Source organism: Pleurodeles waltl, chromosome 1_2, assembly GCF_031143425.1.
Source record: "Pleurodeles waltl isolate 20211129_DDA chromosome 1_2, aPleWal1.hap1.20221129, whole genome shotgun sequence".
Taxonomy (NCBI): Eukaryota; Metazoa; Chordata; class Amphibia; order Caudata; family Salamandridae; genus Pleurodeles; species Pleurodeles waltl.
Window position 1 is genome coordinate 131,555,291 of NC_090437.1, and position 144,179 is coordinate 131,699,469.

Consider the following 144,179-nt stretch of genomic DNA (forward strand, 5'->3'; position numbering starts at 1 on the left):
TGGGCTAGGTGATTCTCTCTAGTGTGCATGCTGTGGTGATAGGTGTCCATGCAGGTCTATGAGGGGTGTCCATGCATTGGTGTTGCATGCAGAGCTTGGCATTGGGATGAGTGGGTTGTGATGGTGGGGTGTGTAGGAGGTGGTGGAGTGATGGGAGTGAGGGTGAGGGTGGGGTATGGGATGGCATGCAGGTAGGGGGTGATAGTAGTAAAGAGTTGACTTACCAGAGTCCAGTCCTCCTGCTACTCCTGCCAGGCCCTTAGGATGCATGATTTCCAAGACTTGCTCCTCCGAAATTGTTAGTTGTGGGGGAGGAGGTGGTGGTCCACCTCCAGTCCTCTGTACAGAGAGTTGGTGTCTTGCTGCTATGGAATGTACCATCCCCCGTAGGTCATTCCACCTCTTCCTGTTGTCATCCCTTGTTCTGGGGTACTGTCCCACAGCGTTGATCCTGTCCACAATCCTCCTCCATAGCTCCATCTTCCTAGCAATGGATATCTGCTGCACCTGTGATCCAAATAGTTGTGGCTCTACCTGCCGGCGGTATGTTGGCGGCAGTCGGCATGGCAGTAAGTGGAATTTACTGCCAATGTCATAATGAGGGCCTAAGTGATTTGCCCAGAATCACAGGATGCCGATACTTGAACCTGGTTCCCCAACTTCAAAGTCGGCGCACTAGACATTACACCACATCCTCCCCATAAATTGGATAAGCCTCTCCTCAATTGATTTGCTGGAGGATTATCACTACAGCCAGTTTTGCACATAGCCAAGGAGAGTGTACCCACACACATATTGTTACCATCCACAGAGGAAAATAATTACAGCGAATATTAGTGGCTAGTGGGGAAGTGGTGGTGGGTTTAATCCATGATGAGGTGGTGTCAAAAGTTAGGGAATACTGGTGTTTTGTTTGCAAATGATTTAGGGCCTGATTTAGATTTCGGCAGATGGGTTACCCCACCACAATTGTGACAAATATCTCGTCCACCAAAATATAAATCCCATTATTTCCTATGGGATTTATATTTTGGCAGACGGGATATCCGTCACCATTTTGATCTTTCTAAGGTGTTCACAGATTTCCTCAAATGACAGGAGGCCCATGTTGTTGGCCTAGATCATGATGGTTCAGTTGGTATAGAGTTTGATTCTGTGTATTGTCACAGTGCCTTGGTAAATGGTGACATCTACTCTTTTGCCTCGTGGGATATCTGAGGTTTTATCTCCTGGGTGATTTTGTCTGGAATACATGAAGCCTGATTCAAGGAGGTTTGAGAAAAAAAGGATCTCCGTTTAAGTAATCTCGTATTAGGATTAGTGTAAGCATTGTCAATTAGGGCTTGAGTGTTTGAAAGATGACATTTTTCATCTCTTTTTAGTATTTGTAGATACTGAATTGACTGGGTAGATAATGGGGAAACTCTCAGTCTAATTATGCTGGAGCTGACTATTTATTTCTAGGGTGTTTATGTATGGAGGTAGCATGGTCACCACAACGCAGCTGTTTTCTGGCTGATTTGTGAGTGATTGTCTTATTCAGCTTGATTTGTATCTTTCCAGATTGGGGGGAGAGGGAGCCTAAATGGTGTCTTAGGTTGGATAGAAAATGGGCAAGGTGTATGCCCATTGAAGGGGTAGAGACTCCCACAACTGAATTTATGACTGTAAAGTAAATATTAGTAACTTTCCCACTGTTTACAGAGATCTCTCCCCACCAGGATGGAGTTCTTTCAATAAGAAATGTTGGGAAATTTAATAAAGTTTAGTTTTTATGTAGAATAAAAATATAAAATAATTTGTAAACAAATAGTACTAACCAAGGGCTATGAGTCATTTTACATTGATACGGATGCTACAGCTCCAGGAATCTTTCCTTCTGGCTAACCTACTGCGGGCACTGCACAGGATGCTACTTCCTCCACAGAGGCTGAGGATCTCAACCATGTTTGTTCCCTCAACTTGTTCACTGAAGGTCTTGTGGTTCTGTTATCTGTGGAAGCAGGATTCATTCTGGATTCCTTTGCCACTTATAGTATGGATGATATTGTTGTAAGGACTCTTGTACCGCTACAAGACTGCTGGATTAGGGGCAGAAACACCTCTGATTGTAGGTGGCTGAGTCACTCCTTCCAGCTTTCCAGCAGCACCACACCAAAACCCAATAGTAAAGGTGATTTCTGGCAGCATAGCACATGGACTCTGAAAGCCTCTCAGGGAAACTGCGGTGCAACAAGTCTTACCCTTTTCTCTCATTAAAAATGAGCCTCTTACACACACACACAGGCAAGAAAGACAGTTTTCAATATATTTATTGAAAAGACTGCAATCTACAATAAAATGCATGAGCTGCAATGATTAGGATGACAAGAGACAAAGTCAGGATTGTAAAAATAAACAATACAAAAATGAACAATCCCAACATTTTGCGAAAAAACATGAATACGCAAATTTCTCCCAAAGGCGTATTGTCTACCCTAAAGAAAGCAAGGCACAATAAACCTAATCTGCCCAAGCCATGTCCATGAGAAGCACCCCAACCCCCATTACCTTAGAATAAGGTTGGTCTCCAGTCCCCAAATCAGGATTCGTATAGACACAGAGGCTGAGGTCTGCTGGAAAGAGACATGCAGTATAGATGGAATATCCTGGGTGGAACCCCCTCTAATGACCTTGGTCTCACAGAGTGTTTTTATAAGGCCCGTGTTATTGTCCGTGCAAACGTCCTAATATGGTACGTACCTAAGAGTTAGATTGTGTGTGCAAACTTGTAGAACACAATTTTGCTGCTGAATGTGTCACTCAGAAGTCAGGTTATTTTATTTTTTCACTCCCTCTGTTCATTTTTCATTTTGTTCATTTTTTTATTTTTTTTATTAACTTGTGGGCTGCTATTTCATTTATTTTCAGTTACTAATAATGGCAGGGAGAAGAAATCCACATTTCACAGAGGGAGAATTGTCAGTCATGGTAGATGAAATCATTAGAGAAGAGTCACGATTGTTTGGAGCCCAAAAATAAAATACAACCATATCTCAGAAAAGACAAGTTGACAGAGTGAATGCGATAGCAAACAACCTACGCACACAAGAGGAAATTAGGAAGAGGTGGAACAACTTGCGGGGGAGAGTGTGTTTCTGGGCCTTTAAGAACCACCTGGAGGCCCAGAGAACTGGTGGTGGTTCTCCCAGCCCCCCTTACAACTTTTTCCCTGGGAGGAGAAGGTCTTGCAGATCCGACATCCTGAAGGCTTGACAGGAATCCCTGGTGGAGTAAAGACTGGTAAGTTAGACTTATGTAAGTCACACCGAACATACATGTTGTTTTTGTTCTTAAGTTATCTGCACTTAATGTATTTTGTTGTACTTCAGCTAACATGTTCAAAACTCCATCCATTATACTATGAGGGAATAGTGCTTGTAAGTCTTTTTTCACCTTTTAACATATTTCACAATTTGTTTTACATGTGTGCACTGCATATATTTGACTAGGAATGTTCAACAATTTTCCAAGTATTGGCAATGTCAAATTGAAAAGGACTACAACTACCACAATACCTTGGTTTTTGTACATGGGAAATATGTTTGCAATGTGATGTTGGTAATTCTGTCTTTTCTTACAAATATGCAAAGATGTCAAAATGTAAGGCATTTCTCAAACCACATTTTACGCAATGAATGAAAAGTGGATTTGTACCTGTAATTTTGTATGTTGTCACTTTCTTGTCATTTCATTGAAATGGTATAATTGGTTTCACAACTTAAAGTATGTTGTCTTAAAGAATTTATATCATATCATGTTGTATACAGAACATAAGTAGTAATGATAAGAACTTTACTTAGCAAAGTTCATATATTACGAATGCCATTAATTCTACTAAGTTGTATAATAGTCTGATGTTTAGCCTGCTAGGCCTTGGAATGGTTTACTCCTCATTCATCCTCTATACTGAGTTGGGTGAATATGTGGTATCATTTACATACACTTCCTAAGAAATATTGTTTTTAATTAATTTGCATGTGTGTAATTTATAATGTATGAGTAATAGCCACAAAACCACTGAAAAGTCTACACATAATATAAATAACAATTTATTAATTATAGTTTGCTTCATTTGTAGCTGAAAACACATTTGATGCATAATACAAACGTTTCCAATTAGTTTTCTTGTGATCCCTATTAGGTCCTACACCCAGAGTATGTTAACAACCATCTGCCACTAAGGATACCTCCACTTAAGACCAGGATCAAGCCTTAAGTGAGGACTCCACTCCTGCAAGTCCGGATGATGTGGAACAGCCTGGTCCATATGGTCTGTCTAGGCAGACCTCTCCAGTAAGTCTCATTCAGCCCACACCTACACCTCCCACCCCAGCTGTTACAACATATCAGCCAATGGACACCTTTACTTCCTCTGTCCAAAGGAATATCCTGCCAACATTGTGCCTCTCATTCCTGGCTGCTGTTGAGCCAACACCACTATTATCTCCAGTTCAACCAGGACCCAGTGGGGGTAGAGTACATATGAGGGAATCTGTGTCTCAGCAAAGTGAGACCACTGGGTTCACCATCACCCAAATCACCATTGAGCAAGTCTTAGGATCCCTACATCAGTCCCAAGATGGGCAAGGTCTTTATAGAGCTCCAGGACATTAAGCAGTTGCAGAGGGAGCACAATGTAGAGATGCAGACTCTAAACTCTAATTTGAGCTCACTGATTGGGGTGCAATTTGACATTTACCACCATTTGGGCAAGACACTTTTCCCGGAAATATCTACCCCATTCTGTGGCCCTACAACATCTGGGCCCTCTAAATCTGCCTCAACCACAGAAAGGGAGTCCCTGCCACAAGCAGAAACTCCTGCAATCACCTAAGCCCCTTCAACTGTGGAATCCACACCCCTCGCCCCCAGGAGGGGGCGGTCATCTGGACCACCAGGAGAGAATGGCAAGACCTCCACCAGCAAAAGACAAAGAACGTAGGCCCTCATTACAACCCTGACGGTCAGTGTTAAAGCAGTGGTAATACCGCCAACAGGCCGGCGGTTAAAAAAATGGAATTACGACCATGGCAGCCAACATAGACAGCCACTTTAACACTCCGACTGCCACAGCGGTAGAAAAAAACACCGCTGCGGTAACCACCAACAGACAGGCGGAACCCAATGTACCGCCCACTGTATTACACCAAGCCAATCCGCCACCTTTTCCGGGGCGGTACCAATGCCATCAAAAACACGGCAGAAACAGGACTTGGATTGGAAACCATTCACCTCTCAACACCCAACGAGGAACCAGGTCGCCATGGAGCCCGAGTCACAGGTCCTGCCCATGTTGGTCTACCTCCTCTTCTACCAGGAGCAGCAAAGACACCGTTGATGACCACGGTGAGTACTGCACCTAGCACACAGGGGAGGGGGGGGAGGAAAGAGAGAGTGACACACACACGCAACACGCAACACCCCAACCCGCACCCTCACACACAACAACATACACACATATACATGCAGCAACATTACATTTACACCCCGTCACCCCCTGGAAGAACGCAAGGACAAAATGAAATGATTGTAACAAGTGTAATCATTGACAAATCAGATAGGCCAAGATAACTTTAAATCATCAGTATATACACATATGTACAGCAACTACACAAGTCCAGATAGTGTACCAATCATTGTCCGTGGACCACTGGTCCCAAAATGCATGGGCGAAGCCCACACATGATACCTGATTGTAAACGAAGAGAACACTGCTGGGCATCAGATACAAAATAAACACGCACCTCAGGGGGAGGTAGAGGGGGGGCACCTGAGCCGGATGAACGGACGACGCCACTGCTCCAGGAGGGGGCCCCACGCCCACTGCTTTATCCTGGGAAGTGCAAAGCCACAGTCTCTCAAGTCTCTCAAGTGCGTGGGTTGCCCACCGCTTTATCCTGGGGAGTGCAAAGCCACAGTCTCTCAAGTCTCTCAAGTGGGTGGGTTGCCCACTGCTTTATCCTGGGGAGTGCAAAGCCACAGTCTCTCAAGTCACTCAAGTGGGTGGGTTGCCCACTGCTTTATCCTGGCGAGTGCAAAGCCACGGTCTCTCAAGTTGTTGACATGTTCCACTGGTTCTGGAGGAGGCTTTGTGCCCAGAGTACTTCATCCTGCCAAGGACTGGGGTAGTGGATGCTGTTCTCCACTGGTTCTGGAGGGGGGTTGGTGCCCAGAGTTCTTCATCCTGCCAAGGACTGGGGTAGTGGATGCTTTTCTCCACTGGTTCTGGAGGGGGCTTTGTGCCCAGAGTGCTTCATCCTACCAAGGACTGGGGTAATGGATGCTTTTCTCCACTGGTTCTGGAGGGGGCATGGTGCCCAGAGCGCTTCATCCTGCCAAGGACTGGGGTAGTGGATGCTTTTTTTCCACTGGTTCTGGAGGGGGGTTGGTGCCCAGAGTGCCTCATCCTCCCAAGGACTGGGATAGTGGATGCTTTTCTCCAATGGTTCTGGAGGGGGCATGGTGCCCAGAGTGCTTCATCCTGCCCAGGACTGGGGTAGTGGATGCTTTTCTCCACTGGTTGTGGAGGGGGCATGGTGCCCAGAGCGCTTCATCCTGCCAAGGACTGGGGTAGTGGATGCTGTTCTCCACTAGTTCTGGAGGGGGGTTGGTGCCCAGAGTGCCTCATCCTCCCAAGGACTGGGATAGTGGATGCTTTTCTCCACTGGTTCTGGAGGGGGCATGGTGCCCAGAGTGCTTCATCCTGCCCAGGACTGGGGTAGTGGATGCTTTTCTCCACTGGTTGTGGAGGGGGCATGGTGCCCAGAGCGCTTCATCCTGCCAAGGACTGGGGTAGTGAATGCTGTTCTCCACTAGTTCTGGAGGGGGCTTTGTGCCCAGAGTGCTTCATCCTGCCAAGGACTGGGGTAGTGTGTGCTTTTCTCCACTGGTTCTGGAGGGGGCTTTGTACCCAGAGTGCTTCATCCTGCCAAGGACTGGGGTAGTGGATGCTGTTCTCCACTGGTTCTGGAGGGGGCTTGGTGTCCAGAGTGCTTCACAAGCAGTGTGGCAGGTCCCATCCCCTCACCTGGGTGTGTGTGCCACAAGATTACCTGGGAACAGGTAGCATGATACTCCATGGAGGCAGAGACACACTCCATCCGGCTGCAACTTTGCCTTCCACCTGCTGGTACAAACAATGCTGGGTGTCTTGCCTCAATTAGTCTGTGCATGGTCCAGGACGTCTCCTCCAGCCTCGGGCGGCTGTCCACTGGGAATGTTAGCCATGTCGGCTGTGGTGGCACTGTCTGAGCACATTGCGGGGCTGGTGGCGGTGGTTGCGGTGGTGTCTGTGGCGGAGATGCTGCAGGTGGTGAATGTGTCAGCACCTGTGGAGGGAGACAGCAGCCTGCCACCTCGGACGTCTGCCCACTGGGGATGATGCTGGGGACTGTTGCTGTGGCAGCAGACGTGCAGGTGGCGGTGCAGGTGGCGGTGTCCACCCCTGTGCAGGTTGCTGTTCCGGTTGCCAGAAGGGGTGACTCTAATCCCTCAGCCGGAGGCTCTGTGCCCTGTCCTGACTTCCCTTTGCCCTTGTGTCCCTTCCCCACCTTGGATGTCGCTGCTGGTCCCTTGGCACTGTCCCCTTTTGGCTTGGAGGAGGCCTTGCTGGGTGGTTGGTGCGGCTTCTCCCTAATGCATGTGGGCACCTTCTTCACCTTGGCAGGTGGCGGAATGGGCTGATCCTTGGCCTCACTAGGTGGAACACTGGCAGCCCTGATGGGTGCCACCCGCGATGTGACCGGACTTGCTGAGACCACAGTGCTGGAGGATTTTGTGGCTAAGGTGCTGGGCTGGTTCCTGGAAATCCCTGGCCCTAGGGGAAGGACGGGAGTGGGGAGGTGAAGGGAAGAGGTCAAGGTTTGCCAGGAAAAGTTTTTTAGACACACAGGGATGGGAAGGTGGTGGGGATTTGGGAGTGGAGGTAGAGGTAGTGGTTGTAGGAGGTGTAGGTCAGCAGAATTTGGGTGAAGGTGCATGGGCCGGAGGCTGTTGTGAGGTGGATGGGTTTTGGGTGGGTGTGTGCCTGTGTTTGTGTAGTTTGGGAGGAGGGCTCACAGACACACTGGGAGAGGACACAGGGGATGTGTGCATGGTAGTGGGGGTGGTGAGTGCACGTGAGTTGTGTGTGGTGATGGCCGTGCTGGTGATGGAGGTAGTGGCTGAGGATGTAGCGCATGCAGGTGTGAGTGGAGACGAGACAGGGAGGGAGGAGGAGGACGTGGAGGAGGGGGATACAGTGGAGGCAGTGGATGTTGGTGTGTCTGCATGGGTATGGGGTTTGCATGAGTGCCTGTGGGATGTGTGGTGCTTATGTTTGCCTGAGCTACTTTTGTGTGTTGATTTGGGTAAATGCTGGTCTGATGGTGTGCTTGGGATAGGCCGAGGTAAAGGGGATTGGGGCTGGGTAGTGGGAGTTGGAGGGGGGAGGCTGGACACAGGGACAATGGGTGCCATCAGTGCTGAGGACAGAGCCTGAAATGTTCTCTGTTGGGCCACCACGCCAGAATGAATGCCCTCCAGGTATACATTTGTTTGCTGCAAATGCCTCTCAACACCCTGGATGGCATTCAAAATGGTTGATTGTCTAACATATGAGGGATCTCAGGAGGTCAATAGCCTCCTCACTGAGGGCAGCAGGGCTGACGGGGGCAGGGCCTGAGGTGCCTGGGGCGAAGGAGATGCCCACCCTCCTGGGTGAGCTGGCACAGGAAACACCATGAGGGGCTGCTGGGAGGGCGGTGCTGGTAGGGGGGTGGCAGCTGTACCTGTTGTTGCGGTGGGCACAGAGGTGCTCGCCACTGCAAGGGAGCTCCCATCAGAGGAGGAGTCGCTGTCGCTGGTGTCTGCTTCTGTCCCCATTGTGGAGCTCCCCTCACCCTCCGTCCCACTGGTGCCTTCAGACTCCGTAAATTCACCCTCCAGGGCCATGTGAGTTGCAGTTCCCTCCTGCTCTGGTGACAATGCTCCTCCGCCAGATGAGGCTAATGCACACAGGGACAGGGTAACAAAACAAAAAGGGGGGGAAAGACAGAAGAGAGACATGGTAAATGCCTGCAACACCACTACCGTTGGCGGACACAACACACAGGGAGCATACCTATGCACTAGCGCATGCACTAACAGTGCAAGGGAAAAGCATATGCCCATGGGGGACTCTGCCTAGACCCATTTAATGCACAGCTGGAACCCATAGGAGCCTGACTAAGTGTAGAGGGCAACTACGACCTTTGGGGTTAGAGTGGCACTGAGCCTGCAAAACAATGGATATACCTTGGCGCGTCTGCCCTGCCCTAGGGGAACCCACAGCCCACCGCCCCCACCCAGACACCTCATCAAGTGTGCTGAGTCAGCTGAATAAGACTGTACTCACCACCTTGTGGCTGCTGTGATGCCCTCAAGTGCCCATCCAACTCAGGATATGCCACCACCAGGATCCGGTACATCATGGGGGTCATGGTGCGACGGGCACCCCTTCCACGTTGAGAGGCCATCCCCAGCTGGGCCTCCACCGTCTTCTTGCTCCAGCGGTGCAGGTCCTCCCATCTTTTCCGGCAGTGGGTGCTTCATCTATGGTAGACCCCGAGGGTCTGCACTTCCTCGGCGATGCACACCAAATACCCTTCTTCTGGTGGGCGCTGACCTAGAGGAATAGTGAAGTAAAGATGGATGTTACTCCCCCGTCCAGTTCTACCTACTCATTGGCCACAAATATCCACCCTGGCTCAGAAAAACATACACTCAGCATCCTCACATGCTGGCCTGTGCCCCCGTCTCTTCCATCCACGACACTCCATACAATCATGTGCCATCCACCATGCACACAGTGTACTCACCTGTTTGTCTGGTGGACCGTAGAGTTGTGTGTACTGGGGGAGGACCCCATCCACCAGTTCCTCCAACTCCTCCGCAGTGAAGGCAGGGGCCCTTTCCCCAGACGCTGTAGCCATTGTCACTTCCAGACTCAGGTCACAGCAGCACTTGCAGTGTAGGTCCTCTCCTGTTGAAGGTCAGGTATCAAGTGAGTGGATAGATAGAAAATGGCGGTCATGTCCGCGGCGGTGCGTACCATCACCTCCGGCGTACATCGTCATTGGCTCCTGGAACCCATAGGGCCCAATGCTAACCAATGTTGAATAGCGCAGCGGTCTTCGACCGCCTACCGCGACGCAGCACAACGCCAGCGCAGTTACCTCATTTCCCCTTGTCCCTCCTTACAGGTCAGGCAGCCGCCATTTCAGGTGGCCACATGGCAGCCCAACTAACTGCGTCACGGCACTTTTGCCCATGAATACGGACAGACAAAGGCACAGAAAGATTAGTTCACGATTGTGCAAAACAGCCTTGTGAAACCTATGTGGTGCATGACCCTCTGCTCACCCTTCTCCTCCATAGGGCACGTCCTCTGCGGCAGGTGATGAGAAGGCGTCATCCACCGGTGTACAGACCCCTGGTGGACCTGTCGACAATGGAAGACTGACACATCATTATCACTTACAGACTTGATCGGGCCACAATCCAGGAACTGTGTGCCCAGTTGGAGCCAGACCTGATGTCAGCTATCAGCCACCCCACAGGAATACCCCCTCTAGTGCAGGTCCTGTCAGTACTCTATTTCCTGGCCAGTGGGTCCTTTCAAACAACAGTGGCCATGGCATCAGGGATGTCACAGCCAGCATTCTCTAACGTGTTGTCCAGAGTATTGTCTGCCCTGCTGAAACACATGCGCAGCTACATTGTGTTCCCTCAGGTGGAGAATTTGCCCACAGTGAAAGGTGACTTCTTTGCCCTGGGACATATCCCCAACAGAATTGGTGCCATTGATGGTACTCCTGTGGCATTTGCCCCCCCCCCCGCAGGAATGAACAGGTGTACAGAAACCGCGAAAGCTACCATTCTATGAATATGCAAATGGTGTGTTTGGCAGACCAGTACATCTCCCATGTGAATGCCAAGTATCCTGGCTCTGTTCATGACACTTACATTTTGAGGAATAGCAGCATCCCTTATGTGATGGGGCAACTCCAGAGGCACTGAGTGTGGCTAATAGGTGAGCCCAAGGTCCCCACACAGTTTAAATAGGTGTCTGGGTATGGGAGAGTCCCTACTGTTTGGAGGATGTCGAACAGTTGTCCCTCAATATTTGCTGGTGACTCAGGTTACCCCAACCTGTCATGGCTACTGACCCCAGTGAGGAATCCTAGGACAAGGGCAAAGGAACGCTACAATGAGGCACCTGTGTGAACTAGGAGGATAATAGAGCGCACCTTTGGCCTCCTGAAGGTCAGGTTCTGGTGCCTCCATCTAACAGGTGGCTCCCTATACTACTCACCCAAGAAGGTGTGTCAGATCATCGTGGCATGCTGTATGTTGCACAACCTGGCTTTGCGACGCCAGGTGCCTTTTCTGCTGGAGGATGGGCCTGATGCTGGTCTTGTGGCAGCTGTGGAGCCTGTGGACAGTGAAGAAGAGAAGGCAGAAGAAGAAGATATAGACAACTGAAACAACATCATCATCCAATACTTCCAGTGAGACACAGGTAAGAGGATGGCCCTGCTTCTCGCATCTCATACTACTGTAGGACATAGCATCATTCTGCATTTTTACCTCTGTGTATGGACCCTGACATGTCACTTTGGCTTTCCATTTCACAGATCTGAGTCCCACTTTGTGCCCTCTGCTATGTTTACTGCTGCCCAACAACTGTGTTACATTGGTATGTGAACATGAACATTGACATTGCTATATTTCCAAAAGGTTGCAATTACACATTTGTAAAAGTGCGGACTGACTCCAGATTGATTTGTGATTCAAGGGTGTTTATTTCTGTGCTAATAAGTGGAGGGGGGTGTACAATGGGCTGGGGTGATAGTGGAGGAATGCCCATGGTAGAGTTCAGTCTCTTGGTCTCACAGGTGCATTGTCCAAGGGGCATAGGAAGGGGAGCAATGGGAGTTTAAGGTGGACAGGGTGACAAAGTGGGAAAAAAGGGTGACAATCAGGAGACTCTTATTTCCTGGCAGGGGTCTTGGCAATGTTCTCTGTCTTGTTCCTGGATCTCAGGACCGTTTGCGGGCTTGTTTCTCCTTCTGCAGTGGCAGGAATGCTGGTGGCCTGTTGGTCCTGTGGCGGGGCTTGCTGTCCACTAGCGCCAGCGGAGGTGGAGAGCTGTTCATCGTTCAGGCTAGTGTCAGGGGCCCGTTTGTGTGCCACTGTGTCCCTCATGGTGTTGGCCAGGTCTGCCATCACCCCTGCAATGGTGACAAGGGTGGTGTTGATGAACTTCAAGTCCTCCCTGATCCCCAGGTAGTGTTCCTCCTGCAGCCGCTGGGTCTCCTGAAACTTGGCCAGTACCGTGCCCATGGTCTCCTGGGAATGATGGTATGCTCCCATGATGTTGGAGAGTGCCTCGTGGAGAGTGGGTTCCCTGGGCCTGTCCTCCCCCTGTCGCACAGAAGTCCTCCCAATTTCCCTGTTATCATGTGCCTCTGTCCCCTGAACTTTGTGCCCACTGCCACTGACCCTGGTCCCTGATTGTCTTGGGTTGGTGGCTTTGCCTGGGGTCCCTGTAGTGGTGGACACACTGCTAATTGACGTGTCCTGGGGACAGAGGGATGGGCCCGCTGGGTGGGTGCTGTGGTGGTGTCTCCTGAGGGAGGAGCCTCTGTGGTGGCATGTGATTGTGGCAGGGGAACCAAATGTCCAGAGGTCCCTGATGGGCCGGACTGGTCATCTTGATCCAGGCGTGCAGAGCTGCTGTCGTCACTGTGGGCCTCTTCTGTGGGGAGACTGGATATATCTGGCACCTCCTGTCCGGTGACTTTGGGTATGGGTCGTGTTGGGGTGTAAATGCATAGTTTTAGTATCTGTGTGTGCCGTCTTGTGCATTGGGTGAGTTACCCTCTACTCCTGTGCTTGCCTTGTTGTGTTTGCCATTGTGTGATTAGTGTTTTGGGGTCTGTGTGGGTGTCCGTACTGGACATGCTTTGGCAATGAGTGTCCATGATTTGGTCTTGCATGCAGGGCTTGGTATTGGGATGGCTGGGTTGTGATAGTGGGGCATATGTGAGGTGATGGAGTGATGGGGTGAGGGTGGGGGTATTTGATAGCATGCAGGTGGGTGGGAGGATATGGTAATAAAGATTTGACTTACCAGAGTCCAGTCCTCCTACTTCTCCTGCGAGGCCCTCAGGATGCAGTATTGCCAAGACTTTCTTCTCCCATGTTGTTAGTTGTGTGGGAGGAGGTGGGGGTCCACCGCCAGTCCTCTGTACAGCAATCTGGTGTCCGGATACCAAGGAACGTACCTCCCCCCGTAGGTCGTTCCACCTTTTCCTGATGTCATCCCGTGTTCTTGGATGCTGCCCCACTGCATTGACCCTGTTGACGATTCTCTGCCATAGCTCCATCTTCCTAGCAATGGAGGTGTGCTGCACTTGTGATCCGAAAAGCTGTGGCTCTACCTGGATGATTTCCTCCACCATGACCCTGAGCTCCTCCTCTGAACACCTAGGGTGTCTTTGAGGTGCCATAATGTGGTGTGGGTGATGTGTGAGGTGATGCTTGTTGTGCTGTGTGAAATGTTGTGTTGGTGTGTGTTGTTTGAGGTGCGTGGATGTGTATGAGTATGGTGTGGTGTGCTAGTGGATGCTGGTGTAGTGTTAGCTTGGTGTGGCGGACTTGGTTGGGTATCGGTAAGGTGGCAGATTACGCGATGTGGGTTGTAATACCTGTAGTGGATTTCCGCCACGGTATATTGGCGGCCTTCAGCACGGCGGTAAGCAGGATTAACCACCAAGGTTGTAATGAGGGCCATAATCTCTTCCTGTGTGTAACTACCATGCACTCTGTGGACTAGATTCTGGACACATTTACCTTGTAGGTGCCAGTTTTATTTTGTACATTGGACTTCTAACAATGTTGCCTCTAAAATAATGGTTTCATCCACCATGATTGACTCTTTTCTTTTGGTTTTGGTTTTGGTTTTTGTTATTTGTTTTCATCCTGTATCAGTTTATTTTTGTTTGTAAATTAAATTTAAAAAACACAAAGTCAAGGACTAGTGTTTTATTTCTTGTGGTTTCCCATTCTTAATTTCTTCCTGCAACTATTGCTTTTTAAAATACAAACAATCAAAACATTCTTCAGCCAATTTTTTTTTATATTGAGGTTATGTTTCTTCCATGTTCAAAAAAGTAACATATACCAAACTCTAAAAATCTTAATGAATTAATTTTATACATTAGTAAGTAAGAATAGTTTGACTGCATAGTAGGTGTAATATTCCATGATGGATGGAAGAGCATGGCTAACAACGAATGGAGTGAGAAGCGATCCCTGGAGCTTCGGTGCGACTAACCACATCTGACCCCATCCTAGATGTATACTACACTGTTAACAACAAGGCTTGGGGCCCTCGATCCCCCAGGGCCCACTGTGAACACTGGCTAGACCAGAGGCGCATGAGGAGAGGCGCATCGCACCTCAAAAAATTGCAGGCCGGCAGTGGTGCAGAAACTAAGATGGTGGCAGCGCCTTGTGCTCTTTAGTGAGCCTCATGCAAGCACCCTCCAGGCTCTTGACCCTCTGGGGAGAGGCGAGCAGCACGACACTGCTGCTGCCCCCCCCCCCCCACTTCCCCTCTGCCCTGGACACTGAAGCAGCTTTTCCCTGGCCGCTGAGCCATGGTTCACCTGCAGGCCGAGCTGAGGACGAGGGTCACATGGGTGTAAGACAACCGGGCCTGCTGAGCGCAAGGAGACTGGGACCCTGCAGCAGACTTGTGGGGGAGCTCCATCCTGGTGAATAGAAGACAAGCAGGAGGCACAAATCACCAACCTGACTGGAGAGCCTGTTGGGTAGAGAACATGCAAGCGTTGGCCAGATGAGTAGTCGCTCTGACCTATCCCCCTACCTGCAAAAGCATTGAGAAGGCTCTGGGCAGCGGCAGGTCCACGAGCCGCAATTGGCAATTGGGAGCCTGCTGCCAGGATGCCTGTAACTATTGGTTCCTGGGGATTCTGAGGCTGAGGTGTTAGTCGTGGTGCATCGGTGAGGGGCATATTTCCTTCAACTGAAGGCAGCGGGATTGGTGCTGCCTGCAGCAGTGGTGGACCTATGGGCTGCGTTCAGTGGTAGGATGGCTGCCATTGCCACCCCTGCAGCCCCCATCATGATTACTACTGATCAGGGGCTGCTTGATGACACTACCCCTGAAGCCAGTAAGGCAACACTTTTAAACAGAAGAGGAGGTTAGCCCCAAGAGGAGGGTCTCCTCGCAGTGCCCCCCCTGGAAGTATCCCACGCCAAAGCCTTGATTGCTTTACTTACCTATTGGGAAAACCTCTGAGTTGGAATTTGTCATTGATACAAATATCCCTCTGAACACACATAGATCCTGGAAAGGTCTGGTCCCTACCAGGGAGGGGTTACCACATAGGGCTTCCTACTTCGCAAATATGGCGCTCACTAGTGCCTATGAGAGAATATCCAGGAATCTACAGGGAATTCACACTATGTCTAACCGTTACAAGGTATTCTCCTATTTAAATTGACAGGGGTCCACATAGCCCTACTCCAGGAAATGCACAAACCAGCCAAAGAGGGTGCAACGCTCCAGCGCGGGTGGAAAGGAGGGGCCTATTATATTACGTATTCTGCATTTACTGGAGGAGTCTTAGTTTGGGTCAGAACAGGGCCCCTGTTCCAGCATATTAACTTTATAGTAGACCTAGAGGGCAGCTACATAAGAGTGGCTGGTAGGCTCAATGGGAGGGACATCCACATTGTAAATGTGTATGGGCCAAACGTAGATCAAAGTGCAATCCTAGCTAGGCTGTCAGCCAGCCAGCCCCCTTTTCACTCAGGGTACCATAGTTGGCCGAGATTTCAACTGTGTCATGGAGCCCGAGCTTGATCACCCCCGCCCCCACTGCGTGATTCCCCTATCCTAGACCTTTAGACTCTGGCAAGAGAACTGGACCCTCCTGGACTCCTGGCAGTGCAGAAACCCCCTTGTATGAATTACAAATACACGTAGACACTTTTCTATGCTAGACTACCACACATTCCCTGATACAGGAGGTGAAATACCTCACTCGCACCATATCATATCATAACCCGGTTTTAATATACCTGAACTGGCATAGACTGCCTCCTAAGATTCCCACCTGTAGGTTAAAGCCAGAGTCCCTACGAGACCCGTTGTTCAGAGAAGTAATTAGGGGGAAAATAGGGAACTACTTTGACAACACTGGTTTGGCCTCCATCCCCCAGGTGGAATGGGAAGCATTCTGAACCGTGCTCTGTGGTTACTGTCAGGCTGAATCAATGGGCATCCGGGCCACAATGCTCCAGGAGCTTTCAGACACCGAGAAAATACCTGGGGAAGCAAAAATGCATCACCCAGTACCACCAGACTTACAAAATGGACTTCTAGATGCCAAAGAATAAGTGGTGGCCCATATTGAGCGCCTCTGCTCTTTAAACTACATAACTGATGTAGAGAGATCCCATGACAAAGGTGACAGCACTGGCCGTCTACTGGCTTGGATAATCAACCCCACTAAACATGGGACGTCCATAGCGGAACTAACTTCTCCTGTGGGAGATACCCTACACACCCAAATTAATAATAATAACTGCTTTACACAGGCCTGCGAGAAATGTTTGCGACCTTTGCCCTTCTGCGCCAAAGAGGCAGGTAGCCTAGATGCTGAATTTTCTCTACTGGAAATCCTGGGGGCAATCAAAGGCCTAGCGAGAGGTTAAACTCTGAGATGTGACAGACTACTGGCAGAGTTCTACCCTACGTATGCTGCAGAGCTCGCCCCTAAATTGGTTGATCTTTACAAAGCTGCTCGAGCTACTGGAAGCCTGCCACAGACCACCAGGGAGGTGCTTGTTGTGCCCCTACTGAAACCAGAGAGACCAGCGAATGCTTTTAAGGTCTACCAGCCTCTTTCAATGCTGAATGTTGATTATAAAATTCAGAGCAAAATATTGGCCAATCGTCTGCTCCCATTTAGTCAAAACTGATCCATTCTGACCAAGCAGGCTTTGTTCTAGGATGAAACACCACAATCAACATGTGGCGGCTGTTGATGCTCCTGAAAGACTCCATGTATGACAGGGAGAGGGCCACAGAACTGGCTGTGGATATTGAAAAGGCCTTCAGTAGCCTGAAGTGTGACCACTTACATGGTGAAATGCCACACATGGAACCAGGTCGAGGCTTTGCAAACTGGACACACCTCCTCTACACTAACCCCACTGCCCAAATCCATACCACACCATCTCAGATAGCTATAGTGTTAGGCGTGGTTCACGTCAAGGCTGCCCTCTCGAGTCCCTACAATCTGCATTAGCAATGGAACCACTTAAGAGCTGAGTTTGCTCAGGGACCAACTATAGTGGCATCCAAGTGGACACGGCCATCCAGAGGATAGCTCAATATGCTGACAACCTCATGCTTTTTCTCCACAACACTAGGGAAGACCTTACGGGAGCCAGAGCCCTTTTGGAGACCTTTGGTACTCAATCGGGGCTGAAAGTAAATTGGCAAAAAAATACGTTATTCTGTACTAAGGAAGATGTCAGACCCCACGTCTATTTAGGTGACCTACTTTGGGAGTCTCAGAACCTTTCCTACCTCTGAGTGAAAGTCTACCATAATCAACCAGACACATTTGATGGGAACTTTAGGCTTGTGATTTATAACTGAAGTCACACATAGATTTCTGGAGGACCCTCCTGTTGTCAGTGGCAGGCCGGATATCCATCCTGAAGATGGTAGTATTGCCCCACTTGCTGTACCTCTTTGAAACGCTTCCTCTCTGGGTACCCTCGATCATTCTTTATGGACCTCAATACTATTTTAACAGCCTTTATTGGAGGCCAGGGCTGCCAACGGGTGGCACTGGCTGTAGGATGCTGGCTCTGTATATACTATATCAAAAAGAGGTATAGTGTGCACAGAGTCCAGGGGTTCCTCAGAGGCTTAACAGAGGCTAAAGTATATAATACTAATGCTCTCTTTAGTGGTAGTGTAGTTGAAGCATTTGCTGTACACATACAGCCAAAGAATGAGGTACACACTCAATGATTAACTCCAGGACTAATGTTTTTATATAGCAAAAATATATTTGTTACTTTATTTCTAGATCCAAAAGATTCTAGTTGTAGGTAAGTACAGTTGTAAGTACGTATCAAGCATATGTATCAAATGTACTTTGTTTAGGTTTGGAAAATAAAACAGTTTACAAGCAAGTAATACTTTTCACTTTCAAAAGTTGACTGCAATTTTCAGTACAGTCCTAGGGGAGGAAAAGTGTTAGTGCAGTTTTGAGGTAAGTACTCGACTTACACTTTCAGTCTCTGGGGGTTAGGATGTCCAGTGGTCAAGGTTCAAGATACACCACCAGCAACACGGGGACGGTCGGGTGCCGAGGTCAGAGTTGGTGCTGCATTTAGAATGGGATCCTATGGAGACTGGGGGCACTCGGACACAGATCTGCTGGCAGGTGAGTACCCGCGACTTCGGAGGGCAGACCTTGGGGTTTAGGTGAACACAGGGAGGCCACAGGTTAGCATCAAACACACACCCTCAATGGCACATGGGCGGCAGGGTGCAGGGTGCAAGCACAGTGTTGGGCTCCCAATACTTTTCAATGGGGGGACCCCGGGGGTCACAAAGATGCTGCAAGCTGGGTCCAGGGGATTGATTCCGGAAAAACAAAGGCTGGACAAGGAGGAGGGCCGCCTGTTGACTGTTGTTGGACCATCAGTTTCATTCCTCAAGGCTAGGGGGCTGTGGTTGCAGGGTATCTTCTTCCGGTTCTTTCGCAGTTGGGGGGCTCTGGATTTAGGCTGCAGGTGTTGCTGTGTTGGCCAGGAGGGGTCAACCCAGGGTGAACACAAGTTCAGAATTGCATGGGGACCTGCTCTGGACCGGTGGGACCCCTGGACACGGGCCGTGGGTGTTGGGTACAGAGTGGGCAGGACTTGCAGATCCGGGATGGTTCTGGAGTCCTTCTTGGAGTTTCTTGTGTATAGGGCCGCTGTTTTCGGGAGTTCTTGGTCCTCTGGGGATTTGTAGAGGTCACTGGTCCTGCTGGATGCGTCACCTTTTTGTAGCAGAGTCCTTGAAGCTGCAGAAAGGGTGGTAGAGCTGGGGCCAAGTCAGTTGTCATCTAGAGGCTTCACTGCTGGAGGGTCAGCTTATCAGTCCCTCTTATTTTTTCTTATCTTGAGGTCACCAGGAATCTGGTGAGCTAGGTTCAGGGGTGCCTTTAAATCCTAGATTTAGGGACATTACAGGGTTTAGAGGGCAGTAGCCTACGGCTACTGCCCCTGAGGGTGGGCATACCCTTTCTGTGCCCACTCCCTTTGGGGAGGGGGGCACCTTCCTAACCCTATTGGTCCCTGTCCTCCAAACCAAGATGGAGGATTCTGCAGGGAGGGGGTAACTTCAGCTCTGGACACCTTAGGGGTGGTCCCAGCTGGAGTGGTCACTCCTCCCTGTTTTACCTAATTTTCCCAGCAGACATGCTGCCAAAAGTGGGGCTTCATTCGGGGGGCAGGCATTTCCACCAGCTAGAGTGCCCTGGGGGACTGTAACAGGAGGCCTGAGCCTTTGAGGCTCACCACCAAGTGTTGCAGTTCCTGCAGGGGGGTGTGAAGCACCTCTATCCAAAGAAGGCTTGGTTTCTGACTCCAGTGAGCACAAAGGCTCTTACCACATGTGGTCAGAAAAATGTCTTTTAGTGGCAGGCTGGCACAGACTGGTCACTCTTACACTAAAGGGTTGGTTAAAATAAAGGGGACATCTGTAAGACGCCCTCTGGGTGCATTGTACAATAAATCCAGCACTGGCATTAGTGTAGGTTTAATGTGCTGAGAAGTTTGATATCAAACTTCCCAGCCTTCAACAAAGCCACCATGGAGCTCTGGAGTTCTTACTGACAAAAGCCCAGCCCATGTACTTAATATGGCCACACTGCACTTACAATGTCTAAGAATGGACGTAGACACTCTAGGGGCATATTGCTCATGCAGCTATGCCATAACCTGTGGTATAGTGCACCCTGCCTTAGGACTGTAAGGCCTGCTAGAGGGGTGACTTACCTATGCCACAGGCAGTGGTTGGTGGGCATGTGCTTGGTGAGGGGCCCCTTTAGGGTGGCACAATACATGCTGCAGCCCTTAGGGACCCTGCCTGGTCACAGAGCCCTTGCTACCACTAGTACATTTTATAAGGGACTTAGCTGTGTGCCAGGGGGGTGCCCATTGTGGGACTAATGGTACAGTTTAGGGAAAGAACATTGGTGCTGGGGCATGGTTAGCAGTATCCCAGCACACTCTCAGTCAAGTCAGCATCAATACCATGCAAAATGTGTGTGTGGGGGGGTAACCGTGGCAAAAGGGTCACTTTTCTACACTGGCCACTCTACAACGACCAACCTCCTAGGGAGGGCTGCACGTCCCTGATTTTTAATTATATTATCTAGTGGCCCAACTCCAATGGTTTACTCATTGGATGGCAGGCCGACTGTCACCAAATAGAGACATGAGCCCCTTAATCCCACCCTACAAGGACTTGGTAAAAACACTACTAAGAATAGGATGGGTGACAGCAAATGATCTAATGGAATATGTGGTAATTCAGAAATGCTGGGCCTGATGCCTGCGGAGAATGCACACCAGGTTTCCCTACTCTCTAGATTTGCCACTTAAAATGGAACACAGCTCTAGCATTAGGGGAATTAGGACGTATTACAGGAGTGGGTAGCAGCAGGGGCTGATAAGACCGGAGATTTACCCCAGGGCCATTTTCTATTTCATAGGTTGGTCACAGCAACCTTTGGCAGACATTAGAGGTCAGACTAATCTGAACAAGAGACTCACCTCTGTTGCAGATACATGGGTGCTGTCCACAGGCACTTACAAAGCTGTCACATGTTTGTATCGCTCACTACAAATAGACACACTATGCCCACTAGAAACACTTAAATCACACTGGGAAGAAGACTTGGGGATCCCATCTTGAAAAAGGCCTGGGAGGCTACATTGACATGAACCTCTAAAGTGTCCAGGAATGCACCTTTCAAATTGATTAGTTTCTCCATATTGCACAGGGCCTGCCTAACTCCAGATAGAATTAACAGGTATTTCGGAGTGGCTAGCGCTTCATACCCTAGGTGTGGAGAAGTGGGGCTAATTTTTGCACATGATACAGGTCTGTTCTCACTTAACCCCATATTAAGGGGGGGTCACACAAACACTAATAGAGCTGATAGATAGAGAGGTCCCCACAACACCGGGCGATTGCATATTACACTGTTTCCCCCTTTTCCTCCAACCAAAATAACCAATATGTTTCAGGACTTGGGGCTGATCTTGGCCAAACATGAGCTCACCCGTCACTGGAAGGACCCATGAGGCCCGTACCTCTTAGCATGGCATTAGGAACCAGAGAATTTGGTGGACTGGGATGGGGTACAGTGGTTGACAGTTTGAAGCACCCAAATCCACCCTCACAAGAGTCATCACCCGTGGCCTCCCCCTACCGAGCACACTCTCCTCCTTCCAGCGTTTAACACACATCTAATGGCCACATTCTATCCCCACCTGATTTTAATGCCTGACTAATCTTGTACCTTCATTTATGATAGCTGCTGTGACCTCTTACTACAGTAGGGACTTTATTAATTTCCTGATGCTTTATCTGTATAGTTCTGATATTCCAACTTAGGTAGAGGGGAGGGGAGGCAAAGGGGAGTAAAGTAGGGGATTTCCTAATGATTGAAAGGATTACCTAGTTATCCTGTGATATGTTTTCCTATCCTTCAATGTTCATCTGTATTGGTTTCTAAATAACCAATAAAATCTGCTTTAAAAAAACACTCCACGATGAACACAGCTATAGGCTAACCTGTGTGATGGCAACAAACGAAAGCCAATGGTTGTGTCGGTCTCCATTGATCATCGCATTTGTCGTGTACATGTAAGCAGCATTATGAAAAAATCTCAGTTGCATCCTAACATTGCAGTCAACAATACCTCCTTCACTTTTGCTGCTATTATCGATCTCTGGGAGCCACAATGCCAGACAAATTAGGCTGCAGGCCCCCTAACTTCTCAGCTGAGGAATTAGAACTGCTGACCATGGAGGTCCTGTCCCTGTACAGCCAGCTGTATGGAAAGCTAGAGGAACAGGTACATGAATGAATGGAAAATGTATTTCTAAGTAACTTGTTTCTTTTTCACCCACTGGCTAAGTTGGCTCTTTTAGTTTCTGAGTGAAGTGTTGTGATTAGAGTATAGTAAACTCATTAATTTGGCTGAAAACGAAATTATGTTTAACCATTTTTTTTAAATGTCTGTAAATTGAAAGGTAAAGTCATCTGATTGAATAAGGTGACTTTTCATTTCAGTTTACTCACAATTATATAGGTGAAAAATACAGCCATATATGTCGAAATGAGAGAAATGCAGAGTCCAAGGAAAAAAATGTCAAGTTATAGACTTGTCTGAATATTTTTTATCACATTAAAATTATCCCATTTTCTGATAAATGAGTATCTATATGTATTATCCATGTAATGGAGCCATATATGGGTAAAGGTATATCCTGTACTGCAAGTGCATATGACACATACTATCTATCACCCATCAAATATATCTCATTCCTACACACACTTGTTCATAAATCCCCCAAAACTGTGCTTTCAATGGCACACATGTCAGCCCTTCCATACTGCCCATAGCCATTGTATGTGGTTAAAACCATAGTATCTGGCTCTGCAATCATTAGACATTAGGCCAATAAAGCAGCGTTTGGGGGGGTGTTGTAACAATGTATACATTGTTTAGCCTTCAGTAGCTCACAGTTATTTGTACTGATCAGAAGTAGCTCTCACTAAAGGAAATGTTTCAGACCCCTGGCCAAGATGATATTTGTGGCCTGGATTTGTAAAGTGAGGATATTAAAACTGATAAGGATACTCAACAGGTCACTACAAATTAGTATTTTTTTGGGATAAAATTTGTGAAATAATCTGTACTAACTTTTTAGAAATGTTTGTGAAAGATTTTACAAAATTGTGTCACAGCAATACAAACAAAACCTCATAACACATATTTGTCCTTCTTTTTTTATCCATACAAGTCAACGCTCATCAGAAGAAGGTCATATGGAAGGCCATCGCCAAGAAGATGCAGACCATGAGGGTCTACAAGCAGCGCAGCATAGGTGGAATGACCTACCACGGTGGACCTGAAAGTCATCTGAAGTCCAGCTCGGCCAGTCCTCCCTATGTGGGAAGCTCATGCACCGCACACTGACCTCCCTAATGGCCTGCATACTTGCGGTGGCCTATTCAGACCTTGATTGGCAGTTAAGAGCCCAACAGCAGCATCAAGGGGGTAAGTTAGTTTTTTGAGTTCTTGTTATTAGTTAACTGTTTTTTTTACAACAATGATTTATGGCATCAACATATAGGTTGACACACATCGAATGCACAAGAGGATTTCCGGAAGGTGTAAGTTTCGCACAAGGTGTATGATGATGTGTTTTGTGTTTTGATTTGTGTTGAAGGTTGCCACTATATTCTTTATCACAACCCAAGGGCTGTTTGGAACAGACACATGCCTGACTAAGGGCCTGCTAACGAGTACGGCGGTCCATAGGATGCCGCAACCGCGATGGCAGTCCGACCGCCACATCCTTGTTGGTCCAACTGTCAGATTAGGATGCTGGCAGTCAGGCCACCACAAGAAAGCTGTCACTGGCGGGATTGTGGATCCCAACGCGTTGGCAGCAGTGCATAATGTGGTCAAGCATGGCAGTGCTGATGTTTGCATCGCCGTGCCGATCACAACTTGCCTTTCCGCCGGCCGGCGGAAAGGCAGAAACGGGGCCAAAGAGGGACCCCTGCACTGGCCATGCCCATGCCCATGTAATTGGTAGAGCATAGGCTCCGTTGTCAGCACACTCAGAATGCGTACTTTCTGTCATGGCCACAGTGCGCATTCCGAGTGTGCTGGTGGCACTGACAGTGTGGTGGCATTGGCCTCGGCTCTCCCTGAGAGCCAATGCTGCTGCACTGCTTCAGCTGTCCGTCCTGGCACACATTTTTGTAATATGGCAGTGGTGAGGCCACCGGCTTGGATGTGTCCTCCTCACCACTATAGTAGCGGTCCGGCAGTCGGACTGCAAAAATCAAAATCTGGACCTTAGTAAAAAGAGGTACCTGGATTTTGTCTGTGTTATGAGGGCAGTTGTACCAAACAGGCCCCAATTGAGGATTCTGTCAGGTGTGATGCTCCATCACAAATGTGTGGCAGAACTGTTGGCTCTATTATAGGTGACATGCCAAGTGCAGCATTTGCTTTGGGGACAAAGTTTTTGTTCCATTTTATGGCAATTTTGAAAGGACATTGTGCAGCATTTGTATTGGGGACCGCATATTGGATTGTGGCATTAAGAAAGAGAAGGCAACTGTGTTGCAGGAACGTTGATTGGCTGAGTTAATCAGGAAACATTTTCTGACCACAGAGGAAACAAAGTTATTTGTTCGTGAGATGAATGCAACATTGATACAGTATGCCATGAAGTTCGGATAATGTTTTCAGAATTGGTTAAGTCCTACAGACTAGAAGCAATGCTGCTGCAGCTGCTTTTATCTTTTGCATGTCCAGGAACAAGGTGGATACGGTGCAAATACTCCAGGTTGCCCCTTTAATATTCTGTGTTTTGCCCTGAGGAAGACCCACCTCTAAGATTTTATTTGGCTTCTATTTCAGGGTTGAAATATCAACAGCATCTTTTTTCAGCCCCTACTGAATCCAATATCCTTAGAAGGGAAATTAGTGATTTGGGCAACTATTCCCAATTAATGGATGCACTGGCATCTTATTGTGACAATGGATAGGCTGTATGCAGTGGTCCCTGAGCATGGCTATTGAAATTAGAATTATTTATTCTGTGATGTTCTTCTAGCTTTTCCTTCCTTTCACAAGCACTTCTCTTGAGCGCCCTGTTTAAATTCAACCACTGGAATTCAAATGTCACATATAGATCATAGATCTTTAAATACAATTTAAAAATGTTTTTACATAAAGCTGCCTCCTCATATTCTTTTCTTTATGTTTTCTCTCCTGTGATTTTATGATTGATTTATTGATTACTTTCAAGGATTGTGGTATGCTACTTGATCTGTATACTTCATATATTGGGTTCATAGGACCATTTTGTTGCATGTATTACAGTATAACCAGGTCCTTCAACTTGTTGGGTACCATCATTGATTGATAGTTTCCCATAACAGTTCAGTATGTGTTTTGGATCAAGAGGATGGAGCAGTCATTAATGATTTATATATTAGCAATGGTCTTGGTTATGTGGGAAGTAAGTGAGATAACAAAGAGTCCACCAATGTAGAAGAGAATTGTTTGGTAAGGTAACAGGAATTTCTAATCGGATATTGATAAGAAGAGAAAATTTGATTTGGGAGGAGGAGGGGCAAATACATTTTTTTGACATTGAAGGAAAGAAAAAGGGTTGTAATTCAGGAATAGTTCTCCCAACCAAACAATGCCCTTGTCTCTCGATGACCTCCAAAAGTGGGGTTGATTGCAATTTATTTTATTCAGAATCTTTTTATTAAAGTTTTGAAAGACAGATACCAATCCAAGCATGTGCATATAGGTGCTATGACAATGAATATGGCCAATAATGCAGTAATCACATAGCAAATCTGCAATTCTGGAAGGCTATTCAAAACACAAGATAACAGAGTTATAGTTGCCACAAACTTGTAATTTGGATCACTTGGTCAAAATGAACAACAAAGCATATAATATAAGTCAGACAAAGCATGCCATTAATGGGTTGCCTTTAGTAATCAGTCCCATAAGTGTGTAAAGCAGGGAAGGAGAGCGATGTAGGGCATGGTAGAATAGGAAGCTATGGTATGGTGCAAAAGAAGAGATGGGCTTCAGGATGGGTATGTGAAGAGGGGTCAATCAAAGAGTTGCAAAGCCCTCAGTCCTGGCGGGATGAAACAAGTGAACTTGAGGCTGGTGAAGTACTGAAGACGTTGATGCCATAAGGCTTGAAATTTGGCCTTGATTTGCTGGAGACATTGGGAGATTTGCTCCATTGCCATGATGTGCCAAGCAGGAGAACCACTGGGCCATAGATGGGGGTGTTTATTTCTTCCATGTGATAGCCACCAATTGTCGTGTTAAGTGGAGCATGTAACTAGCAATTTTCCGGTCAGGGTACATCATTGCAGGCAGTAAGGTGGACGGATGCCCAGGATCACTGTAAGGTAGGTTGGGGGTGGGTAGTCTAGGACAGCTTATCCATGACCTAATATTTCTTTCCAAAAAGTGGTGATTGCGCTGCATGACCACCATATGTGGCAGAAATCGCCCAAGGCGAGTCTGCGTCCCTAACACTGTGGTGATGTAGAGGGTTAGATTTTGGCTAGACGTGCTAGAGTATGACACCATTGGAACAGAAGCTTGTATGATGGTACCCTAGAAGAGAGTCTATGATGTGTCTTAGGTATGTCCTGCCATAGTGTCTTTACTGTTTGGGTGAAATGTCTGTGGCAGTAGCGGAATGCTTAGAGCTCTGGTACATAGGAAGACGTGAGGTGGAGTGTTGCAGTGTTTGGTAGGTATTAGAGATAAGGCCTCTGAAGCCCACAAGCTTTTTGTAAGGAGTGTATGGCTCTGGATATACCATTGGATGTAGGGCCCAGTGCCTGAGCTGGCAGTATTGTATTCTTTTTCTAACCGGTAATCTATAGTCTTGTTTGCATTGTTCAAAGGATTTCATTGTTGGGCAAGCAAAGAGGTCATACAGCATCTACAATCACCCTCTTTCCGGTCAACAAAGGCCTGGAGTAAGAGCGCCGGGAGAAGTCAGGATTACGTGGTATGGGAGTATTAGGGGATGGGGATGTGGTAAGATCCTTTTTGAGAGCTAATTTTTCCCAGATGTTGAGTACCTTTTTGGTTGGGGTAGATAAATAGGTGCTGTGTGGTGGCGCTGATTTGGGGAGCCAGGCCTGATCCCACAAGGGTCTACAGGCAACCACATGGTCCATATGGAACCAGTGTTTCTCTCTGGCACATACTACCCACTCTGATATGTAGTGCAAATGGGCAGCCCAATAGTATTCAAGGAGATTTGGGCAGTTCAAGTCCTCTTTAGTGCGTGGCAGCATCAGTAAAGTGTTAGCTATCAATGGTCGCCCACTGTTCCAAATAAAGGAGTGGATATTGTGCTTAAATTGTTGAATGTCATCCTATGGGATGGGGGTGGGCAGTTTCTGAAGCAGATAAAGGACTCGGGGAGCATGTTTATCTTTATAAGCTTAATGCGGCCTAGCCCAGAGGTGCGCTGTGGTTTCCACCACCTGAGATCTGCCACAATATCATAGCAGACCTAAGGTCAGTTTGGTTGTGTCCATGTATTGAGAGTTGGGGTGAGATTGAGACCTAGGTATCTCATTTTATCCGGTGCCCACTGGAACAGTGCTAGTCCTTGTATATCGGGTAAGTCCTGAGCGGGGATGGTGAGGTTAAGAGTGAGCGATTTGGGCATGTTGATTTTAAAGCCTCCTAATAAGCTTGCAGGCAGGCAACCAGGGCAGGCAGAGAAACTTCGAGGTGAGTCAGGATGAGTAACTTATCGTAAGCAAACAGACAAATGTTGTGTTCCTTCCTCCCAAACAGTACACCCACTACGCTAGCAATGTGGTGGAAGCTAATGGCTAGTGGTTCTACCACCAGGGCAAACAGAAGGGGTGACAAAGGGCACCCCTGCTGTGTTCCCCAGGAGATGGTGATCATAGGCAACTGCTGACTATTATGGCAAATTGTAGCGCTAGGGGCCGAATATGATGCCATGACTTTAGCGATCATGTTGGGACCCAGACCTACTTTGCTCAGAACTGCCTGGAGAAAAGGCCAGCTCACTCTGTTGAATGCCTTCTCAGCATCGAGAGAGACCATTCATGCCAGGATGTGATGTCAATGAGCTTTTTCTACTAGATGTGCAATCCGTCAAACATTGTCAGCACCCTGTCTGCCATGGATGAAACCCACCTTGTCCCGTTCGATGAGTCCCAGTAGGTATTAGTTGCCAATATTTTTTTTGAATAATTTAGCATCAGTATTGAGGAGGTCTATGGGACAATATGAACATCATTGAGATGGGTCCTTGCTGGGTTTGAATATGAGGGTTATCTCTGCAGCCATCATGGATGGTGTGAGTCCCATAGTGTGAGTGAAAGAGTTGAAAAGGGTTGTGAGGTAGGTTTGGAAGTCCGGTAAAAACAAGTGGTAAAAGCTAACAGGCAGCTCATCTGGGCCAGGGGTTTTCCTCAAAGGCAAAGCCATAACTGCTGCCTGGAGTTCCTTCTGAGTAATAAGAAGCTTCAAGAAGCTCCAGATATGGCGAGGGTAGTAGATCCCATTCGCAACATTTCAGATAGGTGTTGATCCACTCAGGAGAAATACTGTCACTCTGATAGAGTGTCCGATAGTAGTCCCAGAATATGCATTGCTTGTCCCATTCAGTGGTTGCCCAACCATGTACCCCATCATAGAGGTTCGAATTGTGTGCACAAGTTTGCATGTGGCAAAGTCTACACAATAGAAGTGTGCCCAGCTTTTTACCCCCTCAAAATACTTATAATACTTTTGCTTTAGGGCCAAGAGAGCTTTCTCTGCTTTATTGGTTCTGAGGGCTCGCAACTGACCTCACAATAGGGTGAGTTGGCATTTGTTCTGTTGCAATGGAGTGGCCTTATCCAGCTGCTCTAGTTCCTTGAGCTCTTTCAAAAGGTTAGATTCTACTAGTTGAGCTTCTCTCCCTCCAGCTACAGCTATGGAGGTGATCACGCCTCGTATGGGTGCCTCAAACCTATCCTATAGCATGTGCAAGGAAATCTCAGAGGCAGTGGTATTGGTGAAATAATCTCTTATGCCCTGCTGGATTTTTTTGACATCCACCGGGTCTCATAGCAGCTGACAGGGCAGACGCCAACATGGGTGCTCTCAGTGGGTGGGGTATAGGTCAGACCAAATGAGTTTGACCTGAGCATGGTTGGAAAGCAAATTATGAGAAATCTCTGGCATGGAGATAGTGGGCAGCATCAAATGTGTTACAAAGATAATATCTATGCGTGAATATGAGGAGTGCACATGGGAGTAGATGGCATAGTCCCTTACGTTGGGTGTTTGTAATGCCACGTATCTATAGGACCTAGATCAGTGATTTCCTGTTTGAGCTGTGCAGACATAGCCCCCATACCCTAATAAGTCCCAGTCGCCCTATCGTGCTCCGGGTTCCAGACTAGATTGAAATCGCCTCAAGCTCCTTCAAGTTGCTTCCTTAACACCTTTTGAAGATATGAGTCTTGTGCCGAATTAGGGACATAGATGGTAGGAAAGGTGAGTGACCCTCTCCTCAGGACATGAAGTCAAAAGAAGCACCCCTCCTTGTCCCTCACTACTAAGGACAAAGGAGCAAAAGCTTGACTTACAAAGGACACCCCCTCCCCCAGCTTCTGGCTGTGTGCGGCGGTGGTTGGCCACAGGGCCAGCCATGAGGCCATTCCTGTATAAGCACCCAACCTGCATCATGCACGGCTTTCGTCCATGCACAGTATGGTTTGACCGCAAGGGCTGACCTGCAGCCAGTCCCTGCAGCCAACCCCCCTGACCACCTAACCCCATGATGTGCACGGCCCTTTAGCCGTGCACCTTGGCAGTTGGCTGTGGCCTCTGTGTGTGTGAGAATAGGTTTGAAAGGGTTATCTGGGGGTGGCTGTCAGAGTGTCTGTCTGGGTGTGAGAGTACGTACATCAGTGTTTTAGTGGGTGCATCAGTATGTGCGCAGGTCTGTGAGTTGGTGCATGAGGGTGTCATTCGGTGTGTTGGTGGGTGTGTTACTGTCGGAGTGAGTCTGTAAGTGGGCGCGTGAGGGTCTGACTGGGGTTGTGAGTGAGTGTATGAAGGTCTGAGTGGGTCTGTGAGTGGGTGCGTAAGTGTCTGAGTGGGAATGTGAGTGGGTAAAAGATTGAAAGAGATAGAGAGTGAGAGAAAGAAAGGGAGAGGGAGAGGGAGAGAGATGGAGAGTTTTTTAGGGTTTGATATATTATACTTAGAATGAGAGATTTTTTAACAAATTAAAAAGACGAATGTATTTGTCATTTAAAAAGAGTAAGATTACCTTTCAGTATGAGCATTAAAGATTTCTAGTTTAAAAAAAAGAGGGAAACAAGTCCAGCTGGACTCGAACTCTCAAGTCTGAGACCTTCACACTGAGCTATTTTTTTCTTCTTTTTTTGTATGTTTTTTTAGCCCTTTAGGGGCTATCTGGGACCACGGGGGAGCCCTCAAGGCCCCCCTGAGGTCCCTATATATTTTATTTTGATTTTGTTATGTTTAACAAGTCCTTCATGGGCTATCTGGCACTGTGGGGGAAGCCTCAAGGCCTCCCCAGTGGTGCCATTGCTTCAGCAAGCACGGAGATACTTTAACAGCAGCTCCCTGCTTTCTGAATCATTTAATCTACGTCCCCTGCATGCTTGCAGGGGACAGAGATGAAAGCTTCGTTTTTTTATAGTGGGACCTGTTTGACATCTCCAACTGTCAAAAAACAAAGTGTTTGCTGTGGCTTTCCAGCCGCAGCCAAGCCACATTAAACAGCTATGTCCCGGGGTTGGGCACCCTGGAACATAGCAGGAGCTGGCTCTGGGGTGGTGGGGGTCCCAGGGCCATCAGAGGCTCCTCAAGGGGTACCATGTGGCCCCCTCCAACATGTATAGCCCCAGGGTGGTGGTGGTTCCCCGGGCTAATGGGGGTGTGCAACGGACCCCTTTTACATTATTTTGTATTTGCCCTGGGAAGGTGTTGATCCTTGGGGCTGCAGGGGGACCACGGGCCTCTCGCATCCTATTGCTTAACTGCTTCATCAAGGTGGTGTTCCCTGGGGCTGTGGGAGGTCCAGAGTGGCCCCCCACCTCTAATTTCTTAAATCCCCCGCTCATATCTCAATATGCGCCATGGGAAGGTGGTGGTCCCTGGGGCTGTGGGGGAGGTCGTAGGTCCTCCCCATTTAAAAAAAGCATTTTGCCCCAGGGGGTGGTGGATCCCAGGGTGCAAGGGGCCACACAGTCCCCTGCTCATATTTCTATATTTGCCCCAGGGAGGTGGTGGTCCCCTGAGCTGGGGGGATGCGGTAGGACCTCCCCCACTTTAAAAAAGCATTTTGCCCTGGGGGTTGGTGGGCCCTGGGTGCAGGTGGCCACGCCCCCCTTACATTACTTCAATCACACCTGGGGTTTATTAAAGCCCAACGAGGGAGGCCCCATGCGCCCCCCCTCCTCTATTAAGCCCCAAATGTCCTCAGGACCTGGCCCCCTTGGGAACAAACAAAAATAAAAAGCTCAGGAGACTGAATTTTTTAAAAAAAAGATCTCAGAAAAATCTGCGGACCATCCGCAGAGCTTTCTGATTTAAAAAAAAACACTTCTCAGTTCTTCAAGGACCCCAGCATCAGGGCTAAGGGGTCAGGGCGACTCTACCATGGCTCCTTTTCTTTTCTTGGCTTATATTACTGGGGCTCGGCTGAAGCCGAGTCCCAAGATGGCTACAAACACTTCCTTGTTGAAGTGTTGACAGCCAATCAGATATAAGCTCGGGGACAGTTGGATCCACGGAGGATCCACGTCCCTTGACATCTTTATTTTTTGGCCTTAAATTACTCCAAAACTACTAAACGGATTCACACCAAACCACAAAAAGCGTAATCTGTGGAACAGAATTTTGCTTTGTGACAAATTTGGTGTAATTCTGTTCAGTGGTTCAGGCTGTAGGCGTGTCTCGGCCCCCGCTTGATGTATCACCCTAAAACTTTTGGAACAGATGCTGTGCTGACTAACGTAGAAGTTTTGAAAATTTTGAAAAGATTCGTAAAGAGGCGCCAAAGTTATGGGAAAAACAAACATATATATATGTGTGTGTATATATATATATATATATATACACACATATATAATTCACTGGTAAAAACAAAGGTTACAGGGATGTTATAGTTAGGTTCCCATTTTAAACAAACAAAGTTCTAGACATTCACCTGTTATTGTTGGAGTTATCTCAAATAACTATAACTCATGCCCTAATGTAACCATAACTCATGCCTCCATGGTGGACTCCTTGTCCTCCGTTGCCTGGTCCAGCCCCACTAGATGCTTGGCTTCCTCTAGTGAGGGCAGGAATTGTTGTTTACCCTACCAGGTGATAAACAAAACAAAGTGGTGGCCCCATTGACACCAATGTTCAGCTTCCTAAGCTTGTCCGTCACTATTCTGTCTCTTGCGCAGAGTAACTGGGGAGAGGTACTGTTAAAGTTGGATTGTGTGGCCCCTGAACATGAGATCAGCTTTGCATCTGGAAGTTCGCAATATGTCCTTTTCTGTGAAGAAGTGGACTCTGGTCAGGATGTCCAGTGCTGTGTTGGGGCATCCAGGTGCTGAGGTCACTCTGTGTGCGCCGTCTAACTTCAGTGTGGGGAGATCCATATTTCCTCTAATCGTGTGCAATAGGTCTGCAGTGAATGTCATAATATCTTCTTCCTCTGCCCCTGGGGATCCCTCTGATGCGTACATTATTGTGGCATCTTCTGTTTTCCAAATCTTCTTGTTTCGCTTGGAGTTAAATCTGCTAGTCTTCAATAGTCACCATTCATTGCCAGAGCATTTCTTTGGAGCGTGTGCCCATGGTGCGCTCAAGGTTATCCATACTTCCCCCTAGTTCAGATACATCCCTGTGTATGTCTCAGATGCAAGTTTTAAAATCTGTTTTAAGGGAACCAATCTCTGAGCGTATCTCCTGCAAAAAGAGTGACTAATGCTTCTGCGAAATCGGGACAGAGGCCAAGTTGTCTGCCTCAGGGGTCAAGCCACCTGGGTGATTTGGTGTCCCCGGGGGATGCCTCACTCCAAAGAGAGGTCACCGGGTTGCTTTGGATGATTTGAAGCGCTGCATTGTAGCAGGCCAGGTGCCAATGGTGAGGTATACAGCAGAAGAGGTCCAGGCCAAAGGAAGCTGCCAGAAGTCTGTGCGGTAGTAGGCGGCATCCAAACCCACAGTCAAAGGGTAATCAGAGGTACTGTGGGTTTGCAAAAGGGTCCAACGGTCAGAAGTCACTAAGTAGATGGGGCAGCTCTCTCAGGCGCCTTTGATGAAGAGAGTGGTGGGTGACAGTGTTGCAAACCAATCACAGTAGCGGGGCAAGGGTTGGAGTGCTGGTGTAGTGCCTGACCCACCATGGGGAGCAGCCAAGAGACAAGGAGCAGTGGTAGCACAGTTGAAGTCTGATGTCACCCCCAGGAGCCACTGTGTGGTGTGCATCAAGTATTTCAGCATATGAGGCTCTTCCCTGCATGCAGCAGAGGGCAAAGTGAGATCTCAAGGTTAGGCACTACGGAAGAGCAGGCCCCCAAGGAGGTGGCTAGGGGACCTAGGGTCCTATAGAGAGGCCGCACCCTGTACACAACATATGGAGTCTGGATATGCAGGCAGAGTCTGTCTATTTAGGTGCGATCTTCAGGCCCCTGTCACACTGGCAGAGTATTCAAGCAGAGATGGCGTACTATACAGGAGGAGGAGAAAGTCTTACCAGGGCTCAAGGGCCAGGTCTACTCTCCCAGTAGCTCTAGGTCATGGCAGGTTCCACCATGTGTGGCGGCCTAAACAGAAGGATGCAGCATGGCATAGGTGTGGATCCCAGGAGTCTGCTGCAGTGAGCGCTGGCAGCAGACTCCTTCATGGCCCGCCATGTTGGGTTGCGCACCTCAGTTAAGAGACAGTAGGAAGCGGGGCTTACCAGTAAGTTGTGTAGTCCAGGCCAGAATTGGGGGGGAGCCTGCAGTCACCAAACTGCTGCCGTTAGTCTCACTGGGCTCCACTCTCCGCAACAAGTGCCCTCTGGCTATGATTCAGAGGTGCCCTTTCCACCAAGTACAGCACAGTGCGGCTCTGTCACTTTAATGGGGTAGGCCACATCAGGCCACCACTCAATCCTTGGGTGGGTGTCAGGGGCCCCCATTGCAGCGGTTCTGTGCTCCCTCAGGTCTCTGGTCATCTTGGGGTAAGTTTCAGTGACGCGTATATGCTCACCCTGTCCTGTCATCCGGACTGGATGATAACGTATACAGCCGCTGTAAGATGACAGCTGCAAAGCAACAAGGCCCTAGCAAGCTTTTCGTGTGCCGTTGCCGGGACCACCGAAAAATGGCTCACAAGTCCTTTTCACCAATGAAAGGGTTCCGGAACAGTGGCCCCTCGGTGTTTGTACCCAATTAGGCAGTCTCAGTGCTATGGATGATACGTCATGGCCTGCGGGAGCCTAGAGAGTGAGAGAGACACGACTCACTTCATGCCCCAGCCGGTCACACCGCCTCTTGATTGCCAAATTTTATAATATTATTACACCAGATGGACATCTGTATAAACATTTGCGTGTAAGTACAGATGAAGTGATAGACAAAAGCAATACATGGGAAATATGTTCAAAAACCAGGGTGGAGAGATATGAAGGAGTAGGGGAATGAAGAAGCTATTCTATGAAAGGAAAGGGTAAAATTAAAGATTTTTCTATTGTTAGTCAAAGTGGTGAAGAGGAGGATACTGTTTTTAACAACCAAGACAAAAACATTATGGCACTGTTCGAAGTTAGGAAAATGAACACCGCCTTGATTTAGAAAGTGTTTCAAATGGCATAGGAAGATATGATATTTCTCTTTGTGCCATAAACATTTTGATAGGAGAGACAGGGCCTTATTAATTTCAGAGCAGGAAATGTCCTGATCTAAAGTGGAGAAATCTTAAGTAGGTTTATGGCGTTTGGGAAATGAAGCGAAGAAAGAGTCAGTACCACTTACATCTGGGCTAAGTTCAGGAGTATCAAGTGATTGGTAAAATATTACAAACTCTTCAAGGTTGTCTGACAATTGAGAATTAATTTTATGGCGTTCTTTTCTAACCTTGAGGTAGTTGGTCAAGAGGTTGTCCATTTTAGTATAACCTCCATAATATCTATAATTGTTTTTTATTAAATAATTAGCAGCATTGCCAGAGGAAATCTTGTTAAAGCATATTTTGGCAGCAATTAAATCTTGTAAGACCATTGGTGATTAGGAAGTGTAGTATTTATGTTCCAGGGTCTTAATAAAGTGGTGTGTTGGACAAGAACCAACTTATTTTCCTTGGCAATGTAATCAATGATGAATCCTCAACCTGGTGTATTAAAGGAATCCCAAAGTAGTTGGGGGTGCACAGGGAGATGTTGATGTCTGGAGAAGAAATCTTTAGTGAATGTTAGAAAAGAGGACAAAAAGTGCTTGTCTGAGAGTAAAAGGTTAATACATTTCCATCTATTAACTGCTATTATGGGTGAATGGTCTGAGAGTAAAATGGGTTAAATCTGTGATTTGATGAGAGTATGAGAAAGGGATTTAATAATGAATATGTGGTCTAGTCTGGTAGGGGATTTGTGAGCAGGAGAGAGAAATGTATATTCTGGGCCTGAGGGATTGGCTAATCTCCAAGAATCAATTAGTCCTCTGTGAGAGAGAAAGGAATTAAACTGGTTGTGCATTTTATGCAGAATACATTTTAAAAGGGATTGTCAATGGAGAAAGTGCATATTTGATTGCAGTCTCCAGCTAAAAGAAAATATACAACAGTAAACTGAAGTCATTTTTTCTCAAGAACAGACCAAAAAACTACAACATTTTGGGTTGGAGCATAGACATTTAAAAACAGTGATATTTATTTTGTCAATAGACAATTTGGTAACATTCCTTCTGCCGCATGAGTCTTTTTCCTGTGAGAGAATTGAAATATCAAGGTGTTTATAACATAGAATAAAAACACAATTTTTCTTGTCTAGGTTTAGGAAAACAAGTACTTTACCAACCCAGGACTTTTCAATTTGTGTGCTTCTGGGTCTGCGAGGTGAGTTTACTTGAGAAATACTAAAACCGGATCATATTTTGCCAAATGGGAAAGAACTCTTTCTCTCTCAATAAGATGATTTAAACCTCTTACATTCAAAGTTAAAACTTCTGAATATTAACGTTTATACAACATATGGGAAGAAACTGACCAACATTGGGTATGAAATGAGAGGGAAGGATGACAAAGAGTATAATTAGAGGAACATAAATTAAGGGTGAATGGGAAAGGGAAAAGGCCGGGAGGGGGAAATGGAAGGGAGGTCAGGAAAAGACAGAGCTAAAAAAGAAAACAGAAGAGAGTACAAGCCACATACATGGAAACTGAAAGAAATACCTGTGGGTATTAAAACATCAGGTTAGGGGGTGGGTACGGCACATCATGAGGATGACAGATTTGGAGCACCACGCAGCACACAAAGCCAGAAACATTAATGATAAGGTGATGACATTGGACAAAACAGGCTGAGGTGTACCTAAAAGAAAAAAAGATGAGATAAACCAATTAGAAGAGGAGAGAACACAAGGTATTTTAAACACAAATATAACATTCAAGTAGAAGAGTCAGCTATGTGGAAGTTGAAGAATTTGCTCTCAGCAAGTTACTCAGATCCGAAGGGTCCTCAAAACTATATGGTTGATGCTTATAGGTGATTTTAAAGGTACCGGAATAAAGAAAGCCAAAACGTGCACACAAGGAGCATAACGCCGAACGTAGAGAAAGAAAAACTTTCTGTCTATCTGCCGTTGGCTTTGCAAGAACTTGCGTGAAGAAGAGCTTGAAACCAAAGTAAAAAAGTTGTTTTTTAAATTTGGTGACTTGTAGAACCCTTGAGGAGATCGGTATACTCCAAGAAGAAGAAAATAATGTGTCTGAGTTTAGCTGAAGAGGTTGTAGTAGAAGACCTGTGACCAAGTCAATGAGCTCTTTGAATATTGAGCAATTCAGATTTGGGTAGATCTTGTAGTAATGTTTAAATATTAGTGAGGAAAGAGACAGAATCCTTGCCTACAGCCTCCTCCGGGAGGCCATAAACAAAGAGATTGTTGCAGCAGGTTCTATTTTCTAAGGCTTAAGTGTGTTTTTGAAGAGCATGAATCTGTTGTTGAATGGAAGGCATTTTTGAGGATTCATCCTGAAGGTCACTCATGTGTTGTTCAACTTCAGACCATTTTCTGTCAAGCGCTAGTATCCTGGTATGGATTCTTCCACAAAACAATGCAAAGCCCAAATTTCTTCCAGTAGAATTTCCATGGATATAGGTGAAGGACCTTTTTTTGGCGATAATGGATCTTGCGTAAGTCGTTTTGATGTGCTTGCAGGCTGAGTTTTCAATGTGGAGGTGAGCTTGGGAATGGCTGAAGGCATGATGTCTATAGAAGAATGGGCAGCCATGGCAGCAACAGTAATTTTGCAATTCAGCTTGAGCTTACATGTTTTTTCCAATACACAAATATTAGTATGAAGTAAGCAGAATAAAGAAGTCAATTGTAGTAATATTTGTCACCAAGGTAATTAAAGGAAGCAGATATGGCTATACAAGCAGAAAGCAGGCGCTCCAAGAACTCGCAAAGCAGTACAGGTAAGGAAATCATTAAAAATATGTAAGGGGCTTCATTGTAGGAAAACGTAATTAAAATTGTAGAGAGCATGAGCTGAAAAAACATTAGTAATACCTGCACATCCTACTTTGCAGCGTGAAAGAAATGTCTGGGGAAGTGCCGGAGGTCTTCTAGAGAAGCGCTGAGAAATTGCTACAAGAAAATGGCTACCTCTACTGTGTGAAGAAGGACGCAGCAAGAAAAGCTTTCAAGCACTGCGGCTGACGACAGAGATGCAAGGAGCCAGGAATGCTCTGAAGGTGGTCAGGCATTTTTGTGGCATTCTCCTCTCTTTAGAACATGCGGGCTGAAAGAATGGAGGAAGGACCAGATACGAAGGCTCCAGTGAGGTGCAGGGTCCACGTGCCTGCCGCCATTTCTTTTGGTGCGCAAGCCACACCCCGTTACAATGTAGGTTTTGACTGTCTAGCGATGTACTTTTTTAGGATTTGTAATTGGTAGTACAGTACTTAAACAAACAATGTTAGTAATAGTTTAGGTGAATGTTTAGATTAACGTGCTTATGGTTAGAGCTGTTGGTGTGAGCCAGTTTATTGCTTTTGCCTGCATCTAATGCTTGATTACCAAAAAAGGTGTGGTTTTACATGTCCATTATTTTTCTAGGAATACTTTGAAATATAATTTAATTAGAACAGTACTTCTTTCATATCAGGCATTTTCTGGACCATGTGGTGCTGTTATCCTACACCCCACAAAACAACTACGTATGGTCCTTTTTGGCATCTGGTCTCAGTGATGCACACGATTGTGTGTTTACTGACTTTTGCTCATGTGAATTATTTTGGAGAATGTTGAACTTAAATTATTTCAACACGTTTTAAATATCATGAATGCCTTTCTATAAGTCTACCGTATTGTTCTTTTTATTGTAAGATTGCAGTTTTAGAATAGCGCATCTTGGCTTGCATTGAGAACCCTACATTAATATAATTTATTTTTTAAAGCATTATTTATCAGTTTTTAATAAATACAAAAAACATGAAGCTACGATAGGATAGGAAGAAGAGGCGCTCTTCATTGAGCGCCGATAGGGGGAGGCATGAAAAAAAATTGAAAGGAGAAAAGCAAATAGACAAGGAAGGGTAGAGGGTATGGAGAAGATCATTATTTATAAAAATGAGACCAATGTAATTACGCAATAACAGTAAGGCAATAGATCATGAAAAGGATATTCAGTATGAGCCCAAGGGTAATTATTCAAAGGCAAATTGAGGGTTCCAACAATCAGTCCATCTCTTCTTGCACTGCAGTATGATCATGGGTTAATAAATAGTCTCTCAGCGGTTGCCAAATGTCCTTGGGTCTTGAAGTAGGTAGTTGCATACAGGTATATAGTTCAGAGGTTATATCGCAATATGTTAATTCCTTCAGCCAAGGTGACACCATAGGGCGGTTGCCACTGCCCCAATGAAACAAGACTTATCACCTGGCCAGCAGCAGTGCAATAGCAGTGTAGCATTACAGACTGCGAGGCAATGGTTAGACATATCCCAAAAGGGCTATCAGGGGGTCTGGGTTAAAAGGTTGGTCAAGCATAAGAGACATTGTAGTGTAGACCTCCTCCCAGTAAGAGGCAATCACCGCAGAAGTCCAAGAGAGATGGAGGAAATCACCTGCTCTGCCTGACAACTGGAGCAGCAATGAGACACAGTGGTGTCTAGCTTACCCAGGGTTTTATGAGTCTTATATGCCTGATGTAGGTATTTAAAATATAACAGTTTGTGGTGGTGATTGCCTGAAATAAGCTGGGTTTGTGTACTGCAATAGTATCAGGTCTTATCAGGGATGGAGAGGCCCAGGGTGTGTCCCAGGAGGTCTTAGCTCACAAAATGTGCAATGTAGACGCTTACAAGCCATACCCTTCCATCAAGGTGGGCTTGATTTAAGTATACCATCAATAAACAAATTGCCAGTGGTCCAGAAAACTATCAGCGTTTAAGGAGTGCTGTACCAGTCGAATCCATGGGTTATTTAGTAGGGGAATATGAGGGGAGTAGAGAACATCTCTACCTTTGTATCGTATCAGCTTGATTTAGGCCCAGCTAGTGGTAGCCAGGGTTTGTATTTCCAAGGGGTTGTGGGGCAGACACCATGGTAGGATGCGGAAAGGGGGTTGGATGCCGCTTGTGATCTTTCAGGTTCAAGGAGTCGAAGTCTGGCATCAGGATGATACCAGTGTTGTGTAGCCATTTTAGTTTTAGCTTCATACACGTTATTTTAGCAAACTAGGCCTGCCGCTGTGCACTTTAACCTGGATATGTTTTATTCTGCTTTGTTTATTATTTTAACAATAGCAGATCTTGTTTTATTTCTCTCTATCTAGCTGTTCTTTGCCTAGGCCAGCATTGCGTTCTTAAACAAAACATTTATTTCACTCTGTGCTTTTCTGAAGGCTGCAGTAAGATAGGTTGCGGTAAATGTGGTAACACTTTGTCTCTAGTGTTCATAGAAACATACACGCTCCTACATAGGGATCCCTTCTTGGAACATCAGCTGTTTAATTATAAAAACACTTCTCTGTCCCATACATGTTAGAGGGAAATTCCAGCCAGATGACCACAACTGTATGCTGATTGCTGAACGCTTCGCTACAGCTGCTTATGTAGACTACAGGCCTCTTGCTCAAGTATGAGGGATGATGTCTTCCTTGGGGAACCTGAAGGGCAGAAATAGAGCTTAACATGCTGTGCTCTAACATAGCCTAGGTAGGAATTATCTTAATGATCCTAGTGACAATATGGAAGCGTTATTTTTCTGCTTTACTCTCCTCATCTCAATTTTAATCCTGTCATGCTTTATCGTCCTGGTTATTGCAGTACATGCTTTATAATCTAAGATGCAGTTGCTTCATTCAAAACTTATTGAAACATATACTGCCTCTGATTGTCCTTGTATATGTGAGACTAATGTAAATGAGAGAAACTAATGCGATCTGAGTAACCACGCTTTCCCTGAGGAATCAATTGTGTCATGAGCTCGGCTGCCCAATCATCCCTACTCTTGAGTGGAGATGAGGCATTGCTAGTTAGCCAGATTAAAACCTGCATTAGGCTGACAGGTGTCACCTGTAGTGGGTTCAGACTCAGTCCCCCACAGAGCAAGTGATTCTGCCACACAACTCCAGTAGTCTCATTAGAATAATGAGAGCCTACACAACAGCAGTAATAGCCATAATGAGCAGGGGTCATTGGGAAATATAGTTGAAGATCAGAAACTCCAAAGCCCCCACATTCAAAGGGGAGCGTGCATACATCCCAGCGTATGTGTGGGCATTGGTTGGCCCACACTAAACGTATCAATAATCCCCGCAGTGTGGTGAAGAAAGTGGCAGTTAATGCAATAGGGAAATTCAGGAAGAAGTACGGAAAACGTGGTGGCATCACTATTTTAGAATAGCTACATGCCCAGCCATGCCCAGAAGGATTTTGATCCATCAGTCAATCTGTGCCTCCAATCTGGACACTTCAGGGCCACAGGTACATTGGATCACATCTGAGTGGTCTCTGTGAATATGTATGCGCAGGTATTTGGTGGACTTTATACACCATTGCAGAGGAAATTCCAAATCACAGGATGTAGTGGCATCAGTAAGTGGGAACAGGTCAGATTTGCTCCAGTTGATTCTCAGGCCGGAGAATACCCCAAAGTGCTGCACCTCACGTATGAGAGGGGAAAGGTTAATGATGGGTTTGCAAACAAATAAGATGTCATCCGCAGAGAGAGATGTCAACAATGTCCCATGAGGGAAGCGGAGGCCCCATTGAGGCTGCTGCTCCTGTAGGTGTTGGACTAGTGGGTCCATAGCGATTATGAATAGCAGGGGACAGAGTGGGCAGCCCTGTCAAGTGCTGCAAGTTAAATGAAAGGGTTCAGAGAGGACATTATTTAACTGCAGCTGAGTCAGAGGCGAAAGCCATTGGGGATGCCTAACTTCAAAAGTGTTGAATGGATGAAGGACCATTTGAGTGAACCAAATGCCTTTTCAGCATCCGGTAGGGCAACTGCTGCTGGAGTGGTGGGCAAAATATGATTAAGGACCGCAAAAAAGTGTTCTGAGGTTAATGAATGTAGAGCGGTGGGAAATAAAGCCAGATTGCATGGGGGATACTATCCAATCCATTAGCAAAGAAAGGCCAATACTTGATCTAACATTTTATGGTTTAAAAGGAACAGAGGTCTGTAGGAGCTGCACATTTGGGTGGATTTGTTAGGCTTAAGTAGTAGAGTAATCATTGCTTCATGCAACATGGGGTAGTAGAGTGCCAAGTTCAAGGGACTCAGCCTAAACTTACAGTAAATGTGGGGGGGGGGCAGCAAAATCATTTTATATGCTTTATAAATATTTCCTGTGAACCCATCCAGGCTCGGATCCTTGGAGCCACTTAGTGCATCAATGGCTTGTGATAGTTCTTCACAAGTAATAGGTGCAGCAAGAAAGTGCTGTTGTCCAGATTGAAACCAAACCATAGCTATCTCAGATAGGTAGTCCGATAGTGCTGTCTTACCGGCGCCAGGACATGAAGTGTAAAGTGACTAGTAACACATTGTAAAATCTGACATGATGGTGGCCCCATCTGTAGTGACCATGGCCCTCGTTATGAACATAGCAGTCCGTTCCGCTACGCTGGCAGTGGCGGTAGAAACTGCCAACAGAGGAGCAGTCCGGACCGCCAAATAATGATCCAAACGAAACACAGGCATCCCGCAAACCACCCACTGCCAGGAACGGAGTCCCGACAACGACGGCAGAGTCCGCCCACAGGCCCTCGGAAGGCACAACCCGCCCATCAAATTATGAACCATCATTCCGCCGCCAGTTCCGGGGCGCGAACCACCGCCACACAAAGCCAGGCGGAAATGAACCAAATAGAAGGAAACACTCACCGGAGTTCCACAGAACGTGCAGCGGCAGCCATGGACAGAGAGCTGCTGATCATGCCAGCCCTGCTCCTTGCCATATACCTACACAACCGAGACTGCCAACGAAGACGACGACGGTAAGTACTGCAACCTACGACACAAGGGAGAAAGGGCACAGTTACATACCACCCACCCCACCCACTCTGCAACGCCCCCCAACCCTTCCCAGCAGCACAAGTCAGACACCCCACACCAAGAGGTACGTACCCGACCGAAGGCCACTGTAACTTGACCACAGTACATACAATAGTTCCACACCCATAAAAAATTAAAACAAACACCAGGGTGTAACTGCGTGCAGTCCAAACACAGGCCACACAGAAACTTTAATTATTAGCTCACTGAGCCAAACAGTGCGACAGGGCCATTGGCCAGTCCATAAAATGTAGATTGTCCTGGGCCACAACGGGCAAACACCTGACTCCTACAAGTGCTGGGTACTCCACAGAACGGGGCACCATATGGGGATCCAGGCACCTAGCGGAAGGGGGGCAGAGGGTGGGGGGGGATTTTTGATGGGGTGGGACTTTGACTTTCTTGTGGAGGGTGGAAGGGGGTGGGCTTCTCCTTTGAAGGGGGTGGGGGGCTGTTTGGCTCGGGTGGAGCTGGATGGCTCTGACCGGGCCTTCTTCTTCACCAGAGAAGGGGCACGGGAATGGGAAGGCTGGGGTGGGCTGTGATGTGGAAGGAGCAGAAAGGGCAAGAAGGTGGGCATGTTTGGGGACAAGACAGGGTGGGCCAGTGGGTTGGAAGAGGTCAGCACAGTAGAGGAAAAGTTTTTTGGGAGCAATTGGGGTGGGTGTGGATGAGGGCATGGGAGTGGAGGCAGAGGGAGTTAATGTATGGGGTGTAGGTGTGCCTCAGTATGCTGTGGTGTGGTAGATGTCTGATGGATGGGTGTCTTGGAGTGTTTGTGTGTCTTGGGAGGTGGGGGGTGGACACAGTGGGAGAAGACAGACAGCTAGTGTGGATGTATGTTGGGTGGGTGTCTGCAAGTCTGATGAGTGTGCTGCATGTGTCAACTACAGTAGAGGTGGTGAGTGTAGGTGTGGTGTATGGGGTGCATGTGTGGCTGTCTGCTATTGTGATGAGTGCAGGAAGAGGAGCAGTAACAGTGAGTGAAGGTGCAGTGCATGAGGGTGTGGATGTAGAGGGGACAGACAGGGAGGCGGAAGAGGTGGGCACACTGGGGGAAGTGGACGTTGTTGTGTGTGCAGGTGTCTGTTGGCTGTGTGAATGCTTGTGGTGGGAGGTGTGGTGCTTGTGTTTTGAAGTGTGCTTCTTGTGTGTTGATGTGCCTGTAAGCGGGCCTAATTGTGTGCTTTGAAACACAGGGAGTGGGGTGCTGGAAGGGGTAGAGGAGGTTGGAGGGGGACGGAATGGCCAGGGAAACTGTCCGCCGCCCGAGAGGAGGCCAGAGCCTGATAAGATCTCTGTAGGGCAGACACGGCACCGTGAATGCCATCCAGATAGGCATTGGTCTGCTGCACCTCTGATGCCAGACCCTGGATGGCATTGACGATGGTTGTCTGCCCTACAGAGATGGTTCTCAGGAGGTCAATAACCTCCTCTGTGAGGACAGCAGGGCTGACTGTGGCAGGGGAGGAGGTGCCTGGGGCGAAGGAGACGCCCATCCTTTCTGGGTGGGCGGGCACAGGCAACTCGGTGGGGAGCAGAAGGGAGGGCGGTGATGGTATGGGTGGTGGCGGAAGATCTCATGGTAGTGGTGTGTGCACTAGGGTCCGCAACCGCCGGAGGACCCTCATCGGAGGAGGTATCAGAGTCACTACCTCCTGTGGTAGTAGCCTCCCCCATGGAAGTCCCTTCACCCTCCTACCCCCTGGTCCCCTGGGCGTCCATTGTCTCTGCCACGGAGGATCGTGAGCCACTACCTCCCCACTTGCTGATGCCTCAGCTCCCTTGCCTGATGTTGATGCTGTACCAAACCAACACAAGAGAACAGGGATGGGGAGACAAAACAGGAGAGATACTTGTAAATAGCTGAATGCTGATACTCAATGGCCAGACATACACCCACCCAGCAAACACACTCAACAGGCAGCACTGTGCAGTATGCCCATGGCCATGCCCCTGACTACTGACCAGAATACTGATCTACACCCATCCCCTGAAATACTTTTGGAGCTGAGGTAGGTGAAACCTGACAGGGACACCCCTACATCCTTTGGGGGAACATACAGTAGATGGACACCAGTCAAATTCCCTGCTCTAAGCAGCATGAACCCTTTCGCACACACAATCATCCTTCCAGACTGAAGTATGGTCATTGAGTACTCACCCCCTTGTGACTGCTGTGCAGCCTTCAAGCGCCCATCCAGATCTGGGTACACCATCGCCAGGGTCCGTCGCATGAGGGGGGGTCAGTGCCCGACGGGCACCCCTTCCACATTGGGAGGACTTCCCCAGCTGGACCTCAGTGATCTTTTGCGCCCAGCGCTGCAGGTCCTCCCACCTCTTCCGACAGTGGATGCTCCGCCGGTTGTAGACCCCCAGGGTCCGCACCTCCTTGGCGATGGCATGCCAATGTGCCCTCTTCTGGTGGGCGCTGACCTAGAAGGGTGACACAGAAATGGAACACAGAGGTCAGGCACTTGCACGACAGGAACAGCTGGCAAATTGTCCAACATAGGACTGACAGTACTCTCAGACATACAGGACAGTGGCATGCAGCATTCCATGCACCATGGCCCATCCAGGCTCAGAGGAGCACATATATGTGCAATCCACACCATCCATTACTCACACAGTGCCCCCCAAACCCAGACTCACCTGTACCTCTGGCCGTACGTAGAGTCTGCCATACAGGGGCAGGAACTCTTCCACTAGCTTCTCCAGTTCTTCCTGGGTGAAGGCCGGGGCCCTTTCCCCTGCACCACGTGGAACATCCATTGCCAGAGGCAGGCCACAGCAGTACACAGAGTGGAGTCCCTGTCCACACGAGATCAGGGAGTCAAGTGATCAAACGATGACGAACGCGCGTACGTTCCGCAGTGGTATGCACCGTCACTGCCGGCGGCGATCATGATACGCCAGGATTCCCCATTGGCATCCATGTTAGTCAATGAGGGTGCGAACAGCGGTCAACACCGCCGTACGCTGTGACGTCAAGCGCTAGCAGTATAAGGTCACTTCCAGAACAAAGGGGCAGATCTACAGTAGGCAGACATTTTGCCATCACCTACGCATCTTGAAATTCCTACTACTCACAATCCAGGGCCTACTAGCCACATGAAGCACCTCGGCCTCTATCCATTCCGTATAGTAGCACACATGAATTACTCTGTTCCCTACTAGTAATGTACATGTACATCTGTCAGGTAGCAGTTATTGTACATACACTACTATTAACAATGCAGTGCATGAATTTTGCTAAATCTGCCTATGTATATGTGCACATCACTCATTTTTGTAACCCCTCGTAGGTACCGCCCCTTGTGGCGAGGAAGGGCACCATCCGTGTACAGACCACTTGTGGATATGGGGACCATGGTGGAGGGTCGGATCATTATCACTTACAGACTCACACGTGCAACTATTCAGGACCTTTGTGCATTACTGGATCCTGCACTAACTGCGGGAAATCGTAATCAGCATGCCATTCCAACTGAGGTGAAGGTGCTCTCCGCACTCCATTTCCTGGCCACAGGCTCTTTTCAAGTGACAGTGGGCATGGGTTCTGGTTTCTCACAGCCAATGTTCAGCCAGGTACTGACAAGATTTCTGAATGCATTTGTACAACATCTGCAATCCTATGTGTGATTTCCCCAAAGTACTGACCTCCCTGCCATCAAGTCTGACTTCTATGCCTTTGCAAACATTCCCCATGTCATAGGTGCCATCGATGGCACACACATACCCATCATCCCCCCAAGAGTGAGTGAACAGGTGTACAGAAACAAAAAGAACTTTCACTCCATGAACATCCAATTGGTGTGTACTGCAGACCAGTACATTTCCCATGTGAATGTCATGTTTCCAGGTTCAGTCCATGATTCATTTGTGTTGAGGAACAGTAGTGTGCCAAAGAAGATCGAACAACTACAAGAGGACAGAGGGTGAATCATAGGTAAGTTTGCCTGTCACTAACTGACACATTGCAGAAAAACAGCCTGTCTGACTAAGGGACATTACAATGACGACTCTGTATTGAACCATTTTCCAGGTGATTCTGGCTATCCAAACTTGCGTTGGCTCCTGACACCAGTGAGGAATCCCAGGACGGATGCAGAGAGGAAATACAATGAGGCCATGGACGTACTAGGAGGGTCATAGAGCGTACTATAGGTCTCCTGAAGGCTAGATTCCGGTGTCTACATATCTCTGGGGGTTCCCTGGCCTATGGGCCTGATAAGGTGTGTAGAATAGTGGTGGCCTTCTGCATGCTGCACAACGTGGCAGTAAGACATTCTATCCCCCTTTTGGAGGTGGAGGGTGCTATAGGTCCTGATCAGCTACCTCAGAGAGGTGAGGAGAGGGATGGTGAGGATGAGGAAGATGTCCATTCCAGGAACCAACTGATACAACTCTACTTCCAATAACTGTGTAGGACTTAAGCCTCTCATTGGGGTTAGTGATTAATACTGCCAGTGTGCTCTGTCATATAGAGGGGATTGGTCATGATAGGCGATACATGGACCACTTCTGCATGGTACTGACTAAAAATATATGCATTCCCTCCTTGCCTAATTTTAGGCACACAGTACCACCATCAAGCACACATTGGCAATAAAGTTGTTCTCTGCCAGTTGCACCCATACTCCACTTTGTTCAACATTGAAGACAGGGGACAGTGTTACAGGTGTGAAATGTGTTTTATTGGTAGAATAGAGTGAATTGTGCTATATACAGTGATGTGAGTCATAAGGGTTGGGTGTCCTCAAAACCTACTTGGTGGCAGCCCTGTTGGATGTCTTAGATGGGTCCATTTTGTAGAACAGTACTTTAATTTGCCCTCAGCTAAGTGTTGTTGGTGAATGGGTGGGATGGTTGCTTTGCATTAGTAGCAGTGTCAATTGTTGGAGGGATGCTTGTTCTTAGCTGGGTTTCTAGTGCCATATCTTGGCCCAAGACTACGTTTGGGCACCTGCTGTGGAGATTCTTGGGGTGGCATTGTTGGCCCTTGGGTTTCCTGGGAAGGTATTTCCTGTGCTGTTTCTGCTGCTTGGGTCATCTGTTGCTGGTTGTCCTGGGCTGTTGTGGGGGCCTCTTGTCCGGTGTGGGTGTCAGACAGTTTTTTTACCAACTGCAGCAGTGCTCCAACATTGGTGGCCATTGTGGTATTGTGCTCTTTCCACTGCTCCATGGCCTGTTGGTGTTGTTCCAGCTGCATCCTCTGACTTTGCTCCAGGGTGGACACAAGCTGTGCCAACCTGTCTTGGGTATGTTGGTAGGCCCCCAGTACCTCTGCAATAACGTCCTGGGCTGCTGCATCCATCCGGTGCCCTACCCCCTGACCCACTGGGACACTTGAACTTGCCCTAGCGCCCTGTGCCTGTGTCCCCTGCACAGGTCTTGACGTACCACTTGTACTGGGGCCCTCGCCTTCCTGCATTTTGGGAGTGGGAGACTGTGGCCTCTGTAGCTGTGTTCCACCAGTCTGTGCCCTGGGTACACCTCACCTGGCCTGCTGGTCTTGACTGGGTGTTAGGGGTGACAGTGGTTTCCTGGGTGGGGCTGCTGCATGATGAGAATCCAGGACTGTGTGAGGGGCCTGCCTGCTCATCAGTGTCCAGGGATCCTTCGCCAAGGTCTTGTGATGTGCCTCTGTCTCCCTGGAGGGCTGTGGCACTCCTTGTCCCCTCCATTAGGGTTGCATGGGTGGTGGTGCCTGTTGGGGGCCATAGACATGTCTGTTACATATGCCTGAAGGTTTGAGGCGTACAGAACTGGGCTATTTTGGGCTGGTGTTACTTTCAATGGCCTTCCAGGGTGCCTTTGTGAAATAGGCGTTGCATTTAGTGGCAGTGGTAGGGTTGCATTGTGGTGGGGGGTATTATTCCATTGTGGGTACGTGCAGGGGTGGGTGGCTGTGCACACCGGAATTGATGTGGGCCTGTTAGTGGGTTGTAGGTGATGCCGAGTGGTGGATGTGGTGGGTAATAGCTGGGTGGGGTGTAGGTCCAGGTGGGTGTGGGTGGGGTGGGGTGGTGCATACATTGCAGATGTGTTGTATGTGGGGTAATTGTAGATGACTTACCCGAGTCCATTCCTCCAGTGACTCCAGTGAGTCCCTCTGGGTGCAGGATGGTGAGTACCTTCTCCTCAGAGTCGGTGTAGTCGGGTGGTGTTGGTGGCGGTCCTCCAGCAGTCTTCTGCACTGCGATGTGGTGCCTAAATGCCATGGCCTTGACCTTCCCCCGCAGGTCGTTCCATCTCTTCCGGATGTCGTCCCTGGTGCGTGGATGGTGTCCCACTGCATTCACCCTGTTGACACTGGTCTGCCACAGCTCCAATTTCTGCACAATGGGTGTGTGCTACACCTCGGACCCGAATAGTTGTGGCTCCACCCTCAGGGTGAAGCGTGGATTTTTTGGAGAGGGCATGGGGATTGTGGTGGATGGCGTTGGGACTGGGGACGGGGTCTGGATGCTCCTGTGCGGGTCGATATGCGTCTCCTGTATGCTGGCGTTGGCTGACTGGCTCTGGTGCTCTCCGTCTTCTGGTCCTTGTTTCGTTGCAAGGGATTGTGGGGTATGTCTGGGGGGTGTTTTATGGGGTTCTGGATGTGTGTCAGGTGTGTGGGTGATATGCCTATCCAATGAGTGCACTTGTTGCTGTTGTGTCCACTTGCTGCCAGTGGCGGTCGCAGCTGCCAATGGTCGTCTGGCCTCCACTGTCCGCAGAGGTGATTTGTGCATCATTATTTGAAGGGCGGGATGTGGGTGTGCTTGGCGGTGGCGGGGTGTGGTGGCCTGGGAACTTTTGGCGGGGTTGGGTTTTTCAATCATTATATGGCGGGTTTCCATTCACCGCCAACAGTGGGATTCTGTTCACCGCCGACACGGCGGTCGGCGGTCTTTCCCGCCATGTTCATAATGACCGCCCATGTCATCTGAGCACTGTAAACTGGTCACATAGTTAGCGTGGTAGGGAGGCGGGAGACGGTGGGCCAAAGTGTGGCCCGGTCTCTCACCCTCATCATATCTGTGTGCTCTGGATTATTTCTCCAAATACGAGACTTCCCGAACGGCTAGGTCCCGAAACTCCTGCAAGAGTGTTGACCTAGCGCGCAATGGAGTAGAGTCTACTGTTGAAGCACTGGCCTTATTTACTTCGTGGATCTTCTTTTTGACCTTGACAGGGTCCTTTCGAATACTCCAAAGTACCCCAGCATGTTTGGTGATACATACACCACTTATGTAGGCCTTAAAGGCCTCCCATAGGGTTGGGTGTGCTATACGGTTCCTTTGTTTATGGCAAAATATTCACCAATAGCATCACAGATTTCTGTTCGGAAAGCCATTTCGTGGAGTGCATTCACTGGGAAATGCCAGTGCCTAAGAAGGGGAATTGGACTTGTTATATGTAGTATTACCAGAATAGGGGTGTGATCTAATAGCGTGCGAGGTAGATGGGAAATATCTGTTAACCACAGTAATCCGTTTGGATATAAGTGCTAATGATCGATGCGGGTCCAAGTATTGTCTGGGCCCTAATAAAAGGTATAGTTCCAGCCTCGTTGGTGCTTATGTCGCCAGTCGTCTGTAAGTTGGAAAGCATCTAGGAGATGCAGAAGGGTTTGAAGAGAGCATGGTTTGGCATCTGCAGTTAAGCCTGTTGAATCAATAGCAGGTTGAAATGTAATGCTTGTGAGAAAAGTCCTCTTTTTGACATGGTTAGCCCCCACTTTTTGCCAGATGTGTGATGTAACCTAGAAATTGTAGGGCCATGGACCCTGCTAACCAGGTTCCCTGGGCCAGAGCTCTTTCCCTAAAACTGTTGTGATGTATTGGCACAATTGGATACACCTTTACCTACCACTGTAAGTCCTTAGTGAAAGGTACTTAGGTACCCAGGGCATGGAGTACTAAGGATAGGCACCGTAAGAAGGCAGCACTGATTGTGCCACCCTCTAGAGCCATCCATCCAGATACACCCAGCACTGCCATTGCAGGCTGAGTCCCCTGGTGCAAACCTAAAACACAAATTTGACATGGCACACTACCTATGTGCACTGTCAACCATACACTGCATACACTATGGGTAAGACACCCCTCCGGCAGGCATTCCAGCCCTAAGGCAGAGTGCACCATATTATATTTGAGGGCGTAGCTGCATGAGTAACATGCCCACACTGTGTCCTTGCCAAATCTGGGACATAGTGAGTGAGCAGAGCAGCCATTTTAATGCATGTGCTGAACACTAGTCAACACGAGTTTCCCAGCTACATGATGGCCACTCTGAACCCTGGGTTGTTTGGTTTCAAACAATTCAGAATGATAAATCCAAACTGGTACCAGTATTGGATGTATCTCTAAATGTACTTAAGGGTCACCTTGAAGGTGCTCCCTTCAAAAGCTACCTACCCTGGCTCGTTTGCTGATTGGTCCTATCTAGCCTGCCACCTCCACTCACCCAATCTACAAACCTTGGAGGAGAGATCCGTCTCTCTGAATTATAGAACAATGCCCTTCCTGGGTGGAGGTGCTAACACCCCCTCCTTTAGGAATGTGCACTGCCCTGGTGGCGAGCTTCAAAGGGCTTACTGCCTTTAAAACTTTACCCCCAGGCCTGCTGCAAGCAGCAGATGGTCAATCCCCTTTCAAACCCCCACTTTTGGTGAGAGCAAAGGAGGGACACTACACAAAGAATAGGGGGAGTGGCCCCATCTGGCATGCACCACCCATAAGGTGTTGCCTGAGAGGTGGGCACTCTATTTCATTTTCCTCCATCTTCGATGGAAGGAAAATGGCCAATCAGGGGTAGGGAAGTGACCCTTCCCACGGGAAGTGGTCACTATAGTGAGTGTAGCAACCCAAAGGTAGGTGTCCCATTGGACACTATCAGGTTCCCCCTAAAACTCCCACTAAATTCAATATTTAGTGGGTATCCCTATCCCAGGTAATCAGATTCGATGGAAAAAGGAGATAAACACCAAGAAGATCCAAGGCACAAGAACTGTGGACCTGCTGCAACAAAGAAAAGGTGCCAAACCTTGTCTACTGCACCCAGGACCCGACAATTGCCGCTGAGGAGCTTCTGGACCACTGGACAAACTCTAAAGAACCCCAGAGGACCTCCAGGCTTTGAACATGGCCATAGAACTCCCTCCAGAGTGGAGGTACCACTCTACAACAGCAAGAGACCTGCAATCCAATGAGGGTCACTTCACTGACCAGCTGCTAACTCCTGAACCGGAAGTTGCAGCTGGACCTGATGACACACCAATGACCGCAAGGACAAACCCTGCAAGTGTGCCAAGTTTGGTGGCACTGCGCCCTCCAGTGGTCAAATCGTACCAATACCCTGGGCATTGGATAGCTGACGTCAGACACCAGGAAAACCAACCCGCCCGGGCTGAAAAAGGACCAGGAGAATGCCCCAGTCAAGGGACTTGAGGAACACCCTGGACCTCCCACCAGGGTGCCCTCCAACGTCCTGAAAATGACCCTTGAACTGATTTATCTCCAGCTCCAAATGCTATTCTTGCGCACAGCTCCTGGCTCACCAATTCGCTCCGCACCCGGCCGCCCTGTGTCCTGCTATGAAGAACCTGCTGGGACCTCTTGTGACTCCGACGCTCCAAGGTGATCCCAAGGACCCACGTCTAAACTTACCTGTGGAGTGCTTTTCCAAGTGGTCCCTCGCAGTGGCCCTGCACCAGCCCCAGCCCCAGCCCCAGAGACCTTTCACCGCCGCTCCTACATTTGGTGGATCAGCAGTGAGATAAAAACTTTGCATTTGCTGATACCACTTTTTCAATTTTGTGAGCACACGGATAATTCTCCAAATTGCCCTTAGTTAATTATTTTTGACTATTATTTCAATAATCATTTTTTGCAAATTTTTTAAATAATTGTTAGGGCCCTGGTTAGGTCCCTACAAATTTAGCAAAATGTTTTTAAAAGTCCTTACTTTAGTTGGCCTACCCAAAAGGGGATTCTAAATTTCTGAAAAGGTCCCAACTTTAGTAAAGTAAAAATGACAGATGCAGAGACCAAGACCTAAGAGCTCGACCTGAAATCTTATGAGGCATATAGCTATGACCAATAAAGGAGACTCTGCAGGATGTACCAAATTCATACTGGAAAAAGCCCCAGTGCAGAGAAACTTAAGTTTCTGGTATGAAAAAGATAATTCCCCAGATGATGGAGAAGATGATGCATCTGTGGTGGGTGAAGAGGATCCTGTGGATAATGGGGTTGAGGGTGGTTCCTCTTGTACCAGAAGCTATAGAGCACCCACAGAAACAGACCTGGGCATTGCCAGGCTGACCAAGACACTGGCCTTAGAGAGTCAGCTCCTGAAAATAGAGAAACAAAGAAAAGAGTTGGGCTTAGGAACCATCTCTGGCGGCAGCAAACAAGTGTTGAGGGAGAAATCTTTCAACAGCAAACTCCCAAAAGAAGTTGTCCCTCCCTTCTCTGAAGAGGGTGATATAGTTAAATGGTGTTCTGCCTTCGAAAGAGCCTACATTGAGGGGGAAATTGAAAGAAAGCATTAGGGCATACCACTGTGGGAGTTATTCTCAGGAAAGTGCAGGGATAGGCTCCCGACACTGAATGAGGCAGATTCTAAATCCTAAGACCTCATGAAGAGTACCCTCATTGAGGGCTTTGGATTTGCAACTGAAGAGTACAGAATAAAGTTCAGGGAGGCGTAAAAAACCTAGAACCATACCTGGGTAGACTTTGTGGGCTATTCAGTAAAAATGCTGGGTGGTTGGTTAGGTGGAAACAAGGTACAAGATTATCATGGGCTGTATAACCTGTTCATGAAAGAGCATCTGCTAAGTAATTGTTTTAATGACAGGCTACAACAACATCTAGTAGACCTAGGTCCACTTTCCCCTCAAGAATTGGGCAGGGAGGCAGACCATTGGGTCAAGCCACGGGTGACCAAAACTACCACTGGTGGGAGGGATCAAAAGAAAGAGGCCAAAAAGTCCCCAGTAGGAAAAAAAATGGGAGCCAAGGCAAACATAACAAAGAGTCTTCTCAAGGACTGCAAATATCTGCACATGAGGGTAGGCCCAGAGACTCCTCACAGTCTAGGGTTGGGTACAAAGGTAGACACTTTGATCCAAACAAGGCTTGGTGCCATGACTGCAAAACCAAAGGGCACCAAAATGAAGACTCTAGCTGTAGAAACAAAAAGAATGCCTCTAGTCAATCTGCAGTAAATGCAGTTGTCAATCTCCCGATGGGATCAGAGGTGTGGCCTGACCATGTCAACATTATTCACTGAGGGTGGGGAAGAATTATCCTGTGCTGTCTGGCCAAGTAATATGCAAAAACACAGGCAGCACCCTTTGATTAATGGGGAGAAAGTGAAAGCACTGAGGGACACAGGAGCTAGTGTTACCATAGTAACTCAGCACTTGGTCCACTCAAATCAGTTCCTGGTAGGGAAATCTTATCCTGTCACCAGTGCTGACCAAGAGACCAAGTTCCGTCTCATGGCTATGGTAACCCTTGATTTGGGGGGTGTTAGTAGGACAAAAAGAAGTGGTTGTGTTCTCATCCATCCCAGTTGATTGCCTGCTTGGAAATGGCCAGTCCCCCTGGGTTGAAGTAGAACTGAAGACCTATGCAGCAATACTAGGGATCCCTGAATTGGCAAGTGTCAAGACAAGGGCACAGAGTAAACCTAAGAGAGAAAAAGGAGAGCTGGATCCTCAAATAGTGGACCAGCCTCCCAAGAGAAAAGGCAAGAAGACTGGAGGACCAGCTTCAAAACAGATCACACATCAGGATCCTTCTTTCCAGGAAGAGGTGTCAACCTTCTTGGAGGGAACTGGGCCTAAAGACTTGGGACTTATCACCCAGAGCTTTTGGGCCCGGGGGACCCCCCAGGGAAGATCTGTGCCGGGGTAGAGGACCTGCCGCACTCTTGAAGGCCTGAGGCATCAAGCTGCACAGGAAGAGTTAGGGAATGTCAATGGTACCCACAGTGTTTATTGGGAGGTCGGGCTCATGCACACTGAGGCCAGAGACCTCAAACCTGGTGCAATCAGTAGGGTGGTATTGCCCCAGCAGTTCAGATAATTCCTCCTCACTTTAGCCCAAGACATATCCCTAGCTGGGCATCTGGGCCAAAACAAGACTTGGAGTAGGTTAGTTAACCACTTTTATTGGTCAAGAATATCCCAAAAAAGTGAGGGACTTTTGTCATTCCTGCCCCACCTGCTAGACCAGTGGCAAAGCAGGTGGTCACTTAAAGCCCCCCTTAAAGCCACTACCTGTGGCTGGGGTACCCTTTGAACGGGTAGGGGTTGATATTGTTGGCCCCCTTGACCCTCAAACAGCATCAGGAAATAGATATAAACTAGAGATAGTGGATCATGCACTAGATATCCTGAGGCTATACCCCTTGGGACCATTATTGCATCTGCAGTTGCCAATGCCCTCCTGGGTATATTCACCAGGGTAGGGTTCCCTGATGCGGTAGTATAAGACAGAGGTTCAAATTTCATGTCTGCATACTTGAAACACATGTAGCAGGAATGTGGAGTGACCTATAAGTTTACCACCCCCTCCCATCCACAAACAAATGGTCTGGTTGAGAGATTGAACCAGACCCTAAAATGAATGATTGGAGAACTCCCTGAAAAACTCAGAATGAGATGGGATGCCCTGCTTCCTTGACTGCTGTTTGCCGACAGGGAAATGCCACAAAAGGGAGTAGGTTTCGCTCCATCAGAACGCTTGTTTGGGCACCCTGTTAGGGAACTACTAAGTCTTATTAGGGAGGGCTGGGAATAGCCTCTCTATGTGTTTGACCTACGTTCAGGAATGGCTGAACACATGGAGAAAGCCAGCAAAAATCTTCAGGCCAGCCAGGAGCTGCAGTAGCTCTGGTATGACCAGAAAGTTGCTATGGTGAAGTTCCAACCAGGGCAGGAAAGTTTGGGTGTTGGAGCCTGTTGCTCCAAGGGCCCTCCAGGACAAATGGTCTGTGCCCCATCCCATACTTGAGAGAAAAGGGAGGCCACTTATCTAGTTGACCTAGGCAGTTGCAAAAACCCAAAAAGAATCACACATGTTGTACGAAAGTACCATCTTCCTTGGCATGTTATCCCCATTTTTACCTGTATGTCAGTATGTTTTTGCCTGTCTCACTGGGATCCTGCTGGTCAGGACCCCAGTGCTCATAGTTTGTGGCCTAATTTGTATGCCTGTGTAGTGCCTAACTGTGTCACTGAGGCTCTGCTAACCAGAACCTCAGTGCTTATGCTCTCTCTGCTTTTTAATTTGTCACTGTACGCAAGTGACTTCATTTACCAATTTCAATTGGCATACCGGACCCCCCTTATAAGTCCCTAGTATATGGTACCTAGATACCCAGGGCATTGCGGTTCCAGGAGATCTATACGGGCTGCAGCATTTCTTTTGTCACCCATAGGGAGCTCAGACAAACCCTTATACGTGACTGCCATTGTAGCCTGCATGAAATAGTGAACACACTATTTCACAGCCATTTTCACTGCACTTAAATAACTTATAAGTCACCTATATGTCTAACATTCACTTGCTGAAGGTTAGGTGCAAAGGTACTAAGTGTGAGGGCACCCTTGCACCAGCAAAGGTGCCTCCACATAGTTCAGGGCCATTTCCCCAGACTTTGTGAGTGCGGGGGCGCCATTACACGTGTGTACTACATATAGGTCAATACCTATATGTAGCTTCACAATGGTAACTCCGAATATGGCCATGTGACCTGTCTAAGATCATGGAATTGTCCCCTCATTCCAAATATGGTATTGGGGAGCCAATCCCATGCATCCTGGGGACTCCACCATGGACCCCCCAGTACTGCCAAACCAGCTCTCTGAGGCTTGCACTGCAGCTACAGCTGCTGCCACCTCACAGACAGGGTTCTGCCCCCTGGGATCTGGACAGCCCAGTCCCAGGAAGGCAGAACAAAGCATTTCCTCTGAGAGCAGGGTATTACACCCTCTCCCTTTGGAAATAGGTGTTAGAGGCTGGGGAGGGATAGCCTCCCCCAGCCTCTGGAAATGCCTTGAAGGGCACAGATGGTGCCCTCCTTGCATAAATCAGTCTACACCGGTTCAGGGACCCTTTCTCCCCTGCTCTGGCGGGAAACTGGATAAAGGAAAGGGGAGTGACCAAGGTGTGGGGGCACTCTGGAGGGCTCTGAGTGGCCAGTTCTAGCAGGTGACGTCAGAGACCCCTCCTGATAGGTCTATACCCGATAAGGTAGCCAATCCCCTTCTCAGGGCTATTTAGGGTCTCTACTGTGGGTTCTCTTCAGCTTCTGCTTGCAAGTTTCCTTCAGGAATCCTCTGCAACCACTTCAGACTCTTCTGACCTCGGATCAACCGCAGCCTGCTCCGAGAAACACAGTACCTGCACCAAAGTGTCTACAAGAGACACTTTTCTTCAGCAACCTCAGCTCCAATTCAGCAACTGCAACAGTTTCCATGGTGTGCACGTTCTGGGGACTCCCTGTCTTCATCCTGCACCAGAATAACCAAAGAAATCTCCCATGGAGTGATGGAATCACTCCCTTGCTCCAAGCAGGCACCTTCCAAGGCGACGAATGGTACCCTGGGACTCCTCTCACAGTGACGAGCGTGCTCCTAAGGACACAGAGGTGGGCAGCATCAACATAAACTGTCCTGAGGTCCTGCTGATGCAATTTGGAGGAGGTAAGACCTTGCCTTCCCCGAGAACGACGGTACCCCTTTGTATTGTGTCTTCTTCACTTCCTGAGGCCTCTGTGCACTCTTTGCAAAATTCCTTTGTGCACAGCCTGGCCCAGGTCCCCAGCACTCTACCCTGTGACGCTCAACTTGCTAAGTTGTTCTCCGGCAGCATGCAGGAACCCGCTGGCAGTGTACTAACCAGGGACTCTTCTTTTGCACCCTCTTCTGGGTTGGCAGGGGCTCCTGTCCTTCATGGAACTTCTTTCGACTTCTGGACTTGGTCCCCTTCCTTTGCAGGTCTTCAGGTCCAATAATCCAGCAGTTGTTCTTTGCAGACTTGGTTGGCTGCTGCAAAATCCCAAAAACGAGGTGTTGTGTGTCCTAAGGAAACTTGCAGTACTTTACTCCTGCTTTTCTGGGCTCTGGGGTGGGGTAATTTACTTATCTTTACTGTATTCTTACTCTCCCAGCGATTCTGCACACACTACACTTGTCTAGGGGGGAATTTGTGATTCACATTCCACTTTTTTAGTATATGGTTTGTGTTGCCCCAGATGTATTTTCTCCCTTTGCATTCTATAGGATTTCCAACTGTTTGCATTGTTCTATGACTATTTACTTGTCTAATTTTGGTGTCTAGTGTATATATTGTGTATAATACTTACCTCCAGAAGGAGTATTGTCTCTAAGATATTTTTGGTACTGTGTCACCCAAGTAAATACCTTTATTTTTAGTAACACTGGGTATTGTCTTTACTTGTGTATAATTACTGTGTAACTATTAGTGGTATTGCATGAGCTTTGTATGTCTCCTAGTTCAGCCTAAGCTGCTCTGCTATAGCTACTTCTATCACCCTAAGCTGCTAGAACACCACTACATTTCACTAATAAGGGATAACTGGACCTGGTATAAGGTGTAAGTACCCAAGGTACCCACTACAAGCCAGGCCAGCCTCCTACACATGTCAATCCTTCTATGACAGAGCTGATGTGGCCATACTTATGGTTACAGGGACAGGAAGATGAGTGAGCCTCTCCCTGATCTCCTCTCCAGCACCCCCAAGATGGTTCTGTGGATGGAGTGGTCTTATCAGACACCGCCATAGAACAACAGCAAACTGATTGCAGGCAAGCCCTCAACTAGTATGCTGGCTTATTCTCTCATATCCCTGGAAAAACAACCTGGTGTACCCATGATGTGGACACTGGTGACAGCCTGCCTGTCAAGAACTAGATTTATAAACAGTCAGACCATGTCGGAGAGGGTATTCAAGCAGAAGTTAAAAATATACTAGATTTGGTTGTCATTGAACCCTCTGAGAGTCCCTGGGCTAGCCCAGTAGTTTTAGTCCCCAAACCTCACTCCAAAGGAGATAAAAAGGAAATGAAGTTTTGTGTGGACTACAAGGGCCTCAATTATGTCACAAAAACTGATGCACACCCAATTCCAAAAGCTGTTGGGCTCATAGATAGACTAGGGACAGCTAAATATGTACGTACTTTTGATTTAAAATCTGGGTACTGGCAGATTGGTCTAACCCCTGGAGAAAAATAGAGGTCAGCATTTTCTACTGTTAGTGGGCATTATCAGTTCACTGCTATGCCCTTTGGATGAAAGATTGCAGCTGCCACCTTCCGGAGGTTGGTGAACCAAGTCCTTGCTGGACTGGAAACTTTTAGTGCAGCTTATCTGGATGGTATATCTGTCTATAGTTCCACCTGACAGGATCTCCTGATCCACCTAGGAAAGGTCCTTGAGGCTCTGCAGACATCAGGCCTCACTATCAAGGCCAGTAAGTGCCACATAGGGCAGGGAAAAGTTGTTTCCTTGAGTCACCTGGTTGGTGGAGGTCAAGTATAACCCCTCCAACCCAAGATTCAGAATATTCTGCCTTGGAAAACTCCCACAACCCAGACACAAGTCAGGGCATTCCTTGGCTTGACTGGGTACTATAGGAGATTTTTGAAGGATTATAGGACTATAGTTGCCCCTCAGAGAACTAACCTCCAAGAAAATGCGTCAAATGGTTAACTGGACAGTGAGTTGTCACAAGACCTTTGATAGTCTAAAGGTAGTTATGTGCTGTGCTCCAGTCCTACAAGCACCAGACTACTCCAGGCAATTCATAGTCCAAATAGAGGCTTCTGAAATGGGGATAGTAGCGGTCCTTTCCCAGAAAGATGATGATGGACATGACCAACAAGTTGTTTTTATAAGCAAGAAACTACCCCCTAGGGAACAAAAGTGGAGTGCCACAGAGAGGGAAGCCTTTGCTGTGGTTTGGGCCCTGAAGAAGCTGAGGCTATACCTGTGTGGATCTCACTTCATGGTTTGACCACATGCCTCTCAGATGGCTACAACAGATGAAGGGTTAAAACCCCAAACTGCTTAGGTGGTCCATCTCCCTACAGGGAATGGACTTTCAAGTAGAACCCAGAAGAGGGACTACCCATGCCAATGCAGATGGCCTTTCCAGGTTCTTCCACTTAGATGATGAAGACTCACTAGGAAAAGGGTGGTCTCATCCTCTGTCATTTGAGGGGAGGGTCGTCTGAGAAAAGGCCTCTTTTTGATATGGTTAGCCCCCACTTTTTGCCTGTGATAAGATGTAGCCTAGAAATTGTAGGGCCCCGGGCCCCTGCTAACCAGGTTCCCTGGGCCAGAGCTCTTTCTCTAAAACTGTTGTGATGCATTAGCACAATGGGATACACCTTTAGCTACCACTATAAGTCCTTAGTAAAAGGTACTTGGGTACCCAGGGCATGGGGTACTAAAGGTAGGACCCTCAGGACAGCAGCACTGATTGTGCCACCCTCTAGGGCCTTACATCCAGATACACCCAGCACTGCCATTGCAGGCTGAGTGTCCTGGTACAAACCCAGAACACAAACTCAACATGACAATCTGTGTGCCTTGTCCATCATACACTGCATACACTATGGTTAAGACACCCCACTGGCAGGCCTTCCAGCCCTAAGGCAGGCTGCACCATATTATATGTGAGGGTATAGCTTCATGAGCAATATGTCCCCGCTGTGTCCTTGCAAAATCTGGGACAGAGTGAGTGACCAGAGCAGCCATTTTAATGCATCTGCTGGACACTGGTCAACGCGAGTTTCCAGCTACATGATGGCCACCTTGAACCCTGGGTTGTTTGGTATCAAACAACTCAGAATAATAAATCTAAACTGGTACTAGTATTGGAAGTATCCCTAAATGTACTTAGGGGTCACCTTAGAAGTGCCCCATGCAAAAGCTAATCACCCTGGCAAGGTTGCTGACTGGCCCTATCCAGCCTGCCACCACCAGACACCCAATTTACAAACCTTGGGGGAGAGATCCATCTCTCTGGTTCGTAGAACAATGCCCTTCCTGGGTGGAGATGCTAAGACTCCCTCTCTCAGGTATGTGCACAGCCCTGGTGGCAAGCTTCAAAGGGCTTACCGCCTTTGAAACTCGACCCCCAGGCCTACTGCTAGCAGAAGATAGTCAACCCCCTTGCAAACCCCACTTTTGGTGGGAGGAAAGGCAGGAAACTACAAAAAGAGTAGGGAGAGTGGCCCTACCTGGCATGCGCCACCCCTAAGGTGTTGCCTGCGAGGTGGGCCCTCCATTTCCTTTTCTTCCATCTTATATGGGAGGAGAATAGCCAATCAGAGATAAGGAAGTGACCCTTCTCACAGGAAGTGGTCACTATAGTGGTTTTAGCCACCCAAAGGTAGGTGTCCCATTGGACACTACCAGGTTCCCCCTAAAACACCCACTAAATTCAGTATTTAGTCAGCATCCCTAAACCAGGCACCAGATTTGATGACAAAACAAGACCAGCCCCAAGAAGATACAAGGCACGAGATCTGTGGGCCTGGTGCAACAAAGAAAAGGCGCCAAACCCTGCCTGCTGCACCCAGGACCTGACAATCGCCGCTGAGGAGCTGCTAGACAACTGGACAAACTCTAAAGAACCCCAGGGGACCTCCAGGTTTCAGAAATCACCATAGAACTCCCTCCAGAGTGGAGGTACCTGTCTACAACAGCAAGAAACCAGCAAACCAGTCAGGGTCACTTCACTGACCAGCCACTAACTCCCGAATCGAACACCAAGGAACCACCTCTAAACTTATATGTGCAGTGCTTTTCCAAGTGGTCCCTCGCAGTGGCCCTGCACCAGCTCCAGAGACCTTTCACTGCCGTTCCCGTTGGAACTGACAGTCGCCTGATCGACGACCTCGACCAACCTACAAAAGAAGATTTTTGTAAACTAACTGAACGATTTTATATGTATTTTTAAAAGTGACTTTCCATTGATTCCTATGTTGCGCAATTACGCACAAAAGACTTTTTATTAAACTTCAGAAATCCATATCTCAAAAAGTACTTAACCAATTTTGATAATCTTGGTCTTAAAAATTATATAAAAAGCTGAAGTATTTTTATAAATTGGTCTTGAGTTATTCCTTTGAACATGTGGGTTGCATGATTGATACTGTGAGTACAACAAATGCTTTGCACTTCTCCAAGATTAGCCTAACTGCTCAGCCAAGCTATCTTAAAAAGTAGAGCATTAGGTGATCTAGTTTTTATCCCTGTAAACCAAAATGTGGTTGCCTGGACTCCCTGCACAGTGTGCCTATCTTTGCACACTACGTAGAGGGCCAGCTGCCTACAATATTAAGTTCACCACCCATTGCAATGCAGTCCACCAGATGGCAGTCAATCTGTCCCATGAGGTCAGTATAGAACTTGGGCGATTCAGTACGAGGTGCATAGATGTTAACAAGAAGTATAGTTTAGTTTGGTAGTTTGTTCGATACTCGCAAGTATTCCCCCTCTGGATCTGTGACACTATCAATGGGTGTGAAGGGGACACCATCATGTATTAAGGTACACACTCCTCCAGAATAAGAGCTGTGGTAGGAAAAAAAAGCGCTGAGAAGCCCATCGGACTGAATACCCACATTCGTTGCGTGGGTACAAATGGGTCTCTTTGGTGGAATGGCACCTTAACCCCATGGTGAATAAGATATGTAAGGACCTGTTTCCGTTTTTTCAATTTGTTAAGACCTCTGATGTTCCACGTTACGCAAGGGAGTGCCAGCACAGACTCTCTATTCAAATGGGTAATAATTGCGGTAAGGGAGAAAGAAATGGCGTGCATGCACGGAGGCAGAGCCCTAGTGTTCCATAGAGTGTAATGAGAGTGTAGCTTCAATTAACAAACCAGCCACAGAGCTGAAACCTCATTACCCCTCCCACTCTGGAAATATCAAGAGAGATCCCAAATAACAATTAACGGCATAACTATAGTGGTACACACCTCGGGGGTGACAACGATCAGGTAAACACGTCCCTTATGTACAGTAATGAATAAATACAATATAATGCCATTGGGCTAAAATGTAACCAAGTGTGAAGAGCTCAAATATAGTTGGGTGGCAAGCAGCCTTAGCGAGTTCCGTGTGCCAGAGGCCCATAAGAATCCTCAGGGTGACAGGTAATGTCATATCCGAACATCTCAGGGCAATCATGGTGTGTGTGAAGACTGAGAGTTGGGTATGATGGGGTCAGGAGCACTGGGTGATGCAGTGCCCCTAGGGGATGCTCCATTTACTTTATGCTTTTTGCAAAATTGTATAACATCTGCAGGAGTGTTGAACACATGGGTTCGACCGTCCATTTCCACTTGTTATCATGCTGGGTAGGGCATCTCATACATGAGGCCCTATTTTTGAAAATTTTGCTTGATCTGCATATTTGCACCAGGTTTCCTGCACCAGCGGAGTGAAGTCAGGGAAAAGGGACACCACATTTCCCTGATATTGTAGGGGAACCTTTTCACAGGCGAGACACAAGGCTGTGTCCAGGTCTTTATAATTTAATAGTCTGGCAATGATTGGGTGTGATGGTGTCCCTGGAGCTTGTTGCGGTCCAAGTTTCCTCTCAACCACCAAGGTATCAGTGAAGGAGGTTCTGCTGAGGAGTTCAGTTAGGAGTTTCTCAACAAAGAGATCCATGCTTTCCACTATCCCTGCTATGCGAATATTATTGAGGTGAGATTGCACCTCTAAATCTTCGATTTGGTGGCACTGGTCTTCAGAATGTGGTCAACATGTTTAAGAAGCTTCAGCATGTCCATGTTCCCATCTTCGGCATCAGACATCCTGTGTTCAGTGCCGTCCAGTCTGACAGTCAAGTCGCTCAGACATACCGTTCAGGCGCAGGAACAGGGCATCAAATCTGGAATCGATCGCCTTGAAACCAGAACAGTGTTAGGTCATAATTGCAATGGTACTGTTGAGTGGGGGGTCCAATGTGTAATTTCTCACTGGCGCCTCAGCCCAGAGGGTGAGGGTTGGCGGCACGGGGTCCTTGAGGCTTCAACGGTAAGCTGCTCTTGCTTGACGTCATTGCAGCCCATCTTGGTGGTGTGTTCAATAGCACACTGAATCAGCAGTTGCAGTGAGTCCACATCTAGGGGTCTGATAAAAAAAAGTGACCAGATCACGAAGGAGTCACGTCTAGAAGAATAGGTGGAGCTTCACAATGCGCAACTGTGCAAGTAAACCATGTTCAATCAGGGGCGCATCATTAGTGTGCCCTGGCACATCGCAAATTGTACTTGCTGTGTTCAGGAGCACTGCCTTACTTGGGGGGGAAGTCACCTGTGTGCTGGTGCAGGATGATGCACACTCCTTAGAAGGTCTCAGGGATCCATATTTTGGAGGCGTGTAGTGTGCATATAGCCCTTGGGGTACTTCAGCAATATGCACAGTAGCAATATAGGTTGCTGTTAAGCTAATTTCTTCTGTGTCCAAAGTGCCTCCCAGTGTCATCAGCCCAGTATGTAGCCCAGAGTCTCAGGAATCCAGGTAGTAGAAGTGTGCAGTTCACATCTACCCCCCTGGGTGCCTCAGTGGCACGTACAGTAATGGCTGGAGCCAGTGTAATCCCAGCTCTCCCACTGTCACATGGTCCCCACTGTCAGCTGTCTTAGTATTCAACGGAACAGACCTGTTCCCTGATACAGCCCCATACAGCTGCTCTTGCTGCAGCTTTACTCTCTCACCACCCCTTCAATGTAGCTCCCTTTGTTATGAGTCTAGCCGAATTCCTCCTCTGACTAACAAGACTAACTTATCTCTTACCCCCTTCACTTTCCTCAGCCTAAATTGCTGCTCACTACCTAAGCATAAGGACGATATTTTGAACATTCTTACGGACCGACAACCTGATGCCCTCTTTCTAACTGAAACCTGGCTCAATGAGAGTTCTGGACCCGATATGGCGTATGCGCTTCCCCCCAACTATACCTATCTTGGAAGAAATCGCACTGACCGAACTGGCGGGGGCATAGCTTTAATTTTTAAAACAGACTACACATGTAAATGGGTAGATCTGGATTTTAAAAACTGTGAAGCCGGGTTTTTTAAACTTCTACTATCACCTAATTTTACTCTTTCCGGGGCCCTTATTTACCGTCCTCCTGGCCCCGCGGGTCTCTGGGCATCGACCCTCCCTGATCTTATTGCTCCCCTTCTACTAGAAACCACCAACTTTCTGATCTTAGGTGACCTGAACCTACATTTCAATGATATATCTTGTACTACGAGCGCTACTCTTCTAGATAACTTAGCGGCATTAAATGTTTTTCTACATAATTCAGGCCCCATGCATAAGGCAGGATATTTATTAGACCCTATTTTTTCCAATCTTGCTACCATTTCATGTAAACAAGCCATTCCCATTCCATGGTCTGATCATTTTTTGGTGGAATTTTTGATTGTACAAAAACAGGGTCCGACTCCCTCCTCTTCCTTTGCCAAATCCAGTACTTATAGGAACTGGAAAAATTTAGATATTAATATTCTGAACTCGATGTTGAAAAAAACCTTACCATCGATCACGAGTATAAGAAATGACGGGGTTATCTTTGATTGGCTTACCTATGCCATTGATGAATGTCTTCTTCTATCAAATAAAAAGAACAAACAGGGCTACCAGCATCCTCCCGCCCCCTGGTTTTTAGAAACACTTAAAACAGAAAAAACTAAATGCAAGAACCTGGAAAGGAAATGGTGAAAAAACTATGATCCAGACAGGAAATCTACTTTCAAACTAGCCCTTCCTAATTACCATCGATTGTGTAACACCGTGCGCGCCGAATATGCCACCGAGATTATTTTACAATCTTGACAAAGATTGACAAAGGAGAAACAGTAGCTCTTATCCTATTGGATTTAAGCGCAGCTTTTGATACTGTATCTCACTCATCTCTCCTAAAAACTCTTAACATCAAGGGCATTGGCGGCAAAGCCCTCTTGTGGTTGTCCAGTTTTTTATCCAATAGGACTTTTCAGGTTTTCTCCCATACAGCTTCCTCTCTGACTCACGCATCCCCTTATGGAGTTCCCCAGGGCTCCATTCTCAGTCCACTACTTTTTAATATATATGTCAGTCCTTTGGCGAGCATAGCAGAACAAGCTGGTCTAACTATCTTTTCTTATGCTGATGACACTCAACTTATTTTTTCACTCTCTTCCAAAGAAACCTCTAACCCTCCCTCTTTGCAAATAGGACTATCTAAGATAGCCAATTGGATGCATTTTAATAAACTCAAACTTAATGGAGGAAAGACAGAACTCCTCATATTTGGAAATAAAAAATCACTCTGGGGCCCCCAACACTGGCCCTCTGAAATGGGTGTCCCCCCAATTCCTTCTCTCTCTGCACGTAACCTGGGCATCATAATTGATGATCAGCTGACTATGAAACAACAGGTGACCAAAGTAGCTTCTACCTGCTTCGCTATCCTGAAGTGGCTTCGTAAAATTCTCTGGATGCTTCCTGTGGCTGCCCAAAGAACCGTGGTCCAAGCGCTGGTTATTTCTAGACTGGACTACGGAAACGTGCTCTATCTGGGTGCGAATAAAGAAGCACTACACAAACTTCAAGTTGTTCAGAACTCGGCGGCCAGGCTTCTTTGCCAACTTCCCAGAATCACTCCTACTTCTGGTGCACTTCGTGAACTACATTGGCTAAGAATTGAGAATCGCACCAAATTCAAAGCTCTATGCTATATGCATAGAATTAATACGGGCCTAGCTCCCAACTACCTTAAAATCTTGGTCCAACAATATCGGCCCTCTCGTTCACTTCGATCTTCTAATCAACAAAAATTCCAGGTGCCCAGAATCAGACGTGCCAAAATGGGGGGACGCTCTTTTGCTTTCCTAGCTCCCTCTCTCTGGAATTCTCTTCCTTCTAACTTACGTCATGAAAGGGTGTTCATTAGATTTCGTAAGGAGCTTAAGACATGACTCTTTAACCAGTAACCGTCCAAGCTGCTCTCCTGAGCCTGCCTTTGTCTTGCATGGTCTTAAGCACCGGGAAACCTCCGGGTAGCTGTGCGCTATATAAATCCAATAAATAATAAAATAATAAATAAACAGACGGTGGCTTTAGCGAATCACCCTTAATGGCGGCCTGCTTGTTGGTCCTCCTTGGGGATGCAACTCGGGTGCCGCAGCGGTCAGTTAGTCAGCAGGCGGTGGGGTCTGAGGCACTTCTGTCAGTATTGGGCAGCGACCTGGAGACAAACCCAGAAATCAGGACCGGATTATGGGATATAGACGGGCATGGTGCTCATTTGTCTTAGGAGCTCCGGTTGTGGCCCCACCTTCAGGCTCACACGCAGACCCTATTCCTGCAGGGCCTCCGAGGCCCATGTCAGGCAGCCAGTCATGGTCCGCATCCTATCTGGTGGTGTGCAGGCCTCTCTCTCCCATCCAGCATGCAGTGGCACATTCAGGACGGCTGCAGAATTCAGGCAAGGCCCGGATGGGCTGCTTGAGTGGCTGGATGTCCGATGGTGCTGGTATGTGGGGTAGTGCTCGGCGGAGCTTCATTGCTACACAGCCATCTTTGTCGTCAGCTCAGGCCACTCCCCATACATTAATATTAACTATTACTGCTGGTTTAACATAGGCAAGGAGTGCTTAAAAAGCGCTCATGCTGCAGAACCAGATTGAGGTGTTTCTACTTTCACATGTCATTTTCAGGCTGCTCTCCAGACACAGCCTTTGTGTAGTACCACCCCTCACAGCAGGGCAGTATTTGGCCTGGAGCACCCACAACGGAGGCACAAAGAGGTGTGGATTCTCCCCCTGGTTGACATCAGCCCAACTTAGGGTGTGATTAAGGAAGAGAATAGGCTGAACCTCAACTAAAGTGTCCCCTTTATCTTGCACAACGCAATCTGCAGTTCCAACCCTCACCCCTACCATCTACAAAGAGCAGTGAACCAGGAAGACTAATCACAGGACCCTTGCCAAAAGAGTTTTCATTGAATTTCATTGTCTTGATCTCCACCTTCTAGCCATAGGAATGCAGACAATACACTTCCACAGTCTGGAAAAGATGTGCTTATTCTCCATCTTGTACTATGTCAAGCCAGGTGTCCAAAATCAATCCCCCATTGCTTTACAATTGCAGAATATAGCACTGTCTTCACATGAAATAATTATGCCTCTCTTTAGAATCTTGCATTCACAAATTGCATGATGTCTCTGGAATCAACCTCTATTTTCACAAGAGGCAGTAAGCACTATTTAAATGCAATTTTGGTAATGTCCTATGTGCAATCAAAATCAAGGCCACATTCAGGGTGCAGATGACAACCTATTTGCCTCTTAGTTCACTAGCAATATTGTTGTCATGGGGGAAGAGCAAGGAACGTTTCTAAGCCAGTTTTAATAAATGCCTCCTCATGCACTGATGTGATCTGATATACTAAGGTGAAGCACTTTGGCATGGTATAGCAGGACACTTTTTAATTTTGAGGAAGCATAATCATGTGACCACATATACATGTTGCCAGTACTTAATCTGGAATAGAATGAGTTATGATGCCCGCAGTTCTGCTCAGAAGCCTGCAGCAGCACTATTAAAAGTCAGCACGCTGAATACCAAGGCAGCTCAGTCTTCGATCCACCTCATGCCTCTTTAATCCACTACTACACATTCCCTTCTCCTTTATTTCACTCTTTCAGGCTCCAGCTTTCTCATATTGTGACAGTTTTGTGTCTTTCTCTTCCTGTTTCTTTCTCCTTTGTGTGTGTTTCCTTTTCTTGTTCTCTGGAAATGTCCAATAAGGAAATATTAGTTTCCTTCCCCAAAAAATGAGGGTCGGTGACCCCCACCAGCTAGGGTGACCGTACATCCATGATTTTCCTGGACAGGCCTGGGTATGGAAGGACTGTCCTGGTGTCCTGAGCCTTTTTGTTAGTATAATTACATGCCCCAGTTTTTGAGAGAAGGTTGGGTTAGCAAGTACATTAATCACACTGCTGTGCAGTCTCACATTTACACAGCCCCTCTCATCAAAGCAAGGACAGAAGTTTACTCATTTACAGCCACCTGTTGTACTGTGCTGCTTTGCTCACATCATAGTGCACAACAGGGTTTAGTGAATTAATAAGTTCCTGGGAAGCCCACCACCGAAGACTGCAATGCTGGGATAACAGGCAGTCTGTGCATGGAACTCATCATAGCAAGGGGAGTCGCCACTCTGTAGTTATAGGTAGGACCCCTTTTCCGTAGGAAAAGCATTTTTTGTTTTCCTAATAACGTTGGCACTATTTGGCCAACTGTCACGAAACTTTCCACAAAAATTGTTCTTCCACTTCAACTCCTTCTTGGGAAGATTTGGGGTAATCTGTCAAGTGTGGATTGAGGAAAAGTGGAGGGGTCCCAAAATAAGTTTTCACCATTCATTTTTCTATAAGAAATTTAGACACAACCAAAGCCCAAAGGTCTGAATGAAACTACACCAAATTTGGCAGAAAACTAGATCTTGGTCAGAAAGAATGTTTTCTTCGATTTGCTAAGAAATTAAGACTCAAAAACTTTGCATATTTTATGCAGTGGAAGATCCTTGGACCTGACAGATTTCAAGTTGAGATCTGATTGTTTGCCACCCCATCAACAACAATGTGGTGGATGCTATCTTAGGACTCAATCTCAAGTCCTGAAAAAAGTTAAACATTAAAATAAGAAATAGATATAAGGGACCAAGGTAGGAATACCCGGATCTCCTTATGCCTGGTTGGCCAGAGGGCCAAAAAATTGTTTTTGTTCTAAAAAAGTAAATTTACAGGAAATTTGCAGAGGATCCCACGCTTTGAAAACATTACCTCTCCCAGGGTGGGTGGTGCAAATACTTTCTAGGGGAGTGGAGCCTAGACCCCTCCCCAGCCTCAAGGAGCCCCTGAGGACCCCATCTCCCTAGGACTGCTACAAAAATAAAGGGGGGGATTTGGCTGCCCTTCACAAGCCTACCCAAGGCCCCAGGGACCCCATCACCCGGGCCAACATTATAATAAACGGGAGGAGGCACAAAGCCCCCTTTCTCTACCATGAAAAGGCCCCAGGCCCCAGGGACCCCATCCCCCAAGGCTGCAACTTGGAAAATGGGCAGAGGGCATGTTGCCATCCTCCTAGGGCTATTCAATGGCCCCGGTGACCCCATTCCCTGGTGCTGGCTCATGGACGGTGTCCTGGGGACCCTAATCTCTGGGGCACTGTCTTTATCCCTGCTCAAGAGTGTGGTCAGGGAATGTGTAATTTTCTCCCACCCAGAGTAAGCACAAAGCTGCTCCCATTGGGATTGATCACACCGAGCGGGATAAAAAGAAGCTTCCTCCGCAGAAGGGGGGGAGCAATAACGGCTCCCGCTGTCCCCAGGATGTATGGGATGATTGAAAGCAGGCAAGATGATGGGGTTGCAGGAACCTTGGAGATCAACCCCCACACTTTCCAACACAAAATGTGCTGTGAAATGACGGGGCACCCTAGAGTAAAATTAAAAAGTGAGTGCCAACTCCTGCATAAAATGGGGCCGCTTGCAGAGAGTGGCGGGCTGCAGGCGTTCTAGGGTCCCCATGAAAAATAAGTCTGTGTGTGTCGCAGGCTGGACCGGGACACCGATAAAAAATTCATATGCTCCTACAAAGGCCCTAGGACATTTTCAGATAGTATATGTTCCAACTATTGGTGACCTAGAAGAGGTGGGGCATTACTAAAAAAAAAAAAAAATTAAATTAAAAGCAATCAGCCTCCTGGGCCCTTAAATCCATGACCCCAGGAGAGCCTACTGTATTTAAGCACTCTTAAGCTGGAGCTCTACGCTCTTCAGCTGGAGCGCAGATCCACCACCTTGTGGTGGGTTTCATGGCTGCATTTTGTAGCTTGAAAATTGTTAAAAAAGAAACTCAAAGACATGTTGATGCTTTTTTGAATAAATCTTTATAACACGTTTTAATGACAATTATTTTTTTTATAAACATTGTACAGTGTGAATTCAAAAAATACATTTCATTAAAATGATTGGTCCTTTTTTGACAAAGATAACACATGTGCATTATATATGTTGATAGCCTGACCCCTTCATAGGGCCAATGGGCCCACTATATTGATGTTCTAACCCTTTGGCAAGGTCAGTAGGTCTCCCTTACTTAGAATGCCACGTAGGCCTTGCACCCAATCCCCGCTGCAGATGGCTTGCCATGCACTGCTAATTACCCCTCATATTGCATCACTCATGACAAATTCTGTGACATCATTGAGCATATAACTGCAACATTTGCAGTGGTGTCATTCATGACAAAAGTGTGCATGGTTGGGGTGCAAGTTATATCTACCTTAGGGCACGAGTTATAGTTACTTTAGATTAGTGTTTTTGTATTTAAAACAGTGTGTTATAACTAACATTTTCACCTAACTATAATGTCCCTTTAACCTTTGTTTTTTAGTGAACAGATATATAGACTTAGATACATATTATGTAGTGGCGGTTACCCCTTGATAACATTGCACCCATTTGACGAATCTCTGCAAAACGTTCCAGATATCTTGCCCCAGTTACACTGACAAAGACTGGCTATTGAACGTAGCAGTAAAACGGATGAACAGATTCTAATGGAATTCCACAACAATGTACATTAGACTATGTAGATTTGCTTTGCTATTGCAAGTGATGCTTTAAAGTGATTATGAAGGTATAAGGGGTAATAACTTAGTGATATCTCTTCAGCACAATACCACTAAAAGTTGCAAGGAAGCCCAAAAATGAATTCAACTGCATATGTAAAGTTTCAGATTCTCTACATGAACAAAAGAAACACCCATTTATGGTCACATGCTAATGGAAACAAATTGACAAATACATAGCAAATAGAATACATGTTCATCTACATATGTTTTCTTTACATGATCTCCTGCCACTCTGTATTTATAGTTAGGAATCCCAAAGATAGGAACTCTCCGATTTTTTGCCCGCTAAGAACCTTCTAACTGTTTGATGAATCACCGCAAAACTTTGACATGCCTCAAAAACGTCTGAACGGATTTACATGAAATTTGGCACAATTATACATTACGTTGCACAGATGATCTTGTTGTCTAAGTTAGAAGGCTTTTAAAATTAGTGATATCTGAGACCAAGGTACTTTCATGGAATTTCATGAAATTTCGTGAAACTAAGGGCCTGATTACAACTTTGGAGGAGGTGTTAATCCGTCCCAAAAGTGAAGGTAAAGTGACGGATTTACCACCAGCCGTATTACGAGTCCATTATATCCTATGGAACTCGTAATACGGCTGGTGGTATATCCGTCACATTTGGGACGGATTAACACCTCCTCCAAAGTTGTAATCAGGCCCTAAGTCGGTACATGGCGATAACATGTCATTATTAAATTAGATAATGACTGCGTTTACAAAAGTTTCAGGAAGCCATGTTTTTTAAGGTCATTATGGCTGTGTTCTGGCTGAGGTCCTTTTATATAGGTAAGTATTAGGTTTTATATTTTCCCTCCCTATGACCACTTTAATAATGCAATTTTTTATAAAGTGGTAGTAGATAGACAAAATATTTGTAAGTTTCTATATATTTTTTTAAAATGTGATGGAGTACCACAGTACTACCTAGGAAGTAAAGCAGTACTTAATTTTCTTTTTAAAATACATATCTTAAATTTTTTTTAAAAACACTGTAATCACCATTTTTTCAGAAGCATAATGTAGTATTGTATTTAGAAATTGTAACATATCTAGTTCTGTAAAAATAAATTACAGTGTACTGCTGAAATACCTAAAGCATTTCCTACAAAATACTGTACTTATTAAGGACTGGCACAGTACTTAGTACACTTATTTAAAAATATGTAAAAAATATAAATACATTTCCCTACTTACTAACACTTGAATAAAGTGGTTCTAGGTAGGAAACTACAATAAAACTTACCTATCACTAAGGCCCTACCAAATTCCACAGCCAAAGTGTAGTAAAAACAATATGGTAAAGAAGAAATTTACCTGGTGGGAGGTTATAGTCCGTCATTAGTTGCTCAAATTAAAGGAGATGTCCATCTATGAATAGGTCACTTACTGTGTGGATAGATTGTGCCTTTCAGGATGTTCTGTAAGGAGCAGGGGAATTATGGGAGACCAATTGGGTAGGCTGTTTTGCTTCTACTTTAGACTGAGATGAAATACGAATAAAAGTGATTTCAACAATGCAAAGCTCTTAGTCTGAGTAATAAATGTATTAAAGCAATTTTTAAGGTTTGAATAGAAGAAACACGCATGTCAAATGCAGCAACACAAATACACTTCCAAAAATAATCACAGCAGTAGAATAATAATGATCACAGAAACAAACAATGAAAATACACTACTTTCATCATGGATTATAGATCTGCATATACAGTGATTATATATTCATTCACAACGCAAAGCTAAAAAAAGGAATTAAAAATGCATCACCTAGGGGCTATATAGGGACATCATTTCTCTGTGAGGTTCAAGCCGAGAACCCAGACGACTGCAGAAAGAGAGAAAAAGAAAGAAAGAGAAAAATGACCCTCAATGGGAACGTGGCAAACTCCCCGGAATGAGTTTTGTCTCCAACCCCCAGTCGTCATATTTCCCATAACAAGTTAGAGAGGAAAATTCTAGAAACTCCCCCCTCCCATGTTGAGTTGTTGTTCAAACGCTGGCGGAACCTGTCCCTGTTGAAAGAGCACCTTAAAGGTTTGGCCACATCCCAAGGTGCACTCCCAAGACCGAGCTGTTCCCTACCGTACTATAAACATTGTTCTGGTACTGTTGGAGTGTGACCTTTAAAATCAATATTAGCATGGAAAGCTTGCAATCTAATGTATAATGAAGCTGCATAGAAAATGTGTTAACGTAGAAAATAATACACACGTTTGAAATGTGCCCACGGGGAGTGCCCACCAATGTATAAGATGACTAATGAAACTTACTAATGATGAATTAATGATGCACAAATATATGGATTTGTATTAGCATATTATAATTAAGAGTTATGTATTTGGTTTTGCTAAGTTAATCACTGGGCCTTAGTTAAGCGAGGGTCTGGGCCTAGCTGCCTGGTCTCATATTAAACTGCGTTTTTCTAGCGTGCAATGTGATGCTTTCCTGAAGGACACAAAGCTGTACTTTTCCAGAAGCTAGAGATATGTGTGTAGTCGTAGTAAATTCTTTCTCATGGGACCCGGCTTGCTCAAGGAGACATTCTTGCCGAATGCAACAGTGTAATTCGTAGCAGGTGCAAGGCTGCCTAGACTAGGAGAAGACAATGGGACTACTGACTGAAGCGTAAAGTGTAACTTTTCTTACCTGACATTCCACCCGATGAAGACGTCAATTACAAGAGCCAATCAACTGCATGAGAACTGTGTTTTGTGGAACATTCTAGTAAGGTGCGTGGACAATTATTGGACAGAGATAATGATGCACCAAAATTGATCCAATGGGGAATTAAGGGCTAGTTCGACAGCTTTGATATAACAGCATGACCCAAGGAGAAATCAGCCATTATTAGCCATTATTGGGACACTTTTTGCCATTATTCTTTGAGACTTTGCTGTTCTGATATCTTAACTATCCTCTACCTAAGTCCTTCTTGATACTTGATTCTCCTCCTTATGAGGGAAAAGCCTTACTCTTAGCTATGCCATATTGAGACTTTGCCCTGTCCTGTTCTTGCTGAGTGCTGAACCGACTGATGTCCTGAGGACGAAGACTGACGCTGATTGCTGATTCGTTGGAGGGGTAACTATCTGATGAAAATTGTAATTGTCTGCTTGCCTTTTCTTTCTAGGTACCAACTGCTCCTTTGATAGAGGCCATAGTTAGATGTTTTCCAAATTTGTGTTTGCTAAATTGTTTTGCATGAAGCCCAACATGCTGATGCTGATTCGAGGTTAGTTAAGGTGTTCACCAAAATCTGACGCAAATAGACAAATGACTGAATTCTTGCTTTGTGAATCACGTATCATTGCAACTTGCTAAACTGTTTCTTACTGATGACATGTTAATGCTGGAAGTATATGCTCTATACTTTGAATAATTGTGTTTTGATTACAAGTTTGGAGTGTTACTAATGAGATTGATTGCTAATGAGATTAACGGAAATTACTTTAGATTGTAACTAATAGGGAAATAAATATTCTAACTCTTAACTAAATTGGTGTGGTTATTCATGACTGAAAAGTCATGGTGTGTTCACTTTATTGATTCTTGTTAAACATTATTGATTAGCTCAATGACTAGTTATTGTGATTGTTGATTGGGTTATTGAGACATTGATTTTATGATCCCAGAAAGATATCTCGTACTGGGAATTCTCCAAACGTGGTCAAAACGTTCATCGGCCTAGGCGTGTCTCCTTGTAAGTTTACTTATCAAGGTCCTGACGGGCAAACAGTTTTTGGTAGCAGAGGTAATGGTTTGGCCCTTTGGGGCCCCAGGAAGAGGGACCACTGTTTGATAAGATTGTTGATTCAAAAGGTCCGAAGGTCCAGTAGAAATTGATGAGCGTAGTTTGAAAGTAAGCAAGGGGTGTAAAAAAAAATTGGGTTTTGGGAAAATTGTTCTTTTTCAATGATGCTAATTGGAAAGATGATGTGCCCCTAAGTCCCGAATGACTTTCCCGGAATCTCGGAGCCTGCTGAAGTGAGTTGGGTATGCTCTCTGCGTTCTAGTGATAGTGTGGATGAAGTAGGGATTGCGCTTGCACAGCTTATGCATACCGCAGGTGAAGTGTGTAGTCTGTGAGGATTTTAGGCCAAATGATGATGTTTTAGTAGGAGTGTGCGTACTCCGCAGTATGAGAGTAGGGAAGTCGGCGAACTTCATGTGAGTGTGGCGCTTGTGCTCAAAACATTGTCCACGTGGTTGTTGGTAATGTACGGACCCTGCGTGGTCTAAGACTCCGGAGTATATTGATAAGTGTATGAGACACTTGGTTTATGTTGTAATTTGCGCGGTTTAATAGGTCAATCGGGCGTGGTTGAGTCAAAGTGAGTGAATGAAAACTTCAATGGAGATTTGGTGAGTTCGAAAGTGCACTAGGACAACCCATTGACAAGTCGAGAGTAGAACTTGCGGGTCAAATTTTGCTTGCGAGTGCCGGATTTGAGAAGGAGAGAGTAGCGGCCGAGGCTAAGCAAAATCTCTGTAAAGTTCTGAAGCGATTGTGTTACCCTTTCCTGTAGTAAACTGGCAAATTTGAGATTTTGTTAGTGCTCGCAATATATTGCATTAGCTTTTGTGTGAACGGAGAGTGAGGAAGACAAGCCGCAAGACTTTGTCAGCCGCAGTGTGTGTGTGAGTGTGACATAATTGGAGTCGCGCTGGGATAGGTCGGTTAGTAAGAAGGGTCGCTCACGGATTTGCAGCCGTCCGTGAGAGGAAATTCGTTGAGAAGGTAGGCGAAGGGAGTTCTGGGAATTAAAGTCACTTCCTGATTCGATTGCAAACAAAAGACGCAAAAATGAAGTTTTTCAAGGCTTTAAAGAGCGCTTTGAGGGGAGATACATATATTACCACAAATGTAGGGGAGGTTACACTGCCAGAGGATACACTGGCTTATGCCGTAATGGAGGAGAGGGGAGTAGCACCATGGCCAAAGCAATGGTGCAAAGCGACAGAGAAAGAAAGGTGTTTGGTGTTTCCAGAGCACGGAACGTTCAATATAAGGGTTTTGGAAAATTTGCAGAGGGTGCTAAATGAGCTAAAGCCATCTCCGAGGCCAGCACAGTTTGAGGCGCTAGCAATTTGGGAACTGATGGCAATACGACAACTGCAACAGAAATTTGAGAGAAGAATGAGGAAAGCAGAACAGACACTATCGGAGGCTAGGTGGGACAGTGCACAGAGAGTTTGGAGGAGAGAAACAATAGACGGCATTAGGACGTTTCCAGCAATAGCTCAAGAAGGTGAAAACAAAGGAGGAAAAGCTACTTGTAAGACTGGCAAAAGTTCTTCTAAAGACAAAGAGGCTAAGAAGCCCTGGTGATAGATGGATGACTCAGACGATGATGAGTTCCTTAATCAGTTACTGAACGACCGACCACCGCCATATGCAATAGATGACAACAGACCGAGTACTAGTACAGGTCCTGTGAGTTTGTCTCAGAACAAGGTGATAGTGAATCCAATACAGGTTACTCCTCTCTCAACACCAGTTCCGGTGCAGAGTAGTATTAGTGTGTCTACTGCTCCAGAGATGCAACCTCAGATACAGCCACCGCAGTTCAGAGGCTTTACCCTGATGTCCCAGTATTAGAGACTACCACAAATTTGATGGTGCCGTCAGATCCGACATAAACGAGACCAAAGCTGATACAGACCGAGCCAACTCCACCTTTACTGCCCCAGCCACAACTACAGATGATTCCGAATTACACTTTGTTCACAGGACCGCAGTTAGCTATAGCACCAGTAATGAACCAGAATATGGGAGTTCATGCTCCACAGGTTTTGGGAAACAGGCAGCCGCCAGATGCAATATCTTTGCCCATTACAGTCGGTCCACCAGTACCATTGTATGCACAGGCGAAACCTAGTGAATGTGATCAGGGAATAATGACCCAAGAGATGACAAGAGGAGGATGCATAGGGAGCTCTCAAGTGATGACTCCAGTGGAGCCGACATTCAAAAGGTCCAGGTCGTTATTAGACTTCAGTCTGATTGGGGCTCCTCCAGATGCCATGAGACAATCAGGTTTGGGACTGCTGACTCCGCAGATCTCGAGTACAAACATACCGCAAACACCGATAGTGCAGGCTGGGAATATCTCCTTGCAAGGTTTAGCTGCGCAACAACTGAATGATTGGTTAGACAAGTTGAATTCACCACAGACTACTCCTGCAGCAGCAGGGAGGTCAGAAGGAGAAGAGTATCTAAACCTTGTAAGATTGGGCATGGAGGCAAATGAACTAGTTGAAGAAAGCATGGGAGTGAACAGGCTAGAATCATACACGGAAGCAGAATTTAGATACTTGTGTCCAAAAATAACCAAAGAAGTGAGCAAGGTGCGTCAGAGGTTGGCAAATTTGGCAGATAAATATGGAATAGACTTAGACAATACCAAACATCTGAAGAGAAGTTACAGATTAGACTTTGAGCCTAAGGATTTTGAACATATGAGGTCTACTGGGATGAAGGCACACCTTAAAGAAATACTGCAGAGTGCACAAGTTTGGGGAGCCTTAGAGAAATGGGAAGGCAGATGGGTGAAGAAAAGAGACAAGAGGAAAAGTGACTGCATAGAGCAGCCAGCCAAAGCTTCACAGGATGTAGGTGCGGTGAAAATGTTACGGATGAGAGAGACGGCTGGAGGGGTTCTTGTCCATGTACCGTGGACTAGAGGTGATATCCTGGCATTTACAAATGACTTTCCCAGGCTAAGGGAGAAACCAATAGAGTGGTATCAGCAGACGGATAGGTTTGTGAAGCTTGCAAAATGTCTCTAAGAAGACCTGAATACTCTCTTTAGATCATAGTCCCAGCCGATCTGTGGCTTGAGTGCGAGAGGAGTGTGGATTGGCCGGCCATGGAACCGGCAAGGGATAGAGTCACAGGAGCACCGTCTCCTGAGGTGATGAAATACTACTTTAATGGTGATCGAGTTCTTGAAAAAGAGAGTTTCGCTGCAGAATGTTGATTGGCAAAAGATTGATTGGACAGCACAGGAACCCAACGAGTCGATACATGCCTAAAATGAGAGGTTGTTGAAAGCATTCAAGAACTACAGCGGTACAGAGGTTGTTGAGGCAAGGGACATGAATCACCTTGTGTTCAGATTCATTGAGGGACTGTCATGACTTACGTGTTATTTACCCTGGAGGCCGCAGAGCGAGTGGCGTGGATCCTGTTCTTGAATGTTCGGCCTTGGCCCAAGTAGGGGCGACTCTTTCTGGTAGCCACGGTGCTGCAGGCAATGGGTACGCCAAGAGCAGGCCGTGTCCCTCAGAAGTAGCGCCAGAGGGAAAAAAACCCTGAAAGGGGAAAAAACCTCCACAAAGATATGTTCCTACAACAGGAACAAAAAAGAAGAGTTATCAGCAAATACAGGAAAAAATATTCTGAACTGACGAGAACCAGCACAGGAATACAAGGAAGCAGGAGCGAAGACACCACCCAAACAGAAAGTGTTGCACCCTTAAATACCAACAAACAGGAAACAACTAACAGGAAGTAAAAGGACACCATCTTAGATAGGGAAAAGCACATAGAACAGAATGGACTAGGAACCATAGAGAATAGGGAACAAGGAATGCTGGGAAGAGAAAGGTAACATGGGAAGGGGGAAAAAACATAAAGGAAGGTACAACCAGATATCCAAAGAAAAGAAGAAAAGAACAGGTGAGTGGGGGGTCAGACTTGCCTAAACACACGGTGCATGGAAAAAAAACGAGGCCCCATGCCCAATTTGGGGCCTCTTAAAGTACACAGCAGACTGCGGGCGCGTCGCGTCTAAGGACAGCGTGCTGCGGCCCAAGCCGAATGTTCCCCCCCGAAGGCCCAGATTTGTGCGGAAACAAGCAGTGAAAATGACGAATCAGAAGAGGTGCGTGAACAGAAGATGCATCTTCCCAAGAGCATTCACTGAGAGGGTAACCCTTCCAATGACTCAAGTACTGAAGACGTCTGTGAAAGATACGAGAATCACAAATCTCCTGTACCTCATATTCAGGTACATCATCCACTAACACAGGAGGAGGACAGGGAAACTGACGAGAGTAAGGATCAGGTACATACGGTTTGAGCTGAGAAACATGAAAGACCGGGTGAATCCTCCAGGTACGAGGCAAGTGAAGACGGACAGTGACGGGATTAATCAGCTGAAGGATTCGGAAAGGACCATAGTAACGAGGTGTGAACTTATTCTGAGAAAGGCGTAAAAGTAGAAATTTTGACGAAAGCCAGACTTTATCCTGAAGGTGATATTCTGGAGCATCCCTCCGTTTCTTGTCTGCTATTCTCTTCATGTATCTATTGGTGTTCAACAAGTTAGAGCGAATCAATCTATGGATCTGTAAAAGTTGTCTAGAGAATGAAGTAACAGCAGGACGAGAAGAGGTAGACTGAGGAGTAGTAGGAAAAGAGGTAGGATGATAGCCATAAGAACAGAAAAAAGGAGTGACCTTGGAGGCACTATGAACAGAGTTATTGTAAGAGAATTCAACAATAGGGAGGTAAGTGTTCCAGTTGCTCTAAGTGGAATTACAAAAGCAGCGAAGGTACTGCTCCAATCCTTGGTTGAGACGCTCAGTCTGTCCATTGGTTTGAGGATGGAAATGCGATGAAAGTGCTATGTTGATATTCAGTGTCCTACAAAAATGTTTCCAAAACCGGGAGATGTACTGAAGTCTCCTGTCAGATACAATGTTGTGTGGAAGTCCATGGAGATGGAAAATATGATGGATAAATATCTGACTTAGTTCTTGGGAATTAGGTAGTTTTTTCAGAGCAGTGAAGTGAGCCATCTTAGTAAAGGAATCTATGGTGACCATGATAACCCAGTTTCCTGCTGATGGAGGTAATGAACACATAAAATCAGTAGAAATGGTGTGCCAGGGAGCCGGTGGAACAGGTAATGGTTGTAGTAATCCTGCAGGTCAGGTACGGGGAATCTTTACTTGAGCACATATGGGACAGGCCTGAACGTATCTTTCGACATCTGATTTCCAGGTAGGCCACCAGAAAGATCGCAAGAGTAGTTCTTGTGTGGCCTTAATGCCTCTATGACCAGCAACCGGCGAATCATGGCACATTTGTAGTGCCTTTTCTCTGACTCCATTAGTAGGGAGAAACAACAAGTTCTTATAATAATAATACCCGTGCAGTTTACATATGTTCAGTTTCTTTACTTCTTGATCAGTCAGGTTGGAATATTCCAGTTGTACCTCATCCAGGAAAGACTGAGCTACTCTGATGATTTTACTGGGCTCAAGTAGATACTGTGATGGGGTAGAAGTACAATCTGGATAACGGCGAGACAGAGCATCAGCCAGAATATTTTGGGATCCAGGAATATAGGTGACATAAAAGTCATACTAACTGAATAAAAAGGCCCAACAAGCCTGACGACTGTTCTGGCATAAAAAGTTACGTAAACATTGTAGATTACGATGGTCTGTTCTCACATCGAAGGGCTCTTTGGAACCCATAAGAAACTGTCTCCACTCAAGGCAGGCTGTTTTCAGGGCTAACAACTCCCTTTCAAGTACAGAGTAATGTTGTTCTGACGCCGAAAGGACAAATAGAACACAGGATGTTCAAGACCGTCATCTTCTTGTTGTTGGAGTAAGGCAGCTCTGATGGCTCTTTTGGAAGCATTTGTAACAACAATAAATTGTTTGTTGGTATCTGGGTGCCTCAATATTGGTGCCTGAGTGAAGGCCTTTTTTAGACTCTGAAAAGCTTGTTCAGCCGCCCTGGTCCATACGAAGCCTTTCTTTAGATTTTCCTTTTTTAATGTTTGAGTTATGTGGCTGGTTTGTTCTGCAAAGTCCAAGATAAACTGCAGATAAAAATTAGCCAATCCTAGAAAACATTGTGTTTCCTTAATAGAGGAAGGAGAAGGCCAGTCTAGAATGGCTTGTAACTTTTCTTGGTCCATAGCTATGCCAGTGGGGCTAAGGTGATATCCCAAATATTTGACTTCGGTCATGTCAAACTCACATTTTTCCAGTTTACAGGACAGTTGATGTTCCCGGAGTCTTTGGAGGACCTGTTTAACGTGAGAGGAATGAAGTTCAGGATGTTTAGAATAAATAAGGATATCGTCTAAATAGATGACGACCGTATGATTCAAGAGATCAGAGAATACTGAGTCCATAAATCTCTGGAAAATGGAGGGGACATTAGTAAGACCAAAAGGCATAACCCTGTACTCATAATGACCAAATGGGGTCCGGAAAGCAGTTTTCCACTCGTCTCCTTCTTTAATACGCAAAAGGTGGTAGGCTCCACGAAGATCCAGTTTGGTAAATCGATGAGCCCCTCTGACTGACTCTAGTATATCCTTAATGAGAGGCAAAGGATAATGGTCTTTTATAGTTATTTTATTTAGCCTGCGAAAATCCAGGCAGGGACGAAGATCCTTCGTCTTCTTGGGTACAAAAAAGAGAGGAGCCCCAGCCGGAGAGGACGATGGTACAATAAGACCGCTATGTAAGTTTTCTTGCAGATATTCCTTTAGTACTTCTCTTTCAGGTTCTGTGAGTGAATACATCCTCCCAAAGGGAACAATAGCTCCAGGTTCCAAGGGAATAGCACAATTGTAATCTCAATGTGGGGGTAACACAGGTCTGGTTGGGTTTTGGAGCACATCTTGAAATTCTAGATAGTGATCGGGAACTCTTTGAACTGTATTGATGGAACATCCAGTAATACTTTTAGTAGGCATCAACCTCTTGGGTGACCAATAAGTGTCTGAAGCAAAGCAGTTCTCATGACAAAACTGTGAGGACAAGGAAATAGTCCGGATTTCCCAATTTACATAAGGGTTATGTCTTATGAACCACGGAATTCCCAAAATGATAGTATGATTGGGGGATGATATTAACTCAAAGGAGATGTGTTCTTGATGGTTTCCAAATTGTAAACTCAGTGTCATGGTGGTGGTATCAACTGGACCAGAGGATATTAAGGACCTATCCACTGTGTGAAATTGTTCTGGGATTTCTTTGGGTCCTGTTGGTATTTGTTGAGTCGTGGCCCAAGTCTTATATATATGCCACTGGCACCACAATCAAGTAAAGCCAGTGTTCTCTCTTGACGGCCGTCCGGTAAATGTAACGTCACAGGTAACATAAACAAAGTAGTGGCATTGTCCTTGAATGAACTGATGGAAGGTACAGCTGATGATCCCATCCCCTCCCTTCTTACAGAGGACGGGAAGTGGCGTTTCCCGATGGCCTTTGAGGACGAACGGGGCAGGTCCGGAGCATGTGGTCGGCAGCACCACAATACAGGCATAATCCCCTCCTACGTCTGTCTTCCCGTTCGCTAACGGAAAGTGGTCCTCGAGTGTTATCCACCTGCATAGGTTCGCCTTTTGTGTCTCTGGCGGGAGGACGAAGTTCCTCGGGACGATGCATAAAGACATGTGAAGTGCTTGGTTGAGAAGATCCTCTACTCTTTCTCTTCTCCATACTTCGCTCTTGGAGACGGTATTTGATGGAAAGAACCTGATCCATCAGACCACGGAGATCTTCAACTCGGGTGGAGTGTACTAACTCCTCTTTAATTTCTTCTTTAAGTCCTCTACGGAATAAAGTCGCCAGAGTTCGTTCCACTCAAGTGGTCTCAGCCGCTAGCTGTAGAAAGCGGGTAATATATTGGAGGACATCTTGTGAGCCTTGCTGGATGTCACATAAGGCTTCTTTCGCAGAGGCATCCAATCCTGGATGACTGAACATCTGTTTAAACCGATTCACGAAGGCGGGATAGTCTGATGATACTGGGTCATTGGAGGATACCATCGGGGTTGCCCAGGCCAAGGCAGGACCGGATAATGTGCTGATAAGATAACCCACCTTAGTCTTGTCGTGGGTGAATTGGGTAGGTCGGAAGGCAAAATACACAATTAATGCATCGAGGAACTCTCGCAGCTTAGTTGGTTCACCAGAGAAACGAGGAGTTGAGGTGGAGACGGCCGGAACATCCGCACTGCGAAAGGCTGAAGCTTGTTGTAAAGCAGCATTCTCACTGCGTAATTGTTGCAGTTCCTGAGCCTGTTGCTGAATGGTTGCCAGAAGAGATTGATCAGGATCTGCAGCAGCCGCCACTGTATCATCCATGATGTTAGACGACGTCAGGAGTATTGGGCGCTGCAATCTGTCACGACTTACGTGCTGCTTTACCCTGGAGGCCGCAGAGCGAGTGTCGTGGATCCTGTTCTTGAATGTTCAGCCTTGGCCCAAGTAGGGGCGACTCTTTCTGGTAGCCAAGGTGCTGCAGGCAATGGGTACGCCAAGAGCAAGCCGTGTCCCTCAGAAGTAGCGTCAGAGGTTAAAAACCCTGAAAGGGGAAAAAAACCTCCACAAAGATATGTTCCTACAACAGTAACAAAAAATAAGAGGTATCCGCAAGAGCAAATACAGGAAAAAATATTCTGAACTGACGAGAACCAGCACAGGAATACAAGGAAGCAGGAGCGAAGACACCATCCAAACAGAAAGTGTTGCAGCGCAAGGAGAGAAAGAATCACAGCCCTTAAATACCAACAAACAGGAAACGACCAACAGGAAGTAAAAGGACACCATCTTAGATAGGGAAAAGCACATAGAACAGAATGGACTAGGAACCATGGAGTATATGGAACAAGGAATGCTGGGAAGAGAAAGGTAACATGGGAAGGGGGAAAAAACATAAAGGAAGGTACAACCAGATGTCCAAAGAAAAGAAGAAAAGAAAAGAGAAGAAAAGAACAGGTGAGTGGGGGTCAGACATGCCTAAACATGCGGTGCATGGAAAAAAAACGAGGCCCCATGCCCATTTTGGGGCCTCTTAAAATACACAGCAGACTGGGGGCGCGGCGTGTCTGAGGACTGCGTGCTGCGGCCCGAGCCGAATGTTCGGCTCATGCCACGCTCAGCGGCTGAGACCGGAGATTAGTCAGATGATTAAGAATCATTTGATCTGTTGGCAAGCGAAGCCGATTGATGAGGTGTTGCAGTATGCGAAATGCTGTAGTGACAAGATTGAGTTGAAGCAGAGGAAGCTGAAGGAGAAAGCGATGGTAATGCAAATTAAGGCAGCACAGTCAGGTATGCAGGGAGGTTGCCTACAACAGATGGTGCAACAGCCGCAAGGAAACGGGATGTTTCAGGCGCAAGTGAGAGGCAGAGTTCGAGGAGGTTTTGTGAACAGAAGCACAGACTTGAATACTATAGTGGTTCACAACGATGTACAGGGGATGAAGAAGATGTTACCTTGTCATGCTTACGGGGGTATTGGACATTGGAAGCGGGAGTGCTCGATGATGGTGCAGGAGGGTGTTGGTCAACAAAGCAATGATGTCAGTGCATTTCAAAACGTGAAGGGACCAAGGTTGTGAGGTCCTAATCCGAACTTTCAGAATAACATGATTCAGATGCAGGGTCTTCAACCCATGCAGCAGGTGCAGATGACACGTGTCCAGCTGATGCAGATGCAGCAAATGCAATTGCAGGTTATTATGGTACCTAGACAGCAAATGCAATTGCCCTTAGCACCAATGGAAGAGCAACAGGTGATGCTTCCTCAACAGGTCACAGGTCAAAGAATGAGTCAAAGTAAAGCAGTACAACAGTTCCCATTGCGTGGTGAGAATGGAATAAACGATGAATGGTCGGATGAGAGTTCAGATAGTGAGGAGTGTAGGTTTGCAGCATCCCTAGAAGTAGATCAGAAAGGGCCCTATGTTCAGGGGAAGGTAATGGCTCACAAAGTTTTATTCTTGGTTGATACAGGGGCTACACGCTCTACAGTCAGAAGTGCGGAGGTCCAGAAACTGCCTCTTTCGGGACGTACAGTCAAGGTAGTAGGAGTAGCAAATCAACTCCTGACAAACCTGATCACAGATCCGGTGCAGGTTGAGCTTGGCACTTTCCAGGGATTGCACAGGTTTGTAGTTTGCGATTCGACTCCCATGTCCCTACTGGGAAGAGACTTACTGTGCAAGACAAGGTGTTCGATCACCTGTTCCAATGAGGGAATTGAGGTTCAGACAAACAGTGACTATGAAGGAGATGAGGAGCAAGTTTCAGAGCCTGAATCAGAGACCACAGACGAGGAGTATCCTCTGATTAACTTCTTCCCAATGTTCACAGTGACTCATCTGCCAGCAGATTTGCAGGGGACAGTCCAAGAGAAGGTGTGGGACTTGACAGGGAAAGAAGTAGGACTGATAAAAGGAGTAGAACCAGTCAAAGTCAGTGTAAAGCCAAATGCTGTGTTTCCCCAGGTACCACAGTACCATATGGCACAAGATGTCCTTATAAAGGTGGCACAGTTAATTGCAGACTTTGTGAAACAGGGAGTCTTGAGAGAGGTGATGAGCAGTCCATGTAATTCACCAATAATGGGGCTTAGAAAGCCTTGTGGGAAAGTTTGAATTGTCAAAGACTTGAGAAAGATTAATGACATAGTAGTGAAATGTTGCCCAGTGGTGCCAAACCCAGCTGTGATTATGTTCCAAGTTCCATGTGATGCAGAGTGGTTTACAGTGGTTGATTTGTCCCAAGCGTTCTTTTCTGCGCCTCTTCATGAGGACAGCCAATTCCTTTTCAGTTTTAAATTCCTGGACAAGGTTTACAATTGGTGTCGAATTCCTCAAGGGTTTTTGGAATCACCTTCTATATTCAATTAAATACTGAAGAAGGATTTGGAGTCATTGCCTTTTCAATCGACTCTAGTGCAGTACATTGATGATCTGTTGATCACATCCAAAACGAGGCATGAGTGCAAGTATGATTCAATTGCCTTATTGAATCACTTGTGAAAGAACGGGCACAAGGTGTCCCCAAAGAACTTGCAATATTGCCAAAAAGAGGTGAAATACTTAGGTCATCAAATTGAGAAAGGGTCGAGGAAGTTATCCAGGGATAGGGTGACTGCCCTGTTACAGATGAATCCCCCAACGACGCGGAGAGATGTTAGGATGTTTCTGGGAATGGTGGGCTACTGTCGTCAGTGGATCCCAAATTTCTCAGTCATCTCCAAGCCATTGGTGAGACTGATGGTTAAGGATGGGCCAGATGTCATACTACTGTCAGAGAAAGAAATGAATGCGTTTACTGAGCTAAGGGAGAGCATGTGCAGGGCTCCAGCTTTAGGTATGCCTGACTACACAAAGCCTTTTGTTCTGTTTTGTCATGAACGTGATGCATGTTCTTTGTCTGTCCTGACACAGGTCCATGGAGCTGTAAACCGACCAGTAGCATATTTTTCAGCTACTTTAGACCCAGTTGCAGCAGCCTTACCGGGTTGTCTGCGTGCAGTAGCAGCAGTTGGTCAAAGCCTCACACAGTGTGAAGGCATAGTGATGGGACATCCTTTAACAGTCATGGTCCCCCACTCAGTTGAGATCTTGTTAACCCGTACCAAAACGCAACACATGACAAATGCAAGACTGACGAAATATGAAACGATTATACTGGGATCACCAAATGTAACATTGAAGAGATGTACAGTGCTGAACCCGGCAACTTTGCTTCCAAATGGAAACACAGAAGTTGAAGATGTTGAAGATGTAGAACATGATTGTCTTGAGGTAACAGAAACGTGCACCAAACTGAGGCTTGATATTAAAGATACCCAATTGGAAGAAAATGACAAAATTATCTTTGTTGATGGCTCATGTCTAAGAGACTCAGTAGGAGTGCTGAGGGCCGGATACGCTGTATGTACGATCTCTGGTATCCTTGAAGCGTCTTGGCTTGAGAGAGTATATTCTGCTCAAGTGGCTGAATTGGTTGCTCTTCCTAGAGCATGCCATGCTTCTGCCCAGCTGAGGGTAACTATCTATACTGATAGCCGATACGGATTTGGAATTGTCCATGACTTTGGCCAACTATGGTCACAGAGGGGTTTCCTGACCTCTTCTGGTTCTCCAGTGAAAAAATTGTGAAAGAATTAAGGAGTTGTTGCACGCGATTCAGTTACCTCATGAAATTGCTGTGGTGAAATGCAGTGCTCATTTGAAATCACAAGACTTTGTTTCAATGGGAAATGGATATGCGGATCAATTCGCAAGGTTTTGTGCATTGAACTGTATATCGTTTAATGATCAGTGGGAATTGTTACCTGAAACAGAAAATGAGACATGCACAGGTTACGCATTAAGGGTGATTGACACGTTAGAAGAATTGCGACTGTTGCAGGGACGTGTCAGCAAAGATGAGAAGCGTTCTTGGTTTAGGATGCAATGTGTACAAAGACCAGATGACTTGTGGGTCTCAGATGAGAGGAAAATGGTTTTGCCGAACAGTCTCCTGTCACAGTTTGCAAGGTTTTACCATGGTCAAGCACATATTGGGAGAGATGCCATGATCAGATTGTTCAAAATTGACTGGTTTAACCCGAAATTCAGACAAGCTGCAGAAGTGATCTGCCATAGGTGTATCATCTGTCAATAGATGAATGCGGGGAAAGGAACTGTGGTAAATTTGAGCCACATCGGGAGAGCAGGAGGTCCATTTAGCAAAACGCAACTGGATTTTATTGAGATGCCTGTGTGTGGAGGTTTGAGATATGTGTTGGTGATTGTGTGTATCTCTAGTCACTGGATAGAAGCATACCCTACACATAGGAATGACAGTCTCACAGTAGCGAAGCTGCTGCTTAGGGAATTGATACCACGTTTTGGGTTTACGATCTCTTTAGAATCAGATAGGGGAAGTCACTTCAACAACGAGGTGGTTAAGCTCTTGTGTGCAGCATTGAACATTGAACAGAAGTTGCATTGTAGTTACCGCCCTGAAGCATCAGGACTAGTGGAACAGATGAATGGTACACTGAAGTCGAGAATGGAAAAAATTTGTGCAGCCACGAATTAGAAATGGCCCGATGCATTACCGTTGGTGCTAATGTCAATGAGAAATACGCCTAACAAGAAAACAGGACGGTCTCCTCATGAAATTCTCATGGGCCGAGCTATGAGACTGCCCGCAGTGCCTGCAAATGCTCTTGTGATTATCACGGATGCCATGGTGTTGGATTACTGCAAGGGTCTGGCTGATGTGGTCCGCTCTTTTTCTCACCAGGTGGAAGCTACCACCCTGTCACTGATAAATGATCCAGGGCACAACCTGAAAGCTGTCATCAAGAAGCACGTAAGGAAGTCGTGTTTGGAGCCACGTTGGAAGGGGCCATATAAAGTAATACTAACGACTACTACTGCTGTGAAGTGTGGGGGAATTCCGAACTGGATCCATTCCAGTCACACGAAAAAGGTAACGTGTTCAACTGATGAGGAAGTTGAGTTGTTGAAAGTACCAACAACAGAGAAGGAAGTCTCAGGGCCGGAGAGTGATCGACGGGGAACTGAGACAGAAGGAGAGCCCATTGAGGACGGCTTAGCCACTCCAGTAGGAGATGAAGGAGAAGAGACACAGAGGGGTGACGGTGAGCCTATCCCAACTGAGGTACCAGGAGAGCCAAGTCAAAATGAGGTTCTCCCAGAAGCAGACGAATATGGAAATGAGCTAGAGCCCTTGACAGACCCAGAAGGCGAAGGAGTTGAGGCGGAAGAGAGTCAGAGTGTCCAGACTCCGCCTGAGCAAATTGCAGGTCCATCAAGAGAAAACATCATAGAGTCAGAGGAGGGCAAAAGACTGCCACAGGAAAGATCAAAGGCCAGAGAGACGCTGAAAGGAGATTAGTGGCCGGAATTGCAAGTGAAGAAAGGGAAAGTGGTTGTCGAAGATGCAATAGAGGAAGAGGTTGATACAACAAGGAGAGAAGATCCGAGTGAAGGAAAGTTGCAAGGTGATCGCAAGCTGAAAAGAAAGAGAGTAGCAAATAGGAGGTGCGCGGGTCCTGAATGGGCTTATGCAACGTCAGCTGAATGGCAACAAGAGTTCTTGGCATTTTGCTTTGATCGAGATGTTCCTGGTCAGTACTTTGGTACCTGAGTCTGGCCAGAGAGACTGAGATGGCATGATAATTGAACTAAAGGAGAAAAGTTGAGAAAAGAGACTGATAACTTACCGGATGTAACACTGTTAACCTGAATTGACTTTTGAAAACAGATTTTGACAAGCTGCTAACCTGTATTGACAAGGATCCTGGGAGTGAATGTGAAAGCTGTAAATAAATTGCTGAAGAGAGACTTTCGCTTGCCTTAACTTTGCTGAAAAAATAAAATGATAATAAGTTTTAACCATCCTCTGTTGGTTTCCGATTCTTTGTAGATCATGGCTAACACTAGAGAGAATAATAGGGGAAGCAGGCGTTGTAAATGTTTGGGCGTTGGTTTGGGTGTCGTGTATGTGATATTCATCATAGTTGTGATTGTGGGTATGCCATTAGTGAGTAAGAGTGGAACTAACAATGCTACAATTCCTGAGACCGCCACTGCACTAACAGCTTGGGAGAGGTTTGAACAGGATACAAAATATTTGTATGAGGGAACTAACGCAAAAGGGGAATTATCAACTAATGTTTTCTATCGCTTGCTGAGTGAGTATGTTGACACTATGGATGCGAAAGATTGTTATGTGTGTACACAGATTCCTGTCTCGGTACAAGAGGGGGTTACCTATCATAGTCTGCCTTTAACATATGGGATAAGTTGTAGTCTGTTACAAACAAGATTCTATAACCAGGAAGAGATTCAATATTTTTATTCGAACCATGATCTTGTGTTTTCTTATGTGCCTATTATAGAGGATTTGAGTAGTGTAGCTAAGTACTATAGCATAAAGTTAGTTAAGGGATTCTTTGAGGCGACATTAACAATTAGTACATCCTATGCACAGCGCAATAATTTGACATGTTTGCTTACACCCGTAGAGAAAAGCTTTTTAGATCACACGGAAGATAGAAGAAGGGTGTAGCCGGTTGTCGGCACACACGGCTTTAGACTCCGAGTGGTGCTACTCGCGCGGCCACGAGGCCGGCGTCACTCGTTGCCCTGACGACCGCGGGCCCGGCGTCATCAATGTGACCCCGGATTTCCAGGTCCAGGAGAGTGGAAAAAGAGAAGACTGACGGATGCGGGCGGCATAGGAGTGGGACGCGGCTGATTTCCAGACGGCCGAACCTACGGTGACAGAGAGCGAAAACCAGGAGGAGCCAAAGGAAAGGGAAGGAACCACAGACGGTTCCAGGCACACAGGAGCCACGAAGAACCAGGAACCAAGTGCGGAAACGCTCTCTCTCTCCCCTTCGTACCTGTCATCTATACGCTCCCTAGAAATACTTACCTTGACTTACCTACCCCTTTTGTTCCTTTCCGGTACGTCGGGAGACGCGTCAGAGGATCTCCACCAGTCAAACAGGGAGCTGTAAGAAAGACAAAGAGAGAATACAGACTAAGAGGACACCGATACACTGTGACAAATTATAAGAACATTTAAATAAATACACTCTGTCTCTTACCTGAGTCTCAGAGTCCTATCTATCACCTGCCCACTGTAACAAAGGGCATTGAAGGGTAAATTAGAGAAAGGATTGCAGCAGCAAGCTTTTGCTAGTAGTGAGAGTTACGGTGCGGTTAGGGAACAGGGGAAGCTAGCTTTGGATGCACTACACGTAGGTAAGCTTTGCATATCTAGGCCAAAGTCGTATTATGACAATGTGTTTGTGGGAATGAGTGAATGTAAGCATGTGTTTTTGTTTCAGAGTAAGTGGACGTTCATGTTAAATGGACAGGATCCAGCGATCCCTGGGATCTATTATATATGTGGACTTAATGCTTATCACCGTCTTCCAAAGGGATGGTATGGGACATGTTATTTGGGGATAGTTTTCCCAAAGATATATCAACTTGAGGATTTGAAGAAGTTTCCGAAATGATATTGAAATAGACAGAAGAGAGAGACTGCTGCTGGTGTAGTAGGAGACATATTTGGGGCGATAATCCCTTCAGTGGGAGTTATCTTGAATTCCATGAAGATTCGAAAGTTGTCTACTATTGTGGATAACATGCTGACAAATTTTACAGGGGCTATACTCCTGATGGATACTGAACTTGCTGCCGAGAGGGCTATGACTCTTCAAAACAGGCTTGCTTTAGACATTCTTTTAGCGGAAAATAGCAGTGTCTGTAAAATGCTTAATGAGCGTCATTGTTGTGCTTACATACCGGACAATAGTAATGAGATTAGAAGTATGCTTACTAACTTAACTAGGGATAGTACAGATTTGAAGGAACTGAAAGAGCAGGTGTTTGGGAAAAGGTTGGGAAAGGACTTGCTTCGGTGGGAAATTGGTTTAGTAGTATTTGGCATGGGATATTGGCGAAAATAATACAGGGAATATTGATTGTTATAGCTTGCTTATTTGGATTATGGCTGTCAAGTAAAATTAGTAAAAGAATAAAATTAAAAATGGCGAAAAATAATAAGAGGAGGGAAGAAAAACAAAGGGAAAAATTGTTTAGGGCAAAATCAGAGGGGGAACGATTGAGAGAGAAAATTGAGATGAAGGAGTTCTAGAGTGTAAAATGTAAGGGGAAAGTTTTATGTGATGACAAGAGTCATCAGAGGAGGGATTGTTGGAGTGTGACCTTTAAAATCAATATTAACATGGAAAGCTTGCAATCTAATGTATAATGAAGCTGCATAGAAAATGTGTTAAATTTGAAAATAATACACGCGTTTGGAATGTGCCCACGGGGAGTGGCCACCAATGTATACGATGACTAATGAAACTTACCAATGATGAATTAATGATGCACAAATATATGGATTTGTATTGGCATATTACAAATAAGAGTTATGTATTTGGTTTTGCTAAGTTAATCACTAGGCCTTAGTTAAGCGAGGGTCTGGGCCTAGCTGCCTCGTCTCATATTAAACTGTGTTTTTCTAATGTGCAATGTGCTGCTTTCCTGAAGGACACGAAGCTGTACTTTTCCAGAAGCTAGAGATATGTGTGTAGTCATAGTAAATTCTTTCTCATGGTACCCGACTTGCTCAAGGAGACGTTCTTGACGAATGCAATAGTGTAATTCGTAACAGGTGCAAGGCTGCCTAGACTCGGAGAAGAAAATGGGACTACTGACTGGAGCGTAAAGTGTAACTTTTCTTACCTGACATTCCACCCGTACTGGGAAGTCTCCAAACGTGGTCAAAAGGTTCATCGACCTAGGCGTGTCTCCTTGTAAGTTTACTTATTAAGGTCCTGACGCGCTAACAGTACATCCTTATCTTACCCTCACTCCTCCATATTATGTCCCTGCCCTTGGTGAGAAAGAGCATGAAGAGTGAAAACATGAGCGAAAAACACGTCGCATAAGTTGTGTACGGAAAAATACCTGCACCACTAATGTGACGGTGTTTGAAGCTAAGCTAAGCACAAAATGGAGTCAGTGGTCAAGATGGAGCTGTAGTCAAATACAGATATCATTACACTCCCCCCTTTGACCAATGACTCTCATAATATACAGGTGTGAAATTAACTCATTTTGGTCTAAATATTGCAAGCAAATTAGGTATGCATTATACACAGCAACTCAACATTATGACTATAGAAATCGTCACAACTATCCCACTCAAGATATTATGGAATTGTCCGAAATCGGGCAACCACTGGAACAAGAAATCCCACCACCATTTATCCACATCTTGTTTTACTCCTTTCACCAATTCATGTAAAGTGTCAATTAGGGAGCTGGATGGATTTAGAGAACTCTGACAAATTGAAGCAACACATGCCTACAAATTCAGAGCATGATCATGCTTTAATAATAAGCAGCTCAGTTTTGCAACGCAGCTGTTCTAGTGCTGCGTATATCTAGTACAAATTCAGATAGAGCAGTAGAAGTGTGATTAATATTCTTAACTATTAAGCATGCCAACTTATTGATCACTCGAGTATTATAAACAGCTAAACCGGGCACGCCTACAATAGAAAGACACAAGCTTATATATTCTGATTGGGATCATAATTGAAGTTCGGCATCACAGTCTTTACCTAACTAAACAGCTTCTCTTGAATTCCGAGTATGTACAGAATGAAATGGAAACATCATCAGTCCCAATCGTGTAAAGGTACACAGTCCACCAGTTATATTATCTGGAATATAGGTGAAAGTGATATTTCCACACGAAAACAGCCAAACTTCTGGTAATTTAACATGCTTGATGTGACTAGTAGCAATCACCACGTGAAGACAAGACATAGGATTATCCATCCGTTTGCAATGTATATCCATTCGGTAATGGCAGAATACCTTTTGTTACCACTGTATCTCTTGAGGAGATCCTGATGCTGCCTCGAGGTGCAGTTGAGGCCATTTTCCAATTTGAAGTGAAATACAGGTGGAATTAAAACATACATCTCAAGGGGTGATATTGTAAGTAGTTAGTTGTGTGATATTGTCCCACTTTTTATCTGTTGTTTCTTGGCAAAATCCACAATACTTGTAAGGTGCAAAATTAGATAACATGTCACTCTGTTGCACGTTTCTATCCGTATTGTTGACATTAAAGATATCCATTAGAATTTTTGCAGGTGTAGGGATAGCCACTAGGCAGGTCACCATGACATCCACTGTGCTCTGTATGGCTCCCATGCAGGAATCCAATCGGTTGAGTACAACGCGTGCCAAGTGGGTCCATACATTTTCAGTCAAGTGCAGTAAAGGTGTCGCTTGACATGGTCAATAACTTATTTCGGAGATGGGGGTTTTCGGTCCTCCCTGACCGCACACGTACACGCCTTAAAGGAGACCACACAGCATAGTCAGCACATAGACACCTTGTGGTATGATTTGTAAAAGAGACCAGTATGATAATTCTCGCAAATAACATTTGTCAGCTGGGATATGCTCCCATAGCTCCTTTCCTGGTTTCATGATTAGGAGAACATTTTCAGAGCTCTTAGCTATAATTTCTGCTGTTTCTGTAGGGTGATTTGGGGATTCCATCCACACCTTAGCACCAGGGTTTTTGTCTGTTGAACCAAAACCTCCCTCCCCATGTACTGTAAGAAGGGCCAGCCCCCTTCCTCACTAATCCTCCATACAAGGGATAATTATAATTTGTGCTATTCTATCTCCACATTGTATCATTAAGTCAGTATCTCCACTATTCAAGAGAATAGTTTTGATTTCTCCTTAGTAGTCTGCGTCGATCACTACCCCCAAGACCTGAATACCTCTGAGTGCCAACCGAGATATGGGAGCAATCAATCAGAAATGCTCTATGGAGATCTGTATTCCAGCACCTGTTTCACAAAGTACCATGTCTCTTGGTTTCAATGTGTACGCTTTTAAAGTATGTAGGTCAAGACCTGCAGATTCTGGTGTGGCTCTGTAAGGAGCTAAGGCTCCAGGTTTTATTTCCCAGTACATGATGTTGTTGGTAGCCGCATGAGGATGTATCTGCAATGAAGGGGTTAACATTCTCATCAGGGGAGTCTCAGCATTTGTTAGTGGTCGGTTATTCAGAATCTGGAAGACTTCATTTAAATGCTTTCTCCAGTTTTTCAAGGTTTCGTCTGATATGGGCTTTCAGCAAGCCATTCATTCTCTCAATGAGTCCTGAGGCTTGTGGATAATATGGAATGTGATAAATCCACTCAATGTTGTGTTGGACACAGTACTCTTATACCAACTTTCCTTTGAAGTGCGATCCATTGTCACTCTGGACCTGGAGTAGTACTCCATAATATAACATTGAAATGTCCAAAGTTTTGATGGTATTGTGCTGAGTAGCACATTTACAGGGGATAGCAATCAGGTAACCAGAATGGGTGTCCACTACTGTGCAAGCATACAGACACCAGCGACTAATCAGTAGTGTCCCAATGTAATCAATTTGCTGTATCTGTCCTGGTAACTTCCCTCTCCATAATTGACCTATGACAGTTTGCAGGACAGATCTCTGTTGTGTGTGTTGACAAATAGGACATTGTAAAATCACAGTTTTTTATCAAATCTAGGGGAATGTGCATCCCTCTAATCTCTGCCCACCTATAAGTGGATTTCTCTCCCAGATGTCCACATTTTTGGTGCGCCCATTTAGCCATCCCCACCAAGTCAGAATCCTGTGTTGCAACCTCTGCCTCTGATATTTTGGCTTGGTCATCTGGAAGGGAATTGAACCAGTAATGGTGCTTCTCTTTAACATTTCCCAAATTTCTTGCCACAACTCTTTGTCTCACACCTCCTTTGAATGTATTTGCCAGCTATGTGCATGCCACGTGGGAAGCCAAGAGGCTAACCCTTTGACAGTAGACCAAGAATCAGTGTAAATATGACAAGTCCCAGGTAACTCCTGTTTTATAGCCTGATACACAGCATACACCTCTGCATATTGACTACATTTCCTTTCTCCTGTAGTAGTTAACAACTTTTTCATGACTGGATATTATGACACTACTTTCCAATGTCTTTTAGCTCCCACATATTTGGCTAAACCATCAGTGAACCATACATGCTTTCTATCCTCAGGGGACAAGGATTCAAATGGCATACCCCATCTCACAGGTGATTCTTTTATATGTGGTACCTCCTGCACCCTCTCCTCATCCTGCACTGGGGCTTACGACAAATGTTCATGTAGAGCGGCTGTGCCTGCTGGCCCCCCTAGAGCCCTGTCCTGTATGTACCATTTCCAACGTATAAAACTAGCTTATTGGGTATGCCCTATGTGATGCATTTTAGGTGAACTCATCACCCACTGCATTATTGGAATCTCAGTTCTCAAAATCACATTATGACCTAGGGTAATTTGCTCAGTGTTCACTCAAGCACATGAAAGCAACTGTTTCTCAAAGGGAGTGTATCACCTCCCAGCTTCAGGTAACTTTTTATTCCAGAACCCTAGGGGCAACCTTGTTCTTCCCTGTTTTTGCCACACACTCCAATTTGCATATTACCCCTGAACAGTTCCATGCAGCTCAATGCCTTCTTCTTGTACTGGCCACAGGTCTAAAGCCTGTTGAATTGCCTTCTTTGCCAAATCAAATGCACATTGCTGGTGTTCACCCCGTTCAAACTCATGTTTCTTTCTTGTCACTTTGTACGAAGGGGCCAAGATTTGACTCAAATGAGGGATATGTTGTCTCCAAAAACCAATGAATCACTGTGTCTCCTGCTTAGTGAAGGGAGTGACAAACTCCAAAATCTTTTGTTTCGCTTGTGGCAACACCTCTGTGTCCCTGATTCCACTGAATCCATAGAAACTTCATATTTTGAGAGGGTCCCTGTGTCTTGCCTGAATTAATCATCCACCCCTTACTCTGCTAGAGTTCCACAACCCGCTCCAACTGAGTCTGCAACTATTCTTGTGTCTCGTCTCTGAATCATCACATCATCAATGTAATGGGTCAATTGTACCCCTGGAATGACGGATACTTCATCCAGGTGTACTGCCACCAGCCGTTGACACATGGCGGGCTATGTATTTACCCCATTGGCAAAGATAACACCTTGAATTGTCTGCCACAATGTGAGAAACTAAATTGCTGTTGACACTCAGGGGCCAAGGGTATAGAAAAGAAAGCATTGGCAATATCAATAGTTGCATACCAGGTCCCTTTATGTTTCTGTATTCTTTCATTCAGGGAGTCAGGGATTGCAGCTGTCAATGGGGTGGATGTTTATTCAGCTTGTGGTAATCAATAGTCATTCTATAGCGCCCATCAGATCGGAGCACAGGCCAAAGGGAATTGTTCCATTCAGTGGTAGTTAGAGCTATTACACCAACCTCAATCATGTCTTAGATAGTCTTGCTTATTACATCATGCCTTCCTGGAATGCAGTATTGCTGTAGGTATTACCTTAGTTGCTAGGGGCACCTTCACTGTGGGTCTATTTCAGAGGACCCACCCTCATAGCTACCACTGAAATGTATCTCTCTGATCCAAATTGATCCATACAACCATCATCCAAATATAAAGTCATTCCTTCCAAAATGTAAATTCCCAGCATGTACTCCAGAAAGGGCACAATCAAAACAGTATATTCTCTTTAAGGTGGTGTCCCTATTTTCATTTGTACCGTAGTTTGCACAGCGGGGTCTGCTTTCCCCCCAACCCTGTGATGGTGTAGTGCTGACCTGAAAACATTTTAAGATTTCCATAAATTAAAGAAGCCTCCGCTCTGGTATCAAGTAATGCTTGTTCTTTTTGCAAATTTTTGTGTTTACAGTGTATTTCTAAATCATCATGGGGTCTTTATCTTTACGAGCCCATCCTTGTAATGGAGCTTGGCCAGTTTTCTAGTCTGATTTAAACCGATCAACTTTTGCCCAAGTGATATTTGGATATATGCTTTCATATCTGCTAGCAGACTCCCCTCTGTCCCTATTCTCAAAAGTTAGCCACTCGCTTTCCAACTCTTCCTCCGCTTTCCCTCATGAAGAAACATTTTTCTCCCTTTCTTTTCCTTCCTCCTGCAGCTGTGGCTAGCTCTGAGTTGCACTTTTATTATCTTGCTTGTGAACCCGCCTGCTGCCTTCTTTGTAATCCAAGCCTCTTTTCCGGTACATCTCCCATAGGTTTTTGGTATCTATCCCATCAATTTGCTTCTTGCTGACACCATCCTTCAGTAATGCCAAAAACATGTTGCTCCTAGATACTCTGTTGTTATTTGTGCGACGCTCTGATCAAGAGGCTCTCTCTGGTTTATTCCAATCGCCAAGATCACCTAATTCGCAAACCACCTCCAACACCTCTTTTATTCTCTACCCTGTCTGATTAATTAACAGAGTCTTTATCACCTGCTTGTAAGCTGGAGGGGCAAATCGAATACTTCTGTTGCGTACTGAAATGGCCAGTCGAGCATCTAACAAATTGTGAGCTTCATCTAATGGAATAGCAGTTTTCATACTTTCTTCCTTAATTCTTTGCATGGCATCTCTTAATGTGTACCAAGGCTTATCATTTGGCGGCCAGTCTGATTCAGTATGGTATTTTTGATTACAGCCTATGACTGCCAATTGCAATAAATTGCCCTCTCCTTGATTCCCATAACTCACAAATGGCTCTTATACTAAGGGATCTGTTCTAATTGCAAAACTTCCTTGAATCTCCTGAATCTAATGTTACCCCAGAAGCACCGGTGTCAAATAGCCTCACCATCCATGTAAGCAGTGCTTTCCCACTTTTCTTTTTAAATCTGTCCATAATATCATTACCTTCTTGCTGAGTATAATCCTCTAAGGAATGCATTTCAGTTCCTATAGGATTGTGTGGAATGCCCTGTATTTTTCGCCTAAATATTGGCTGTGCAAGAACCACATTCTGCTCATTGTGCTCACACTGGCCTCTGCCTTTTTCAACCTCTTCATCACTGGAATTTGAAAAATCAGAGGTGTCCCAAATGCTACCATCTCAGATATCTGGATCCCAATTTACACCAGCGTGGGCATTGGCCTAATAAACTTTCTTTTGATTAATTCTGCCTCTGCATTTTCTAAATTTATTCTGCACGAATGACAGCTGCTTTCTCTGCAACGGATTGGTAGGTATCAGCCTTATCTTGTAATAACTTATTCTGACAAGTCAGCATGGTAACGGTATTTTTAGTGTCAACAAGCTGCTTTTTAATTGCTGATTTTCTTGTTCTAACTGCTTGCATTTCTCATGCATTTTTCTATAAGTAGTATCCAACCCCTTCTGCCAAGGACAGAAAGGTCATAATACCGTTCAAAAGGCACCTTTTCTAAACACAGAAGCACACTTTGTGGATATGAGTCCCCAAGGCACTCATCCCAAAATTCAGAAAGTCCTGACAAACAAGACCACTCCATCGCCAAAACATTATAAGGTTCTTTCATCCATCCTGGCATTTCACATGCATTTTTAGAAATGGCTTCCAATGCTGCCTTTGACTTGTTGCCAAACATATTTCACTTTTAAATCTTATACTTTTAACCTTTTTCTCTTCCCTGCTCAACTACGTTTTTACTTCAGACTAACAGGAAACATGAATAAAAGGAATTCCAACAATGCAGAGCACTTAGTCTGAGTAATAAATTTATTAAAGCACGTTTTAAGGTCCGAATAGAGGAAACATGCAGGTTAAATGCAGCAACACGAATATAATTCCAAAAATAATCACAGCAGTAGAATAATAATGATCATAGAAACAAACAATGAAAATACACTACTTTAACCCCTTCGCTGCCAGGCCTTTTCCCCCTCCTGAGCCAGGCCTTTTTTTGGCTATTTGGGGCAGTTCGCGCTTAGGCCCTCATAACTTTCTGTCCACATAAGCTAGCCAAGCCAAATTTACGTCCTTTTTTTGCAACATCCTAGGGATTCTAGAGGTACCCAGCCATTGTGGGTTCCCCTGAAGGAGGCAAAGAAATTAGCCAAAATACAGTGAAAATTTCGTTTTTTTTTTTTAAAATGGGAAAAGTGGCTGCAGAAGAAGGCTTGTGGATTTTTCCCTGAAAACGGCATCAACAAAGGGTTTGTGGTGCAAAATCACCAGCTTCCCAGCTTTCAGGAACAGGCAGACTTGAATCAGAAAACCCAATTTTTCAACACAAATTTGGCATTTTACTGGGACATACCCCATTTTTAGGATTTTTTGTGCTTTTAGCCTCCTTCCAGAAATGGGCATGAAACTAATGCTGGATCCCAGAAACCTAAACATTTCTGAAAAGTAGACAAAATTCTCAATTCAGCAAGGGGTAATTTGTGTAGATCCTACAAGGGTTTCCTACAGACAATAACAATTGAAAAAATAAAATATTGAAATTGAGGTGCCAAAAACAGCAATTTTTCTCTACGTTTTACTCTGTAACTTTTTCCTGCAATGTCAGATTTTTTAAAGCAATATACCGTTACGTCTGCTGGACTCTTCTGGTTGCGGGGATATATAGGGCATGTAGGTTCATCAAGAACCCTAGGTACCCAGAGCCAATAAATGAGCTGCACCCTGCAGTGGGTTTTCATTCTATACCGGGTATACAGCAATTCATTTGCTGAAATATAAAGAATGAAAAATAGCTATCAAGAAAACCTTTCTGGTATTTCCAAAATGGGCATAAGATGTTGAGGAGCAGTGGTTATTTGCACATCTCTGAATTCCAGGTTGCCCATACTAGCATGTGAATTACAGGGCATTTCTCAAATAGACGTCTTTTTTACACACTCTCTTATATTTGGAAGGAAAAAATGTAGAGAAAGACAAGGGGTAATAACACTTGTTTTGCTATTCTATGTTCCCCCAAGTCTCCCGATAAAAATGATACCTCACTTGTGTCACAGGAAATGCCCCAAAACACCGTGGACACATCACATTTTTTGACAGAAAACAGAGGTGTTTTTTGCAAAGTGCCTACCTGTAGATTTTGGCCTCTAGCTCAGCCGGCACCTAGGGAAACCCACCAAACCTGTGCATTTTTGAAAACTAGAGACCTAGGGGAATCCAGGCTGAGGTGACTTGTGGGGCTCTGACCAGGTTCTGTTACCCAGATTCCTTTGCAAACCTCAAAATGTGGCTAAAAAAAAACGTTTTCCTCACATTTCGGTGACAGAAAGTTCTGGAATCTGAGGAGCCACAAATGTCCTTCCACCCAGCGTTCCCCCAAGTCTCCAGATGAAAATGATACCTCACTTGTGTGGGTAGGCCTAGTGCCAGCGACAGGAAATGTCCCAAAACACAACGTGGACACATCACAATTTTTGACAGAAAACAGAGGTGTTTTTTGCAAAGGGCCTACCTGTAGATTTTGGCATCTAGCTCAGCCGGCACCTAGGGAAACCTACCAAACCTGTGCATTTTTGAAAACTAAAGACCTAGGGGAATCCAAGATGGGGTGACTTGTGGGGCTCTGACCAGGTTCTGTTACCCAGAATCCTTTGCAAACCTCAAAATGTGGCTAAAAAAACACGTTTTCCTCACATTTCGGTGACAGAAAGTTCTGGAATCTGAGGAGCCACAAATTTCCTTCCACCCAGCGTTCCCCCAAGTCTCCCGATGAAAATGATACCTCACTTGTGTGGGTAGGCCTAGTGCCAGCGACAGGAAATGCCCCAAAACACAACGTGGTCACATCACAATTTTTGACAGAAAACAGAGGTGTTTTTTGCAAAGTGCCTATCTGTAGATTTTGGCCTCTAGCTCAGCCGGCACCTAGAGAAACCTACCAAACCGGTGCATTTTTTTAAACTAGAGACCTAGGGAAATCCAAGGTGGGATGACTTGTGGGGCTCTGACCAGGTTCTGTTACCCAGAATCCTTTGCAAACCTCCAAATTTGGCTAAAAAAAACACGTTTTCCTCACATTTCGGTGACAGGAAGTTCTGGAATCTGAGAGGAGCCACAAATTTCCTTCCACGCAGCGTTCCCCCAAGTCTCCCGATAAAAATGATACCTCACTTGTGTGGGTAGGCCTAACGCCCACAAAATGAAATGGCCCAAAACACAACGTGGACACATCACATTGTTTCACAGAAAACAGAGGTGTTTTTTACAAAGAGCCTACCTGTGGATTTTGGCCTCTAGCTCAGCCGGCCCCAGGGGGGCAGAAATGGCCTAAAAAATATATGCCCCCATCCCCCCCGGGAGTGACCCTTGCCTACGGGGTCGCTCCCCTTGCGTGACATTGGCGCAAAAAACAAAATCCATGGTGCCTAGTGGTTTCTGCCCCCCTTGGGGGCATATTGACCTAAAATCGTCCGATCTGCCCCCAAGGGGGGCAGAAACGGTCTAAATAAAATTTGCCCCCCAGAGGAGCGACCCTTGCCTAATGAGTCGCTCCCCATCTCTAAAAAAACAAACAAACAAACAAAAAAAAACACAAAAACAATTTTGCCCTGGCGCCTCGAGGTTTCTGCCCTCCCTGGGGGCAGATCGGCCTAATAACAATAGGCCGATCTGCCCCCAGGGGTGGCAGAAATGGCCTAAAATAGATTTGTCCCCCCAACCCCCCTCGGGAGCGACCCTTGCCCACGGGGTCGCTCCCCTTGCGTGACAGTGGTGCAAAAAAAAAATCCCCTGTGCCTAGTGGTTTCTGCCCCCTTGGGGGCAGATTGACCTAAAATCGGCCGATCTGCCTCCAAGGGGAGCAGAAATGGTCTTATTACAATTTGCCCCCCAGGGGAGTGACCCTTTCTTAATGGGTCGCTCCCCATCTCTAAAAAAACTAACAAACAAAAAAAAAAACACAAAAAAACAATTTGCCCTGGCTCCTAGAGGTTTCTGCCTCCCCTGGGGGCAGATCGGCCTAATAACAATAGGCCGATCTGCCCCCGGGGGGGCAGAAATGGCCTAAAATAGATTTGCCCCCGCCCGGGAACGACCCTTGCTTACGGGGTCGCTCCCTTTGCGTGACATTGGCGCAAAAAAAAAAAGCCCGGTGCTTAGTGGTTTCTGCCCCCTTGGGGCCAGATTGACCTAAAATCGTCCGATCTGCCCCCAAGGGGGCAGAAATGGTGTAAAAACAATTTGCCCCCCAGGGGAGCGACCCTTGCCTAATAGGTTGCTCCCCATCTCTAAAAAAACAAACAAACAAAAAAAAAACACACAAAAAAATTTGCCCTGGCGCCTAAAGGTTTCTGCCCCCCCTGGGGGCAGATCGGCCTAATAACAATAGGCTGATCTGTCCCCGGGGGGGCAGAAATGGCCTAAAATAAATTTGCCCCCAGGGGAGCGACCCTTGCGTAAGGGGTTGCTCCCCATGCGTGAAATTCACGTAAAAAAAAAAAACTCCCTGGTGTCTAGTGGTTTCTGTCCCCCTTGGGGGCAGATTGGCCTCATAAAAATAGGCTAATCTGCCCCAAGGGGGGCAGAAATGGCCTAAATATAATTTGCCCCCTAGGGGAGCGACCCTTGCCTAAGGGGTCGCTCCCCACCTGTAAAAAACGAAAACAAAACAAACAAAATAAAATTATCCCTGGTGCCCAGAGGTTTCTGCCACCGGGGGGGCAGAAAAGGCCTTCCAAAAAAATGCTCCCCCTGGGAGCGACCGTTGCCCAAGGGGTCGCTCCCTTATGCCAATTTCTAATAAACAAAAAAATCCCTGGTGTCTAGTTGGCGTTTCAAAAGCCGGATTGCTTTGCAATCCAGCTTTTGAAACGCTCAGAGAGACTTCAAAGGGAAGGAAATTCCTTTCCTTCCCTTTGAAGCCTCTCTGGCCTCCTCCACGTGATCGAAAGAGAAATGCTTTGCATTTCTCTTTCGATTGCGATGGAGGAGGCTCCCTGTAATTGTCAGCATGTGATGCACGGTGATGTCACGGTGGGGGTGGGGGGTCGGGGGTGGAAGGGGAGGGGCTTCCCCTTCCATCCACCACCGTGGGGGTGGGTGGGGAGCCCGCTCCCCCCAGTTCCGGGGTGCAGGACGAGGTGATCTCGTCCAAGGCACCCTGGAACCAGTGCCTTGGACGAGATCACCTCGTCCAAGGCACCGTAGGGGTTAATCGTGGACTATATATCTGCATACACAGTGACTATATATCCATTCACAATGCAAAGCTATAAATAAGAATTAAAAATGCATCACCATGGGGTGAGGTAGGGGCATCATCTCTTTGCCAGCTTCAAGCCAAGAACCCGGATGACTGTAGAAAGAGAGAAAAACTACCCTCAATGGGAACCAGGTGAAGGCGTCCCTCCCCCGGAATGAGTTCTGTCTCCAACCCCAGTCATCAGATTTCCCTCTTAAATACCTTAAAGAAAGCTAGAGAGGAAAATTCTAGAAACTCCATCCTCCCATATTGTGAGTTGGTGTTCAAACACTGGCTGAACAAGTCTGTGCTGAAACAGCGTGATAGAGATTTGGCCACATCCCAAGGTGCACTCCCAAGACCGAGTTGTCTTTACCGTACTATAAACATTCTTTCGGTAAATCCATATCTTACCCTCACTCCTCCATATTATACAAAGAGTGAAAACATGAGCGAAAAACATGTTACATAAGTTGTGTGTGGGAAAATACCTGAACGACTAATGTGATGGTGTCTGAAGCTAAGTTAAGCACAAAATGGTGTCAGTGGTCAAGATGGAGCAGTAGTTATAATACAGACATCATTACAGGGGTGCCGGAGCATTTGCCGGTTTGCTGCTGATACACACATCTGGGTCACTGCCACTTGTAATGTCTGTGACAAAGGAGGTATGGACTTTGGGAGCAGGAAGCAGCTAGTCTCACCTATATATCGTCCAGTAGTCCATTGTGAGAGCCATTGCAGTTGGGGTGCTAAATAGTATGCTTCAAACAATGGAGCACCCAGACCTCCTCGGCCCACCGGCAAATGTAGTCTCCAAAGTGCTACTCAGTGTTGTTTGGAGCCCCAGATAAGATTACCTAGTAAGGTAGCTAACCCTTTGACAAATGGGCATGGTGGGACAAGTGGAAGGTTCGTAAAATAGTAAAGGAGGCAAGGTAACAGGACCATTTTTGCCAAGGCTATCCATCAAATTGGAGCCAAAGCCAGTGACTGCCAGAAATGAATTTGTGCCCTGATGCCTGGTAACGCCACATGAAGGTTACCTCATACATGGCAAGCGGCTTGTGCTATAGACAAATCCCCTGTAGCGGAGCGTGGCTCCTTGCCAACGAAGGTGAGTTTCATCTATGTGGAGAGACTGAGTCAGCTGGGCTGGATTGAGGGGGTATATAGCCGATTTCTCCCAGGTCACCCATAGTCCTGCCGAAAACTCAGCCAATGTGTTTTTGTATAGGGAAGTGATCCAAGGTGATGTGGCGGCGGTGCATCAGGAAATCACCAGTGTATAATGACACTGATTGTGTCCTATCCACTAGTGGGGTACCCCGTTTGCATCTCTCTTTCCTCAGGCTTATGGCCAGGGGCTCCACTGCAAGAGCAAATAGCAGAGGAAACCCCTGTTTGGTCCCCTGGTGCACCAACAAGGGGGTGGAAATTGAGCAACCTAGGCAACTTCAAGAGGTGGGTTTGGTATACAGCAGTTTGTTTTAAGACAGTAGTCTTGGGCCAAAGCCCAGGTGAGTGAGCACATGGAAACAGTAACGCCATGTTAGGATATCAAATGCCTTTTCCAAGTCTATTATTAGACACACTGCCTGCAGAAAACATCCCAGGACATGATCCTGTATATGGAATAAGTGACAGATGTTTTGCAATGCGAGGCACCCTCAAACCAATCCATTTTGATCCATGTGAATAAGTTCCGGGAAGATGCAAGCATAGTGGTTAGCAAGGATTTTCTCAAATTTTATAATCTGCACCCAGGATCACTATAGGGTGATATGATCATAGTTGTATGGGGTCCCTGCCTGGTTTGCATATGGAGACTATGAGGGATTCACACAATGAGGGGAGGAGTTCCCGTGCTGTCAGCGCTGCTTTGTACATTTCAGAAAGGTGGAGTCCAAGCACTGCTAAAAAGGTACTATAGAACTCGAGAGGTAGGCCGTCTAGTCCAGGTATGTTGTTGCAAGCAAGATCCTGGATTGCCTAAACCATGTCTTCCGTGGTTGTTTTAGCATTAAGGACAACACTGGTAGAGGTGGGAATTTGGGGCATGTCAATCCCATCTAAGAAATGCAGAGTGCTCCTCTAAAAAGTCTGACAGGGTGCTGTGCACTGTTGAGTAATAGTCATAGAAGGATTGCAGTATCTCCTCCTATGTGCGTACTGTGATACTTGGAGGCACTCTTAACTCAGTGATTGGGGTAATCGTGTGATCTTGTTTAATCAACCAAGCCAAGAGGTCGTTAGACTTATCACCTTCTCTGTGGACTTTTGCCGTTTGGACAGTAAAGTTAAAGTGGCGGAGGTGCCCTAGTAGTGTAGCATATGATGTCTTTGCTGTTGGGAGTTTCGTGGTCAGTATGGACTCGTGGTTTGTTGCTTTCTCCAGTTCTGCAGCCTGTGTTCGGCAGCTGTGATTTCCCCATCTAGTGTTCTTTGGACACCTGCTATCTACTAAATACAATCACATCAGATCACCACCTTAAAAGCATCCCACTCCAGCATCCTAGTGGAAGCTATATTGTGATTATCAGTAAATTAGTGTTGAATACGGGTGTCTTGCTGTTCGCGGAAGACTGGGTCTTCCAGGCTGTCACGCTGGAGACTCCAAGTGGGCGTTGGAGGTCATCCACAGCAGATTAATGAAGTGTGCATCATGGTCCGAAACTATGCAGCCCATGCAGTCAGGTGGTGTATCAGAGGCACAGGGGGTCAAACTAAGGAAACGGTCAAGGCACACATGGAGTTTGTGAGGCGCTGAGTAAAAGGAACACAATTAAGCTGTGAGGTTGTTGGACTGCCAAGCATCTAATAAGGACCAATGTTGTGCGCTGTTCTGGAATTGTGCAGATTATACATGGGGGGGGGGGAGTGGTAAAGGAAGGTGGGATATACCAAGAGGGAGGTCTAATACACAATTGTAGTCTCCACCAAGAAACCAGAGGAGTGTAGTTTTATAGATTAGGTCAATTGAGAGGGCATCCCAGAAGTTTCCCTGGTCAGAATTAGGAGCATATATGCTTCTGAGGAGTAGAGGTTGACCATCTAGGTGAACTTCTAGAAGCATGTAACATCCCTCCTTATCTCCGATAGCGTAACACCTGAAAAGGCATATCCAGATTAGGATACCTCATGCAAACACAGAGTAGGTGGTTTCATGGATAGTGCCCCTCCAACACTTATGCAGGCGCTCAAGTTCTTTAGTCATTGTATGTGTCTCTTGCTATAGAATAATCTGTGCCTTCTGATGCTTTATTTAAGAATATATTGTGTATTACTTGAGCACTGTGTGCATGCCACACACATTTAGCGTGAGGAGGTGAATATCAGTGTTTGTGGCTCACATGTCATTTGCTGGGTCAGGGTGCTCTGGGGAAAAGGGGTCTGTCACTGGGTGTATCATCCCACTCTTTTCACCCACCCATTGTATTACAGTTGCATAGTCTTGTCTGCCATTTTAAATCAATAAGTAGGAGGTCACAAGGGGTGGAGAATCTTTATGTGGCTAGTAGAAATGGAACAGAGAGAGCCTTCTGCAACCAACAGTGTGCCAAACAGAACAGCTATATCAAAGACTTAGGCCATGTTACCCGCCGAGATCTGCGCTGAAGGTCAACAGAAGACCACCAGTGTGAAGAACACCCAGCCGGCCACATAATGATCTTCCTGCTGGGCCAGTGGGCGGAAACAGTGTTTCCACATGCCGGCCCAGCTGGAAACAGGGCCTGAATATTGAGGCCGGCTCCAAATGAAGCGGGCGCCAATGTGTGTAGGAAAGTACCATCTTGCCTGGCATGTTACCCCCATTTTTACTTGTGTGTCAGTTTGTTTTTGCCTGTGTCACTGGGATCCTGCTAGCCAGGACTCCAGTGCTCATAGTTTGTGGCCTATATGTGTTCCCTGTTGGTGCCTAACTGTATCACTGAGACTTTGCTAACCAGAATCTCAGTGTTTATGCTCTCTCTGCTTTTAAAATTGTCACTGCAGGCTAGTGACTATTTTCACCAATTCTAATTGGCACACTGGAACACCCTTATAATTCCCTAGAATATAGTACCTAGGTACCCAGGGTATTGGGGTTCCAGGATATCCCTATGGGCTGCAGCATTTCTTTAGCCACCCACAGGGAGCTCAGACAATTCTTGCACAGGACTGCCACTGCAGCCTGAGTGAAACAACGTCCACGTTATGTCACAGCCATTTTACACTGCACTTAAATAATTTATAAGTCACCTATATGTCTAACCCTCACTTAGTGAAGGTTAGGTACAAAGTTACTAAGTGTGAGGGCACCCTGGCAATAGCCAAGGTGCTCCCACATTGTTCAGGGCCATTTTCCTGGACTTTGTGAGTGCGGGGACACCATTACACGTGTGAACTTCATATAGGTATGTGTAGCTTCACAATGGTAACTCTGAACATAGCCATGTAACATGTCTAAGATCATGGAATTGTCCCCCCAAGCCAAATCTGGTATTGGGGTGCCAATCCCATGCATCCCCGGGGCTCCAGCATGGACCCCAGGTACTGTCAAACTAGCTCTCTGGGGTTTTCTCGACAGCTACCGCTGCTGCCAACCCTCAGACAGGTTTCTGCCCTCCTGGGGTCTGGGCAGCCCAGTCCCAGGAAGGCAGAACAAAGCATTTCCTCTGAGAGCAGGGTGTTACACCCTGTCCCTTTGGAAATAGGTGTTAAGGGCCTGAGAGGAGTAGCCTCTCCTGGCCTCTGGGAATGCTTTGAAGGGCACAGATGGGGCCCTCCTTCCATAAACCAGTATACACCGGTTCAGGGAGCCCCCAGCCCCTGCTCTGGTGCAAAACTGGACAAAGGAAAGGGGAGTGACCACTCCCCTGTCCATCACCACCCCAGGGTTGGTGCCCAGAGCTCCTCCAGTGTGTCCCAGACCTCTGCCATCTTGAATGCAGAGGTGTGAGGTCACAATGGAGACCTCTGAGTGGCCAGTGCCAGCAGGTGACGTCAGAGACCCCTCCTGATAGGCTCTTACCTAGTTAGGTAGCCAATCCTCCACTGAGGGCTATTTAGGGTCTCTCCTGTGGGTTCCTCCTCAGATAATGAATGCAAGAGCTCACCAGAGTTCCTCTGCACTTCTCTCTTCGACTTCTGCCAAGGATCGACTGCTGACTGCTCCAACCGCAACAAAGTAGCAAGAAGACTACCAGCAACATTGTAGCACCTAATCCTGATGGCTTTCTAAACTGTTTCCTGGTGGTGCATGCTCTGAGGGCTGTCTGCCTTCACCCTGCACTGGAAGCGAAGAAGAAATCTCCTGTGGGTCGACGGAATCTTCCCCCTGCTACTGCAGGTCCCAAATTTCTGCATCACCGGTCCTCTGGGTCCCCTCTCATCTTGACGAGCGTGGACCCTGGAACATAGGAGCTGGATCCCAGTGACCCCGACAGTCCAGTGGTCCTTCTGTACAAATTTGGTGGAGGTAAGTCCTTGCCTCACCACGACAGACAGTAATCCTATGTACTGCGTGTTCTGAACCTGCTAGGGCTTCTGTACACTTTTGCAAGACTTCCTTTGTGCACTGCACAGCCCAGGTCCCCAGCACTCCGTCCTGCATTGCCCAAGTGCTTCTGTGGGTGCTGCCTCATTCTTGCTGAGCGCCCCCTCTGTCTCCTCCTCCAAGGGGCGACTTCCTGGTCCTTCCTGGGCCCTGGCAGCACCCATAATCTTCAACCAAGACTCTTGCAGCTAGCAAGGCTTGCTAGCGGTCTTTCTGTGTGGAAATAACTCTGCATCCTCCAGCATGCCGTGGAACATCCTCTGAGCAAAGGAGAAGTTCCTGCACCTTCCGTTGTTGCAGAATCTTCGGCTTCTTCCACCCGGAGGCAGCCCTTTTGCACCTTCATGCGGGGTTTAGTGGGCTGCTGCCCCCCCTGGACACTTGCGTGACTCTTGGACTTGGTCCCCTTCCTTTGCAGGTCCTCAGGTCCAGGAATCCGTCTTCAGTGCTTTGCAGTCAGTTGTTGTCTCTGCAGAATCCCCTATCTCGACGTTACTGTCTTTCTGGGATAGTAGGGTAACTTTACTCCTACCTTTCAGGGTCTTGGGGTGGGGTATCTTGGACACCCTTAGTGTTTTCTTACACTCCCAGTGACCCTCTACACACTACACTAGGCCTGGGGTCCATTCGTGGTTTGCATTCCACTTTTGGAGTATATGGTTTGTGTTGCCCCTAGGCCTATTGTCTCCTATTGCATTCTATTGTGTTCTACAGTGTTTGCACTACTTTTCTAAGTGTTTTACTTACCTGATTTCTGTTTGTGTGTATATTTTGTGTATATTACTTACCTCCTAAGGGAATATATCCTCTGAGGTACTTTTGGCATATTGTCACTAAAATAAAGGACCTTTATTTTTAGTAACTCTGAGTATTGTGTTTTCTTATGATACAGTGCTATATGATATAAGTGGTATGGTAGGAGCTTTGCATGCCTCCTAGTTCAGCCTAAGCTGCTCTGCTGTAGCTACCTCTATCAGCCTAAGCTGCTAGATCACTACTAATCTACTAATAAGGGATAACTGGACCTGATACAAGGTGTAAGTACCACAAGATACCCACTATAAGCCAGACCAGCCTCCTACATTGGTGGTGCAGCGGTGGGATAAGTACTTGTAACTGCTTTACCACTTTGTCATTGATGCTTTTCATAAGAAAAACATATACCAAATACTTTAGAATATACACAGTAACCTAAACAGTTTAACTTTCCTTCTCTAAAACGTTCTAAAAAGTTTCTGAAAACTTTCAAAAGTTTTCAAAGGTTTGTTTCCTTTTTTTACAATGTTTCAAAACTTTTTTCTCTCTCTGTCCTATACCCTTTCTGTCATGTCTGCAGTAGAGCTTACTCCCACAGTTTGTCCAGGCAACATATGGGAATTTAAACTTTAAAAGTTTGAAGGGTTTCTGCATTGAAAGAGGTTTAGCCATTGGTAAGAATCCTACAAAAGATCTTCTCCTCAGCCTTCTCCTAGATAGTGACCAGAACCAGTCTGGTCCATCCCAGGATCAGGAGGTAAAGGAGGGGGGTACCTAGCAAGACTCAGAGGAGTCCCCTGAGGATGCTGGGGAGGGTTCTTCCAAGAACCTGTCAGCTACCAGGCCATCTAGTGACACTGTTAGTGGGAGGGGGTCACACACTAGTAGGGCACTTTTCACTCCTAAAGGCCAGGTTACTAGAGTCCAGTCAGTTAGGGACAGGACTCTCTCTGCCAATTCCCACATTTCTTCTGTGTCTCACAATTCCCAAGCCTCCCACCCTGAGGATAACTTAATGGAAAGGGAACTCAGAAAGCTGAGGTTGGAAGAGGCCAGGCTGAAGCTTAAACAGCAGCAGCTGGCCTTAGACAGGGAATCTCTGGATGTGGAAAGGGAAAGGCAGAGGTTGGGGTTAGTTCCCCATGGTGGCAGCAGCAGTGTTTTTGATAGTAATCCTGTTAGAGAGCAAGATTCCAGAAACCTGCATAAGATAGTCCCCCCTTACAAGGAGGGGGATGACATTAACAAGTGGTTTGCTGCACTTGAGAGGGCCTGTATGGTACAGTTGGTACCTCAAAGGCAGTGGGCTGCTATCTTGTGGCTATTTGCACTGGTAAGGGTAGGGATAGGCTCCTTACTGTCAGAGAATGTGGTGCTAACAACTACAAAGTTTTGAAGGATGCACCCTTGGATGGATTTGGCTTAACCACTGAACAACACAGGATTAAGTTCAGAGACACCAGAAAAGAGTCCTCTCAAGACTGGACAGACTTTGTAGGCTGTTCTGTGAACGCCTTAGAGGGCTGGTTACATGGCAGTAAGGTGACTGACTATGAAAGCCTGTATAATCTAATCCTGAGAGAGCATATTTTGAACAATTGTGTGTCTGATTTGTTGCACCAGTACTTGGTAGACCCAGATCTGACCTCTCCCCAAGAATTGGGAAAGAAGGCAGACAAATGGGTCAGAACAAGAGTGAACAGAAAAGTTCATACAGGGGGTGACAAGGATGGCAAGAAGAAGGATGGTAAGTCTTCTGACAAGGGTGGGGACAAAGATAAAAAACATTCTGAGTCTTCATCAGGCCCACAAAAATCCTCTGGGGGTGGTGGGTCCAAATCCTCTTCTCACAATCAGAAAAAGCCATGGTGTTATTCATGTAAAGTAAAAGGCCATTGGGCAAGTGATGCCACTTGTCCAAAGAAAAACACCAAGGCTCCCACTACCACAAAACCAACTGCAACCTCTAGTGCCCCTAGTAATAGCAGTGGTGGTGGGAAGTCTACCACAAATAGTCAATCCAAGGGTGTAGCTGGGCTCACTATTGGCAGTGTAGTTGGGGTTGGTCTTGTTAGGGAGACCACAGAGGCTGTTTTAGTCTCTGATGGTGGCATTGACTTTGCCACCTTGGTTGCTTGTCCCCTTAATATGGGTAAGTACAAGCAACTACCCCTAATTAATGGTGTTGAGGCCTACAGGGACACAGGAGCCATTGTGACTATGGTTAAAGAGAAACTGGTTCACCCTAATCAACACCTACTTGGTCAGCAGTACCAAGTGACTGATGCTCACAATAACACACTTAGCCCCCCATGGCTGTTGTGAATCTCAACTCGGGGAGGGTTACTGGTCCAAAGAAAGTTGTGGTAGCCATTGAATTACCTGTAGATTGGTTACTAGGCAATAATTTGGAGACATCATCTTGGGCTGAAGTGGAGTTGGAGGCTCATGCAGCAATGCTGGGCATTCCTGGGCATATTTTTGCTTTGAAAAGGGCTCAGGCCAAGAAGCAAAAAGGACAGGGAAACTTGGATCCTGGAACAATGGACCAAGTGCTCCCAAAAGCTAGGGGTAGTAAGGGTAAAACCTTGCCCGCTATCCCTCCCTCACCAGAAGATTCCCCTTTTGAGGAAGAGGAATCCTCTCCCTGTGCAAAACCTACACCAGAGGAGCTGGCAGCAGATACTGCTGAGCGTTTGGGTGAAAGGGGGCCTGCTAGGGAAGAGCTGAGTGTGGCACAGCAGACCTGTCCCACACTAGAGGGTCTGAGACAGCAAGCTGTCAAACAGCAGAATGGGGATGTCAGTGATAGCCATAAGGTATATTGGGAAGACAACCTCCTGTATACTGAATCAAGGGACCCTAAACCTGGAGCTGCCAGGAGATTGGTCATCCCTTTGCAATACAGAGAGTTTCTTCTTACCTTGGCACATGACGTTCCCTTGGCTGGGCATTTGGGCCAAAGTGAGACTTGGGACAGACTTGTTCCCTTGTTTCACTGGCCTCATATGTCAGAGGACACTGAAGAGTTTTGTCGCTCTTGTGTGACCTGCCAAGCCAGTGGCAAGACTGCTGGCACTCCAAAGGCCCCCTTAGTTCCACTTCCTGTGGTTGGGGTGCCCTTTGAAAGGGTAGCGGTTGACATATTTGGCCCCCTTGACCCTCCAACAGCTTCAGACAATAGGTTTATCCTTGTGGTAGTGGACCATGCCACTAGGTATCCTGAAGCTATCCCCTTAAGTACCACTACAGCTCCTGCAGTGGCAAAGGCCCTCCTGTGAATCTTTTCCAGAGTGGGCTTCCCTAAGGAAGTGGTGTCAGACAGAGGTAGTAACTTTATGTCTGCATACCTCAAAGCAATGTGGAAGGAGTGTGGTGTAACATACAAGTTCACTACTCCTTATCATCCACAAACAAATGGTCTGGTTGAGAGGTTTAATAAAACTCTCAAAGGTATGATAATGGGACTCCCTGAAAAACTGAGAAGATGGGATGTCCTGTTACCTTGCCTCCTTTTTGTTTACAGGGAGGAACCCCAAAAAGGAGTGGGCTTTAGCCCCTTTGATCTCCTCTTTGGGCACCCTGTGAGGGGTCCCCTTGCACTTGTTACGGAGGGTTGGGAACAACCTTTAAAAGCTCCTAAACAGGGCACTGTGGACTATGTACTTGGCCTAAGATCAAGAATGGCTGAGTAGATGAAAAAGGCCATTAAAACTTTCAGGCCAGCCAGGAGCTGCAAAACCAATGGCATGACCAGAAGGGTGTCCTGACCCAGTACCACCCAGGACAGAAGGTGTGTGTACTGGAGCCTGTGGCCCCAAGAGCACTCCAGGACAAATGGAGTGGACCCCATCTAATTGTTGAGAAAAAGGGTGAGGTTACCTACTTGGTAGACCTGGGCACTGCCAGGAATCCCCTTAGGGTGCTCCATGTCAGCCATCTAAAACCTTACTATGACAGGACTGATCTCACCCTGCTCATGGCAACTGATGAGGGACAGGAAGAAGAGAGTGACCCTCTCCCTGATCTCTTCTCCACCACTGAAGCTGATGGCTTAGTGGAGGGAGTAGTACTTGCAGATTGCCTTACTGCTGAGCAGAAGGACAACTGTGTAAATCTCTTAAGGCAGGTTTCTGAACTCTTCTCACTGATACCAGGTACCACTACTTGGTGTGAGCACACCATCAATACTGGAGACAGTTTACCTGTCAAAGGTAAGATTTATAGGCAGCCTGACCATGTCAGGGACTGCATAAAACAAGAAATTCAAAAAATGTTAGACGTAGGAGTGATTGAGTCTTCAGAAAGCCCATGGGCTAGCCCAGTATGTTTGTTTTTGCCCATGTGTCACTGGGATACTGCTAGGCAGGACCCCAGTGCTCATAATGTATGCCCTGTATGTGTTCCCTCTGGGGTGCCTAAGTGTATCACTGAGGCTCTACTAACCAGAACCTCAGTGTTTATGCTCTCTCTACTTTCTAAAATTGTCACTGCAGGCTAGTGACTAATTTTACCAATTCTCATTGGCACACTGGAACACCCATATAATTCCCTTGTATACGGTACCTAGGTACCCAGGGTATTGGGGTTCCAGGAGATCCCTATGGGCTGCAGCATTTCTTTTGCCACCCATAGGGAGCTCTGACATTTCTTACACAGGACTGCCACTGCAGCCTGAGTGAAATAACGTCCATGTTATTTCACAGCCACTTTTCACTGCACGTAAGTAACTTATAAGTCACCTATATGTCTAACACTCACTTGGTGAAGGTTAGGTGCCATGTTACTTAGTGTGTGGGCACCCTGGCACTAGCCAAGGTACCCCCATATCATTCAGGGCAAATTCCCCGAACTCTGTGAATGCGGGGACACCATTACACATGTGCACTACACATAGGTCACTACCTATGTGTAGAGTCACAATGGTAACTCCGAACATGGCCATGTAACATGTCTAAGATCATGGAATTGTCACTCCAATACCATTCTGGTATTGGGGTGACAATTTCATGATCCCCCGGGTCTCTAGCACAGAACCTGGGTACTTCCAAACTGCCTTTCCGGGGTTTCCACTGCAGCTGCTGCTGCTGCTGCTGCCAACCCCTCAGACAGGTTTCTGCCCCCTTGGGGTCTGGGCAGCCCAAGCCCAGGAAGGCAAAACAAAGGATTTCCTCTGAGAGAGGGTGTTACACCCTCTCCCTTTGGAAATAGGTGTGAAGGGCTGGGGAGGAGTAGCCTCCCCCAGCCTCTGGAAATGCTTTGATGGGCACAGATGGTGCCCATCTCTGCATAGGCCAGTTTACACAGGTTCAGCGATCCCCCAACCCTGCTCTGGCACGAAACTGGACAAAGGAAAGGGGAGTGACCACTCCCCTGTCCATCACCACCCCAGAGGTGGTGCCCAGAGCTCCTCCAGTGTGTCCCAGACCTCTGCCATCTTGGATGCAGAGGTGTTGGGGCACAATGGACTGCTATGAGTGGCCAATGCCAGAAGGTGATGTCAGAGACCCCCCCTGATAGGTGCTTACCTCTTTCAGTAGCCAAGCCTCCTTTCTTAGTAGCCAAACCTCCTTTTCTGGCTATCTAGGGTCTCTCCTATGGGCTATTCCTCAGATAATGAATGCAAGAGCTCACCAGAGTTCCTCTGCACTTCCCTCTTCGAATTCTGGCAAGGATCAACCGCTGACTGCTCCACGATGCCTGCAAAACTGTAACAAAGTAGCAAGACGACTACCAGCAACATTGTAGCGCCTCATCCTGCCGGCTTTCTCGACTGTTTCCTGGTGGTGCATGCTCTGAGGGCTGTCTGCCTTCACCCTGCACTGGAAGCCAAGAAGAAATCTCCAGTGGGTCGACGGAATCTTCCCCCTGCCAATGCAGGCACCAAATATCTGCATCACCAGTCCTCTGGGTCCCCTCTCATCCTGACATCCTGACGAGCATGGTCCCTGGAACACAGGAGCTGGGTCCAAGTGTCTCCCACAGTCCAGTGGCCCTTCTTTCCAAATTTGGTGGAGGTAAGTCCTTGCCTCCCCACGCCAGACAGCAAATCTGTGTACTGCGTGATTTGCACCTGCTCCGGCTTTTGTGCACTTCTCCAAGGATTTCTTTGTGCACAGCCTAGCCTGGGTCCCCAACACTCCGTCCTGCAGTGCTCAACCCGCTGAGTTGGACTCAAACATCGTGGGACCCTCCTTTTGTGACTCTGAGTTCACAGATCTCCTATGTGCCTGTTCTGGTACTTCTGCGGGTGCTGCCTGCTTCTGCAGGGACTCTCTGAGTTGCTAAGCGCCCCCTCTGTCTCCTCCTCCAAGGGGCGACATCCTGGTTCTTCCTGGTCCCCAGAAGCTCCCAAAAACCTCACCTGTGACTCTTGCAGCTAGCAAGGCTTGTATGTGGTATTTCTGCCTGGAAACACTTCTGCAACCTCCAGCACACCGTGGGACATCTTCCATCCAAAGGAGATGTTCCAAGCCCTTTTTATTGTTGCAGAATCTTCGGCTTCTTCCACCCGGAAGCAGCCCTTTTGCACCTTCATCCTGGGTTTGGTGGGCTCCTGCCCCCCCTGGACACTTTCGTGACTCTTGGACTTGGTCCCCTTCCTTTACATGTCCTCAGGTCCAGGAATCCATCTTCAGTGTTTTTCTGGTGCTTGTGTTTCTTGCAGAATCCCCTATCACGACCATTGTGTCTTTCTGGGGTAGTAGGGTAACTTTACTCCTACTTTTAGAATTGTGAAAATAGTCACTAGCCTGCAGTGACAAGTTTAAAAGCAGAGAGAGCATAAACACTGAGATTCTGGTTACCAGAGTCTCAGTGATACAGTTAGGCACCACACAGGGAACACATATAGGCCACAAACTATGGGCACTGGGGCCTAGCAGGATCCAAGTGACACATGGGCAAAAACAAATATACATACAGTGAAAATGGGGGTAACATGCCAGGCAAGATGGTACTTTCCTACAGGTATCTTGGACACCCTTAGTGTTTTCTTACACTCCCAGCGACCCTCTACACACTACACTAGGCCTGTGGTCCATTCGTGGTTCGCATTCCACTTTTGGAGTATATGGTTTGTGTTCCCCCTCGGCTTATTGTCTCCTATTGCATTCTATAGTGTTCTACAGTGTTTGCACTACTTTTCTAAGTGTTTTACTTACCTGATTTTGGTTTGTGTGTATATTTTGTGTATATTACTTACCTCCCAAGGGAGTATATCCTCTGAGATACTTTTAGCATATTGCCACTACAATAAAGTACCTTTATTTTTAGTAACTCTGAGTATTCTGTTTTCTTGTGATACAGTGCTATATGACATAAGTGGTATGGTAGGAGCTTTGCATGTCTCCCAGTTCAGCTTAAGCTGCTCTGCTATAGCTACCTCTATCAGCCTAAACTGCTAGAACACTACTAATCTACTAATAAGGGATAACTGGACCTGACACTAGGTGTAAGTACCACAAGGTACCCACTATAATCCAGGCCAGCCTCCTACAATGTGGCAGTGCGGTGGGTGCAGCAGCACACGCCGTGCATTTCACTGCCCGTAATTCGGGCAGTGTAATGCACAACGGGGCTGTGCATGGGGGCCCCTGCACTGCCCATGCCAAGTGCATGGGCAGTGCAGGGGCCCCCAGGGGGACCTGAGTCACTCATTCCGCCAGTCTTTCCCCGGCGGTGTAAACCACCAGGGAAAGGCTGGCGGAATGAAACTCATTATCCGGAGGGCAGTGCTGCTTGCAGCGCTGCCCTGGTGGATCTGAAACGCCGCCACCGCCAGGCTGCCTGGTGGCGGGAGCCTGGCGGTGGTGGCGTTTTAACTGTGGTGTTTAAGCCATGTTCAGAATATGGTGGTCTGGACTGCCATGCCGTTGGTGGTAATGACTGCCACCACCGGTGTGGCGGTCCAGACCACCATGTTCTTAATGAGGGCCTTAATATAGAATGGGGGTTGACCAAGATTCAAGTGGTTCAAGTGATAGCGATGCAGCTTGGGCCCTTTGGTTTCATGGAGAAAAGTCTGGGGGCCTTCAGCCAAGGGATCCTACGGGGCTCCCTTTGCAGAACATGGGAGGAGAAGGTATTGTATCAGACTCATTCTAAGTTGAGGACGGTCAGGAGATCATACAGTGTGTCCCAGGGAAGAGTGTGGAAGGTGCAGGCAAGGGTTATGTAACTATACTCAGTGATGACAGGGAAGGGATAGTGGAAGGAAGAGCTTAGTTAAGTCCTAGACAGTGTATCATAGTATCATAAAAAAATTAGAAAGTGCATATAAACAGTATACACTATCTCAGGCAGTAACAGGTGGATGTCCTCATATGAGCGTGTCTGCAATTTGAAGGGTCACACTTGGAGTCTGGGACCTCTGTTGTGAGTCGTCACAGGGGAGAGTTTCATCATCTGTCGTAAAGATGTGTGGGCCTTTTTCATTATCCCTGGCTGCGGCATTGGTTCCCATGGCAGCTGCCACCTGTAGGGCCCGACGTTTGTTTTCTATGATCTCTTTGGCATGGTTTGGGAGGATGTAAGGTTCTAGTAGGGCGATGGGAAGTGGCCGTTCCATAGTGTTGGTCTCCCCAGTCCCTAGCGTCTTTTGGATAGGCGAAGTGAGAGGTTCCAGGATTTTGAGACACGCTGGAAATAGGAGCGAGTACGGGACTCCTAGTTGTCAGGTAATTTTACTTCCAGGAAGAGGCTCGCTGCTTCTAAACCACCCAAGTGTAACCTGGCAACAATATGACCACTTTGTCCTCAACCAAGAGGGGGCCAGTGCAGCAGGCAACACAGAGGAGGGCATACCATTCCTTAAAATGGAGTAGTTTTGCCACCATTGGGTGTGGGGGAATCCAGAAGGGGAGGCTTCTGGGTTGGTACATGATGCACTCTTTCTAACGTGAAGAAGAGGGTGAAGTCTAAGCTGAGAGTGAATGACTTGATCTAGTTTTCCAGATAAGCAATTGGGTACTGGCCCTCCACCCCTTCTAGAGGCCAGATATTGAAACATTGCTCCACCGAGAGCGACCTTCAATGTCCTCAGCCCTTTCCTCTAAACAACAGACTTGTTTTTGCAAATCTTGGACAGCACATTTGTCAACAGTTACAATGGGTTGCAGGATAGCTATGGGTTTCTCACCTTCTGTGACTTTGTCTGAAAGCTTACAGTGATCATCATGGAGGAAACTAAGTTCAGTAGCCAGGGTCCCAATTTGTGTCTCTATACAGACACTGTAATGTTCAATGGCAGCCAAAACATCGTTCAGCTTGCCAGATGTGGACATTGCTGAGATGGGGCCTGCTAATGATGTTTATGGGGTGGCTGACGGGGCTACACCAGTTGAAGGTGGACCTGGGGTGGCCAAGCAGAGTCTACCCATGATGAAAATACTGTTGAGTATGACTGTCAGGGCCTCCGGGTGCAGCATAGAAGGCTGAGCGTGTGGGGTGGGTAAATGATGCTACAGGACGCAGAGATCGGGTATTTGGGAAGACTCTAGTGTCAGGATGTAAGTTTGCCTGTTTTCATCAAGCACTAATAAGTCAGTTCTTTTGGCTTGTTCCGCTGCTAGGATCCACCACTCTCTTGCCTTCAGTTTAGCGTGGCAATTTTTGGTAAGCAAAGAGGATCCCTCTTCCATAGTTGTATCTCCAAATAAACACAGCAGTGGGGGAGGTAGGAAAAAGAGTTTGACTCTCCATGTGACAAGTGACTTGCTGGGGGGCAGCATTGAGCTGCAGTTGAGACAAAGGTCAACTGCCTCTCTGCTGATGTATCATGGCTAGAGGTCTCCCTTGCATGCGTCGATGATGGTGTTGAGTGGGACCGGCATGGCGAACCCCCAGACTCCAGAGGACAGCAGATATTAGTCAGGGAAATTTCCCTGGAGCCCTCGTATCTTCCCATTTGGCCCTTATGCAATAGGGCCTGCCCCATGTGGGCACCCCGATATGGGTGCCGATGTGCAAAGGGGAGGTGTCAATGCAGAGTTCAAAGATGGGCTGCAGGCAATAATGTGATGGCCTATCCTGGCCAAACTACGACTCAAGGGGAATCCCCTCCATATAGCAGGCAGGTAGGTCTCTCCTGAGTGTCACAACAGAGGCATTAGTATGAGAGTGGAAACTCTCTCCCTCAGGTAAATGTGAGACATGTGAGGGGAGCCCCTTCCCCCATTTCTAGTAGAATCAGTAAAACAATCTGGGGGCAGCATCCTGAGAGGCTCCCTGGGAGTGGGTAGAAGCTCAAGGGCATTGGTGCCTAATGGAAATCCCCATGGCACGTTCCAACCTGAATGATGATACAAAGGGAGGAAATAAAAGGCAGCACATTGAGTTTTCAAGGCCCCAACAAAGTTCACTGGGGTAGGTGTAGACGGCTGACTTAAGATGTCCCCTGTTACATGCTCCGATATGAGTACAGAAGTGGTGGGGTGTGAGGAGGCATGGGGTAAAGAACCATACATCAGGGGTTGGTCATAGTAGAAAGAGGGCAGCAAGGAGTGGGCCACCGCAGGACCCCAAAGCCCCGGCACTCAGTGCGAAGGGCCTGTGATGTGAGGTAGGGAGGTTAACGAGGTATAAAATGTACCTCAATGCCCTAAGTGCCATGAGCAGGCACCTCCAAACCAGGAGAACCTCCTTGCTTGCACGTATGAGAGCGCCGATGTGAGTTGGGGTGAGAAGGTGCGAAGTGTGAGCCCAGGAGGTTGAAATGGGCCCTAGTGCAGGCCAGGCAGCGGAAGACAGGTGCCACAGCTTACTTAGAGTCACTGGGTCAGGAGGGGACGAGGTCCGCAGTGCACCTCAACTGCAGAGGCTGGAGTGGTGAGTGTGGCCTGTAGTGCCCATGGGACCAACAGTCGGGGAGGTGGTGTGTGGTAAAGTCGTGATCACCTGGGATAGGCCGCTGCACTGGTGGTACTCCCCCTGGCGTGCACTGACAACACCGGTAAGGGGGGGAGGCGAGGCATGAGTCATAGGCCTGGCCTTGTGAGGGCAACAGGAAGTAGGTGCTGTGTAGAAGAGGGCCCCGTTGCCCACCCAGGGCCCCAGTCTCACCAGGTCCAGCAAGGGCGAGGGCTGCAAATCAGTCGGTTGCCTTAAGGGCCTAGCCAGAGGCACTCCTCATGCAGCTCAGGCCCGGAAGGGTGCCGGACTCAGTGCTCATCCGTGGTGTGTGGGAGAAAAAGTAGTGCCTCAGAAGCTATGGCGGGATCAGGCAGGGGGTGCTAGCAAGTAATATAGCAGTCAGCAAGGGGAGGCTCAGGCCAGGATGGCAACTGATGTGGGGGCCGGCAAGCAGCGCCTCAGAGATTCATGTCGACCATCTTAGCTGGCTTGGCCACAACCCCAAGCCATTACCTAATTATATACTGGTTTGCTATCACCATGTACCATGGTATTCCACAAAGGTATACTGTGGTATACTGTGGCCCAAAATATATCTAAGGCCTAGCTGTATTATTGTATTGCGCTACCTTTGTGTCATGCATTGTGTCGCAATGGCAACGCAATACTTAAGTCTTGTTTCCAAAGCATCACAAGGCCACCATGCATGGCCCTGAGTTGACTGGTAAATTTGGAGAAATGCAAACCAGCACAAATCTCTGTTTTGCCTTAGTCTGCACACCATAATCTATATTGCTTCCAAATTTCACATGCTTCTGTATGCCACTCCACTGTACTCTACTATACTATACACCACTTTGTTCCATGGTATTCCAGTATACACCACTCCAGTGTACGGCACTCTACTACATGCCACTCCACTCAACAGCATACCACTGTACACTACTCCACTAGACGCCATTCCACTCCGTGCCACTCCACTCTATGTCTCTCCACTGTACGAGACTCCACTCTTTGCTATTACACTGTATGCAACTTCACTCTATGGCACTGAACTCTGTGCTCTTACACTGTATACAAGTCTACTCTATACCACACCAGTCTATGCCACCCTACTGTGCGTCACTGAAATGGATGTTACTTCACTATAAACTTTTCACTCTATGTCATTCAACTATACCCCACTCTACTCTATGCAATTCTACTGTGTGCCACTCCACTGTATGCCACTCCACTCTCTTATTCCACTGTATGTCACTCTACTGTACACTACTCCACTCCATGCCACTACAGTGTATGGCACTCAACTCTATGCCACTTCATTCTATGCTATTCCATTGGATGCCACTCCAATGTAAGCCAATCCATCACATGCTATTACACTCTACCCCACTCCACAGTACACCACTCCAGTCTACACCACTCCACTATACACTATTACACTGTATGCCACTTCACTCTACACTGTTCTACTGTATGCCACTCCACTATGCGATTCTCCGCTCTGCCATTCCAGTTTATGCCGCCTCACTCTACATCAATTCTATATAACTCCACTCTATAAAAGTCTGCTACGCTTTATGCCACTCTATGACACTCTAATCCACTCGGTCCTCGGAGACTCCACTGTCCAACTCTAAGTTCCACTCTATGCCCGTGCACTCCATTGTACAACACTCTATCCCACTATATGACACTTTTCTACTAAACAACCCAGCACTCCACTCTATGTGAGACCCAACTCCAATAGTTCACTACTGGTCCTACACCACTAGATTCCACTCCATCTTCTCTATTGTATGACACACCAATACACTCCATTATACTTTACCCCACACTACGTTATGCCACTCCCCTTGGCTCTTCTCCACCATACAAGACTTTGGGCCTTATTACGACCTTGACAGAGGGGTTTCCTCCATCACAAATGTAATGGATATCCCGTTCACCGTTTTACGATCTCCATTGAATATAATGGGATCGTAATCCGGCGGAAGGGATATCCGCCACATTTGTGATAGAGGAAACCCCTCCGCCCAGGTCATAATAAAGCCCTTTGTCTCACTTAATACTACTATACAACAATCCACTCTACGCAGCTCCTCTGTTTTACACACTATTGTACTCTATGCAACTCCACTCTACTTCACTCTACTACACCATATGCCACTCTCACAATTTACTTCTGTTGATACCCCTACACTCCACTGTACAACATTGTACTATCCTGCATGCCCTTGCATAAGAAACTACTCCACTCTATGCCGCTCTACGATACTCTAGTCTACCATACAACACTGTACACAACTTTTTTATGCCACTGCATCCCACTTTACTCCACTGTGCTCTATCACACATTGTTCCACTCTACTTCTCTACTCCACTGTATGTCACTCTATGCCATTGAACTCTATACCATTGTATGACAATCTATTGTACCACACTCTACAACAAAGACTTCTCTCTCGGGCAACTGTCCTCTCCTGTCAGTTCTCTTTCAGATGATAGGTGTGCATAGTAGGGTATGTGGTTACACTGGCCTCTCCTTTCATGCCCCTCTCTCAGATGACGGTGTGTGCAGTAGGGTGTGTGGATGGACTGGCCTCTCCTATTACATGTCTCTCTCAGATGACAGGTGTGCATAGTAGCGTGTGTGAATAGACAGCCCTCTACTTTCAGACCTCTCCCTCTGGTGACGGGTATGCGTAGTAGTGTGTGGGGAGTGACAGACCTCTCCTTTCAGACTGCTTTCTAAGATGACAAGTGCGCATAGTAGTGTGTGAGGAGTGACAGGCCTTACCTTCCATACCTTTTGCTCAAATGACAGGTGTGCATATTACAGTGTGTGGTTGGACTGGCCTCTCCTTTCAGAATTCTATGTCAGATAATGGGTGTATGTAGTAGAGTGCATAGATTGACAAACCTCTCCTACCACATCTCTCTCTCTCTCAAATGACAGGTGTACCTATTAGAGAGTGTGGATAGACTGACCTCTCCTGTCATACCTGTTTCTTGGATGACATGTGTGTAGTGGGATTTATGGATGTACTGGCCTCCCATTTTCTCATTTCACACCTCTCTCAGATGACAGGTGTGAATAGTAGGTATGTGAAAAGAGACTGGCCTCTCCGCAGAGACCTCTCTGTTGGATGACCGTTGTGCATAGCATGCTCTGTTATAAACTGTCCTCTGTGCTAACACTCCTCTGTTTGATGATGGGTGTGCATATTAGGGTGTGGGAAGAGCCTTATCTCTACTCACAACTCATTCCATGCTGATGGATAGAAATAGTAGACTCTGATAAACACCATCTCCAATAAGACTCCTTCCTATATTAGCAAGTGAGCATATTACAGTGTATTCAACGGTCACCTACTCCTTCCTACTTTTCACGATCCTGTGAGTCTCGCAAGATTGTAACATTTTTTGAAAATAAGAATTAAGCTTGTACTCACCACAGTACTTATCTCTTACACACTTCCTCTCAATAACAAGTGCCACAATATGCATTTGTAGGAAAGTACCATCTTTCTTGGTATGTTACCCCCAATTTCTGCCTGTTTGTCAGTGTGTTTTTACTGTCTCACTGGAATCCTGCTAGTCAGGACCCCAGTGCTCATAGTTTGTGGTCTATATGTGTTGTCAGTATGCTTGACTGTGTCACTGGAGTTCTGCTAACCAGAACTCCAGTGCTTATGCTCTCTCTGTGTACCAAATTTGTCCCTATAGTTTAGTGACTCCATATTCCAATTCTGATTGGCACACTGGACCCCCCTTGTAAGCCTCTAGTACATGATACCTACTAACCCAGGGCATTGGGGTTCCAGGACATCCTTATGGGCTGCAGCATTTATTTTGCCACCCATAAAAAGCTCACACAAACCTTTCTTCAGGACTGCCACTGCAGCCTGAGTGAAATAGTGCACACACTATTTCACAGTCATTTTTCACTGCACCAGATAACTTAAATGTCACCTATATGTATAACCTTCACTTACTGAAGGCTAGGTGCAAAGTTACTGTATGTGAGGGCACCCTTGCACTAGCAAAGGTGCCCCCACGTTGTCCAGGGCCAATTCCCTGAACTTCGTGATTGCGGGGACAACATTATAAGCGGGCACTACATACATGTCAATACATATTTGTAGCTTCACAATGGTAACTCCGAATATGGCCATGTGAGGTGTCTAAGATTGTGAAATTGAACCCCCAATCCAAATCTGGTATTGGGAGGGCAATTCCATGCACCCTGGGGGCTCCACCATGGACCCCCAGTACTGCCAAACCAGCTCTCTGAGATTTCCACTGCAGCCCCTGCTGCTGCCAACTCACAGACAGGTTTCTGCCATCCTGGGAATTAAGCTGCTCAATCACAGGAAGGCAGAACAATGCATTTCCTTTAGGAGAGGGGTGTTACACCCTCTTCCATTGGAAATAGGTGTTACAGGCATGGGAGGGATATCCTCCCAGAGCCTCTGGAAATGCTTTGAAAGGCACAAACGGTGCCTTCCTTGCATAATCCAGTCTACACCAGTTCAGGGACCCCCAGTCCCTGCTCTGGCGTGAAAGTGAACAAAGGAAAGGGGAGTGACCACTCCCCTGTCCATCACCACCCCAGGGGTGGTGCCCAGAGCTCCTCTGGAGTGTCCTTGGCGTTAGCCATCTTGGATTCCAAGGTGTGGGGACCCTCTGGGACCATCTGAGTGGCCAGTGCCAGCAGGTGATGTCAGAGACCCCTCCTGATAGGTGCATACATGGGTAGGTAGCCATTATCTCTCTCGGGGTTATTTAGGGTCTCTCCTTTAGGCATTTCCTCAGATTTGGTTTGCAAGACCACCAGGACTCATCTGCATCCTCTGCCTAAGCTTCTGACCGTCCGATCAACCGCAGACTGTTTCAGGAACCGTTGTAACTGCAACAAAGTATCAAGGAAGGCTACTGTGACCTGCAACTTCAGCTCCAACCAGCAACTGCAACAGTTTCCAAGGTGTGCACGCTCTGAGGGCTGCCTCTCTTCACCCTGCACCAGAAGAACCGAAGGAATCGCCAGTGGAGTGACGGAGTCACTTCCCTGCTTCAGCAGGCACCTCTCTGTGACGACGACTGGTACTCTGGGACTTCTCTCCTGTCGACAAGCTTGCTCCCTGGAACACAGGTACTGGACTGAAGTGATCCTGACTGTCCAAAGGTCCAGCTGTCCAAATTTGGTTGAGGTAAGAGCTTGCCTCCCTGTGCCAGACAGTACCCCTGTGCATCGCGTCTTCTGCAGCTCCTTGGGCTTCTGCGCACTTCTTCCAAAAGTTCTTCATACACATCGTAGTCCAGGTCCCCAGCACTCCATCCTGTGATGCATAGCTCTTCGAGTTGTTCTCCGGCGGTGTGGGATCCTCCTGGGTAGTGCTGCGACGACCACACTTTGCAACTCCTTTGTCCCTGTGTCCTTGGACTTCTGTGGCTGCTGCCTGGTCTTCTGAGGGCTCTCTGAAGTGCTTGGAGCCCCCTCTATTCCCTCAGTCTGAGTTGAGACCCCCAGGTCCCTCTTGGGTCCAGACAGCTCCTCTTTCATGCAAACACATACTTGTGTGAACCAAGGCTTGTTGGTAGAATCCAGCAACACAAACAGCCTGCATCCAACAACTTGACGTGGGACATCTCTTGCACCAAGCAGGAACCCCACAGCTATCTTCTTTGGTACATTTCTGTACTTTTTTTTCCAACCAGAGAATCCACTTTTGCACCTTCTTCAAGGTGGACAGGGGCTCCTGTTCTCCCTGGAATCTTCATCGTCTTCTGGACTTGGTCTCCTCTCTCCACAGGTCTTCAGGTCCAGGAATCCATCGTTGGTTGCTTGCAATCTTGCTTGGTTCTTGCAGAATTCTTCATCACAACTTGTAGTGTGTTCTGAGGAAACTTGTTGTACTTTACTCCTGCTTTCTTGGGCTCTGGGGTGGGGTACTGTAGGAGGCTGGCCTGGTTTGTGGTGGGTACCTTTGGTACTTACACCTTACAACAGGTCCAGTTATCTGTTATTAGTGAAATGTAGTAGTGTTCTAGCAGTTTAGGCTGATAGAGGTAGCTATAGCAGAGCAGCTTAGGCTGAACAGGGAGACATGCAAAGCTCCTGCAATACCACTTATAGTCACACAGTACTTATACACAAGTAAAGACAATACTCAGTGTTACCAAAAATAAAGGAATAAAGGTATTTTATTTTGGTGACACAGTACCAAAAATATCTTAGAGGCAATACTCCTTCTGGAGGTAAGTATTATACACAATATATACACTAGACACCAAAATAAGGTAAGTAATTAGACATAGGATAGTGCAAACAATAGGAAATGCTATAGAATGCAATGGGAGAAAATAGGTCTTGGGGCAACACAAACCATATACTAAGAAAGTGGAATGCGAATCACGAGTTTCCCCCTAGACAAGTGTATTGTGTGCAGAATCGCTGGGGGAGTTGGAATATAGTAAAGGTAAATAAATTACCCCACCCCAGAGCCCAGAAAAGCAGGAGTAAATGCTCAGACCTCAGGAGGGCAGAACCCTGTCTGTGAGGTGGCAGCAGCTGTAGCTGCAGTGCAAGCCTCAGAGAGCTGGTTTGGCAGTACTGGGGGTCCATAGTGGAGCCCTCAGGATGCATGGAATTGGCTTCCCAATACCAGATTTGGAATGGGGGGACAATTCCATGATCTTAGACATGTTATTTGGCCATATCCAGAGTTCTCATTGTGAAGCTACATATAGGTATTGACCTATATGTAGTGCATGCCTGTAATGGCATCCCCGCACTCACGAAGTCCCGGGAAATGGCCCTGAACTATGTGGGGGCACCTTTGCTAGTGCAAGGGTGCCCTTACACTTAGTAACTTTGCACCTAACCTTCAGCAAGTGAAGGTTAGACATATAGGTGACTTATAAGTTACTTAAGTGCAGTGAAAATGGTTGTGAAATAGTGTGTGCACTATTTCACGCAGGCTGGAATGGCAGGCCTGTGGAAGGGTTTGTTGGAGCCCCTTATGGCTGGCAAAAGAAATGCTGCAGCCCATAAGGATCTCCTGGAACCCCAATGCCATGGGTAACTAGGTGCCATACACTAGGGACTTATAAGGGGGGTCCAGTGTGCCAATTGAAATTGGTAAATGAAGTCACTAGCCTATAGTGACAAATTTAAAAGCAGAGAGAGCATAAGCACTGATGTTCTGATTAGCAGAGCCTCAGTTACACAAACACTATACAAAACACACACATTAGGCAAGCCACTAACTATGAGCACTGGGGTCCTGACCAGCAGGATCCCACGGAGACAGGCAAAAACATACTGACATGCAGGTAAAAATGGGGGTAACATGCCAAGAAAGATGGTACTTTCCTACACAACCCCCCCAAACGAGGGACAAGGCGAACCTTGCCCAGATGAGTCTTCATTGTCTAAGTGGAAATATCTGCAGAGTCCATCTTCATTGGAGTGGGTACTCCCAGGTCTATGTTCCACTGTAAAGTCCATTCCCTGTAGGGAAATGGACCACCTCAACAATTTAATGTTTTCACCTTTCATTTGTTTAAGCCATAATAGAGGTTTGTGGTATGTTTGAACAATGAAGTGAGTCCCAAACAAGTAGGGTCTCAGCTTATTCACGGCCAAAGGCCTCCCTCTCTATGGCAAACCAACACTTTTCTCTAGGGGTCAACCTCCTGCTAATGAAAACAACAGGTTGATCGGGGACACGCTATCTGCACTTCACCATTAGCCTGGGGTGGGACTACATCCCCCAGACTCCCTGCCTCCAGATAACTCCTGGCCAGAACGCATGTGGCGCGAGATGCGCTATCAGCATTTCACCAGTAGCCTGGGGTGGGACTACATCCCCCAGACTCCCTGCCTCCAGATAACTACTGGCTAGAACCAGTGCGGCGTGGGACGCGCCTGGGCATGCGCCCGGGGGAAGACCGGGCCCAAACAGGCCCGTCTTTGCCCATCATCGCCTGGAAGAGGCCGGGCTGGGCCTATCACTCTGGCAGGTGAAGAAGGGACATATAGCAAGAAGGAGGTCTTATTTCCCATTTTAGAAGGTTTGTTACATCATTTATTCACCATGGAGAAAAGGAAGGCTGTTGATCTACCAGTCTCAGTAAAAGGCACAAAACAACTTTAAAAACATCCAAGCAAACAAGCGAAATTGGCACCTGCTTGTAGACCAAACCCTCTTGATGCAATTGATCTTTTATTTGAGGAAGTAGAGGCTATTTTGAACATTCATTTAACCGGGAGCACACCTGCTAAAAAGGATTTGTTTCGAGACAGGAAAATCCTGGAGATTTTCATCAGGAAAAGGAGGAGGCAGCTACCAGTCACTATTTTAGAGGATGTTGGGGGGGGGGGAATTGCACATTCCAAGAAATACTGTTATATCTCCACCGTTGGTAATATGTTGCAGTGCCCCTACCTCTTCTCCCCACCAGAAGGGCTCCTTCCTTGAGGCAGCAATGCCCCCTCCTCTTCCGTTAAGTCCAGCAGTAAGGGTGGTCCCATATATAGTGTGCACCAATCGATTCGACCCACTGTCAGAGGAAGGAGATCCTCTTTTGGGCACGCTTCAATCCGTGCCCGGAGTAGCCATCTATGACAATACTCCAATTAAGCCCCAGCCAGATTCCAAAGGATTGGAATCGATAGATAATGGGACTAATATGGCTCTTATTCTACAGAGGGTGGATGACGTTAGCAGCCTGGTTCTAGCACTAACAGGCTTAATGAAGAAGAAAGCGACCCACCAATGTAGCTGTAAATGTCAGTGGGTTGGTGAGGAGGTAAGGGTTGGATGAAAATCTTGTTATGACCAAATCAAATCCACCAAATGATACCCGCTTAAGGGGGTCAGTAAGACCCCCAGCTTGCGATCAATTGTCTACTTTTGGTGCTGAGAGTCACCAGTTAAGTTCCACAAGTGATCGTATTAGCAATAGAAGAGGGCTCAATAGAGCATCTAGTTGCAGGGATCTTCCGGGAGATCAGATATGCAACATTATTCACTGTGAGATCCCCAAAGATAGGCAAAGAGCAAGGGTGTATGATGTCTCCAAAATAGTTGGTAGGGAGGGTGACCTCCCTCCCCCACCGATTAAGTCACTGGAACCTCTGACCAACAGTAATATTCCCTTTTGTAAGGATGCCAGTGGTTTAGCAACTATGACCCAGGATATGAGCCCGAAAAGTGGAGACAATATAATTTATATGGTTAATGTCCCAAAATTGACACCAGGATCTGTTCAGAATCATGATTCCCTGGTCAACAAGGTAATACACTGGATACGTATTCAACGGAACTGCCTCTCAGTTATTTGTTTGGATATTCTTGCAGTAGAAAGATGTAGTATCCCGGGTTTAAATCACGATACAATTTCTGTTCACTTTTTTGATAAGATTATGGTGAACCAATTTATGGCTTTTGATTTACGCACCGGCCAGCAGAATGGATTATGTATATTCAAAATCAGGACATTTGTTTGTTTCAGGAAACCTGGGTTGAGGGTGAAACAAATATAGATGGGTTTCTTTCATTTAATATCCCGGCGCAACCACCAGAGAAGGGCTTAGGCCGTGCCAAAGGAGGCCTGTTAATACTTTTAAACCAGAAATTGTGGTGTGAACACATGATATTAGATATTGACTGTGTCGATCTAATGGCCATGCAAATTTCGTTTCAGCAGAATTTTAAAATTATTGTGATTAATGTTTATGCTCGGTCTGTCTCATGTGGGTTTGAGTCACATACCTTAGCTGCACTGTCTGAATTTTTAGACACTTTACAATCTTCGACTTTTTTAATTATAGCAGGTGGTTTGAACTGTACCTTTGAGCCTTCTGCCTTGCTTGGTGGCTTAACAGATGAAGAGGACGAACTCTGGGGAATCCCACAGATAACCAATTCTCAAGATTGTCCTTGTCCTTGTGTGGCTTCCCAACTGGCCTTTTAAAAAAAAAAATATGGCCTCTGGGCTTGCAATGGTCGCACACCTTCTGACCTAAACCTCGCGCAGACATTCAAACGAGGTATGTCCACAAGTGTTATTGATTATTTTTGGGTCGATGTTAGGTTGTGGCCTCTTCTCAGGGGTATGAGGGTGAATGGGAGATGTGAGAGTGACCATTATCCACTGATTCTCACTCTCTCAGGGGAGATGCCAGGAACAATTAATAATCAATGCACCGTGGCTCCATCCCCATGTTTGAATAATAATTCTACTAGGGTTGGTTGGCCAAAGGTGATGTCTAACCTCCACTTGATAGGAGGGATCTATCAATTATTCATAAATAACTTGGTTGCTTATGAAGAACAGGGTGATAATAACATCCCAATACTTAATATACATGAAAGTCTGGCCATGAAACTGCAGAGCTTCTTTTATAAAAAGGCTGGCTCCAGGCCTTGCGGTGGAAACAAGGCCAGTAATGGATAGTTTGATGAGACCTGCTCTATGGCAAAGTCTGAGTTAAAAACAGCCGTTATGACTGGTTACCTGGGGGAGATCCAACAAGCTAGACGCATATATAAGGACACCATTTTACAAGCAAAAAGATCATGGGAAGATTCTATATGGCAGGAATTATTAGATGCCTCAAAAGCAAATAATAATGTGCTGTTCTGGGAATTGTTCTCCAAAAGACAAAGAGGGGGTAGGAATAATATTAGAAATCATATACAACCCGAAAGTTGGGTGGATCATTTTTCTCATCTTTATGTTACACCTTCTAATGTTTTGGTGCATGATCCACACGTTGGAGATTACGGGCTTTCAGCGAGGTCCGCTGTTAATTTCAATTTTGATTAATCTGGGGAGGATGTTAATGCCCCTGAGAACTGTATCTTCTTTTCTATGGAAGAAACCCTTGATGCAATCAATTCATTAAAACCTGGTAAAGCTCCCAGGCCGGACAAGCTACCCAGAGATCTTTATAGATCAGAGCCAATTATATGGTCCTGGTATATAAATTTTATCTCAAATAGAATCGCTGCAGTGGGTCAAATTCCAGGTACGTGGAAAGCAGCTGAAATTATTCCCATTTATAAAAAGGGCAATGCTAACCTCCCAATTAATTATAGACCAATCATCCTCATTGATAACATACAAAAAGTATTTGCCAAACAACTTTTAGGGAGGCTAACTAGCAGGGTCCAAGATCATCAGATTCTCTCTTCACTTCAGACTGGGTTCCGCTCAAACACCAGCACGGTAGATCAGGTCTTCAGGCTTGCTATTTTATATGGGAAATATTTAGTCCTCACCAAGCAACATTTAGATGTTGTTTTTGTTGATCTACGATCTGCTTTTGATTTGGTCCCAGGAGAAAAATTGTGGGAAGTGTTACATAGATTGGGAGCCCCTTCCAACATAATACAATTCTTAAAGCGATTGCATGGAAATACATATGCGCAAGTACAGTGGGTCAGTCAAGGTGAATTGACTGCAAAAATACCCATCCAAAGGGGAGTTTGTCAAGGCTGTGTGATGGCTCCTCTATTATTTACCTTATTTATTAATGAGGTGGTGCAGACCTTGATTTCTTGCCAGAATCATTCCCCTTCTTTGAATGCACAGAAAATCCCCATTCTTCTTTTTGCTGATGATTCACTTCTTATCTCAAAGACAACGATGGCTCTACAAATTCTTGTTGATAGATTCCATTCATTTTGCAGGGATTATGGGTTGGAGGTGAATATCAGTAAAACCAAACGGATGGTGTTCAGCTCGAGTCCTTGTAAGAGATGCATTATTAAATTGGATGGAGTCCCCTTGAGCAAGGTTAGATCAATAGATTATTTGGGTGTGAGGTTGACCAGCAAATTAAATTGGGAGGACCAGATTAGTAAAAGTGCAGGGCTATTACATCACAGAGCAGCATATATCCTGCGCTTTTACAAAAGTTCCATAACAAAATCAGTATCCCCAGCTATTAAGATCTATATGGCTAAGGTGCAGGGAGCTGCTGTCTATGGTGCGGAGGTTTGGGGATCCTCCAATAGTAATAAGCTAACTGTGGGAGAAAACAATTTTGCGAGGGCTCTGATTGCATGCCCTCGCAGCACACCATTGATCCCAACGTTTCTTGACCTGGGGCTAAACCTTGCAGCTGATTTAATTTCTTTAAGACCTCTATTTTATTGGATAAGGATTTTGACCACCCCTGAATTGGATATATATAAGGCCTCATTGCTTGATTTCTTAAAGAGACCAAATACTGCTATTATTCCTTGGATCAAACATGTGTCCAATTGGTTTCGTATTTTGGGGTTGGGAGACTATTGGGAGAATCCCCACAATTTAGTGAAATCCCATAAAACTATTTTGAAATCAGCCTACTGGTCCTATGTATGGAACAACTATATTTGTTATAAATCCCATGGTCGATTAACTAATCTTTTCATTGATTTTAAGTGGTACCCGCAGTATGAATCTTACTTAGATATTATACCAGATTTACAGGGTAAAGGTTTATATGCTAGATTCCATTTTGGGTCCTTACCATTGCTGTCTTTAACCTGCAGCTGGGAGCCAATTACTACTTCAGATATATGCCCGGCATGTGGTGGTGCCCCGGAAACAGTTGTACATTTTATGTTTTTTTGTCCTGCATATTTTATTCTGCGGTCAAAATGGATTCGAAAAACCTGTCGAGAAATGGAGCTGAAAAATTGTAGTATAGCAATTAGGATTTTAAAAAGCCATAGTTCAAATGAATTAATTTTAGCAGTTAGCAAGTTTTTAGTGGCAGCATGGTATACACTTTATCGCCTTTTAAATAAGGACTCATGAAGTGTGTCCAGGCAGGATTTTACATGAGTAGTTTGATATTATATGTATGTATTTATTTATATGTTTTTTCAACTATTTAATGATTGTACATATTATAAAATGAGATGAGATTTCTCTTTTTTTTAATGTATTAATGTATTGTGATGCTTTGATGGTTAATGGACCGAATAAAGCTTTGTTACTATTAAACAGGTTGATCCTGGCCCTCTGAGTTAAGTTGTGATAGTACAGCCCCTACCCCTAATTCAGAAGCATCTGTTTGGACAATTAATCTTTTGGAGTAGTTTGGGCTCTTCAAGACAGGTGCAGAGCACATTGCCCGCTTTAGCTCCTCAAAAGCTTTCTGACAGCTAGCTGTCCACAATACCTTTTTAGGCATTTTCTTACTGTGAGGTCATTAAGAGGGGCAACAATGGAGTCATAGTTCTTAATGAACCTCCTGCAATACCCAGTGAGACATAAGAAGGCTCTGACATGGGTCTGTGTAGTAGGGGGAGCCCAGTCTATAATGGTCTGATTCTTTCCCGGTAGTGGTTCAATCTGTTCTCCACCTACCAGGTCCCCCAGATAAACCACTTTCCCCTGCCGTATCTGGCACTTTGAAGCCTTGATAGTTAGGCCTGCCTTTTAAAGGGCCTCTAAAACTTTCCAGAGGTGGACCAGGTGGTCATCCCAGGTGGAGCTAAATACAGCAAAATCATCTAAGTATGCTGCACTGAAAGCTTCCAAAGCTTGGAGGACTGTATTCATCAGCCTCTGAAAAGTGGAAGGAGCATTTTCCAAACCAAAGGGCATAACTGTGAATTGATAATGCCCTCCTATGGTAGAAAATGCAGTTTTTGCTTTAGCATCCTCTGCCAATTTGATCTGCCAATACCCTGCAGTCAAATCAAAGGTGCTTAGATACTTGGCAGATGCCAGTGTATCTATTAGCTCATCTGCCCTGGGTATAGGTCAGTTTTGGTTACTGTATTAAGACCCCTATAGTCCACACAAAACCGCATTCTCTCTTTCTTTGCTATGCGGTTTGGGGACAAGCACCACTGGGCTGGCACAGGGGCTATCAGAAGCCTCAATAACTCCTAGATTCAACATTTTCTGAACCTCTGTTTTAATGCAATCTCTGACATTGTCAGGTTGCCTGTAAATTTTACTTTTGATAGGTAAGCTCCAGTGTCAATTGTATGTTCACACCAAATAGTTGTACCAGGTGTGAGTGAGAGGAGTTCAGAAAACTGTCCTAGGAGATTTTTACAGTCTTCCTTCTGCTCAGCAGTAAGGCAGTCTGCAAGAACCAATCCTTCCACTAAGCCATCAGCTTCAGTGTTGGAGAAGAGGTCAGGGAGAGGGTCACTTTCTGCCTCCTGCCCCTCATCTGTGGCCATGAGCAGGGTTAAGTCAGCCCTGTCATAGTAAGGTTTCAGGCGATTGACATGAAGCACCCTAAGGGGACTTCTGGCAGTGCCCAGGTCCACCAGGTAGGTGACCTCACCTTTCTTTTCCACAATGAGATGGGGTCCACTCCATTTGTCCTGTAGTGCTCTTAGTGCCACAGGCTCCAATACCCACACATTCTGTCCTGGGTGGTACTCTGTCAGGACAGCCTTCTGGTCAGGTCATTGCTTTTGGAACTCTTGGCTGGCCTGAAGGTTTTTAGTGGTCTTTTTCATGTACTCAGCCATTCTGGATCTTAGGCCAAGTACATAGTCCACAATGTCTTGCTTTGGAGGTTTTAAAGGTTGTTCCCAACCCTCCTTAACAAGAGCAAGGGGACCCCTAACAGGGTGATCAAATAGGAGTTCAAAGGGGCTGTAGCCCACTCCTTTTTGGGGTACCTATCGGTAGGTGAAAAGGAGGCATGGCAAGAGGAGATCCCATCTCCTTCTGAGTTTTTCAGAGAATCCCATGATCATGCCTTTGAGGGTTTTATTAAACCTCTCAACCAATCCATTTGTTTGTGGATAATAAGGAGTGGTGAACTTGTAGGTAACACCACACTCCTTCCACATTGCCTTGAGGTATGCAGACATGAAGTTACTACCTCTGTCTGATACAACTTCCTTAGGGAAACCCACCCTGGAAAAGATTCCCAGGAGGGCTTTTGCCAATGCATGTGCTGTGGTGATCCTTAAGGGGATAGCTTTTGGATACCTTGTGGCATGGTCCACCACCACAACGATGAATCTATTGCCAGAAGCTGTTGGAGGATCAAGGGGGCCAACAATGTCAACCCCTACCCTTTCAAAGGGCACCCCAACCACTGTGGTGGGATTAAGGGGGCCTTTGGGGTGCCACCAGTCTTGCCACTGGCTTGGCAGGTGACACAGGAGCAACCAAACTCCTTTGTGTCTTCTGACACATTGGGCTAGTGAAACTGTGGAACAAGTCTGTCCCATGTTTTACTCTGGCCTAAATGCCCAGCCAAGGGAATGACATGAGCAAGAGTTAGGAGGAAATCCCTGTACTGAAGGGGGATGACCAGTCTCCTGGTGGTACCAAGTTTAGGGTCCCTTGCTTCAGTATAGAGGAGATTATTCTCCCAGTAAACTCTGTGGCTCTCATTGACATCCCCATTCTGCTGTTTGACAGCTTGCTGTCTGAGACCCTCTAATGTGGAACAGGTTTTCTGTGCCACACTCAGTTCTTCCCTGACAGGCCCCACTGTACCCAAAAGCTCAGTTGTATCAGCTTCCAGCTCCTCTGGTGTAGGTTCTGCACAGGGAGAGGATTCCTCTTCCTCAAAAGGGGAATCATCTGTGGAGGGAGAGATAGTGAACAACGGTTTGCCCTCCTTACCCCTAGTTTTTGAGAGCAATTGGTCCTTTATTCCAGGATACAAGTTTCCCTGTCCTCTTTGCTTCTTGGCCTGAGCCCTGGTAAGAGCAAAGATATGACCAGGAATGCCCAGCATTGCTGCATGGGCCTCCAACTCCACTTCAGCCCAATCTGAAGTCTCCAAATCATTGCCTAGCAGACATTCTACAGGTAAATCAGTGGCTACCACAACTTTCTTTGGACCAGTAACCCCCCCACCCCAGATGAGATTCTATCAGTGGCTATCAGTGTTGCTATGGACATCTGTCACTTGGTACTGATGACCAAGTAGGTGCTGCTCGGGGGCAACCAGGTTTTCCATCACTGGCACTGGCGTCTGTGTCCCTGTAGGCCTCAACCTGAACACCATTAATCAGGAGTAGTTGCTTGTACTTATCCATATTAAGGGGACACGCAACTAAGGTGGCGAGGTTAATATCACCATCAGCGACTAAAACAGCCTCAGTGATCTCCCTAACTAGACCATCACCAACTACATTACCAATGGTGAGCCCAGCTATACCCTTTGATTGGCTATTAGTAGTGCTCTTCCCACCACCACTGCTATTACTAGGGGCACTAGTGATTGCAGTAGGGGTTGTGGTGGTGGGAGGTTTCGTGTTTCTTTTGAGACAATGAGGATCAGTTGCCCAATGACCTTTGGCTTCACACAGATAACACCAAGGATTTTTATTATTGTGAGAGGAGGATTTGGACCCACCACCCCCAGAGGATTTTTGAGGGCCTGATGAAGACTCTGATGATTTTTTATCTTTGTCTCCACCCTTGTGATGCGACTTACCATCCTTCTTCTTGCTGTCCTTGTCTAGTCCTGTATGAACGTTTCTGTTCACCCTTGTTCTGACCCATTTGTCTGCCTTCTTTCCCAATTCTTGGGGAGAGGTCAGATCTGAGTCCACAAGATACTGATGCAACAAGTCAGACACACAATTATTCAATATATGCTCTCTCAGAATCAAGTTATATAGGCTTTCATAGTCAGTCACCTTACTACCATTTAACCAACCTTCTAGGGCCTTCACTGAACAGTCTACAAAGTCTGTCCAATCCTGTGATGACTCCTTTCTGGTCTCTGAACTTTATCCTGGTATTGTTCAGTGGTTAAGCTCAGACCATCTAAGAGTGCACATCTGAGAATTTGGTAATTATCTGCATCATCCTCTCTAACAATAAGGAGTCTATCTCTCCCCTCGCCAGAGAAGGATAGCCACAGGATAGCAGCCCATTGAACATGAGGGACCCTCTGAGCTGTACAGGCCCTCTCAAGTGCAGCAAACCACTTATATATGTCATCTACATCCTTGTAAGGAGGGACAACTTTACACAGATTCCTAGAGTCAAATGAGGGTTCCCTAACATTTGAATTTATGAAACTGCTGCTGCCACCATGGGGAACTAACCCCAAACCCTGCCTTTCCTTTTCCACAGCCAGGGATTCCCCATCTAAGGCCAACTGTTGCTGCAGTAGCCTCAGGCTGGCCTCCTCTTACATCAACTTTCTGAGTTCCCTATCTAGGGACTGGTCCTCAGGGTTAGTTGTGTGGGATACCTCTGAAACAGAGGGAACGTGGGAATGTGCAGAGGCTGATCTTTCTCTAACTGGAGTCACTCTAGTGACCTGGCCTCTAGGGATGAAGGGAGCCCTACTGTTGTGTGAACCCTTCCCACTGCCAGTTACACTAGGGGGCCTGTTAACAGAAAGATCAGTGGAATGACCCTCCCCAGGATTATCAGTTTGCTTCTCTGAGCCTGCCTGATTGCAATCTTCCTCCACCCCCTCCTCTGTTTGATCTGGACCAGTGCTGAGTCCCTGGTTATCTTGGAGGAGAAGATTTAAGAGGAACTCCTTATTGCGGTTCTTCCCAATCCCTAAACTTCTTTCAATACAAAGACCCCTCAAACTTTTGAAGTTTAGATTTTCATAGGTAGTTTTTACAACTCTAGGGGTAGCTTCTACAACAGAAATATTGAAAGAGAAAAATTCTAGGAAAGTGAGCATAACGTTAATGAACTAATAGAGCTAACGTTTTAGAAAAAAGAAGAAAACTTTTCAAAAACTTTGTAAACTTTTGCAAAGTTAAAAGAACTTTTTAGAAAGTTAGAAATTACTACAAGGTATATATTATATATGGCTCTAAGTATTGGAGCAAGCTTTTCTTGTGAAAAGCACTACTAACAAAGTGGTAAAGCAATTGCAAGTACTTGTCCCACTGCTTCACCACCAATGTAGGAGGCTGGCCTGGTTTGTAGTGGGTACCTTGGGTACTTACACGTTACACCAGGTCCAGTTATCCCTTATTAGTGAAATGTAGAAGTGTTTTAACAGCTTAGGCTAATAGAGGTAGCTATAGAAGAGCAGCTTAGGCTGAACTAGAGGACATGCAAAGCTCTTGCAATACCATTTATATTCACACAATACTTATACACAAGTAAAGACAATACTCAGTGTTACCAAAAATAAAGGTAGTTTATTTGGGTGACACATACCAAAAATATATTAGAGGCAATACTCCTTCTGGAGGTAGGTATTATACACAATATATACACTAGACACCAAAATAAGGTACATATTTAGACATAGGATAGTGCAAATAATAGGAAATGCTATAGAATGCAATGGGAGAAAATAGGTCTAGGGGCAACACAAACCATACACTAAGAAAGTGGAATGCGAATCATGAATTCCCCCTAGACAAGTGTAGTGTATGCAGAATCTCTGGGAGATTGAGAATGCAGTAAAGGTAAGTAAATTAACCCACCCCAGAGCCCAGAAAAGCAGAAGTAAAGTATTGCAAGTTTCCTTAGGACACACTACAGGTCGTGATTAGAGTTATTGCAAGAACCAACCAAGTCTGCACACAACAAATGGTGGATTCCTGGACCTGAAGATCTACAAAGGAAGGAGACCAAGTCCAGAAGTCGGAAGAAGTTCCAGGAAGGACAGGAGCCCCTGCCAACCCAGAAGCGGGTGCAAAAGAAGAGACCCCGGTTGGACGAAGACTGCAGAAATGCACCCAAGTAAGATGTCAGCGGGTTTCTGCATGATGCACTGGATGTCCCATGCCGTGAAGTTGGGTGCAGGCGAGTTCTGGTGCTGGATTCCTCCAACAAGCCTTGGTTCTGGCAAAGTCACGTTTTGCTTCAAGTTGGCGCTATCTGGACCCAGGAGGGACCTGGGGACCCTAACTCTTTGTGAGAAGGAAGGGGGGCTCTCAGCACTTCAGATAGCCCTCAGGACACCAAATAGCACCCACGGGAATCCCAGGACACGGGGACAAAGGCGGTACCAAATGCGGTTGGTGCAGCACTACAAAGGAGGCTCCCACGCCACCGGAGAACAAATCAGCGAGTTGAGTGTCGCAGGCTAGAGTGCTTGGGACTTGGGCCAGGCTGTGCACAAAGGAACTTTGCAAATAGTGCACAGAGGCCTCAGGAAGAGAAGAAGACCCCGTGTACAGGGGTACTGTCATTCTGGGGGAAGGCAAGGTCTTACCTCCTCCAAATTGGGACAGCAGGACCTCAGGACAGTCTGTGTTGATGGGGTCCACCCTCTGTGTTCCAAGCAGCACGCTCGTTGCCAGGAGGGGAGTCCAAGAGAACTGGTCGTCGACTTAGAAGGTGCCTGCATGAGCAGGGGAGTGACTCTGTCACCCCACAGGAGATTTTGTCCTTCTGGTGCAGGGTAAAGACAGGGAGTCCCCAAAGCCTGCACACCGTGGAAACCATTGCAGTTGCTGGCTGGAGCTGAAGTTGCAGAGGAAAAGTAGCCTTTCTGGATAGTTTGTTGCTGTTACAGTGGTTCCTGGAGCAGTCTGCGGTTGATCCGAGGTCAGAGGATGAAGTAGTAATTGCAGAGGATTCCTGCTGGAAACCTGCAAGTAGAATCTGAAGAGAACCCACAGGAGAGACCCTAAATAACCCTGAGAGGGGGATTGGCTACCTTATCAGGTAAGGACCTATCAGGAGGGGTCTCTGACGTCACCTGCTGGCACTGGCCACTCGGAGGCCTCCAGAGTGCCCCCACACCTTGCAAAGCAAGATGGCTGAAGTTTGGGACACACTGGAGGAGCTCTAGGCAACGACCCTAGGGTGGTGACGGACAGGGGAGTGGTCATTCCCCTTTCCTTTGTCCAGTTTCGTGCCAGAGCAGGGACAAGGGGTCCCTGAACCGGTGTAGACTGGCTTATGCAAGGAGGGCATCATCTGTACTCTTCAAAGCATTTCCAGAGGCTGGGGAGGCTACCCCTACCCAGCCTGTAACACCTATTTCCAAAGGGAGAGGGTGTAACACTCTGCTCCCAAAGGAAAGGATTTGTTCTGCCTTCCTGGGACTGAGCTGCTCAGACCCCAGGACGGCAGAACCCTGTCTGTGAGGTGGCAGCAGCTGTAGCTGCAGTGCAAGCCTCAGAGAGCTGGTTTGGCAGTACTGGTGGTCCATAGTGGAGCCCCCAGGATGCATGGTATTGGCTCCCCAGATTTGGAATGGGGTGACAATTCCATGATCTTAGAAAGGTTACATGGCCACATTCGGAGTTACGATTGTGAAGCTACATATAGGTATTGACCTATATGTGGTGCACACGTGTAATGGGATCCCCGCACTCACAAAGTCCCGGGATATGGCCCTGAACTATGTGGGGGCACCTTTGCTAGTGCAAGGGTGCCCTCACACTTAGTAACTTTGCACCTAACCTTCAACAAGTGAAGGTTAGTCATTTAGGTGACTTATAAGTTACTTAAGTGCAGTTAAAAAGGCTGTAAAATAGTGTGTGCACTATTTGAAGCAGGTTGCAATGGCAGTCCTGTGGAAGGGTTTGTCTGAGTTCCGTATGGGTGGAAGAAGAAATGCTGCAGCCCATAAGGATCTCCTAGAACCCCAGTGCCCTGGGTACCTAGGTACCATATACTAGGGACTTATAATGGGTGTCCAGTGTGCCAATTGAACTTGGTAAATGAAGTCACTAGCCTATAGTGACAAATTTAAAAGGAGAGAGAGCATAAGCACTGAGGTTCAAATTAGCAGAGCCTCAGTGACACAGTCAAACACTATACACAACACACACATTAGGCCATAAACTATGAGCACTGGGGTACTGACCAGCAGGATCCCAGTGAGACAGGCAAAAACATACTGACATACAGGTGAAAATGGGGGTAACGTGCCAAGAAAGATGGTACTTTCCTACAGGTACTTTGCTTACCTTTGGTGTTTTCTTACACTCCGAGCACCCCTCTATGCACTACACTTCCCTAGAGGGGAATCCGACCTTCGTATTCCACTATTTTAGTATATGGTTTGTGTTGCCCCTACGCCCATTGCAATCTATTGTGTTTTTCACTATTTGCACTATTCTATGACTGTTTACTTACCTGATTTTGGTTACTAGTGTATATATTGTGTATAATACTTACCTCCAGAAGGAGTATAGCCTCTAAGATATTTTGGGCTTGTGTCACTGAAACAAAGTACCTTTATTTTGGTAACACTGAGTATTGTCTTTTACTGTGTATAAGTACTGTGTGACTATAGTGGCATTGCAAGAGCTTTGCATGTCTCCTAGTTCAGCCTTGGCTCCTCTGCTAAAGCTACCCCTAGACAGCCTAAGCTGCTAGACACTGCCTACATTTCACTAATAAGGGACAACTGGACCTGTTTTAAGGTGCAAGTACCTTAGGTGCCCACTACAAACCAGGCCAGCCTCCTATATTGGTGGTGCAGCAGTGGGATAAGTACTTGCAATTGCTTTACCACTTTGTCACTAGTGCTTTTCACAAGAAAAGTATACTCCAATACTTAGAGCTATATACGTTTATACCGAGCAGTCATTTTTTCACTTCCAAAAAGTTTTTCCAAGCTTTTTAAAAGTTTTACAAAGATCAGAAAAGTTTTTTCTTTTCCTCTAAAATAATTAGGTGAAATAGTTTGCTTATTCCTTACTCTTCTCGCTAACTTTTTCTATCACTAAGGCCCTCATTACAACCGTGGCGGTCGGCGTTAAAGTGGCGGAATACCGCCAACAGGGCGGCAGTAAAAAAAATGGGATCACGACCACGGCGGAAACCGCCAACACAGACAGCCACTTTAACACTCCAACCGCCACGGCAGTAGCAACAAACACCGCGGCGGTCACCGCCAACAGACAGACAGAAGACATTGTATCGCCACCCCATCACAACCCGCCAATCCGGCAGCTTCTCCGGGGCGGTACCAATGCCATCAAAAGCACGGCAGAAACAGTGTGTGGAAGGGAAACCACTCACCTCTCAACACTCAACGAAGAACCAGGACGCCATGGAGCCCGAGTTACAGGTCCTGCCCATGCTGGTCTACCTTCTCATCTACCAGGAATACCAAAGGCGGCGGCGACGACGACCACGGTGAGTACTGCACCTAGTACACAGGGGTAGGAAAAAAAGAGTGACACACACACGCAACACCCAACCCCAACCCCAACACCACACACACAAACACATGCAACAACATTACATTTACACCCCGTAACCCCCTGGAAGAACACAAGGACAAAAGGGATTGAGTCAAATCAGTGATATATTAGAAATAGGCAGATATACGTAACAATTATAAAAACAGTATTTACAAAAATATACAATATGTACATAAGGCTGTACATTATCCTTTCCAAATGTCCGTGGGCCACTGGGCCAAAAATTATGGGCCAAGCCCACACTTGACTCCTGCCTCAATATGGAGAGAACACTGCAGGGGCATCAGGTTATAAACACACAGGCACCTCAGGGGGACGGGGAAGGGGGGGCACCTCAGCCGGAAGATGGTACTACGCCACTGCTCCTCAAGGGGGCTCCATGCCCACTGCTTGGTCCTGGGGAGTGCAAAGCCACAGTCTCTAAAGTCTCTCAAGTGGGTGGTTTGCCCTCTGCTTGGTCCTGGGGAGTGCAAAGCCTCAGTCTCTCAAGTCTCTCAAGTGGGTGCTTTGCCCACTGCTTGGTCCTGGGGAGTGCAAAGCCATAGTCTCTCAAGTCTCTCAAGTGGGTGCTTTGCCTACTACTTGGTCCTGGGGAGTGCAAGGCCACAGTCTCTCAAGGGGGTGGTTTGCCCACTGCTTGGTCCTGGGGAGTGCAAGGCCACAGTCTCTCAAGTGGATGGCTTCTTCCACTGGTTCTGGGGGGCTTTGTGCCCAGTGTGTTTCATCCTGCCAAGGATAGGGTGAGTGAATGCATATCTCCACTGGTTCTGGAGGGGACTTTGTGCCCAGTGATGCAGCACTTGGGGTGTGGCAGTTCACATTCCCACACATGGGTGTCTGAGGCACGAGATTTTCAGGGACCAGGTTGCATAAGAGTCCATGGAGGCAGGGCTACACTCCATCCTACGGCGCCTAAGGCTGCAAACTGCTGGTAGTGCCAGTGCTGGTGGGGGTGCTGCCAGTGGTGGTGGTAGGCTCCAGGCGTCTCCTGCAGCCTCGGACGGCCGCCCACTGG